General features: G+C 34.1%; 2 protein-coding genes and 1 non-coding gene across 3 annotated transcripts; 2 read left to right on the top strand and 1 right to left on the bottom strand.

Moving 5' to 3' along the window:
* Positions 1 to 11,861: 11,861 nt before the first annotated feature.
* Positions 11,862 to 30,819, bottom strand: LOC102801206 (2',5'-phosphodiesterase 12-like). The gene is made up of 7 exons (XM_085495554.1): positions 29,874 to 30,819; positions 25,947 to 26,086; positions 25,452 to 25,614; positions 18,637 to 18,769; positions 17,220 to 17,375; positions 16,734 to 16,854; positions 11,862 to 12,734 (listed from the first exon to the last, which is right to left on the bottom strand). Exons 1-7 carry the CDS (start codon positions 30,749 to 30,751, stop codon positions 12,469 to 12,471), a joined length of 1,857 nt encoding a protein of 618 aa, XP_085351680.1. The 5' UTR covers positions 30,752 to 30,819; the 3' UTR covers positions 11,862 to 12,468.
* A 211-nt stretch (positions 30,820 to 31,030) lies between these two features.
* On the top strand, positions 31,031 to 98,173 carry LOC100372733 (band 3 anion transport protein-like). The gene is made up of 23 exons (XM_085495555.1): positions 31,031 to 31,124; positions 59,275 to 59,477; positions 60,734 to 60,899; positions 61,441 to 61,664; positions 62,012 to 62,044; positions 67,365 to 67,759; positions 68,600 to 68,670; positions 70,139 to 70,317; positions 70,777 to 70,957; positions 71,526 to 71,661; positions 72,143 to 72,317; positions 78,219 to 78,581; positions 78,750 to 78,945; positions 80,183 to 80,395; positions 81,450 to 81,598; positions 82,573 to 82,767; positions 83,959 to 84,243; positions 84,783 to 84,872; positions 85,744 to 85,910; positions 90,087 to 90,340; positions 90,585 to 90,754; positions 93,843 to 94,016; positions 94,989 to 98,173. Exons 2-23 carry the CDS (start codon positions 59,370 to 59,372, stop codon positions 95,061 to 95,063), a joined length of 3,999 nt encoding a protein of 1,332 aa, XP_085351681.1. The 5' UTR covers positions 31,031 to 31,124; positions 59,275 to 59,369; the 3' UTR covers positions 95,064 to 98,173.
* Positions 98,174 to 99,897: 1,724 nt separating this feature from the next.
* TRNAA-AGC (transfer RNA alanine (anticodon AGC)) lies at positions 99,898 to 99,970 on the top strand. The gene has a single exon. It is a non-coding gene; the product is annotated as a tRNA-Ala (tRNA).
* The last annotated feature ends 4,228 nt before the right edge of the window (positions 99,971 to 104,198 follow it).

The following is a 104,198-nucleotide window of genomic DNA, read 5'->3' as shown; positions in this document are numbered from 1 at the left end:
AGTTTATGTGCCAGATATTGTAGATTGGTGGAGGAGGGGGGGGGGGGTAAATGTGCGTAGTTTATGTGCCAGATATTGTAGATTGGTGGAGGAGGGGGGGGGGTAAATGTGCGTAGTTTATGTGCCAGATATTGTAGATTGGTGGAGGAGGGGGGGGGTAAATGTGCGTAGTTTATGTGCCAGATATTGTAGATTGGTGGAGGAGGGGGGGGGGGTAAATGTGCGTAGTTTATGAGCCAGATATTGTAGATTGGTGGAGGAGGGGGGGGGGGTAAATGTGCGTAGTTTATGAGCCAGATATTGTAGAATGGTGGAGGAGGGGGGTAAATGTGCGTAGTTTATGTGCCAGATATTGTAGATTGGTGGAGGAGGGGGGGGTAAATGTGCGTAGTTTATGTGCCAGATATTGTAGATTGGTGGAGGAGGGGGGGGGTAAATGTGCGTAGTTTATGTGCCAGATATTGTAGATTGGTGGAGGAGGGGGGTAAATGTGCGTAGTTTATGTGCCAGATATTGTAGATTGGTGGAGGAGGGGGGGTAAATGTGCGTAGTTTATGTGCCAGATATTGTAGATTGGTGGAGGAGGAGGGGGGGTAAATGTGCGTAGTTTATGTGCCAGATATTGTAGATTGGTGGAGGAGGGGGGGTAAATGTGCGTAGTTTATGTGCCAGATATTGTAGATTGGTGGAGGAGGAGGGGGGTAAATGTGCGTAGTTTATGTGCCAGATATTGTAGATTGGTGGAGGAGGGGGGGGTAAATGTGCGTAGTTTATGTGCCAGATATTGTAGATTGGTGGAGGAGGGGGGGGGGTAAATGTGCGTAGTTTATGTGCCAGATATTGTAGATTGGTGGAGGAGGGGGGGGGTAAATGTGCGTAGTTTATGTGCCAGATATTGTAGATTGGTGGAGGAGGAGGGGGGTAAATGTGCGTAGTTTATGTGCCAGATATTGTAGATTGGTGGAGGAGGGGGGGGGGGTAAATGTGCGTAGTTTATGTGCCAGATATCGTAGATTGGTGGAGGAGGGGGGGGGTAAATGTGCGTAGTTTATGTGCCAGATATTGTAGATTGGTGGAGGAGGGGGGGTAAATGTGCGTAGTTTATGTGCCAGATATTGTAGATTGGTGGAGGAGGGGGGGGGTAAATGTGCGTAGTTTATGTGCCAGATATTGTAGATTGGTGGAGGAGGGGGGGTAAATGTGCGTAGTTTATGTGCCAGATATTGTAGATTGGTGGAGGAGGGGGGGGGGTAAATGTGCGTAGTTTATGAGCCAGATATTGTAGATTGGTGGAGGAGGGGGGGGGGGTAAATGTGCGTAGTTTATGTGCCAGATGTCAGTCTATTTCCAGGATGCGTTTGCCGAAAACATTTATTTGACTTTCCTCTGTTTATTTTTCGTCGATCGCTGTCTCTGTTTTCTGATTTGTTTCTGTGAAAGCAGCCACATCGTTCGAACTGCACAGTTTTGCTAAATCGATTACAGAACATCGACAAACATTGGATTAAGAGGGCAAAAGCCGTGTGTCAGTTAAGTCTAAAAACTTAATGTAACGACAAGGAATTATTTGATTGATTTATTAATGTATAACACACGTCATTTATACAGTGTTATGTAATTTACCTCAGCAATAAACGTATAGGTGCCTTCATTTGTTCATTTGTTGTCCTATTGCCCTCTGCTGCAAAGCATTTGCACCGAAGGAAAGCAAAAATCCCAGGGTTCACCGCTTTCACAACATGGTTTTTATCATATGGTTGTTTCTATACGGAGTAAGTTAGATTTTTTTTCAAAACTTACATTTAATATTACATTTATCTACTAGCGGCAACTTTACAGTTTGTTACAACTATACTGTATTTCCTTTGTTTTGCAGTTTGACCTCAGTGATGTACTACGTGTAGTGTTGTCTGAGCATATGGTACAAAGAGCAAATTGGTTAAAGAGAAACTAACTACAAATAAATAAATAAATAAATAAATAAATAAATAAATAAATAAATAAATAAATAAATAATTTTTGAACCATGTAATACGCAAGTGCATCAGATTTAATTGATCTTTGCACGAGTAACACTATCACGCTGTGTTCACGTCCCGTAAACAGGCTTGCCAGATACACATAATTAGCTAGCATCACGTGGTTCACGCCGTGTACGTGCACGAGCATCATGATACATTTCTGTAACTATTCGATCATGCTAAAAAAAAACGTAACAGGAAATTTTAAATCCGGTACATTTGGTTAATCAGTGTTTGAATGCTTGGGCCAATGCCCTGTCCACCACGTCACCATGTATACATACCTAATGAGCAGTATTTGTCATGACTTTGATATCTGGAACTAGTGTCAATATATGCAATTTGAATTTTAGAATTCAACCAAATATACTACTAGTATATACAATTGTGTATTTAGAAGTACAATGTAATTGCAAAGAATATGAATATAATGATAAATTAAATTCACACAGAATAATCGATATAAATAATAGAAAAAAATTATAGATTATATTCAAACATAATTGAAATTTTGTAATACTAGTATTTTCTCGAGTATCAAAAATGATAATGAACTTTTCACAATTGACTTATTCCTCGTATTTTTGTGAATGTCATCATAAAGTAAACTTTTCACAAATGATGTACTGTATTTGTTTATAAATTATTGTTCAATTTGAAAGAAATTTCAAATGTCGTAGTAGGGGTACAGCCGTATTATTTGAAAACAATTAATGTTACAATGATGAATACCGTTCATGTTTATATTGGTTTGATTAATTGAGTCATCTGGTAATATAAAGAGGAAATTGTGACAGGCGGGCAACTGTGACTACCCGAAGCAAGTGTTGAACAAACAAAGGTGCCTCACGTCACTGTTAGTTTATGTAGATTTTTGTGATACGTCACTGCTAGTTTATGTAGATTTTTGTGATAGTCCGCTCCTCAGTTACGAGTATTTGAATCTCGTATGCAAATAGGGTCTTAAAGCAGGGAGTCGTCACCTGCGCATGCGTCAGATGGCCATATCGTGTCATTGTTCACAAACAAGCGTCTATCCATGAGCCTTTACGTTTTTAGCGTGTGTTGTTATCGTCGCTTGGGGCTCAATTCCCGAGCGTGCGAAGGTGACGATCCTCCCGCTTTAATAAAAAAATAAGATACCAGAAACTGTAAGAGTTGGTTATTTTCATACACCCGACTGCGTCATTTGACGTCCCATGGGTTCTTCGTCGGACGCGACCATTTGGACAGGTGTATTCAATCTCTTCAAAACGTCACATTTATTCTAATTATATGTAAATCAGCTATTTGTCGTCGTATACAAGCGTTTCGGGTAAAGCTTGTCGTCTCAGCGATCGTCATCGTTATTAAATCATTTGTAAAACCACAGTCCCTCGCACGGTGGTATAAGCAGCATTTTGCCTTCATTCTATACACGTATACTTCGTGCAACACTACTCTGTGTTATAAAAAGAGAATAAAACAATTTATATATATTATTATTATTATTTACATTTTGTATTATTTACATGTGTTGCAATCAATATTCCTCTGTCCTGATATGGAGTGTTCACATTGCCGTCCATGGTAAATATTTTAGTGTGCGTAAAAGTAAAAAAACCACCTGTAAGGTCTTTGAACCTTTCTAAGTACATATACATGTTAACAGTGCAAACAAAATACTTCACCCAATAATACTCGTAAATAACATTCTGACGACACGTCGGTATTCTAAAAATACGAATGATAATACGAGCTATGCTGGGTATAGGACAATCACGCATACTTTTGTCACATCATCTGTTTATTTGCCAATACAGTCAATATTTGTGTGTCTTTAATAGGTGAGACACTAACAGTCATTGTTATTTCTGACCTCTGACCTTTCATGTGAAAATTGCACGTGGTAGCATTCACATATTTCTCCACGTTTGTATTTAGCGCAGGAATCAATGGTGCATTGACACATTAGAAGTTCGTCTTGTTTACGGTTAAAAGTCTCTTCCAGTACCAATCTTTTCACATTGTATTTTGATTTGCATCAAGTATTTTTCTTCCATTGATAGGAATAATGAACTAATATGTCGCTGATATGTCATTTTTGTAACAACTTCGTCCTAGCAATAGCATTTTTGTGTTTCAAACTATAAAATGGCGGAATTTGGTTGTAAACAAACCATTATTTATACACTGACATTGTCTTATGATACGGTGCTGCCCATATTTGTTTTGAAAGTGGTACATGATTGTTGAAATAGTCGTAAGTCATCAACATGTTTGTATCAAGCTTGAAATATGTTGTTACATAAAACTGGCCCATTTCCATGGGAACTCATGTTATAGCAATATTTTATAAAAAAATAATAGTACACAGTCTTCATAATTTTCTGATAAATATTATATTTCCCCATGCTTGTTTCCTCACCATATGTATTCGAAAGATACGACAAAACCTTTTTACTATAGAAACCATCTCTATTTGTATGGGTGGTTTTGGGGGGAAATGTAGTTCGATAACTATACTTTTTAACAGGATTTTAAAATCCATATACTAGTAGTAAAATTCAAGGAAATCTGGCATTATGTTTTAATGGTAAACTAAAAATAAATCCAGATTTCTTTTGGTGGAAATGTTTGGAAACTAACCCATTTACGAGTACTGGTTGTTTTTGTTCTCAACAATACGTGTTTTCTAGAAAATAACTGTTTTTAGAACGATCCACACGATCCAACCGGATAGTACATCTCCACATCTTTCCCCTCACTTGCAGTAATTTGTTTTGAGCAGCAACACCCTGGATTCGAACCAGTTGTGTGGATGCATTGTCGCTCCACTGAATTAATTATGATTTGCGGTTGAATGATACACACAGTTTACTCGTAGGTAGGTACAGGTTGAATGGTACACACAGTTTACTCGAAGGTAGGTACAGGTGTGATATCTATAGGTTAGATGAATTACGTAACACAGATACACTGTAACAAAACCTAACCTGTGGCCGAACTGCAGAAAAACACACACACACACACATGCACATTATTTTAGCTCCATGGTTCTTGCAAACTTCTCGGCTCGCAGGGACTCGGACGTTGACGAGAACGTCAAAGCGCATTGTCGGCCGTCAATGGACACTCTTACAAATAAACCACAGCTCGTCTACTTACAATAATTAATAAAATGGAATTATGAATATTTATAAACAATCTGTACAATGGTACATCTGAATATAAAAGACATACCAACACTGCTAGCTAATCCCATTTCCTGTGCATATTTCACTTAATTACACCCTAAAAAGTAACGGTAAATCAATTGACAATTTCCGAGTTCTTTGTAAAGAAGAAAGTTTATTCCATTCCCACCGAAAGCTGGTGCACGCTGTGGGGTCACTGACTGTACTTCTAGTAGTTTATCAAGTACGCACGAGATGCCATATGATGAAACCTATATTATTCCTACTAAATGGTCATACTGAATTAGTAATTAATATTAAATGAAATGTTTTTTATTTAAGGGTATTGTGGTATTATATTCACCTGTCAAATCAGTTCCCACAGCTTACAAACTGGAAATCTTATCAACACATTCCGGCATCACAGTGCAAGATTTTATTTTTGTTTTCTATTTCTTTCACAAATAGGCATTACTGTTCCATAGTGACGTAACTGTTTACTTGTCTTTACATATATAATATTTTCTGTTAATGTAAAGGCTGCTACTTTACTACATTTCTATGTATCAAATAATCACACACGGTGACTATGTTATCCTCGTAAAATCCAACATTTAAGAACAGCAAATTTAAATTTGTAATTTTAGTTTTCATAAGAATATTAATGCCTGGTAACAAACGCTACACTGTTTCCGTAGATGCAAAATCACGTAGTAGTGGAAGCCCATCTAGTCATGTAGAAAACAGATTTCCAGTCAAGATTGGCCTTAAATTGTTTGACTTCATGTCCCACAGACTTGAAATGGCTTGAAATGCTTCGCATTTCCCATCAAACGCCTTCAGCGTTGAATGTCTAGGATACACAATTACATTAGGCCCGAGGACTTGCGACAGTCTAGCCAATAACGTGTCAAATTCCATTGCTAAGCTAATTTTCTACCAATTCACTTTTAATTGAAAATTTCCATTTTCCACACAATACCGATAAAAATTATCAAGAAATAGACTGTCTGTGAATATAGACTAGCGGCTAATATAGATGTTAGTAAGTGTGAGTATAGACTAGCGGCTAATATAGATTTTAGTAAGTCTGTGAGTATAGACTAGCGGCTAATATTGATTTTAGTAAGTCTGTGAGTATAGACTAGCGGCTAATATTGATTTTAGTAAGTCTGTGAGTATAGACTAGCGGCTAATATAGATTTTAGTAAGTCTGTGAGTATAGACTAGCGGCTAATATAGATTTTAGTAAGTCTGTGAGTATAGACTAGCAGCTAATATAGATTTTAGTAAGTCTGTGAGTATAGACTAGCGGCTAATATAGATTTTAGTGAGTCTGTGAGTATAGACTAGCGGCTAATATAGATTTTAGTAAGTCTGTGAGTATAGACTAGCGGCTAATATAGATTTTAGTAAGTCTGAGTATAGACTAGCGGCTAATATAGATTTTAGTAAGTCTGTGAGTATAGACTAGCGGCTAATACAGATTTTAGTAAGTCTGTGAGTATAGACTAGCGGCTAATATATATTTTAGTAAGTCTGTGAGTATAGACTAGCGGCTAATTTAGATTTTAGTAAGTCTGTGAGTATAGACTAGCGGCTAATATAGATTCTAGTGAGTCTGTGAGTATAAACTAGCGGCTAATATAGATTTTAGTAAGACTTAGTATAGACTAGCGACTAATATATATTTTAGTAAGTCTGTGAGTATAGACTAGCGGCTAATATAGATTTTAGTAAGTCTGTGAGTATAGACTAGCGGCTAATATATATTTTAGTAAGTCTGAGTATAGACTAGCGGCTAATATAGATTTTAGTAAGTCTGTGAGTATAGACTAGCGGCTAATATAGATTTTAGTAAGTCTGTGAGTATAGACTAGCGGCTAATATAGATTTTAGTAAGTCTGAGTATAGACTAGCGGCTAATATATATTTTAGTAAGTCTGTGAGTATAGACTAGCGGCTAATATAGATTTTAGTAAGTCTGAGTATAGACTAGCGGCTATTACAGATCTTAGTGAGTCTGTAAGTATAAACTAGCGGCTAATACAGATTTTAGTAAGACTTAGTATAGACTAGCGGCTAATATATATTTTAGTAAGACTGTGAGTATAGACTAACGGATAATTTAGATTGTAGTAAGACTTAGTATTGACTAGCGGCTAATATAGATTTTAGTAAGTCTGTGAGTATAGACTAGCGGCTAATTTAGATTTTAGTAAGTCTGTGAGTATAGACTAGCAGCTAATATAGATTTTAGTAAGTCTGTGAGTATAGACTAGCGGCTAATTTAGATTTTAGTAAGTCTGAGTATAGACTAGCGGCTAATTTAGATTTTAGTAAGTCTGTGAGTATAGACTAGCGGCTAATATATATTTTAGTAAGTCTGTGAGTATAGACTAGCGGCTAATATAGATTTTAGTAAGTCTGTGAGTATAGACTAGCGGCTAATATAGATTTTAGTAAGTCTGTGAGTATAGACTAGCGGCTAATATAGATTTTAGTAAGTCTGAGTATAGACTAGCGGCTAATATATATTTTAGTAAGTCTGTGAGTATAGACTAGCGGCTAATATAGATTTTAGTAAGTCTGAGTATAGACTAGCGGCTATTACAGATCTTAGTGAGTCTGTAAGTATAAACTAGCGGCTAATATAGATTTTAGTAAGTCTGTGAGTATAGACTAGCGGCTAATATAGATTTTAGTAAGTCTGAGTATAGACTAGCGGCTAATATATATTTTAGTAAGTCTGTGAGTATAGACTAGCGGCTAATATAGATTTTAGTAAGTCTGAGTATAGACTAGCGGCTATTACAGATCTTAGTGAGTCTGTAAGTATAAACTAGCGGCTAATATAGATTTTAGTAAGACTTAGTATAGACTAGCGGCTAATATATATTTTAGTAAGACTGAGTATAGACTAACGGCTAATTTAGATTTTAGTAAGACTTAGTATTGACTAGCGGCTAATGTAGATTTTAGTAAGTCTGTGAGTATAGACTAGCGGCTAATATAGATTTTAGTAAGTCTGTGAGTATAGACTAGCGGCTAATGTAGATTTTAGTAAGTCTGAGTATAGACTAGCGGCTAATTTAGATTTTAGTAAGTCTGAGTATAGACTAGCGGCTAATATATATTTTAGTAAGTCTGTGAGTATAGACTAGCGGCTAATATAGGTTTTAGTAAGTCTGTGAGTATAGACTAGCGGCTAATATAGATTTTAGTAAGTCTGTGAGTATAGACTAGCGGCTAATATAGATTTTAGTAAGTCTGAGTCTAGACTAGCGGCTAATATAGATTTTAGTAAGTCTGAGTATAGACTAGCGGCTATTACAGATCTTAGTGAGTCTGTAAGTATAAACTAGCGGCTAATATAGATTTTAGTAAGACTTAGTATAGACTAGCGGCTAATATATATTTTAGTAAGACTGAGTATAGACTAACGGCTAATTTAGATTTTAGTAAGACTTAGTATTGACTAGCGGCTAATGTAGATTTTAGTAAGTCTGTGAGTATAGACTAGCGGCTAATATAGATTTTAGTAAGTCTGTGAGTATAGACTAGCGGCTAATGTAGATTTCAGTAAATCTGTGAGTATAGACTAGCGTCTAATTTAGATTTTAGTAAGTCTGTGAGTATAGACTAGCAGCTAATATAGATTTTAGTAAGTCTGTGAGTATAGACTAGCAGCTAATATAGATTTTAGTAAGTCTGTGAGTATAGACTAGCGGCTAATTTAGATTTTAGTAAGTCTGTGAGTATAGACTAGCGGCTAATATAGATTTTAGTAAGTCTGCGAGTATAGACTAGCAGCTAATATAGATGTCAGACGAGCACTTTTCATTTTTTTGGCTATATTACCTTGATGTCCTATAGTATGAATGTTTAGATAAGCGCATCATTATACGAACCCCAAAACATTTGTAATGTTTACCTTCCACAAGTAAATATGACAAATAATACTTCAAGAAGAAGCCAGTTACCATGTTGCTTGTGAACAACAGCCTCAAATTGAGTAAGTGAATGAACATACTATTAATTCTTATGCAAGAACACACAAACTTGGTCTAATTATTCTGGCTCATAATACTGAAATCTGGGTTACTGCCTAGGACAATCTTTAAACCAAAATTAATTTAATTTGGGGTATGTGTGAGACGGTGAATGGTGACAACAACGTAGCCAGCATAATAATAAACAATGTACATACACAAATAAGTCGAAGGTGTCTGGTCTGAAACAATTCGTAGAAATGCTCATTTGGCGTCCATGACATAATCGAGAATCGTGCGCATGTCATAGAACATAAAAATGCAAAACACTTATAAGGTGTTTGAACCTTTGGAATTATGTGTTAAAAGTGCAGAGTATTTTAACCAATACTACTCGTAAATTACTTGGAATATATTAACATCTCGGCTACACCTGATAATACGGATATTAAATGATATGCATAGAAAATTGACACACACTGAGACATGTAATATTTGTAAAATATCTGTGTGAACCTTAAACGTAACTGTTGTATCCAAGACCCATTTCTACATAAAACACATGAATGCATTTTATGTGGAAATTGCAAATACATTTACGGGGGGGGGGGGGCAAGGGTTATTTTCGTTCAACGTAATTTCAATATTTTTTTGTTCGTACAACGTAAATAGAAAAAATAAATTCCGTAATTCTGTAATCACAGGCTAGACGTACAACGTAATCAATCAAATATTTTTTTCGTAAAATGTAAAAATGTGTCATTTTTCTCGGTACGTACAAGAATTTACATCCAAATAAAAAAAATCGTAAAAAAAAATCTAGGGAAATTACATTTCAGAAACTGTAAAACGACTAGATGACACAATTCACTACAAAATTGAATGTCCAAGACGTAAAAGGCCCTCTAACCGAATGAAGAGCATTACGAGGGTAATATGCGCATGCGTCTCTACGCACGGCGCAGTAATGGCGGAGCATTTGAGTCGGAGAACTCTTTGGACCATTTAATGTTCCATTTTGTAACATTGTAAACTGTAAAAACGTCTTTTTTTCCTTGTAAATTGTAAAAAGCCCTTTTTATTTCCCGTAAAACCGTACCAGCTACCCCCTTGCCTCCCCTCATTTACAAACCATGCATAGATTGCAGTTGTCACAACACATGTGCGTTTAAGTACTCGATGAGGCTGGCACAACGGCAATATATTTTTGGTTAAATATACATCGCGACTAACGAGCGAGCATCTCATACAGACATTCACATCACAGTATACACTAACTTTGCAATGCGTTATTGTTAAAGCGGGAGGGTCGTCACCTGCGCACGCGCGGGAATTGAGTCCCAAGCGACGACAACACATGCTAAAACGCAAAGGCTCATGGGTAGACGATTGTTTGTAAACAATGACACCCTACAATACATGGAATTTTAGTCAGATTAAGACAAATTAAGATTAAGATAAATATACCTTGTTTTTGGTCAGTGTGTGCCGTCAAATATTTGTTTTTATTTTGAGATCCCATGTTTCTTAGCATTTAAGGGTGTAGTAGACTTTATCCTCGGGGGCGGACATCCGGGCATTTTCTACCGCCTGGCAACCCTCGCGGTGAAAACAAAGACCAAAAACTCGCAGAAAACGGTACTTTGCGATGGTTGTTGAGAGTCCCCTGAACAGTGTAACAAGATTAGCCCTACGTGTGTAACATATATGAATTTGGTTGTTCAGGATTACTTCAAAGTTGAGTTTGTGTTGTTTTCTCGAGTTTTCACCGGCGTTCCACAGCAGCGCGCACAAAGCCCCATAGAAATACGTGGTACAGTGGTGCGTGTCATAGCAACGTAGAACGTCCGTGACGTAGCTCCGCCCCCGAGGATAGCGCAAAAACAAAACACTAAGTTTAAAAATGCCACTAATTAATGCAACAAAAATTTAACTATAAAGCTGTCAATGTGAAGTAGTAAAACACAATTGAATTGTATCACTACAAAACATGGCGAGGGATTTCTTTAGACACTTCCTTTATTTCCTCTCTCAAATGCGATGTGTGAGGGCTCACTTCAATTACGCCAGCTTGTATGACCTTTTGATTGTCAATAAACTGTGACCAATTTCAAACCAGATGTTTGAAAGTACGAAACTTAAAAAACGAGTTTTTGGTTTCCAACTATTTATTTATGAACTTGATATCTGTTTATCTCAAAGAAGTTAATAAAAACAAGTGCTTTTAGCAACTCAGAACACTTTCATTTTCAAGTTTTGTTGTTGTTCATGCATGCATTTTAATCCACATCCATTTATTTCATGATCCAAGATTGATAGAATAGAAAAGTGTCTTTTCAAAGCTGGATTTCAACACATTAAAACACATATCAACTGAGCTAGTGTGATTTATACATACAAATATAATCCATTAATGTTAGGAATCATTGGCCTAATACAAATTTTACAGTTATCAGATCTAACTCTTGTGAAGTTTATTGCTTTATCATTATATTGGTTTGGTTAGTATCAGTCCCAAACAAACAATACACACCTGTGTAATCTAGCTGCCGTCATCTGTTTTCTCGACTGAAAAATAGATAGCAAAGCATAGAAAACAGACAGAGTAGCTAGAGTAACATGTTGAAAAAATCATAATATAGAATTTTCAAATAAAATTAAGATTATTTTCTTATTACCAAAAAAATAGTCAATTTATTCATAATCACTAAAAAATTGTTATTTATTTCATATTTACCATAATATTCAATAAATACATATATTGAGCAAAAGATACGGCAGTGTTTTTACTTAAACTAAAACCATGTAAATTTCTTTTTGTATTTACAGAAATAAGCACAATTTGGTTCAAAAATATTATGGAAATATATTTAAAAATAGGCAAAATATTGTGACAACGTTTTTGTTGCTAATTTGTTGCACAGGGTAAATGAAAACAATGATAGCTGGTTACCATAGCAATACTGTACTGCAGACACATTAGAAGATAGGAATATACATCTCATAGCATTGTGCAATGATTAATGCAACAGATATATCAGTATGTAGCTTTGCTTCTCAGCACCCCCCCCCACCCCCCCCCAACATAACAAAGAAATATAGCAGACATATTAACACAATTTTATTTTTACCTTTGTTAATTTTGTAAACATAATAGCATGATTAATTTCAAATTTTACAGAGAGAAACTCTGTCGATATCACACACAACTTCATCACTGTCCAACATAGTCATAGTTATCTAAAAATAGCTATCATTTGAATAATTAATTTAAGAGAGAATATTAATTAAAACAACTGTCTACTTCTTACTCCATTCTAGGTCACATATAAGAGCGATATGATCTGATGGAAAAACTACACTAGGTAGAGCAGTATGTAACGATAATTCTTCTTCAGTTGGCATTGGTATAACTTGTGATACATCAAAGTTTCCATCCACAAAGATATGGTCTATTGCAGCTTTGAATCCGGCAACATAGTTTGTATATTCCAGAAGTCCACATGCACTTTTAAACTCAAGGTCATGATTTAAAGTGATATCTGCACAGTATTCATCTTTACCAGCTGAAAGGAAGAAAAAAAAGAATATGCTGATTAGTAGTAGCTAATTTTCTTGCATTAAAATATATTCTACTTTTATTGAAATAAAGAAATATTATCACTGTACCCAATGATGTACTGTAAAATGACTAATTTTCACTGGGTTTTAATTTTGCTTATTTCGCTGACTGGAAAATGCGCTAAATTAAAACCCAGTAAATTTAAAATTTAGCATAGAACACATTATCTAAATGATAAAACCATGAATTCAAAACCCACTGAATATGCCTGAAATGGTGAATCAGCGAAATTTAAACCCAGTGAAAATTAGTCATTTTACAGTATGTCCATACTCCACATGGCACAGACTTCACGGGATGTGATTGGTTGTTGCGTATGATTGGTTACTTAACCAAGTACCAATCTGCATAATTAGCATGCACTGATTGTCCTGTATGTGATTGGTTACTTACCTGAAAATCAATCTGCACAATTAGCATGTATTGATTTTCATGCATGTGATTAGTTACTTACCTGAAAACCAATCTGCATAATTAGTATGCACTGATTTTCCTGCATGTGATTGGTTACTTACCTGACAACCAATCTGCATAATTAGCATGTACTGATTTTCCTGCATGTGATTGGTTACTTACTTGAAAACCAATCTGCATAATTAGCATGTATTGATTTTCATGCATGTGATTGGTTACTTACCTGAAAACCATTCTGCATAATTAGCATGTATTGATTTTCATGCATGTGATTGGTTACTTACCTGAAAACCAATCTGCATAATTAGTATGCACTGATTTTCATGCATGTGATTGATTACTTACCTGAAAACCAATCTGCATAATTAGTATGCACTGATTTTCCTGCATGTGATTGGTTACTTACCTGAAAACCAATCTGCATAATTAGCATGCACTGATTTTCATGCATGTGATTGATTACTTACCTGAAAACCAATCTGCATGATTAGCATGTATTGATTTGTTTTGCATGTGATTGGTTACTTACCTGACAACCAATCTGCATAATTAGCATGAACTGATTTTTATGCATGTGATTGGTTACTTACCTGACAACCAATCTGCATAATTAGTATGCACTGATTTTTATGCATGTGATTGGTTACTTACCTGACAACCAATCTGCATAACTAGCATGCACTGATTTTCATGCATGTGATTGATTACTTACCTGAAAACCAATCTGCATAATTAGCATGTATTGATTTTTTTTGCATGTGATCGGTTATTTACCTGAAAACCAATCTGCATAATTAGTATGCACTGATTTTCATGCATGTGATTGGTTACTTACCTGAAAACCAATCTGCATAATTAGCATGCACCGATTTTTATGCATGTGATTGGTTACTTACCTGACAACCAATCTGCATAATTAGTATGCACTGATTTTCATGCATGTGATTGGTTACTTACCTGAAAACCAATCTGCATAATTAGCATGCACCAATTTTTATGCATGTGATTGGTTACTTACCTGACAACCAATCTGCATAATTAGCATGCACTGATTTTCATGCATGTGATTGATTACTTACCTGACAACCAATCTGCATGATTAGCATGTATTGATTTTTTTTGCATGTGATTGGTTACTTACCTGAAACCCAATCTGCATAATTAGCATGTATTGATTTTCATGCATGTGATTGGTTACTTACCTGAAAACCAATCTGCATAATTAGTATGCACTGATTTTCATGCATGTGATTGGTTACTTACCTGACAACCAATCCGCATAATTAGCATGCACTGATTGTCATGCATGTGATTGATTACTTACCTGAAAACCAATCTGCATAATTAGCATGCACTGATTGTCATGCATGTGATTGATTACTTACCTGAAAACCAATCTGCATGATTAGCATGTATTGATTTGTTTTGCATGTGATTGGTTACTTACCTGAAAACCAATCTGCCTTATTAGCATGTATTGATTTTTCCTGCATGTGATTGATTACTTACCTGACAACCAATCTGCATGATTAGCATGTATTGATTTTTTTTGCATGTGATTGGTTACTTACCTGAAAACCAATCTGCATAATTAGCATGTATTGATTTTCATGCATGTGATTGGTTACTTATCTGAAAACCAATCTGCCTTATTAGCATGTATTGATTTTCATGCATGTGATTGGTTACTTACCTGAAAACCAATCTGCATAATTAGCATGTATTGATTTTCATGCATGTGATTGGTTACTTACCTGAAAACCAATCTGCATAATTAGTATGCACTGATTTTCATGCATGTGATTGGTTACTTACCTGAAAACCAATCTGCATAATTAGCATGTATTGATTTTTCTTGCATGTGATTGGTTACTTACCTGACAACCAATCTGCCTTATTAGCATGTATTGATTTTTCCTGCATGTGATTGGTTACTTACCTGACAACCAATCTGCATAATTAGTATGCACTGATTTTCATGCATGTGATTGATTACTTACCTGAAAACCAATCTGCATAATTAGCATGTATTGATTTTCATGCATGTGATTGGTTACTTATCTGAAAACCAATCTGCATGATTAGCATGTATTGATTTTTCTTGCATGTGATTGGTTACTTACCTGACAACCAATCTGCCTTATTAGCATGTATTGATTTTCATGCATGTGATTGGTTACTTACCTGAAAACCAATCTGCATAATTAGCATGTATTGATTTTCATGCATGTGATTGGTTACTTACCTGAAAACCAATCTGCATAATTAGTATGCACTGATTTTCATGCATGTGATTGGTTACTTACCTGAAAACCAATCTGCATAATTAGCATGTATTGATTTTTCTTGCATGTGATTGTTTACTTACCTGACAACCAATCTGCCTTATTAGCATGTATTGATTTTCATGCATGTGATTGGTTACTTATCTGAAAACCAATCTGCATAATTAGTATGCACTGATTTTCATGCATGTGATTGGTTACTTACCTGAAAACCAATCTGCATGATTAGCATGTATTGATTTTTCTTGCATGTGATTGGTTACTTACCTGACAACCAATCTGCCTTATTAGCATGTATTGATTTTCATGCATGTGATTGGTTACTTACCTGAAAACCAATCTGCATAATTAGCATGTATTGATTTTCATGCATGTGATTGGTTACTTACCTGAAAACCAATCTGCATAATTAGTATGCACTGATTTTCATGCATGTGATTGGTTACTTACCTGAAAACCAATCTGCATAATTAGTATGCACTGATTTTCATGCATGTGATTGGTTACTTATCTGAAAACCAAACTGCATAATTAGCATGTATTGATTTTTCTTGCATGTGATTGGTTACTTACCTGACAACCAATCTGCCTTATTAGCATGTATTGATTTTCATGCATGTGATTGGTTACTTATCTGAAAACCAATCTGCATAATTAGTATGCACTGATTTTCATGCATGTGATTGGTTACTTACCTGAAAACCAATCTGCATAATTAGCATGTATTGATTTTCATGTATGTGATTGGTTACTTACCTGACAACCAATCTGCCTTATTAGTATGCACTGACTTTCATGCATGTGATTGGTTACTTACCTGAAAACCAATCTGCATAATTAGCATGTATTGATTTTCATGCATGTGATTGGTTACTTACCTGAAAACCAATCTGCATAATTAGCATGCACTGATTTTCATGCATGTGATTGGTTACTTACCTGAAAACCAATCTGCATAATTAGTATACACTGATTTTCATGCATGTGGATGGTTACTTACCTGAAAACCAATCTGCATAATTAGCATGTATTGATTTTCATGCATGTGATTGGTTACTTACCTGAAAACCAATCTGCATAATTAGCATGCACTGATTTTCATGCATGTTATTGGTTACTTACCTGAAAACCAATCTGCATAATTAGCATGCACTGATTTTTATGCATGTGATTGGTTACTTACCTGAAAACCAATCTGCATAATTAGTATGCACTGATTTTCATGCATGTTATTGGTTACTTACCTGAAAACCAATCTGCATAATTAGCAGGTATAGATTTTGTCGTCACATATTTATGTACACCATGTTTAGCATCACTATTGAAATCACCACAAAGCATGATGGGTAAATCATCCTGGCCATTCTATGGAAAAAAAAATTAAACATGATTAACAATTTTCACATTTTCTAGGAATTACAGATGTAAGCGGAGTATTTCATCCCCTTTCATCCTGCGACAATCTGCTGCTTGTTGTGACAATGAATACAGACACAGCCAGCAGGACCAACTGTTTTATGTCCTTTTCGACTGGACACCAGTACAGACTTGGCAACAATTAGGTCACAGGTCATGTACTCATTGTTGTTTTAACCCTCTCTTCCCCTCCCCTCAAAAAGTATAGCTCTGTAGGTTGTACCAATCCATGTGATGCTTCAGAGAATAGTTATGCAGTAAGTTATATTTTACTAGGGTGAAAGAAAATAATTCTTGAAAATGGTGACACATACCTGTGATGTATACAATGACTTGACATAACTGAGATGTTTCAATATTATATCAGTCTGTATCAATCTAATATGGGCTGCCCGTGGGTGAAAGTAGAGGTGAGTGTTTGCAACACAGAGTTTTTTCTTTGGTTCACTCAACGTTTCTAAAATAGTGACCTACAGATATATAGAAACATGGACAAAAACATAGACAATCAGTTTGAGATTGTAGAGTGGTGGTTGTCATGCTACATGCTTACATTTTCAATAAAAAACAATACGACAGAACCCCACACCCTCCCTGTGGCTTTCGTTGCGTATGGAAGTTATTTTCACAAGTGATTCAGAGTATCCTGCGGCCGTACAGCAGAAAGTACAGCAGAATACATCGCCTCTCATACACCTAATGACTTGAATCGGACGAAAATGTGCTTACAAAAGAAAAATAGTTCGGTAGCCAATAGAAATACCATGTTCATTTGCATATCGACCGTGAAAATACCGAATACATATGCAAATTAGTTTTTGTCAAAATAAGTGACTGCCAAAAAGTACCATTACTGTTCTTCAAATTTCATTTCACTCGGCAAGTATATTCATGTACCCTAAGAGAGAAATATCGTACTTCTTAATATTGTTTATTTCTGCTATGTTTCGAAAAACAGTACTCCTGAAGGGACTACTTTGTTTGCTCTCAGACTCATTTGCATATCAGGTGTGGAAATACCGATTTTGATTTCAGGGACGAATCAAAATAAACTGCAGTACATATGTAATAATACATATTACTGTAGAATACTTAATTTCCACTTGGAATTTATTTTCGGTTTTTTATCTTGTTCTGCCTGTCATTTACATATTTTCAAAGAGGAAATACAACTTTAATAGCAAACTACTAGTATACAAAACATTTTGATACAAGCAGCCAGCTGATATAGCTCAGCTGTTTATATTGTAGTTAGACAGTTGAAAAGAGCATTTAAAAAAAAAAATTACTAAAATATTCACTAAAAAAAACTTGCCGTCACAAAATAAGAGGTCTACCCAAGATTTGTGTATAAATTATACAAACAATTGGGCTAGACATTTTAAAGAAGAAGTTTAAAATAGCATATTTTAAAATATTACAATTTAAAATTACAATTCACTATAATTAGAGAATAAAAGGTATTGTCGTAAACTGAACAAATCTGACTAAGGTTCACTCAAGGTGTCTACATATAAAATAGCTCAGCAATCAGACATTTTCAAGAAGAAGACGAAAATAGCACAACAGATGACAGCAGGTGACAGAAAAATGAATATGAACAGCTTCGCTCGATCAACTAAGTCAACTGTGGAGCTAAAAAACAAGTATGGGAGGATGGTCAAAAGAATCTATCAAATCTATAATAAACGCTTAAAGGCTTTCCCTGAACAGCGCCCCCTATCTCCTCACCTGCACTATAGCTGATCTTGTCAGCACTTTATCCACTAATGCTTTATTCTCAGATATTTTGTCAAAAAGTTTCCTATGGCGTGGATCATTCTGTACCACATCATTAAGTTTAACATCATATTCAGCAATCATCCTGTAAAAAGTAATGATAAATAAATTCACCATTGTGTGTTTGGTTTCTGCATGGAGTCAGTTATAATAAACAGAGTGAAATTAGACATGGACTTCTGTATTTCCATCTAAGCATGTGAACTTGCCCACTCAACTCATCAAATTATGCAGTTTAATGTCATTACTTGAGGCAGTGATTTGGTTTTGCATCAACCTGCAACAATTTTGTCCAATACACAAGGATGTTTTGTGGCTCCAAATCAGCATTATTAAACTCTAGATCAAAATGTATACTATAATAAATACTAGATCATTCAAATATATTAGTTTGACCTGGCATCTCTCATATATTTATAAGCACACATGCTATAATAAAAATATGGTAGTGAATTTTTTGTATTCCATGTCTGGGATTACGGTACATAACAGGGCTGTATGAACATTGTCTTATCGTAAAAGAATAACACCAGTTTTGGCCAAACACAATCACCTTAACCATGGTTCCCCAAAAGCCAAATCGATTGATGCAGAAAAGATTTCCTGCTGTTGGTGTTGAATACTTGATAGACACTCCAATCTATATAATAACAATAATATTTATTGCATCTTTAGAAATACAGTATTTCTATCAGTACAGAAGCAATAAAAGTATAACAAAGTATAATAATAATAATAATAATAATAATAATGAAATAATAAAGAAAGAGAAAATATTATAATGTTAAGTATAAAAGTAAAATGTAATGTGTTAAATTTTTTTTACTAATACTAATATGTTTAATAATAATAAAACTAAGACTAATAATAATAAAATTCAACTATCTATTCTTTCTTGAAAGGCTTTGTAAATAAACTGTGAAACCTTTTTTATAATTTCACAATCATCTGCACTGAGCAATCGAATGAATGTATTGTGTGCATCATGTGATAGAAAATTAAATTCAGACATAAGTTGTTGGCGCAAGTTTCCATATTTTGGACAGATCATGAGAAAGTGAAATTCATCCTCAATCACATTCATGTTGCACTGTTTGCATTTTCTTTCATTTACTGGTGTTTTAGGGTGTGTGTACCTGCCCTTTTCAATTTCAAGTTTGTGTGTGCTTGTTCTCAATTTTAGTAATGCATTTCTATGGTTAATGTTTTGTAGTGTCAAATACGGCTCAAAAGAGTATTTAAATTGGATTTTTGCAAATGTTCTAAGTTTACTATTATCTTTTGAGATTTGTGACTTCCACTGGTTTACATATTTTTGTTTTATATTTGCTTCAATGTTATTTATAATCTTATGAATGTTTCTTTTTGGAATACCAGTTGTAAAATTTATTAATGATGTGTAATAATTCTCTTTTAATATTTTATTTACTGATGATAACCATGTATGTTGTTCATAGTATGCTTGTTTTGTAAGGTTATCCTCTGGCATATCTTTTAGTCTTAACCAGTATTTTATTAGCATTTTTTTAATTTCTATTAATAGTGGTAGTTCGCCTATTTCGCTCCTACATGCTGCGTTGCTTGTATATCTGTTTAAACAAAGTGTTCTCTTACAAAATTTTAAGTGAGTTTTCTCAATTGGACATTTCTCCCATTTTCCAAAATCCAAAATGTCTGATCCCCAGACATCTGCACCATAGAGTAAAATGGGTTTAATGTTTGAATGAAATAATTTCAGAAAGAGTTTGATGTCAGTGTTGCCTTCCAATGTTTTGTTCAGTATAAACATAGCTTTGCATGCTTTCTCTGCTAATGTTTTCTTTGCTTCTATAAAATTTCCAGATGACGAGATTATTATCCCAAGATAAGTATAACTTGTCACACAGCTAATAATTGTATTTTTGTAATAGAAGTATTCAGATGTTTTTAATGATTTATTCTTAAAAATTAAGATTTTTGTTTTAGATAAATTTATTTCTAGGTTCCATTCAGAACAATACGTCTGCAAAATATTTATTAAATTTTGCAAACCGGGTGCTGTTTGAGACATAAGAACTAAATCATCTGCATATAATAATGATGATACAGTTTTATCATTCAGTATGGCTGGATTGAGTTGTTCATGACTGGAATTGAATGATGTACTTAAATCATTTATGAAAAAATTGAAAAGCGTTGGACTCATCACACAGCCCTGTTTTACTCCTTTTTTAAATTTCGAACATACAAGTGATTTTGTGCCCTGATTTTATGGTTGCATATGTCTGGAGATACATGTTTTTTATAACTAAATATAGTTTACCATTAATACCAGCCTTTAAAAGTTTATAAAATAGCCCATTTCTCCATACATTATCAAAAGCTTTTTGAAAATCTACAAAGCAACAATAGAATTTTTTATTCTTTTTAAGATATTTTTCAATTATTGTTTTAAGTACAAATATTTGGTTTGTTGTGCGATGATTTTTTCTGAATCCTGCTTGATTATTGTTGATAATTTTGTTGTCCGCTAAGTATTGTGTAAGTTTTGAGTTTATGATGGAGCAGAACACTTTGCCAATACTGCTGGAGACTGAAATTCCTCTGTAGTTATTTGGATCATGACTGTCCCCTCGCTTATATAGGTGTGTTACGATGCTGGTATTCCACATGTCTGGAAATATACCTGCATCTAGTATTAAATTGAATAATTTTCTTAGTGACTTAGTTAAATAATTAGAGCAATGTTTCAATAATTCAGAACATATACCATCATAACCAGCAAATTTTTTAGATTTAAGACAGTTTATTGATAGTTTAGTTTCTCCTCCTGTTATGTTATTATTTATATTGAGGTCATGTGAGATATTTTTTTCTAGATTTGTTATTTTAGTATGTATGTTGTTGTCACTATTCTGAGTGGTATTTTCATTTCAAATTTTGTAGTATTGTAACCATTTCTCAGGTGATATTGGGTTGTTGCTATCTTTCTTTGAATCTTTCATAGCATTTATAATTTTCCAAAATTCTTTTGGGTTTTTTTTTTTTGAGATTTGATAGTTTGTTTAATAACAAATTTTGTTCCTCTCTTTTTTTCTTTTTAATAAATGGTTTGAATTTTTTCTTTTTACTGTAATATGTCTCACGAAGGTTGTTATCATATGGAAACTTGCTCAGCAACTTAGCTGTTTTTATGAGATCATTTTTTATTGTTTGACATTCTTTATCAAACCACTTTTTCTTTCTTTTCTTTGACTTTGGTTTACATTTGTTTAATATTGGTGTTGCTGAAGTATCTATTATTGAGTTAAATGCTTTAACTGCTTCATTAACCCCATCATTATATTTTTCATATTTTCTCTCTAGAAATAAAATAATCTTTTGTTGTACCCTGTCTGAGGCCAATGTATCTTGATATGTGAAGGTGTACAATAGATTCCATTTCCATGTTTTGGGTAGACAGTATAATTGTTCGTTGTTTGTGTCATTATCTAATGATAAATGTTCTGGTAGTTTAAAGGGGAGCGGAGGTGTGGCTTTTGACACTCTGTACATGAAATTTGAGATCTATGAATGAATTCTGTCGATAAAAACAACTTGTATGTGCTGCGAAATGCCCTAAATATCGGGTATAAAACGGGCTGTGAAGCAGACGACAAACTTCCGCTTTTCCTGGTGTCCTGGTTTCCTCTAGAGGGCCAGTCAAATGACGTCATCAGTGAACACTGATAATTGAACCCATTCATGCTTGTACGCCAATCCCATAGAAATGCTACTATGAAAGACCTTGTTAACTGACTACTTAAAAGTTGAAACATGGCGAAATGTTGTGCGCATGAATGCCATAACGATTCATGTTAAGTTTCTCGAAATCCCAAATAAAAAATCACGTTGTTGGTTGCGAGAAATCGGCGGAAGAACTAACCTGAAAGTGAAGACAGTACAGCGTTCTGGCTATAGTAAACAGTGAGTGAATAAATATTGTACGAGTTAAAACCACAGTACTCATTTTGCCCAACTTCCCAGATTTTAAACGATCGCTTAATTTCCGACCGCACTGTATTTTCCGACCGGAAAACGACCACATTTTTACCGTTTTTTCTCTCTCGCTGGTATATTGAAAACACCGACCGCCTGCCCAAACACTGGTCACCGGCACAGGAGTAGTCAAAATGTTTGGGGATAACAAGTGTTAACTATTATAAATTCTGAACGGCTCTTCAAATCTATACCACTCTGTATCGTTCGCGAACAACTTCATCTGTGTCAAATACTAGAGTCGGTACAATATTGTAAACAAATGCCATGATATCTCAGTCATATCGCTATTGTATACACTACCTTTTTTATTCTTGTTTGCACAAACGTTGAATAGCCGTCAAACATTCAAATATACTAGTATTTAGTTTTTAACTATCTATAATTATATGCAAGCACTTTGACCCTTTGACCTAGATTTGATTGGGATGGAATATTTTATTTTAAACAATATTCTGACGTTACTTACTGCCCCCAAAATGTTTCAACACAATTGCGGTATGACTGTCCGATTTACAAGTGTATTGGGTAATATATTAATAACCATTCTCACCAATCGCTAGCTTAGGAACGAGTAGGAAACAAACAGCCGCAGGTCGCCCAGAAAGGACTGAGAAATTAAAAAGATTATATTTCCACAAAGTTAAATAAATCTGGCTGCATCAAAAGCTTGGAAACTAGTTATAATATTTTTCAAAAGACTGAGTGATCAACGACATCATTTTAGAATGCAATTGAATTTTAAGTACTTTCATTGCGTAACTTACTGCGCGCGATGCTGACATCAAGTGTGTGTTGACCGAAGTTTGACCCCCAAGTCACGCACTGAACAGGCGCGTTGCCTTAGCAATCATTTTCTTTCATGCTCCGCGCGTCGACCTTGTAAATTAGTTCTGACGGTGCTGTACGCAAACTTGTATATTTTGAGGTCGTTTACTTGGTGCGCTGCTTTTCTAATTACGCAAATTTGTTTACAATGTTTTACCCGTAACCGGCTCTAAAAATTTCAACATTGTAATATATCGGTTTCATAATAATTACGCAAAGTCAGTTATTTAATATTGGACACAGGTGAAGTTTCCTCCGCGAATGATACAATGTGGTATAGATTTGAAGAGTAGTTCGGAATTTAATAATAGTTAGTACCCGTTGTATCCCCAAACTGTATCTCTCAAAACCACTATTTCGATCACTACTCTGCCAATGACCAGTGTTTGGGCGACCGGTCGGTGTTTTCAATGGGTCGGTGAGAGAAAAATGACGATAAAAATGTGGTCGTTTTCCGGTCGGAAAATACAGTGCGGTCGGAAATTAAGCGATAAGCGGTCGATTAAAAGTGGGAAATTGGGTGAAATGATTACTGTAATGATATTAGCGTATTTCTAATTTATTTTTTAACTCAAACAATATTTATTTACTCACTGTTTACTATAGCTAGAGCGCTGTACATGTCTTCATTTTCAGGTTAGTTCTTCTGCCGTTTTCTCGCAACCAACAACGTGATTTTTTTATTTGGAATTTCGAGAAACTTAACATGAATCGTTATGGCATTCATGCGCACAACATTTCGCCATGTTTCAACTTTTAAGTAGTCAGTTAACAAGGTCTTTCATAGTAGCATTTCTATGGGATTGACGTACTAGCATGAATGGGTTCAATTATCAGTGTTCACTGATGACGTCATTTGACTGGCCCTCTAGAGGCGAAATGACACCAGGAAAAGCGGAAGTTTGTCGTCTGCTTCACAGCCCGTTTTATACCCGATATTTAGGGCATTTCGCAGCACATACAAGTTGTTTTTATCGACGGAATTCATTCATAGATCTCAAATTTCATGTACAGAGTGTCAAAAGCCACACCTCTGCTCCCCTTTAAGAAGACAAGAAATTTGGCAATGGTCTGAATAAAAGGTAAAATCATAAACTCTGAAATATTCAAACTGATTTAATAAAGATGATGAAACGACTGTGTAATCTACTGTACTGACCCCATTATAGTGGAAACATGTAAAATTTCCAGTTTAATCGCCAGGGATTCTACCATTTAATATATTTAGATTACAATTTTTACATAAATTTATCAACATGTTTCCATAAGAGTTGAGTTATATCCTTATTATGATGTGGGTCATTATCATCTACATGTATGTTGTAAGAATCTGGTAAAGGTAAGAATCTAGAGGTATCATTTTCAATATAATCTGGCAAAATTTCAGTTCTACTGTTAAAGTCTCCTTGAATTATAACGTCACCCAATTTAGAATACTCTGTAATCTTTTTTTCAAGATTATCAAAGAAATTTTGTTTAGCATATGTTGAGTTAATAGGAGGATTGTAAAGAAAACAAATATAGATATCAGTTGTGGTATTGAAGAATCTTTTCTTTAGTTTACACCATATTATGTCTTCTTCATTCATGTTTATGATTTTTATTCCCTTTTTTAGTTCTTGTTTGATTATAACTGAGATTCCTCCTCTTCTTTGAGATTGTCTTATATTTGATTGTGTATAGTATCCTGGAATTTGAAGTTTATCCTTTGTACTGTTATCCAGCCAGGTTTCCCCAAGCCCAATAATGTCATGTTCAGTAATTTTGTTAATAAAATCATTGTCACCTACGTAGGAGATTGATAATGCCGTTCTCTGTATTCTACTCATTATTAAATATGGTTATCTTTAAATATGCATATGGTGCAACAACCAATAAGCTATTGGTGATCAATATATTGATTACTTTCCTGAATGTCTCACCTGAATTTATCTTTTCTATAGAATAGTGCCTCCCCTTCACGGATATCTCCAGCTTTCCCAGTGTATCTACCTTCCATGCCAAGGAGTTGAAATGCAGGTAGAAATGCAGTACTGTACACCCGCTTACCCATCTCCTGTAAGCACACTATATCACCATTATAACCTGTCAGATAAGCAAAAGAAAGGGGATAATGGAGTTGGATGTGGTGGCAGTGAGTGTGGGTGGAAAGGGGTGATGATGGGTAGTGTGTGGGTGGAAAGGGGTGGTGGTGGGTAGTGTATGGGTGGTGGTTGGTAGTGTGTGGGTGGAAAGGGGTGATGAAGGGTAATGTGTGGGTGGAAAGGGGTGGTGGTGGTATCTGTATATGGACTTGCATAGTTATAACACCTATGAAATTCCAGGATTTTCCAAGATCGCGGTATATTCCAGGACAATAAAAACCCTGTTTTCATTACATTCTACTACTGTTAATAAGGAGTTAAACTTTTATTTACCTGTGAGTTCTTTCAGTAATAACTGCTCTCTGTAGTCAATGTCCAGGGCATATGGGGCACAGTACGGATACAGTACATTCTGGGCAAACTCTGTGGATGTGTAAGGATCAGCTAAAATATTATATGAAACCACTCGTAAACTAGACAGAAAAAAGATAGTACAAAAACAGTTACACTGTAAACGTGTTATAATGAATTATTCTGATATAATGAACACATAGCATGTCTTAGCTCATAACAAACACAGAGTATTATGTGCTTTAGTATTCAATATTGTACGTCACCCAAAGCTTTTGGTTACAGTATATATATATATATATATATATATATATATATATATATATATATATAGGAAGGTAGTCGATTATTCCAGGTGAGAGTGCTCGATACTAAACAATGATTTTGTAGAGCAGATTTACATACGTGGACAGAGAAATTAAGACACAACTACATGAGTAAAGTTCACTCTACAGTACTGTTTCATAAGGTACATGGAGTACCTCACTCATCAGGAGTTAAGACTTTATTAAATAAACCACTGAAACAGACTACGTTATAAGCGCTACAGATTTGCATAACAATGGAGTGTGTTTACGATATTAAAACTAGTTGTTGCATAGCAACGATTTGGCTCTCTGTCTACAGGAAGAAAAAAGCTCATTTCTTTTATTTAAACTACAGTAATGTGGTTGGAAAATTATAATATATTTCTCTCTAATACATAAGTTGCAACGTTTGCTTGAAGTATTGTATGGTGCAGCACGCGATAACACTCTCCATTTGATGTCATAATCGATGTTATTGTCTTTTAATGACCAAGCGTATTTACTGAGCTCTGTTGCGTTTCTCAATGATTGGTTGCGCAGCGATGCAGTGTGGTTTCTGTACCGGGTTTTAAATTCATTTCCTGTTAGTCCCACATATGTTTCACACTTGTTGTTGTCTTGCCGTCAGATATTAGCTTGGTAAACTAATGCCGATTGTAAACAATTTCCGTCTAAGGGACATTCAGGTTTCTTACGGCAGTTACATAATCTGTTAATCTCTGTACTGGGTGTATTGGTGTTGGCCGCTGTAAGTTGTTGTTTGTTTTGATTGCAGATTATTTGCTTCACGTTATTCGTACAACTGTAGCTCAATTTGATGGTGTTACGGCTGAAAATTTTCCTGAGTTTGTTTCCCTGTTGGAAACACTTATCAACCAGGGTGAGGAATCTTCTCCCGACGCTGTTAGTGACATTTTTACTGAAGGGGGGGGGGGGGGGGGGGGGTTGTTAAACCAGAGGATGTTGTTACGAGGTCTGTTTGTTCGAATTTGAGGTGATAATCATATCCACTTTGATTTAGAGCTGTCTGGTAGGGTGGCACGGCTAGATCAAAGTGTTTTTCGTCTGATGAAAGATATGACAATCGTTTGTTGATTCCTGCCGGTATATTCTTTGTGATGGAGGGTGGGTGGTTGCTCTCTCTATGTACATGTACGTATAGTGGGTGGCTGTTGGGTTTAATATATGGATTGTAAGAGCTGTCAGTGAGGTTGAATGTGACGTCCAGGAAGTTGACAATATTTTTATTAGCTTCGATTGTGACTTTCAGACCGTGTAGTTGGAAAATACGACAGATGGCTTTTTTTATTCTTTCTGTTTCTTTGGGTGTGTTGTCTACAGCGGCTAAGCCATCATCTCTGTACAGGCCGATCATTTTTCCGCAAATATCATGTAGCTGTGACAATAAAAAGCATCCAACTAATTCACACGTCTCTGCGCCATCGAAACTGCCCATAGTTACGTCGAATGAGCTGGTGCTCTTCTTCTGCCAGTAGTGGCCATTATGTGATAACAGAGACTTTTTTTGAATGTAGAATAATATTTATTTCTTCTTCCGAAATATGGTCGTATGAAGAGGCGAAGTGTAACGCTTTGAGAAGAAGATCTTGGTTAATGGATGGGTAGAATTCTACTATATCAAAGCAAATAAAACGATGTTTTTCTTTGTGTTCAATTTTGTTGAACCATTCTATTACAGATGCGGTGTTTTTCCATTGGTTTGTTCTTGTTTCTGTAATAATTTTCTTATTGATCCTGTCTAAAATTTGTTTACTTACTTTGCCAATTTCTGGTTTCGTAGGGTTGATCAATCTGCACGCAGGATTATTTGCAAAGTTTGGTTTGTGGTCTTTCAGGGTGATGAAGGCCTCTCTATTTGCGGTGACGTCGACGCGGTCACCGATGTCTAATTTCACTGCAATATTCTTGTCTAATTTTTCTAGCCGTATCTTCTGTGGTTTTTTTGTAAGAATTAGTTATGTTTTTCTCCAGTAGTTTGCTGTACATTGTTGGGTCCATCTTGTAGAAGTTTGTTGTTTTGTCGGCCGGTACAGTCAATGTGCTGCTGTTTTTTATGCGTTTGACGTCGCTGTTGAGATCATTGAGAAAATTACTACTCACTGGTTTAAACTTGGTGGATCTGATAATGTTAATCATGCCATCCTTGAATTCTTTTAGTTCGTCTATGGGTGGAGGGCTTTTTGTTGAATTGAAGCCGTAGTTCTGCTTGGTGGTTGAGGCCTTGTTCGGGTGTAGGAAGAAGTAAGCTTTCCATCGCATTCTTCGTATGAAGTGTGCTGTTTTCTCTATAAGGCGGTGTAGATAATCTTTCTGGGTAGGTATTGGTATGTTTGTTCTTATATATATATATAAACATTTTTGGTTGAATTGTTTTTTACTCTGAAACATAATTTTGTTTTTGCTAGGCCCTCATACTTTATTGTCTCTGTAGGATAAAGATTACCTCATATTAATTTTGAATCAAGACATTTCTGTAAATATTAAATTCCTCATAGAAAACTAACTACATATATTTTTTTTATGATAAATATTTTAAATTTTAAATGAAAGTTGAAACACATTGACCAATCACAATGCAAGATCTGAGGCTATTAACTGATCAACTAATTACTGAAGGAATCTCACAAAGACTCATGGGTATGCTGGGATGATAATGAATTATTTGGCTTTAAATTCACCATACTTGTTAAAAATGACTTTGTTACAATGTGTAATTGAACTGTAAATGTAGATTCTTGTGGTACCTGATGCAGCAAGAGCCAAGCAATATGACAATGTAAAAGTATAAGAGATACATCATCACCTCTTGCAGATGTATACACAGTGAAGTCAAAAGCAACTTGATAAAAAATAACTACATTGAATCACATAAATGAATCACGTATATAAGCTGAGATGACTAAAATTTTCATTCAACCAACCAATCAACAGCTGACTTGCACGAGATGGTCCTAGTGGAGTGGCTTACCATGATTGCAACATTGCATTAATTCTAGATTGTCAAGAAGTGTTTTAGTATTCCTTTACAACATGCAGTCTAAAACTATACCTTGAAATTGGGAATGCCTAGGTGGACACACATACAAAACAGATATCGCATTCAATACCAATTGTACCCAGTTGGTGCTAGAAAGACCCAAACAACGTTAATATGAGAAAGATACATGGAAACTTTATCGGTGAACACCCCCTTGGATATGCTTAATAAACTGTCAGTGTGGGAGGTGTCACTTTTGAAGGGCATCGTGCCTTGCACACTCCCTGATTGAACAGACATATGTGGTGGCCACTGATTGGATTATACCTATGTATGAGCAGACACATACAATACTATTATTGTATATAGACTGTGTGTCAATAATACTTACTAATATAAATTTTTTGTTAGAGAGAAAGAAAATTCCAGAATCAGGAAAAAAATGCAACATTTTGTAGTAGTGAATAATTCACTGGATTCATTCATAACGTAAAACAACTAACAGTTTTTGAGAGAAACTTTCTCTCACCAAATGTTGTTCTTGGCAAAATTGGAAGTGGTAAAGTTTGAACAGTTTACATTTACACAATTTCTTGAACTTACCCCTCATCTCCTATTTTATTCTGAGTATATATATGTCTTGTTTCAAATGGACAAACACCAACACCAGCAGACACTTCTGAATTTGATACTACTTCCTTAGCTTCTCCACTTCTTGTTCCATCACTGGGAACACATTTCAATTTCAATTTATGGCTGATATCTGAATTTGTTGGCATATAGAACTTTCCTTTGTGTATTTCAGTCCAGTTTTCAGGGACCCGACTCGATGTTATGTCTATTTTCAGAATCTTTTTAGCTACAATAGAAGAATCACTCCTAGTTGAGGAGGTCTCCATGGCAACGGCTTCATCACATTCTTCAATCGGAAGATCACTTTTTACTTCTTTATACCAAATAAACTCACTGTTGCCTAAGTTACCAAATTCCATTTCTACGCGTGGGTATACAGGGAATCCAGACATTATGGATTGCGGAAGAGTCAACTTTAAAATTGTTGGTGGATTCTTTTCAACAGTGTATCTGTTATCGCCGATTTCCAGGACAGCGCCATCTTTCCACGCGAGCTTGTTTTCAAGTTCTTCAGAAACTTTGCTGTTATCAATAAACAGCGTTACGTCGATGTCGTCACTTCCGGTAGCTGTTTTATCGTCACGTTTCATTTTTTTATTTTTGTTACCTTTCTGTGATGCTTTTTTGATATTATTCATAATTCTCCCCAGTGACTTGCCCAGACTTTCTGACTGCGACCGAAGCAGATTGGTTTGTCTTTCCCCGTGGAGAAATGAAATTATCATATTTTCCTCCGTGGGTATGCATCTTACAGTCAACCTCTGCGTTTTCTCATCTGCCATAGTACAACACGATCTTGTGAACGTGGGAAGACGACGCCAAACAACACGAAATCTTGCGGACAACATGTGCGTTTTTAAAACCAATGACTTCCGGGTTGTGCAATATTTGATTGTTCGTTGAACTTTTCTCAACAGCACTGAATTGCACCCTCTATCGACACATTGCTTGTTGGTCGAACAGAGTCCTGTTTTTCGCGAATTTTCAGAATTTATGAATAATTTGTCATTATTTTGCTTCCACGTGCTCACTTGAAGACGGAAGAAAGAATCTTTGTTACAAAGTTATACACCACGGAGTTTGTAAATAGTTGGAGAGGACTTGTAAACAAGGACGTCAATCTTGGTTGAAAGTGTTTCTCTCAAAATGGCTTCAGCCTATGGCTAGTCGCGAGTTCGAACATTTTGTTGCCGTCGCTTCATCGCCTAAAATTTCACCAGGGTGAGTACAGTCAAGTTATAATTTGTATAAGGACTTTCAACTATTATTTTCCAGAAGTACCTAAAATTTGCAGTTGTAAAAAATGAAATATTTGTGGTTTTTCAGCAGGGGGCGTTTCGCGCTCGCTGTATGCAAATGCAGTTTTCAGAAAGCAGAGTGCATGTGTTTGAAACGCACATGTCGTTGTTTACAGTCTGAAAACACGAGTTGCTGAACGATAAATTCAACCAAATTTCCTAATTTGTTCCTTTTGTATATGACTGTTTCCAAAAATTATTATGCTTTAATTCGTGTGGACCTATTTGGTGGCATTGAACGTGCTTCCTCTTCTGATCGGATCAGATTTACATCGCTGAGGTGCGTGTTTGTCTGGCTGACTTCGTTCAGTGCATAGTGATACACGTACACAGCCTAGTTTTGAATACTAATGAGGCCCGCATCATCGTACGTATTTATAACGCTGTGGGGGAAGAGTAACCATGACAAAAAGCAACCAGTGTCAACGATTGCCAAATTGTGTACTTGTTTCTAATAATTAATGTTTTCAGAGAATTCAGTAGAGTTGTATTGTTTATGTTTATATTGAATTAGTGTCAACTCTTGGCCGTGTTTAATTAATTAAAGAAACAACTCTGAAAGAAATGTTTATTACCATAGGTTTGACTATAGACCCCAAGAGAAGAGGCTCAACGGTATCACAGCAATTTTAACAATTGTGTAACTGCTGCCAAAACCTCAAAACCCCTAACCCCATTTTGGACAGCCAGCTTGTGAAACTGTTTTCATAATTATAGATTAATCACATACAAATGGAAATTATATTTTCTTGTGTGCGAATTAAAATCTAGAATATTTTTGGATTGATATAATCATGGAGTAATAAACTGCAGCCAAATAAGTCCTACTTGAGTTCCTTTTTTTCAGTCAAAATTAATCTTTTTATCATCTACGTTTCTATGCTTCCCAGGGTTGGTTTAAGTTGTTTGCTTTCTGACAGTGCCTACCTTTGTTCAGTATACGGTCGTGGTGCTTCATTAGAGCTCTGTAGACAGTAAGCTAATCTTCAAAAAATAATGTTGTGACATAAAGTACGCCCAAGATGGACATTCAAGAAACTAGATATTCTTTTTTTTTTCAAAAAAATTTAACACAATTTCAGTGTTAGATTAATTTAGATGCAATCAGAAATACAAAATTATGAATACCTGTGCTCTCGCTGTCGCTCGCAAATGTCGTAAATTATGAAATTTGGACAAGATTTACGAACAAAATAAATATCTATTAGTAGGATTTACGAACACATTTTGTATAAAATACCCTCGCAAATCGCCCTCATTTAATTTTCAAGACTCGACTGTGATCATCACGCGTGTTACGGTTTGAGTGATTGCCATTTTAAAGTTAAACAATGTCCTGTTACTTCTAAGATTGCAACAATTGCTACATGGTGATCGCGATCAACACGGAACTGTATTTTTCCACTCTAAAGTTATTTTGGTGTCATTGCACATGCGTAGTTTAGTCGACATGTGTTTCAAGATACTCCGCGACTTTACTCTCAGTATGGGACGGTTTCATGTCGCCCTTATCAAAACACGTGATTTGTTTATTTATTGAAAATGGAGGCTACGTCAAAACGGAGCAGACAACTGCTCGACGAGTATTTTTCACGACGAGATGGAGAAACCGCTAAATCGTGTTCAGAACCAGAAACCCGTGGGTGTCCTAACCCTGACAGCACCAAGAAACAGAAAGTTGATCGTACTGCAGCACGATTTCAGAAATAATGGAAGGTTAGCTGCGGTTCCGTAGCTCTTTGGTGCGACATACAATCTAATTTTGCCCTACCAATTTCATTAGGACGTCTTGTTTTTTATTTTTGTTGTTGTATGTCGAACATGGGCCGGCCTGTGTCTGTCACGTAAATAATGCGGTCAGCAACATAGGGCTATGATTCCACAGCTAATGGAAGGTGAGACAATGCGAATCGATCGAAAAATACTATAATTTGTGTAACATTCTTACCGGGCATTCTTAGCATTGAGATCGAGTTACAAGACCGAAAGTTACTTTAGTTACTTTTTCACTTTAATTCAGAAATTTCGATGAAAATAAATAGTCATTTTGTGTCGTCATAAACGTCAACATGCGGGTTTGCATGATGAGCGAGCACGGGAGATTACTTAATAATAATATAATAATAATAATATTGATTGCATAGAGTTTTTTCTGAGAAATTTCCCGTGAACATTTATTCACAGGATGACTTGTGTTCTAGGCAGTGAACTTAAAAAGTGAACTTTTGAATGATGACTATTTTCCCCTCTGTTAACAATGTGAGCTTATCATGAATATGTTTAATTAATACTGAGTTATTCAAATAAAGGTTCTGGTGTCTACATTGCATATTTTGTTGTACCATCATAAATGGTACATTTTGTGGAGCAGACTGCCTAATTTGATGTCATAAAATTACACACAAAATTAGAGCTCAGGTTGCACCAGCAAGCACCATTTTCAGCATGCTGTTCTTGTTTTCGGCGGACGACAGAGGGGACACCTCCCTCTCCTTCTCTCTTCCCCGTTGTGCTCGGTCGCGGGAAAATGCTCCACAGTTTCCAGACAAAGTTTACTAATACTTTTTTTTCTCGATTAGTAAATTTACTGTTACCTAGCAAATTCCAGAGAGAGCCCAGAATACATAACGAAATATTATAAATTCATCCATTCTTCTTTTTTTTGGTAAGTAAAATCAATCAAGCAAAATTAAAAACAAAAGCAAAATACATCATACCGGTAGAATGGTTGATTCAAGTTTGAACTGGGTGTTTGCTAATACTGGCTAAATAGTGTCAAATAATATTGTGATATTTGATTTTTTAATAATGTACTTAAACTGTTATTTATGTTTACTTCTAATTTTTTGTTATGAAAATCTTAGTTGATTTTCTGTATTTTATTCCCGTGTTCAGTATATAATTGACAATCATTGTCATGTGTATATACTGGGGTAGTCTCTGTTCAGTTGGTGTTTTGGGTTTTGTATGGTAACCTGTTTTTATTGCTAGTTGATGGTTATATGTTCTGAATTGTTCTATTGCTCTGACATACTTTTTGCTATTAATAAGATAAATTGTGATTCTGCTTTTGAAAATACTGTATTTTCGTAATTTTGCATTTTGTCCTCTATTTTCATTGTTTCAAATGCTGCTGTAATAAATTAAGTTACTAGTTGATGATGCATATGCTGCATGTGTGATGTTATTTTTCAAATTTAGATGTTTTTGGATTTTGTTGCTGCTTTGTTAGCTTTGATCCAACATATCACGGTTACTAAAAAAGACGGTTAGGAAACGCTATTGTTAAAAGGTGTGAATCTGCCTAATTCCTCAAGGATGCGTGTCGCGCTGTGTACGCCCTCTATTGCTTGAGATTTCAAGGCCCACCATTTTGTTTCACTTTTGTGTCGATCACTTGATGTTCCGCGAATTTGAAATTTTAAGCTAGTTTTCGATAGAATATCCACGTTTAGTGCACAAGCTCTACGAAGAACTACACGTACATTTCAGATGAGTACTCTTTGTGACTGTGATAACATTCAGAATCGAGAATCATCATTTATCGTTTTCACTGTTGTCATGAAAGTAAGCTTGGGTCCCGGAAGAAAAAGTGACGAAAATTCTAACCCCTAAGCCACTAATTTAAAATACATTATATTATAAAAAATACTAACAAATGAATTTTTAGGACACTACTGTGCGTACTTATGAAGGTTGTGTGCGATTTGGGGGCTTATTAGAGTAAATTTTATCGTTTTGCTTTCGCGTCACTGTATCAGCCATTTTGTTTAAAGTCGTAACACTTTTTTTGTAGACGCCGTAGAAATCGTTGAAAATGTATTCAACATTTTCTGCCAGTTTCATAATATGCCTGTTTAATTGTTCTTGTCTGTCCTTGTTTCAGTTTTTTGGTAAATTTTTCATGTTGCAATATTCAGCGTGCCGTTAAATGCGGTTTTTGTCCACGCGACAATTTTTGAACACATTGAACTGTCGGTACAACTTTCTAGCAGTCTCTTCGCCAAATCAATCGTTCTTAATTTCATTGGAACTGCCTGTTGTTGCACATTTGGTCTGCTTACATGCATTTTGTAGAGCATGGACGGGTTATTTCAGTTATCTTATGGCATATTTTGTTTATTTCCAACAAAATTTTTTTCTGATCATGTTTTGTTGGTTTTTTTATTTCAGTTTTCTGCCGATCTTGTTCTTTAGAAACGAAAATGCCACACAAGACAGGCAAATTTGTATTGAGTTTAAACCGAGCGACAGGTTTTGTCAGGATTCACTGGAACAACTTACACTTTAGTATTACTTGAAAGTATTGACAGAGACACAATGAAATGGCGTGCAGTTGTTGATTGCAATGAACTCTGGGAAAATTGATTTCCTGTCTACATTTTATGTTAATGATTTATCACAGATGAGTACGTCTTTTGTTTCAAATGTTTACCCATGACACGCATCCAATGAAAAGAACATGGTTCGTTTCCTAACCGTCTTTTTTAGTAACCGTGAACATATGTATTATTCTTCATGTGTGCTAAGTTGCTTTCTTGTTGTTTTTCAATATGGTTGTAGTATTTTATGGCTGCATAGTCGTTTTACTTTACTTATTGTTTAGATTGAGAACATTTCTGCAAAATTTGATGTGAAACTTCTCTTGTTCTGTTTATCCCAAGATATTTTATTATATCTACTATTCCCTGGATTTCACTGGCATAGATCAGTATTTGAATACCAGGTAGTGATGTTCAAAACTTGATTTTAATATTGTTTGTGTTGCTGGTATATACATGTGATTGTACTCTCTGGACCTTGTTTGCTTTGTCTGTTTGCCATGGTTTGTATTGTTCCATTGTATTTAAATGTGACACCACAATAGTGTATTCTGTAATTTTTAATGTCTTCTTGGTTGAAATTTTATGTGCCTGCTCTCCATCCATTTTTTGTTTCTAAAATTCTGTGTTTGTGTCTTTTATTGTATTTACGATTGTGTTGAAGCATGTGTATAGGAAATTTATTGCCTTTTGTAATCCTGTGCCCATTCTTGTCATTATTCCATGTAGTTCTGGAGCTAACATTTTTATTTCGTCAAGTAACTCAATGAAGTCATTCATGTGTAAAAACTGTCTTATTACATGGTGCAGAAATTTGGGGAATGGAAATCTTAGATAACAATAAATGGGATAAAACAACAGAAAAAGTTCATCTAAACTAGTGAATCTAAACAATTTTTTCCACAAATATTGCATGTAGAGTAGAGCTGGGAGAATTTCCATTACTTCTTGATATTGAAATAAATCTTATTAATTACTGGTCTAGTATTAAGATCTTCCAGAAAATAATTTAACAAAACTAGCGTTTCAAGAACAGATGAAGTCAAACTTATCATGGGGTATTTAAATTCAGAAATTAAACAAATTTGTAATGGGAAACAATTTAACACAGGATTCAAAACAAATTACAAATGTGCTAAAAAAAAGATAACATTGAAATTAAAGAAAAAACGAAGCTTAGAACATATTAAATATAAACTGTCCTCTTAATAAACCTGAAGACGAATAATATCAATTATATTTATTCATGGATTGTCATCTCTACAACAATTATCAAGGTGACATGAAGGAAAATATTGGACTCTGTAAAGAAATAGATAATAAACAAAAAACATTTATATTTATTTGATCAGCAATAATAACTAGAATATAATTAAAGAAGAATATTTACAGACCGGAAATGAAAATTCTTTATAAACTCATTACTAGATACTTTCATTTACTATTACTTTTATCTCATTGACTAATCTATGCAAACTTTCTTTTATTACATTATTGCTGTAGACTGGTAAAAACATCGTATTTTTAAGGATGCAATAAAGACTGTTATTATTATTCATGAATATATATGTTAGGCTTAGTAAACAGCTCTATTGTCCAACTTGAAAGTGGGGTTGATAAAATTATCAAAGTTTACAAATAAAGTCCATGTTGGTATACATGCCTTTTCTGACATGGAACAGCAGTAGACTTTTTTCTTCTTCGTTTTGTAATTTTATCACAGTGTGTAACAGGGTTAGAGCCAGAAAATGAAGTGTCTGTCCAGAATCTATATTGAAATGCAAAATAATAGTTGCTGGTCAATCAAAAGTTGACAGATTTGTAAAATGTGTCAAATGAAATTTTGTGCCTGTCTAAAGTGTGTTGGATACAAGTCTGTGTAGTGTTAATATGTGATCTATCGGTACAATATGATTTTTACTTTTAAAACTGCATGGCTTGGATGGATGTATTATCATATTTGTTTTCAGATAATTTGAAATATCTTGATTGATTGTCATGTTAAAGACCTTTGCTATAACACTATTTCCTAATATTTGCCTTAATATAGTGTTTGCATCTATGTTGTCATTCTTTTTATGTATTGGAGTTATTCCACTCCATGAATAAGACCAGGTGCCAGTGTCCAGTGTGTGACTATGTTTTTTTAAGTACTTTCTTTACTTTAATGTTCGCATACTTTAAGAATTCCGAAGGCCATCAATTTTTGGTAACATGCATAACTTGTGTTGACTGCTTTGTTATAATGTCATAGTTGTCTTTCTCTAGTTAATTTTGTTGATTTCCATCTCCAGGGGAACCCATGTAACAATTCAGGTTATGGGAACCCATGTAACAATTCAGGTTAGGGGAACCCATGTAACGATTCAGGTTAGGGGAACCCATGTAACAATTCAGGTTAGGGGAACCCATGTAACAATTCAGGTTAGGGGAACCCATGTAACAATTCAGGTTAGGGGAACCCATGTAACAATTCAGGTTAGGGGAACCCATGTAACAATTCAGGTTATGGGAACCCATGTAACAATTCAGGTTAGGGGAACCCATGTAACAATTCAGGTTAGGGGAACCCATGTAACAATTCAGGTTATGGGAACCCATGTAACAATTCAGGTTAGGGGAACCCATGTAACAATTCAGGTTAGGGGAACCCATGTAACAATTCAGGTTAGGGGAACCCATGTAACAATTCAGGTTAGGGGAACCCATGTAACGATTCAGGTTAGGGGAACCCATGTAACGATTCAGGTTAGGGGAACCCATGTAACAATTCAGGTTAGGGGAACCCATGTAACAATTCAGGTGAGGGGAACCCATGTAACGATTCAGGTTAGGGGAACCCATGTAACAATTCAGGTGAGGGGAACCCATGTAACAATTCAGGTTAGGGGAACCCATTTATTAATTCAGGTTAGGGGAACCCATGTAACAATTCAGGTGAGGGGAACCCATGTAACAATTCAGGTTAGGGGAACCCATGTAACAATTCAGGTTAGGGGAACCCATGTAACAATTCAGGTTATGGGAACCCATGTAACAATTCAGGTTAGGGGAACCCATGTAACAATTCAGGTTAGGGGAACCCATGTAACAATTCAGGTGAGGGGAACCCATGTAACAATTCAGGTTAGGGGAACCCATTTATTAATTCAGGTTAGGGGAACCCATGTAACAATTCAGGTCAGGGGAACCCATGTAACAATTCAGGTTAGGGGAACCCATGTAACAATTCAGGTTAGGGGAACCCATTTATTAATTCAGGTTAGGGGAACCCATGTAAAAATTCAGGTTAGGGGAACCCATGTAACAATTCAGGTGAGGGGAACCCATTTATTAATTCAGGTTAGGGGAACCCATGTAACAATTCAGGTTAGGGGAACCCATGTAACAATTCAGGTTAGGGGAATCCATTTATTAATTTAGGTTAGGGGAACCCATGTAACAATTCAGGTTATGGGAACCCATGTAACGATTCAGATTAGGGGAACCCATGTAACAATTCAGGTTAGGGGAACCCATGTAACAATTCAGCTTAGGGGAACCCATGTAACAATTCAGGTTAGGGGAACCCATGTAACAATTCAGGTTAGGGGAACCCATGTAACAATTCAGGTTAGGGGAACCCATGTAACAATTCAGGTTAGGGGAACCAATGTATTAATTCAGGTTATGGGAACCCATGTAACAATTCAGGTTAGGGGAACCCATGTACTAATTCAGGTTAGGGGAACCCATTTATTAATTCAGGTTAGGGGAACCCATGTAACAATTCAGGTTAGGGGAACCCATGTAACAATTCAGGTTAGGGGAACCCATGTAACAATTCAGGTTAGGGGAACCCATGTAACAATTCAGGTTAGGGGAACCCATGTAACAATTCAGGTTAGGGGAACCCATGTAACAATTCAGGTTAGGGGAACCCATGTAACAATTCAGCTTAGGGGAACCCATGTAACAATTCAGGTTAGGGGAACCCATGTAACAATTCAGGTTAGGGGAACCCATGTAACAATTCAGGTTAGGGGAACCCATGTAACAATTCAGGTTAGGGGGAACATCGTAAACAAGGGTGTCCCTGGATTCCCTGTAACAATCCTTGAGAAGTATATTAAAGAGTAGTTACATATAGTTGTATGATTTGATATACATGTTGATGCATGTAGTGTGTTTAAACTGTATCATGTTTATAAAGTTGGGTCCAGTCTTGAGTTCAGATTTGGATTATTTTTGAGTTGCGGTTCAAGTATTTACTTATTGGTTCATGAAATACAATAATTCGGAAATATATGTAATACAAATCACGCCATTGTAATATCATCTCACAGGGTCATGGACTAGACTAGTTCTAGGGAACTATTTCCTTGATTTTCACTATAAGCAATTTATATAAAATATATATACTGTAAAATGACTAATATTCACTGGGTTTAAATTTCACTGATTTACTATTTCAGACATATTTAGTGGGTTTTAAATTCACGGTTTTATCATTTAGATAATGTGTTCTATGCTAAATTTTACATATTCACTGGGTTTTATTTAGCACATTTTCCAGTCAGCGAAATAAGCCAAATTAAAACCCAGTGAATAATTAATCCCTTTACAGTATATTAATTTATATATATTTATATATATATATATAAATATATATACCAAAGGAGAATATTTAATTCAGAATGCAGCCCTTTGGTTTAATGTGCATTCAAGTCAGAAAGCAAACTACCGGTAAATGGCAACACCTGGATAGCATTTGTGAACAAATTACAGGAAATAACAAATGTACATGATAATGCAGAGTTCAATAGTATACAAACAAAAATGAAATTACAGAAAACCTATATTGATAACCAGTGGTTGCCAGCCCTCCAAAAACAGAAAATAATAATTTAAATCAAAATATGAATTTGAGCCATATCTAGAACTTGTAAAAAACATTAGTCATAGAACAAGTATAACCAAATTTAGAATCTCTGCTCATACACTGCCAATTGAAAGGTTAAGATACAAAGGCATGCCTTCAGAGGAAAGAATTTGTAATTTGTGTGAAGACAAGGCTATTGGTGATGAAATACATGCATTATTGGTTTGTAAGAACCAAAGGTTAATAACTAGTCGTACACAATTTATTAATACTTTGTCATTGTATAATGATAGTTTACTAACATTATCAGAACAAAACATGTTCAAACAAATTTTAAGTTCAAATGATGGTTTCATTACCAACAGCCTGGGAAAATTCATCAATGATATTTTACCAGAAAACAAAAATTAAACTTTTAATATTTAACATTTTTTCTAATATTTATTTTATATTTTTACAGTGTTTATTTGTTTGTGTGCTTATAAAGTAATGTATATTGGCCATAGATTATGTATTTTCCATGCATTTTTTTGTGTCAAATAAAATATACTATACTATAATATCTAAAAATATATATATATTTAAAATTCAAATTTTACACTTATTTACTATATTTTATTTACTATTTGTTTATACATCAACTTCATATGTATATTATTATCTGTATATATGTTTTATAGTGAAATAAACTTCATCCATTCATTCATTCATCTTAAATATGCCTAATGTTAAATAGCATTTTTAAAATGTTGTGTAAGTTGAAAAACATTTATTGGATTTGATACTCTATTGCAATATTGAATCAGTGATTGTAAAAATAGATGATAGTGTTAAGGATTGAAATTAATTTTTCTGTTTAACATGTTACTTTTCGCAGGAAATACATGTAGGCGTGTCTGAGCCCACCTACTCAGTCTCATGAAAAAATTCAAGATGCATTAAATTATTTATATTGCTATGTAAATTAGTGGCCCTACTCAGTAGTATTGTAAGGTATCCTGTAACCTGACTTGAACATCCTGGATAAAACAGTGATGACAAATTTGGTTGTATTCATGGAAATTACAAAAAAACAATCTTGCTCCAATATTAAAGATTCTTTTAGTTTAATTGACTGTGCTGTACCATAATAAAAGTCAAAATACACTTGCTAGTGAAATAATTGGTAAGAATTCCTTAGGGCCCCCTCGTGATAACTCTGATCCTAAACCTGATCTTAACCATGTCCCTCCTGTGCCCCCCCATTTTAATTCTATGTGCCCCCCTTTCAAGAGGGTTAGAGTTCAAGGAGGGTTGTGAGTCTTGAGGAACTCTTTCCAAAGTGTTATTTTAAATAAGGTTTTAACACCAATTTCTATGGAAATTGTCCAAAAAATGTTCTTTTAGCATTTTCCAGATGTTTTTCTTCAAAACAGTATTTCTTCTTGGTAAAAAACTTTATTATGTAACAAACAACAAATTGTAATAAATTATCTTAGGTATTTATAAGGTCGTATAAATACATCCTGTATTTCCGGTAACCCTACCTACAATGGAGTCATAATTGTGGGAGAGATTGAAAAGTTTATTTCAATGCAGATGAGTATGAATGTATTTATTTCTATGTAATTTAGCTCTGGTCATTCCACCAATGTTGTAATAGTGCATGTAAACCAACAATTGCATTCCTCAATCATTAAGATGACTAATTTTGACCATAGACACACATGTACATGTGTATATATACTCTGCAAAGCAAATCTATCCCTTTGATGTAATTTCTGGTACAACAAACCCTACCTACCCTGTTTAATACTACAAACACAAAATTTGTTTTATTTGGCCTAATATGTGCAGGGGTTAGTGGTAGGGGCAGCATAAAATGATTATTAAAGTAACAAGTATATAAACTACAGTTATGGACAACTAACTACATTCAACATAATTAGACTTGGTGTTTTAGGGATTATAGGTATTCTCTTGATTTATGCATGTCTGGTTATGAATACCATGTACTAAAAACACCTGTCTTATGAGACTATCTTTTCAGCAATATTTTTGCAGATTCACATGTAGATAATAAAAATTGTTTTATAATAGAATGCTAATTATAATTTTGGTATCTAAAATAATTTTTTAATATCTCCAGTCAACTTATTTGATTTTGATAAACACAAATAAATGTGTTCCTCTGTTATTTTCTGAATAAATATTATGTCAAATGTATGGGTTGGCAATCCATAATTAAATACTTCAACCTGCATATTAAGACCACCTGTCTTTGAATCTTCGTCTGTATATTGTGATCAAAATACTCGGATAAAGATATTTTTGACTACTCTACTTGAATATAATTCAGTCATTCTGTTTTTACAATAGCTACCATAAAATCTGCATTAAAAACAGCATCCCTGATAGAAGCTGCACCCATTCTTTTTGAACAATTGAGAACCAAAAATTCACCATTTTTCATATGTGTAGATGCTTTAATTAGAAGCAGCATCCTATCTGTTGTATTGTACCATTTTAATAGAAGCCCCAGCTTGTAATACAGATTTTACAGTAACAACTGTGACAATGACGTGGACAATGTACAAAGTTCTCGCTAGGTTGAACAAACTTTTAGCGAAGCGTAATCTTGAAATCACTGTCCTGAAATTCAAACATGCAAAATACCTCAAAGTGATATCTTAAAGCATTTGGCCATATTTATTTTTGCTTAGCCACTTGCTGAATGGGTTAAAGTAGCCCTGATACATGTGATGTGTATTTCACTAATATTATCAGTGTGAATTACACCAATACTCTGAGTTTATCACTGGTGTATTTGCACAAAGTGCCCTTTTGTAGAAATGATTATTAGGTCAAGGGGTTGCTAGGGAAGAGTAACTTTTGATTCAGAATATAAATGCAATCCATGTTTAAAGCCCTATGTCAGACGACTGGGCTGATAATCCTAGTTTCTTGGTGGTGTAACATATTTACTTTATTTGAAATTGCATATACTGAATCATTAAAATATTTCCGTAAAATCTGTATGAGAAGCCGCATCACCAATAGAAGTCACACCTATTCTTTTTAAACAATTGAGAACCAAAAATTCATTGTTTCTCGTATGTGTAGATGTTCTAATAGAAGCTGCATCCTATCTGTTGCATTGTACCATTTTAATAGAAGTCGCAGCTTCTAATACAGATTTTACAGTACTTATTTTGACCACAGAAATACCTCTGTTTACATAAGTGCATACACGACTAATTGAGCTAAATATATTTATATGTGCATTTCCAGCTTATGTGACTTTGCATGCAGGAAATCTCCACACATACATTATTTTTACTCATAAAATCAATGCTGTAGTGTTTATAGTCACATACAGCTACATGTAATATGTGACTATATAGTGACCTAAAGTCAGTTTTATTGGAGCTGTTTATAGCTTGACTTGAATAACTAGCCATCGTAAACACAAGCCTTTAACACTTAGTCACCAATCACACTGTAAGTTTGTATATAAGCCACCAATACACAGGGCTTGATCTTTTCAATTTTGTGAGTGCTAACAATTTCAGAGCTAAACTTCTAAAATTGCCAGCAATATTTTATATTTAAAAGATATCAAAGTATTCATGTGGGGTCTCTCACTACAATATAGCTCAACAATTATTGGCCTTATTTGACCCCAATGAATTTTAAGTCAAGGATTTGTTAATGGACTGATGGTTCAATGAGCTATTATATTGGTGTTGTATTTGGCATGCATGGATGTCATGTGTTGTAATTTTGCCCTCTAACAAGGCTCAGCTGTATAGGTGCTTGCTAGATCACTAAAAAATTTTCCCAGTAGTCTTTAATGTAAATATGAAACTATACGATTATCATCATTTAGTGATATCTCATACTTGAACTAACATGAACTCTTGCATACACTCGATTGTTGACCCAAGTATTCATACCAGACTACAATAAATTCATAATTATTCAATGGCAGAGAACAAACCCGACACAAGCGAATTGGCGGCAAAAGAAAATAAAAAGTTAGTTTTGTTCTGTTTAATCTAAAATTCCATTTCTGACATACAGCAAAATCAAGCACTAAAAGGCAAAAAGCTTGAGAGAAAAAACAAAATAAACGAATCTTAAAACAGAACTGTGACAAATCGATAAAGAGCACTCGAAAAAAAAAAACATACTAATACTAATACTAAATGATAGAAAAGCGAGCTGGCATGACCACTAGAAAAAAAATGGGTGGGTGGGTGAAAATAGCCCGAACAGAAATGACTGGGCATGAACAGTGTGCGATGTAAACAGTGCATATAAACAGAACGAAGCAAATGGGCTACAATAAACATGCGCAGTGGAGAAATGAAACAAACAACCGAAGCTTATGCAAATGAATACCAGTAATTAACAATTTTGAACTGCTTACAAAATACAACAATTATGGTTGTCTTACACGAATAAGTTGAAATTTTATATATTTGTTTTTATGTGGTTGCAAGCTCTGATATAGACTACTAAGTATTACCATAGAACTAGCAGCTCTGCAAACTGGTAGTCCAGGTTGGCTTCTGAGAAATTTTATTTATTTTACATCAGAAAGATTTACATGAAGATTCACAAAATAAAATGCATGTAATATAAAGATTAAAACCTTTGTACAGTGATATGTATTCATATTAATTTCTGTAATTGAGGTACCAGTATAAAGATTGTGATGACCTGTTGTGACCATATTTAATTATCAGGGTTATATACATACATGTAATGCTCTATGCTTTATTATAAAAGTCTGTTGAATGATGTCTATGTGTAACCATGACGTTATTTGCTTGATTGGAAACCTCCTGTGTAGATTGCTGTTGGTTCAGTCCTTATCAAAAGTAAAAATGACACAGAAATTAATTTAGGTGAGATGCAATTTCCAGAGTACATGATGGCAATTCGGTCAAGATGGTAAAACTCTATTGTATCACATGTTTGAAAATTTTCCTGTAGACCAACCTTGAGTAGGATGGTTTTGTTTGTCTGAAATTTTGCATTTTTGGGGATGTGTATAGTAATTATCCGCTTAATTCTGCATGTTTTATTAATATTGCAAAACAAATTGAGTTAGTTTTACAGCCGTCAGTTGCTTTTTAGTTCAGAACTTGGTTGCAGTGAGAATAATTTGCAATTGCTTGGGGAGCCTGCACAGGGGAAGTGTGAGGGTATATCAGAAGGTTTCTGCGCCATTTTAACAGTGTATCTATCGCCACTGAAATATTTTTGGAGTAATTTTAGTGTATTTGGTGTCCAGACACACTGTCAGATGGTGTTGCTGAGAAGTTTTCATGGAGAAAAATATATTTGAGAAAGATTTCATGTTGTATAGCAGCACGGAAGTGCGTGGCTCAAGAAATATATTTATGACTTGAAAGTTCAATCGGCAATTCGGTAAGAGGGCACCAGCCAAGAGTATCACGGCGCTGCACCCCTGTTCCTCGGTTTAGAAAAACCCTTGCATGTATGATTCTGATCCAGAAGTAATAAGGATTCCATTGGTTTTCAGGATTATGAATTCGTCAGAATCTTGAGATGCCGTGGGGGATTACATCCTCTCGTAATCCATTATTGAGGTGCAAGTCCCTGTGCCAAAATGGCGACGCCCAGTACTTAACACAATCTGCAGATCCGATGCCGGAAACATTGCCAATAATTTGAGAACACCATTCTTGAATTGATTTGGTCTTCTCGGAGAACTCATCCTGAACTCGTATTTTATAAATACGTTAATGTCTCCGGATATGGGCCATGATTCTCAAAACTGAGAAATCACAAGTTACATCACAACTGCTTTATCAAATACTTGGACATTTTTGTCCCTGTTCCAACTGATTATTCACTTTCTTTGGAGTGTACATGTGTTTGAAGAGAAATTCAACTATCAGTCATCAACAGTTCTAGTGTGTGTGTGTGTGTGTGTGTGTGTGTGTGTGTGTGTGTGTGTGTGTGTGTGTGTGTGTGTGTGTGTGTGTATGTACTTGGATTGCTATATGTTGCGAGGACAAAAATACAGATATATAGCTACTTCCGAGGACATACACACCTTCCGAGGACCTTTTTCATAGTCCTCGGAAAACATATTTTATATTAATAGTTAATTCGATTATTAATACGTTTTGCGTAGCTTAGGTTTAGTATCGGGGGAAGGTATGGTTCACGTTATATTAATATTAATATAATTATACCATACCTTACCCCGATACTAAACCTAAGCTTCGCAAACATTTCTATGTTCAGTCACGGGATATTCAACTCTTGTTTAATTAAACTTAATTAAAATGCAATTCTCCATTGTATTGCATTGTAATTGAGTTTAATTAAACTCCAATTAAAACGCAACCCTATATAGGAACGCGTTTTAATCAAGTTCATATCACAACTATATTAAAAGTTAATTCAACTATATTAAAAGTTAATCCAATGGAGTCCTCGGAACATATTGCAATACAAGTATGTGTGTGTGTGTGTGTGTGTGTGTGTGTGTGTGTGTGCGTGCGCGCGCTGCTTAAGTGACAGAAATATTCCGTTCAGCATACAACAGATGGCACACCTTATTAATGGTTGTGAACATTTGATGTGTTGAGACTTTTGTAAATTTCATTACTATAAGTGATATTCTTGTTTAATACATGCTTAGTTAACTAGTTTTTTGCTTGCATTGTATCTTATCTTATATTTGATATTATTGTTGATTATCAATGTGTTAGCAATACTTGCGTGTTCCTATCATGTGTTTTGTTTATTAAGTCAGGAACTGCCCAGTGAGATTCATGAGTTGTTAATACTTAACGTAGTCTCTATGTAGTATCTGTGATACCTGGAGCATAGTGTATGTATATTGATGTTTGGGTTTCTAATGAGTATTACCTAATAAGGTGATACTTTGATGATAGATTAATCAGAGTGATTATGGTTGGAAAACAGAGGTTTCTCAATATAACATTAGGCATAGCAGTGTGATATAACCACTGACTGATCATGACGTGACAAACTACCCACCATTATACGTTGTTGATACAGCGACAGTATATGTATTCTGACGTAACGTTTATAGGTTCAGCATATGTAATATTGCAGGTGTTATTACTGCTTGACTATTTGTGATATAGTATTGTAATACTAGTCTTATTGTACCCTTGCACAAATCTGGATCAAAATTGAATCCTTCTAATTACAGGGGAATAGCAATTTCAAGTTGTTTAGGTAAATTATTTAATAGTATTTTAAACACAAGACTAGTTTCATATCTAGAAAAAAATAATATCCTCTCTAATAAACAATTTGGATTCAGGAAAGACTGTCGGACAACAGACAATCTGTTTATCCTGAAAACTATTATTAATAAATACCTCCATCAGGACAAGGAGATCATCCATCAGGCAAATGATAAAAATAAATTGAAAACATCAAATAAAATTTATGCCTGCTTTGTAGACCTCAAAAAAGCCTTTGATAGTGTTTGGCATGAATGTCTTTTTTATAAATTGTTGAAAAATGGTGTAAACGGTAATATGTACAAAATTATAAAAGATATGTATGGTGATGTGAAATATAAGGTAAAAACAAGAAATGGTTTAACAGAATCATTTTGTTCAAATATCGGAGTAAAACAAGGATGCAACCTTAGCCCAAGTCTGTTTAATTTATTTATTAATGACCTGCCTGATATTTTTGATAATGATCATTGTGACCCTACACTGTTACACAACACACCCATTAATTGCCTTCTTTATGCAGATGATATTGTGATTCTTTCAAAATCCAAAAGGGGATTACAAAACTGTTTGGATAAACTATCAGCCTACACATCAAAATGGCAGTTGTCTGTCAACACAGATAAAACAAAAATAATGATATTCAAGAAATCAATATAGTTAAAGATTTCAATTATCTTGGCTTAACTATGAGTCCAAATGGTAAATTTAAAGATGCAATGAAAAACCTAAAAAGAAAAGGAATAAAAGCCTTATTAAAGACCAAAATTGGATCTGGTAATCTGGACATGTCCATACTACTGTCACTATTTGATAAACTTATCAGACCAGTTATTGTGTATGGGAGTGACATTTGGGGAGAAGAAAGCTCTACAAAATCAATTGTAGAGGATGTCCAGCTTACATACTATCGGTACATTCTTGGTATCTCAAAAAATACACCAATCATGGCAATATATAGTGAATTGGGAAAATTACCTCTTGACTCTTTTATTAAGAAACAAATGATAAAATATGCCAATCGTATTGCAAATTCCACAAATACTCTACTTCAAGAAGCATACTATGTCAATAAAATTATTAAAAGTAAATGGTTTAAAAAACTTGATCTGATATTAAATAATATTAACCATTCTTATCTTTTAAATGAAACAAATATTATCTCATTATCAAAATTAAAAACAATTGATGAGAAATTAAAAGAAGAGTTTACAACTGAGTGGAAAAATGAAATAAATAATGACAATAGGAAAAAATCAAATTCTAAAAATAAACTAAGAACCTACAAACTTTTTAAAACCAAAATAGAACAAGAAAACTACTTAACAATTATGAAAAACAGTGAACTTCGCAAATCCTTAACAAAATTTAGACTTGGCAACCACTGTCTGAAAATTGAAACAGGCCGGCATACAGGATTGGATTTTAAAGACAGAGTCTGCAATATGTGCGACAATGGCCATGTTGAAGATGAACAACATTTTGTCATAAATTGTCCTCATTACAACGAAATAAGATCAAAACTTTACATTGTAGCTAATAAACGTATACCAAATTTTGACAAATTTAGTAATGAAAATAAATTCATATCATTACTAAGTGACGAGAAAATGTCTATTCCTTTAGCGCAATATTTAAAAAACTGTTTTAATACAAGACAGCAGCACCTACATAAACTAAGCCAGTAATACATTCCTTGTATTCAAATTATTATCTTTTTTTTTTTTTTTATGCCTTTTTGTTCCCTTACTCTTTATGTGGTTATTTTTCTTTTACTAATATCTGATTTGTAACCCTTTTCATCCCCTCCGGGGGATGTTGTGTGTTAATAAATAAATAAATAAAAAGTATGTAAAATCTGTATTATAAGCCGCGACTTTTATTAAAATGATACAATGAAACGAAAGGGATGTGGCTTCTATTAGAGCATCTACACATAAGAGAATGGTGGATTTTTGGTTCTCAGTTGTTCAAAAAGAATGGGTGTGACGTGACTTCTATTAGAAATGCGACTTGTAATACAGATTTTACAGTAACAGTGTATTGTTTATGTACAACAGTGTTGATGTTGTTTGTTACCACAAATATACATAGATTTAAACGTATTTGAGCTGTGTGCGGTATTACCACTTTTCATGTCCTGAGATAAATGTATTTTGGAATAAACTCTTGTAAATATGTTTTTAAAGCTGGTGTGTGAGATGTAGATTTATTTATTTACATAAACAGAATTTAGTGAAGCTTTGAACATGTTTAATTGTCTTACTGGATTTTTTATGATTACAGAAATCTGGTATGATTGGTCTCCCCCACTTTTTCTATGTGAAAAGTCAGTGTTTATGGGTTTTGTTTTTGTTGAATTTCCTTCTGTCTCTGTGTGGGATGTTATTCATTATTTATTATCAATACATTATTGAAAATAACATTTGGTCTATAGAAGCCCATCTCCAATAAAAGTGCACATAAATAATTTGCTGTATACTAAAACATTAAAATATGACTTATCATGAATATCTTTGTAATTTATGCAAATGTATGCACTACAAATAGATCAAATACTGTATTTAAGATTTGATGCACATCATAGAAAAAAACAACAATCAGTGCTCATTATTTTAATGGAGACCCCAGGTGTAGTATAAAAAAACAATTTATTTTAGAACTGATCATTGCTGTCTGAAGGTTTGATTTCTTTATTTTAGGGATCATGATTGATTGATAGTGTCATAAAATATTTTGAATTTTCTTATATTTTAAATCTGTCATTATAAGGTATTAAAAATGAATAGCATGGTTATTGCTTCAATTGAGTGAAATGTCATAGTTACTTTTATAGATGAATGAATGAATTTTCTGTGTTTTGCATTTCAGATAGGTATGAATAGGTTTCAGCATGTTTAAAATATCGTTTTTTTGGATTTCATCTCTGAAAATGGATCCATTCACACACAAGATGATTTTTACATATGCATAATGTGTCAACACTCTAAACCATAATCCTATAAACTGATGTCTTATGTAGAGTATTGCAATTTTAGTATTAATTTGCATAACAATATGATCCTTCATTAATAAAATATACCGAATTCGGCTGATACCCCGCCCATGGGCGATGTTTCAAATAGTGGGCGATGTTTTGGTCCACACATTGCCTGACTGAACCAACAAACATTTTAACAGACCCCAATTTTCCTGTCCAACATCTTGTATCGAGCACGATATTTCAAAAATGACGCTAAAATAATTCACTGTGAAGTCGAAAAGCATTAAAACTTCAATAAAACAAATGCTGTATACGAATCGTTGTTGCGTATTATGACTCGTTAAAATACATTTCACTTACGTTTATTACACTCGAATAAAGTCTACGCTTGAAAAGAATGTTATTTACGAAGTTTAAAATATCTAAGCTTTCCGGATTCGAGCCTCTTGGTTGTTATCAGCAATGTTTAATCTTTGTCTGTATCGCATTCCAGACAAAATGTCGGTAAACAAGAAATGGGTGAACTAACTTATCTCCTGCGTTTCACATGCGACATGATTATTAAAACACCGAGTTAAGCAGTCATGTACGTTCTATAAATCTAACCTTGTACACATAATCTTGTACTGACGTGTTTTTTGTCCACAAAAGACGTTCCCTTTTAGTTAACCCCCAGTTAACATGGTATTTGTGAGAGTTGAAAGATTTTTTGAACACATGACAAGTAACTATATTGATTTGCGTCAAAAAAATAACACCAAAAAGGAAAAAGAATACTAAACCCAAAAAGAAAAAGCAATTATGGTTTGACCAAGACTGTTGGTCACTTAAAAAAGAGTTTAGAAATATTTCATCTCTTCTGAAGAAATATCCAAGAGATCCGTATATTAGAGGCAGATTTTTCTGTTTTAAAAAGGAATATAAAAAAAGAGAAATGAATTTAAAGTTTCGCAACTAAATGAACTTGAGAGTTTAAAGGGAGATTCCTCTAAATTCTGGAAATTATTACGAGATTTAGATGATGATAGAAACAGTAATGAAATACATAATGCAATAACACCAAATGAGTGGTTAAATTACTTTAATAAATTGCTAAATCCACCAACGGAAGACAATACTACTCTAATCAATAACATTAATTCTGAACTAAACGCCTTGGAGAGAGACATGGATGATAATCCAGATATTAATGGACCAATCCTGCAAAGTGAAATCATAAAAGCAATAAAGTTATTAAAATATAACAAAGCAACTGCCGAAGATAAGATTTCAAATGAATTTCTAAAATACGGCCAATCACACCTCATCAATGCCCTGCAAAAACTTTTTAATATCATTTATAATAGCACTAAATTCCCCAAATCATGGAGCTCGGGTCTGATAGTACCAATTTTTAAATCATGAAAAAAATCAAATCTTTCTATAGAGGCATAGCCCTATCAAGCTGTCTGGGGAAATTATTTACAAGTATAATTAACCAAAGAATAACATCATACCTAGAAAAAAATAATATTATTTCTAAAAAGCAATTTGGATTTAGGAGAGATTGTCGCACATCGGAAAACCTCTTCATTTTATAAACAATAATTAATAAGTACCTACATCATAACAAAAATCTAAAAGATCTTACAGGAAATAAGAACAAACAAAACCCTAAAAGACTATATGCTTGTTTGGTAGACCTTAAGAAGGCATTTGATAGTGTGTGGCATGAAGGAATGTTTTTAAAATTATTAAAATCTGGCATAACAGGCAATATTTATAACATTATAAAAGACATGTACAGTAAAGTAAACTATAAAGTCAAGGTTAATGATGGATTAACAACTGAATTCACATCACATACTGGGGTTAAACAAGGGTGTAACTTAAGTCCAACTCTTTTCAATTTGTTTATTAATGACCTACCAGAAATTGTTGATACTGCAACATGTAATCCACCCACACTGGGAAACAGTAAAGTTGGGTGCCGCCTCTTTGCGGACGACATTGTCATCCTTTCAGAAACAAAACATGGATTACAAAAGAGCTTAGATAATCTCTCCACTTACACAAAACACTGGAAGCTGACTGTTAATACAGAGAAAACAAAAATAATGGTTTTCAATAAAAATAATCGTCTATTAGACATATCTTCTTCTATGAAAGTAAAGAAATTAATGTGGTTAGACACTACAACTATTTAGGGGTTGTATTAAGTTCGAACGGAAAATTTAAGGAGGCAATGAAAACATTAAAACTAAAAGGCCAAAAAGCTTTATGTAGTTCAAAAGCAAAACTTGGACATAAGACAAATTTAAATCCACTTACAATGCTATCCCTTTTCGATAAACTAATTAGACCCATACTAGTTTACGGAAGTGACATCTGGGGTCACGAAAGCACATACAAATCAAGTGTGGAAGAAATTCACCTAAACTTTTGTCGTTTTGTTTTAGGAGTCGGGAAGAATACATCTATCTTGGGTATTTATGGGGAACTGGGAAAATACCCACTTGACATATTCATAAAAAAACAATTAAATACTTCAACAGAGTAATGAATACATCAAATGAATTGGTAAGGGAGTCAGCAATTATGAACAAACAATTAAACAGCAAATGGTACAGTGTCATAACTACACTGTTAACTGAAATAAACCAACCACAAATTATCGAAACAACAACTATACTGAACGAGAGAGAAACCAAGAAAACAGAAGAAATAAACTGAGAACGTACAAAAATTTCAAAAATGAATTTACTTTAGAAAATAATGTGATCAAAATAAAGAATGCTGAACTACGTGAATGTCTAAGTAGGTTCCGTCTGAGCAATCATAAACTAAAAATTGAAACAGGGAGGTACACTAAACCAAAAACCGAAATAGGAAAAAGGATCTGCGAACTGTGTTCAAATAACAAAGTAGAAGATGAGTACCATTTCATGATTGAATGCCCCCTTTACGAAAAATCGCGGAAAGCATTATTTGAAGAGACTACTAAGCACATTATAAATTTCATGAATATGAGTGACTACAACAAATTTTTAAAATTAATGGGTGATACAAATCTGAATGTACAAATACCAGTTGCCCAATTTATCAAAAATAACACGAACCTTAGACAGCAACATCTTCTGGCAAATTAACATAAATACTTTTCTCCTTTAATAAGTTTTTTTTTTTTTTTTCCTCATTTCCATCTTTCATTGATTTACTGTTTATTGCTTTTTTTATTATTATTATTTCATCTATTTTTTTTTTCAATATTATTACCAACATATATCAATAGTTTTTTTGTAATTGTAGTCTGTTGATTTATTTTTTAAACCATTGCTGTGCTTTAGACAGTAATTCTTGTAAAATTTGTATGTTTGACTCCCATGTGCGAAACACAAAATGGGAGTCTTTGCAGTTAGTGTGTCTGTCTGTATGTGTATGTGTGTATGTGTGTCCGACTGTTCCACTGCTATCTCAAGAACCATACATCGGTTTTTGATGAAACTTGGTGCATAGATGCTCTGGACCAATGCGCAGATTTGATTAGGTTTTGGTAAAAATCCATGCTCGTTAATTACCTAATTTGCATGATAATTAGCTAATTTTTAGCTGTTCTATGACTGTTCCACTGATATCTAAAGAACCACTCATTGGATTTTGATGAAACTTGGAACATAGATGCTCTGAACTAATGCTAGGTTTTGATTAGGTTTTGGTTAAAATCCATGCTCGTTAATTACCTAATTTGCATGATAATTAGCTAATTTTTAGCTGTTCTATGACTGTTCCACTGATATCTAAAGAACCACTCATTGGATTTTGATGAAACTTGGTACATAGATGCTCTGAACATATGCGCAGATTTGATTAGTTTTTGGTAAAAATCCGTGCATATTAATTACCTAATTTGCATGATAATTAGCTATTTTTTAGTGGTTCCATGACTGTTCCACTGATATCTAAACAACCACTCATTGGGTTTTGATGAAACTTGGTACATATATTTTCTGAACTAATGCTAGGTTTTGATTAGTTTTTGGTAATAATCCGTGGATACTAATTACCTAATTTGCATAATGATTAGTCAATTTTCGGTTTTTCCACTGATATCTCAAGTACTAATCATCACATTTCAATGAAACTTGGTACATAAATGTCATATGACACTGCACAGACCTGATAGTTTTTATGGTAATATCAGTACATGTAATTACCTAATTTGCATAATTAATTAATTTTCAGCTTTTGATATAAGTAGTGAGCATTACATTTCAATGAAACTTGGTACTTACATACTCAAGGACTATGCAGAGATTGATTGTTTCGGATAAATATTTGTGCATATTAATCACCTAATTTGCATAATTAGTTAATTTTCAGCTTTTCCACGGGTATCTCAAGTACTAATCATCGCATTTCAATGAAACTTGGTACATAGATCCTTTAGGACTATGCAGAGACCTGATTAGTTTCAGGGTAAATAATTGTGCATATTAATTACCTAATTTGCATAATTAATTTTCAGCTTTTCTACTGATCATCACATTTCAATGAATCTAAAATTATGCAGAGACCCAATTAGTTTTTGGTAAATATTTGTGCATATTAATCACCTAATTTGCATAATTAACCAATTTCCAACTTTCACACTGATATCTCAGGTACTCCCGTAAAAACCCTCAAATAAGAGCCACTTTGTAACACTTTATTTCTGGGTGGTGCTTATTTGAGGTAACATGTTGACAACCCTGTAACCAGTGGCTCTTAAACCAGGGTCATCAAACTTTTTCATTGTGAAATAGGGAAGGGGATAGGCAAACACACACACAACCAAAACAGACAAGTAATTATTAATGATGTATCATTGCAATTAATTTATTCTGTAAAAATACTGTTATGGAAATAACAAATGTCAAATAAATACGACGATTCGACGTTTCATCGACAATGTGTAGCAATGCCTGTAGTCACGTTTCACTGACAATGCGTAGCGATGCCTGAAGTCGGATTTGGTAGCACTCTCAGTGTCTGACCCAACACTCGAATCACTTGTACAATTGTTTACCAAGTTTGGTACGGCAAACTTTTTTCTTGAAAACTGGGAATAACTTGCGTGGCTGTGGCTGGCGTGGTGGTTGATTTGGTGACAATATAAAATAGTTTCGGATAGAATTGATCTGACCAGCAGCGACAGGAGAGGACATACTTGCAAAGGAAGCATGGAACGAATGATAAAAATGATGCCCAATCACTTGTATTTATGGCAAAAACAATAAATAAAAAACACGTTTTTCTATAGATTTGTACAGCTTGGGTACTTGGGCATTGTTTTAATTGCGCTAGACTTCTGACAGTACAGCTTTGGTTTATATTTCCTGTTTCATAATCAAGCCAGCTTATAATGATATTCACGTACTTCACAGTCCACGCAAACAGGGTCAAACTATAGCCCCACCCCTATATAACCAAATACGAAACGATACCGAGAAAGTAACAATTACATGTATTAAAAATAATTTCCTGTGACCAATCGGAGAGACGAAGTCATTCACGAAAGCCCAGGCCTGTTGCAAGGCATTTTCTGATTGGTACAAGTTCAGATTATTTTCAATTCTCACAAATAGCTAATTTAAATATTTGGGTCAGGCAGGTCACGTAGACTTCACTTTGCTGTAAGACAAGTTGATCGCACAAGTTTGTGGAACTAATCCATTCGACTTCAATTTTGATTATTTTCGGCAAGAGAGTCCTCTCCAAACTAATGCCAGTTATTTTGTTACTTCCCTGAACATTTTGTCTCGAATCATCCAAAAACGAACGTCTCAAATAAAATGCAAAAAATAACCCAAAATCACGATCAGCGAGAGTGGGCTGCGTAATCATTACATTCTCACAGTCGGAGCTACGTCACGATCCCTCAAACGTTGCTATGACCGGATTAACACCTCTGTTTTCCCCCACGCTAACCAAATTCCCCCCACGCTAAGGAAAAAATCTTTTGTTTTCTGTTGACTTCCTGTTCCGGTCCGTCTGTGAGAATGTATTTTCGATACCTCCGATTTTCCGATAAAGGCGTTCTAAAATCGTGACGTTCTTTACTTGGTTATAAAGACAACATTGACAATGAATATCTCAACGTGTCCTTCGGTGTTTCGGCAAAAAACATACTAGTAGTTACTATGAATAGTTTGTGAATTGGTCGATTGTGTGTCAGAAATATAAAATGGACAAGTTGACAGTCACATTCACGCTCTCAGTGCATTTCTTTCGTCTATCATTCTTCCGTTCTCAATTACACAGGACATCAGGCAAGTTATGGGGATAATCTTTATTTGTCTCACACCTTCTGTGGGGCAATAAACAATGCAGGTGGAAGTGAGGCACGATAAGCTCGGTGTCTGCCTGATTGTAAACAACCGGGTGGCTGGCACTTATTTCTGGGTTCTTATTGACAAAACCACTCAACTCTTGGTGGCTCTTAATGGAGGGTCAAATGTAACAAATTTTCACTGAGTGGCTCTTAATTGAGGGTGACGCTTATTTGCGGGTTTTTACGGTAATCATCACATATCAATGAATGTTTATACATGGATGCTGTAGGACAATAGACAGACCTGGATAATTGTGGGTTAAAATCTGTACATATTAATTACCCAATTTGCATAATTAACCAATTTTAAGCTTTCACACTGATATCTAAAGTACTAATTTCCATTTTAATGAAACTTAGTACAAAGATGCTATAGGACAATGTACAAACCTAATTAGTTTGGGGTAAAACTCTGTTCATATTATTTCCCCAATTAGCATAATAATTCATAATTTTTTGGTTCTAATCACATTTCAAATAAACTTGGTACATAGAGTTTTTGTTACATTGCGCAGACCTCATTAGTTTTACAATCAAATCTGGTCATGTTAATTTTCTGATTTGCATATTAATTAGTTTTCAGCTAAGTAATTTCAAATTATATTTAATGTGTCTCCAATACTCTCAGCACATGGGAGTTCTTTCTAAGCTTTCTTTGATTTATATATGTGTTTTAGCAGTTAGTGTAACCATTTTAATTCCTTCTGAGGAATTTTAAGTGTTTCAATAAACCTAAACATGCGTCAAGCTGGCTGGCCCGAATTTAAATATCAGTGCGTGAAATCTTGAGGTCATTGCCCAATGCCGCACGTAATTCGAACGCGTGGTTATTAGAGTTCAGTCGAAATGTACGTGAATATTGCGATTGAAGTGCGCTGTCCAGAGTTTATTACATTATAGTAAAATTTAATTTAACACATGGTATGGTTTATATTACATGTTCACTTCATTTCGAATAAAAAAATCATCATTGAAACATCGATGAATCACAAGTATTTAAAATATTTTCTCGACTTTCCGTAGATACCCGACTACTATCATTTTTAATGATTTAAATGCGCCCATATTTATGTTTGCGTAATTATTACGAATGCAACGCATTATCAAGTCGGTGTATTGAAATATTCAAAGACCCAATACCCCGGGTCAGCATCCTAACAATAGTAAAAATTAACTTGAGTTTGCGTAATTATGAAAGGCAATACATTAGAAAGTTGAAATATTCAGAGCTGGTACAATATTGTAAACAACTTTGCGTAATTAGAAAAGCAGTGCACTAAGTAAACGACGTTGATATATTCAAAGCCAGTACAGAGTTGCATACAAGTTACAGTACCGTCGGATACAATAAAAATTTTACTAGATCGACACGCAGACCACAAAAGAAAAAGGTTGCTAAGGTAACGCGCCAGTTCAGTGCGTGACTTGGGGTCAAACTTTGGTCAACACACACTTGATGCCAGCATCGCTGCGCAGCAAGTTTCGCAAAGTACTTGAAGTTCAATTGCGTTCCAAAATGATGTCGCTGATCACCCAGTTGTCGCAGCGTGTGTTGTGTCACGTCCATGATGCACCCCGTTTCGACTTTGACTTGCTTTTCCTTCTTAGTGCGTGTTCTTGTTCACGTAAAATGCGACCTCTCACCAATGTATACTTCGATCTTTTGGTCCACATTTTTCTAAAAAAAAATCGAATCCTCCACAAGATCGCCCAGGGCGGGGTATTAGCTGAATCCGGTAATAGTGTTTTATTGACAGTGTACAAAAAAAAATGTTTTATTTTGTGGTCAATTTTGTTCATATGGATGACCTGTATTTGGCCTATTAGAAGCATATATTTGTGACTATCATATTAGATGACCATATATGGTTATGTAACCTCATTTATATGCATAAATGAAATATCTCAAGCTCAGTTTAATATTAAAGGCATCAGACTAATGTATCGTATTATATATGATCATGTGACTTTATTAATATGCATAACTAAAATCTACTAATAAGTACTATTGCAGATAAGGACATGCAACTAGTATGATTTTATTAAATGTTTGTAATTTTCATACTATTGTCACTTGAACCATCCCTGATCACTGCTTGCAGTTATAATTTTGAATATTGTTTTTACTGTGTTAGAAGTGTGTGTGCTTTAAAAGTAAATGCCAGACGGGAGTCTATGCTTAAAAATAAGTAATACGTCATATTTCATTGATTTGGAGATGTACTTCATTGCCTCCAATATCCTTATACATATATCTAAGGTTTCTATTTAAGGTTTCTTTAATATATTTCTGTTCTCTATTCATATATAATTGCAGGATTTGGTGTAATAATCATCATCATCTCTTTAAAATCTATATTGGAAAAAGACTAAATATTCTGTTCAAATTGGAGAAGTTTTAGTTCTATCAAGATGCCACTAAGAGGAAAAAAGAAAAGTAAGAGTTCTGTAACTGAGATGGAGACAGTGCCTAGTACTCCAGACTCTTCAATACCCAGAGTATCCAGTGATGTGACTGAGGTAAGTGTGACTTGTGTGACATTCCTCTCCATATCTCAAGTTACAGATGGTAATTTTAGTGATCATTTTCTCAAGCCAGCCAGCCAGCCAGCCAGCCAGCTAGCTGATTATGTTTGCTGTTGGGAAAAATCTCTGCTCAATTTTACATAGAAAGTTATAATCTCGTTTAATATACTGTTTTTCTCATGGATTAAGAGTAATTAATGAGTAATTTGGCGCAATTTCAATTTTTCTTGAACAACTTTTTTGAGTCATTTCCAATTTTGAAGGGTATTAGTATTAATCCATACATGAAATATCAAACTAAATTGCTTTAATACACTGTAATCATGTCTATTCTTGGTTGACAACAAGATGCGTACACTGGGATTGGCCATATCAGGTTAGATTCCATGTACCTTCTACTTAAAGATCTCATTTGATGTGTCCATCCACATGTATCACTTAGTTATGAACACTCAAAATCAATGAAGACACATACTGGTTATGGTTTAATACTCAATTTTTCATAATTGAAATAAATTTAAGGCGTAAAATTAACGTCTTTTAACTGACTTAAATAACCAACTACAGTTGTTTTTAATAAAGCTTTGAAATGTATATTGTGGATGTCCACAATTAACAGTTCTTTACTACTAGAATATGTGTGTCCATGGAAAGTACTAGCCAGCTCTATTTTACAGTGCACGTAGAGGAAAACACTCAGACAGCTGGAACATGCACGACCCAATTTGTCTTTCTAGATAAGATGTAAATTTTGGTCACCACATGTTCATGGTTGTTGTGACTACAATATACGTCAAACTTGTGTAGTGAGTGAAGAACACTCAAATAATAAAATACCAGGAAGGAAGTCCAACAAATAAAATTGTGTATTTACATCAATTCAGTTGTAAACTCTAACTGACTTCTTCTTTAAGAACCAGAAAATGATAAAATAAAACAACACATATGTTTATTGATAAACATTTTATCATGTGCGATCTTGTCACTAAAATCTGTGTTTCATTTTATAAGTCAGAGAAAATCACAAAATATTAAATATACTACCCCGGTAGCAGTGAAAATTTGTTTGGTTCCCTATGACATAGAGTGTCAGCGACATTTGCAAAATTTTGTCTTCCTGAATGTCATAATAATCATCAAATTGCAAATATTTCTAGTAGCGAAAATCGAGCGGTTTACAGTATCTAAGACATCAATCCAAACACATGATTAACTGTTTTAATACCAATCGTTTTTGTTTGTTTATAAAGAAAGTAGCAGCGGAACAAGAATTGTCACCCCCACCATGGCGCAGAGCATCTTTCGATGGTGATATCATGAAAATGTTAACACCTAAAAACAGTTTTATAGCAGATATTGCTATGGATGAAGCCTCTGGAGGAAGCCATCATTACTACGATGAGCGAGACTACCAGTGTAAGTAATGTCTTATTCTATAGTGAGATCACATCAATGTTCAACTCCAGTTGTGTGTGTCCATCTCACTTTTTTTTTGTGCCTATTTCATGTTAAATCACCTTTACATTTTCTATAAATAATCATTCATATGTCCCATATTGACTTTAATTTCTCTAAATTTTAGGATATATGTATATATAGCTAACATATTCCACACAGACATGTGTCATACAATAACAGCCTTCAGGGAGATATGTCGTACAGCGCCCTCATAGAAGGTGTTAACAAATCCTTTTGTTTAAATAAAATGTTACCGTATGGTAATATGAAATTAAAGATAATGTTACTGACATTATACAGCTTCCATTGGGACATGGTGTCTTATAGCAATTCAATTATATTTTCAGTTTATTTCATCTGATTCTAACTATGACTGGGTTATTTTACCAAGAATTGCTAAGCCTAAATGTCATCGCTTTTTTTGTGTGTATACCTAGAAATTATTGAAGACACAAAATCCATCCAATGTTTATGTTCACTTTCATCTTTTTTCTTTCAGTGCATCGAAGATCTAGTTATCACCACCATTCAGCATTTGGTCATCACCGCCGTTCTAGTGGTAGAAGCCTCAGTAGAGCTGGATCAAAAACTCCCAGTTTTTATGTCACACCATCTCAAAAAAGTCTACAGAGGGGAGTAACTCCAAAATCCTCATCTAAGTCATTAACAAGGAGTGTACCAGAAGAAGATGAAATTGATGGAGCAGCTGCTGAAAAACCAAAGGTATATCTAAAATAGTTCATGTTTTCCCACCCTATGTGGTACTAGTCTAGTCTAAGAATATTGCTCGTTTTGTATATCTTGTAATTGTGCTGTTAGAGCACTCATACAGCTTTATTTAGGTTTGGGATTATTACATTGAAACCATGAAATATGTTACATAATAGTCTCAAGTCCGAAGAGCTATCACCTGGTTTCTATAGTTTTCAGTTCACATGTATTGCATAGATTGACTTTCAGGCCTGATATATGTCCTCTTATATTCAACACATTTGTTGAATCTCCTTGAAGAATTTTGTTCATATATTTTTGTTAATTTTTGTTGTCCTTGTGTTTGTTTTAAATTTCAGTTGCTTGATGTCTCCAAGTCCCGTGATTTCATGGTAGTGTAACAGTTTTTAATTTTTTGAGTGCTCTTCCATAATAACCAAAGCAGTCTAACAATAGTCAATGTTGGTGTAAATGCTCTCTAGTTGTGACAGTTTACATGCTTTATGCCTGAAATAAGTGTTGTCTTCAATCTAGGAAATACAGATGGAGGACTCAACTCTATTCCCCACTTGTTTTATATTTTAGATAAAATATACATGTAGTCTAGTGTACTTGACTTTATGGTAGCTGTAATTCCATGAAAATCTATATTGAATTGGAATATGCAATTAATTTTCACTGATCAATAATTATTTATAGAAATGATAAAATAAAAGGTAATGTTGTTAGAAATATAGAATCAATTGTTATGATTCTTAAGCAATATACAAATCATTTTAATGTACATTGTAATTTGAAAGCAGGAAATACCAAGGCTTCATATTGACAATATTTTGGTGCTTTACTTTATAGTAAATTTAAGGTTACATGATTGATTGATTGATTGATTTTAGGGTCAGTTATTTCATTAAGATTAATACTGCCCAAGTACCCTTCTGTGTAAATTAATTATAAGTTTTAGTGTATTCTTTGAAGTCAACTGAAGTACATGCAGATACACCAATATGTTGTGGTGTGTCATTTCTCAATTAAAATCCACTTTTCACTGCTTATTGTAGTTCTCACATAAATTAAATTGCACGGTAGTTTTGTTCTTTGTTTCTTGAGTGTGTGTAAATTCTAATCAAAGGCAGGCACATGTAACAGTAGGATCTGTTTGCATTTAGTTGTAACTCAGAATGCAAGCTTGGTGACAAACTCTAAAGTGTACTAACTTTATATTGGGAATAATAAGTACCGGTACTAATGTTTCTAAACCAAAACCATGGTGAAACTTGAAATGCCTGTAGATGGCATTTAATTTCACTATTTTGATGTTTGAGGATATTCACTGGGTTTCAATTCACAACGTTGCCATTTTTGACTCCCGTGTGCGAAGCACAAAAGGGAGTCTTTGCAGTTACCCTGTCTGTATGTCTGTATGTATGTATGTATGTATGTATGTATGTATGTATGTATGTATGTATGTATGTATGTATGTATGTCACTTTTTTTGTTCCATCGTTATCTCAAGAACCACTAATCAAATTTTGGTGAAACTTGGTACATAGATGCTCTGGAATAATGCGCAGAGTTGATTAGGTTTTGGTAAAAATCTATGAATATTAATTACCTAATTTGCATGATAATTAGCTGATTTTTAGCTGTTCCAAGACTGTTCCACTGATATTTGAAGAACCACTCATTGGATTTTGATGAAACTTGGCACATGGATGCTCTGAATCAATACACAGATTTGATTAGTTTTGGGTAAAAATCTGTTAATATTATCAATTACCTAATTTACATAATGACTAATCAATTTTCGGCTTTTCCACTGATATCTCAAGTACTAATCATAACATTTCAATAAAACTTGGTACATATATGTCATATGACACTGCACAGACCTGATAGTTTTTAGGGTAATATCAGTACATATTAATTACCTAATTTGCATAATTAATTAATTTTCAGCTTTTGATATTTCGAGTAGTAATGATCACATTTCAATGAAACTTGGTACATAGTTACTTGAGGACTGTGCAGAGACCTAATTAGTTTTTGGGTAAATATTTGTGCATATTAATTACCTTATTAGCATAATTAGTTAATTTTCAGCTTTTCACCTGATATCTCAAGTACTAATCATCACATTTCAATGAGACTTGCGACATAGATTTTTTAGGACTATGCAGAGACCTGATTAATTTTGGGATAAAGAATTGTGCCTATTAATTACCTAATTTGCATAATTAGTTAATTTTTTGCTGTTCCATGGCTGTTGCACTGATGTCTAAAGAACCACTCATTGGATTTTAATAATACTTTTAAAGAGTACTCATCATCACATTTCAATGAACCTAGGACTATACACCATATTAGTTTTTGATAAATATTTATGCTTCTTAATCACCTAATTAACATATTTAATTAATACTGATATCTCAAGTATTGATCATCACATTTGAATAAAACTTGGTACATAAATGCTCTAGGACAATAGACAGCCTTATTAGTCCCCGTTCGGACGCAGTCCGAAAACGGGGACTTATGTTTTGCCCTGTGTGCGTTCGTGCGTTCGTGCGTCCGTGCGTCCGTGATCACCTGTATCTCGAACATGCATGGACCGATTAAGTTCAAACTTCACTCATACATCACACATTATATGGGACATATGCACATGCATTTTTTTCATGATCCGATTAACGATAGCCGAATAGCGGCCATTTTAAGGCCGAAAATGCATCAAAATCGCACATTTTCACCATTCCGGACCCGGATCTCAGTTATGCATGGACGGATTTTGTTCAAATTTGGTACATACATTAAACATAATAGGACCTTGATGCACGTCATTTTTTTTTTTGGATTGGGTTCGAAATGGCCGACTGGCGGCCATTTTGTTTTAAAGAATTCAGTTCTGGATCCGTATCTGAGACATGCTTGGATTGATCGAGTTCAAACTTCACACACACAAGGTACATCATGTCACAAATATGTATGTGCATTTGTTTCATGATCTCATTAACGATAGCCAAATGGCGGCCACTTTAAGGCCGAAAATGCATTGAAATCGCACATTTTCACCATTCCGGACCCGGATCTCAGTTATGCATGGACGGATTTCATTCAAATTTGGTACATACATTAAACATAATAGGACCTTGATGCACGTCATTTTTTTTTTCGGATCAAGTTCGAAATAGCCGACTGGCGGCCATTTTGTTTTAAAGAATTCAGTTCTGGATCCGTATCTGAGACATGTCTGGATTGATCAAGTTCAAACTTCACACACACAAGGTACATCATGTCACAAATATGTATGTGCATTTGTTTCATGATCTGCTTAACAATAGCGGAATGATGGCCATTTTAAGGCCGAAAATGCATCAAAATCACGTATTTTCACAATTCCAGAACCGGATCTCAGTCATGCATGGATGGATTTTGTTCAAATTTGGTACATACATTAAACATAATAGGACCTTGATGCACGTCTTTTTTTTTTCGGATCAAGTTCAAAATGGCCAACTGGCGGCCATTTTGTTAAAGAATTCAGTTCTGGATCCGTATCCAAGACATGTCTGGATTGATCAAGTTCAAACTTCACACACACATGGTACATCATGTCACAAATAGATATGTGCATTTGTTTCATGATCTGCTTAACAATAGCGGAATGATGGCCATTTTAAGGCCGAAAATGCATCAAAATCACGTATTTTCACAATTCCAGAACCGGATCTCAGTCATGCATGGATGGATTTTGTTCAAATTTGGTACATACATTAAACATAATAGGACCTTGATGCACGTCTTTTTTTTTTCGGATCAAGTTCAAAATGGCCAACTGGCGGCCATTTTGTTAAAGAATTCAGTTCTGGATCCGTATCCAAGACATGTCTGGATTGATCAAGTTCAAACTTCACACACACATGGTACATCATGTCACAAATAGATATGTGCATTTGTTTCATGATCTGCTTAACAATAGCGGAATGATGGCCATTTTAAGGCCGAAAATGCATCAAAATCACGTATTTTCACAATTCCAGAACCGGATCTCAGTCATGCATGAATGGATTTTGTTCAGATTTAGCACAATGTGTTGTACATATGCAGGTGCATTTCGCTCATGATCTGCTTTGAATGTATATGTCACTCAAATATGAACGGAACGGGGACGTGTCATTGACAATGACTTGTTAATTTTGGGTTAAAATCTGTTCATATTAATTCTCTAATTAGCATAATAATTAATATTTTTTTGGTTCTAATCACATTTCAATGAAACTTGGTACATTGTGCAGACCTTATTAGTTTTACACTTAAATCTGTTCATATTAGTTACCTTATTTGCATAATTAGTTTTCTGCGTTTCCATCAACATCTCCAATACTCTCAGCACACGGGAGTTCTTTCTAAGCTTTCTTTGATTATTATTTTGTATGTTGATGTTGATTTAATTTATCGGATTTTACTTTTATATTACATTAAAACTGTGGCTCACAATTATATTTTAAATTTGCTTGCATTTACGCAAGATTATAAAAAAAATTATGTTGTAGTGTACAAAGTATTATCACTTTATTCCATATAGGCACAGATGCAGAGAACAAACACAGCTTCATTGAGTCTCATAACTCAATGCTTTAAATGCATTTTATCACTTTATTCCATATAGGCACAGATGCAGAGAACAAACACAGCTTTATTGAGTCACATAACTTACAACTGACATGCAAAATCCTTTAAATGCATCTATTTGCGTTATTCCATTTATAAACACAGATGCAGAGAACAGACACAGCTTTATAGAGCCACTCATATTATTAGTAATAGTAAATTCATGTGCTGGGCTTCTGCTAATTCTTAACAAGTCATCATTGGCGAATTGAATTTAGATTTGGTGACATAAAAATTGTCATTTTTGCCAGCCATCGCTAAAAACTTAATTTCAAACCTTGAAGAAAATAGCCATCATTTAAGGTTGGCTACCATTAAAACAAATATTATTAGAATATTTTGCTTGTAAACTATGACCTGTAAGTTATTTGCAAAATTTGTGGTTCAGAAGTTGTTTTCATCAAGCCAAATATAACCAAATGTTTATGTAAATTGGCTGTTATTGAGTTTGCAGCATCTTATGTCATCAAGTCCATTGAATTCAAAACTGACAAGATTTTATGTTGTCCAGATAAAAAATAATATCAGACATGCACAGACACTAGTGAATAATTTCAGTTCATGGCTCATTTCACTACATATTATAAAAGACTTTAAAATAAGCATGTAATACAACTTTAGTAAATTTGTCATACATTATGTGTGATATATTTTAATCTTATGCATCTTGTTTCAGAATCTTCTGATCTTTTGGAAAACTTGTGTTGTTTAGTATCCGCACAAAATTTTTGTTTTCCAAATTGTTTCTAAATTATATTTTGAATCGTTTCGCGAACAATGCCACGACTTATGATGTTTTTACCTAATTGATATTGTCAAAAGACTTTATTCTGGATATTATACAATGTACACCTCGCTACAAAAATTGTTTTATTCCAGTAAGGCAGTAAAGAATTCTGTATTCCAAGAGATCATTCAATTTTAAGATCAAATCTAATAAAAAATGAGAAAAAGGAATAGTTAAGGATATTATGGAAAGCATCCAAATGAATCTTTAGACCCACTTTAATGCACACTCATCTGATTGTTTACTGTTTTATATAGTTCACTCTCGGTGGCGAACCATTGAACCATGACAAGATACTTGAGAGAGACCAGAGTGTTGAGTCTGAGTTAGGAGATCGGAAAGATTCTGCTGTACTAGATAATGAACCAGGTGTCTCTGGTGTTCATTCTGTGGACGCCAAACCAGAAATAAAAGATATCAAGTCAGATACAGAGGAGGAAGAAAAGACAAAGGATGGTAGTGGCGAGGATGACAATGATGATAATAAAGTGGCGAAAGAGGATGATGATGATGTGGCAAAGAGGAAAGAGGCTGAACAGGAGGAAGCTAATGATGAACTTTTAGAATTAGAGAGCCTTGATGTTATGACACCACGTATAAAACATAAACGCAAGCACAGACGCAGACATAAGCGACATTATAAAGTTCCAGAGTATGTAGTGTTTTTACTTCTTCTGTGTAGGTGCTAGAAATCCTGAAAATAGTATCAGTGTTAAATTATTATTAAAGAAAAGTTGTTGCTACTGTAAACTCTGTATTAGAAGCTTTGGCTTTTATTGAAATAGTATTATGCAACACAGGGGATGTGGCTAATGGAGCATTTACACATATGAGAAATGGTAAAATTTGGGTTCTTAATTGTTCAGAAGGAATGGTTGCGACTTCTATTAGGAATGCAGCTTCTAAATTTAACACAGATGAACATAATTTAGTTTTCAAACTTAGCACAATGAAATTTGAGCACTGATAGACATCATTTTAGTATCACCGTCCATTAAAAGTACCATATGAATATTTTATCTGAAAAAGGTGCAATCCCACATGTCTCTGTGATGTAGTTTTTGATTGAATTCCCTAATCAAATTATTTCACTTAATAAACCTACATTTTCCCCATATGGAAAGTTGTCAATGTTGTCCTAAATCCGAATTATAGAAAACACAAAAAATTTGCAAAATGGTATGTATGCTATTTTGACCAAAATTTAATTGCAGCAAGGCAGATAGGTAGGGCATTGAGCAGTTGTCTTTGTGGCCTCTATGTATTTGTATTTATTTTTTATTTGTATTTATTTACACTAGATAATATAAATGAAATTGTACAATATTAAATTACATTATTCATATGTAAAGAGAAACAAATGTAGGTAGCAAATGTATTTCAAGCCATGCTTATGTTATGGCTCATGGACAGCCATTCTGTGTTTACAGACATGTACGTGTCAAAAGCAAAATTATGAATGAAATCATAAAATATTATTATGTTGTTTCAGAGTTGTACTCTCCCAAGAAGGAGAAATGCACGAGGATGGAAGAGACCCGGATGCGGAATTTTTAATTGCCAGTAAGTCTTTGTAATAAAAACAAATATTAAACACATGTACATTTGTACCTCAATGGCAGGAGACATGTTTTGTTATGCCTTTCTGATGTGACACATACATTGTTAGGAAACTTTTTTTCAGTCCCTGTTTGAAAGTTTAAGGAGAAATGATGGCATGGGAACAAAAAATAAATCTGGGAAGTTTTTTATGTTCTTTTTACAATTAGCCATTTGAATGTATAATATAAATAATAATAATACAGTTTTATTACATCGTAATGAAATTACAAATTCATTTTTGGCTGAACGTAATAAAAGGTAAAGTAAAAAGGTAAGTAAAAAACAGAACGTTAAAATAACATAAGATTAGGTAGTAAAAAATTAATGTAGTTTGTGTTTTTCAAAACACACTTTCAGATACCGTGTCACATGTCTAATTAGTTTAGGATTGTTAGTATTAATAATGACAATAAACTTGTTGATGTTGTTTTCAGACTGGAAAGTGGGAATTTCCTTAGTAAATTCAGCATACATAATATCCCTTTCATCAGTGTAATAGCTACAGTCTGTAATAAAATGAACTTAGTCTTCAATACTGTCGCTCCTACACTTATCACAAATCCTGTTCTGAAGTGGGATTTTAGGTCTCTCATGTCATATGTATATGGGTCACCTGCCTTGATTTTAAACTAGTTAATTCTGATTTCCTTGATATAACTCAAAGCATTACCACTATTGGGAAAAACTTGTTCAATTTCCATAGAAGCAAGTGTGGCTACTGTACCCAATTTTGGTACAATCTGCATACTAATTTCAATAAGCTCACTTTATCTATCCGTAAGGTTGATCTGTGATTCAGACATTCTCTAAAATATATTATATATTCTCTGAAAGCTTAGATATACCCGTAGGTGAATACAGTAATGCCTATGTTGAATACAATAATGCTTATGGCCATACTGGAGTTTGTTCAAGTGATCAACTGATAGCTAGCTGGCTTTTTTGTCTTTTCCAACTCTTGAAAACTCTAGTTTTGAACACTTTCAGTCTTGCACTATTAGTTTGATATCTCATATTGAGGTTGGTTTGGCCTAACTTGTTCCACCTGCGTAATGATCTACAGACACGCAGAGCAATCCAATCAACAACTTAGTTGGCAGTGTTGCTGTTTTGGTGTTTGAAGTGGTAGTGATAAGAAAAGGTGTGTTACACACAACTGACAACTTTAAAATAATGTTAAAATTGAAATGAAAAATTGTCTTGAATGCAAACAAAACACAACAAATTTCTCAACCAGGGCCAACACCAGAGGTTGATGGTGTAACCATCTCTTTACTAGAACGTGGGAATGTACATAAACACCTAATTCACATATCATTCTGACCTGAAATCAATCCAAGCAATTTGTTTGAAAAGGAAAAATTTACTAGTATACACAAAATATACAAATTGAATAAACTGAAGCTCCATGACTGAATCCTCTTTCTAGGCCATCGTTTGGAGAATGTACCTGGTATGCGTAGACACTTGATTCGTAGGGTCAGCTCTGTAATGCATCCAGGTAGAAGACGTGAACATTTATTTCCCCCTGAAGAAAAAGAACCTTTCAAATCAGCATTCAATTTTGGACTGAAACTAAAAAAGAAATATGATCATCAGCCTCATGAGGTAAGTAACAAATTAGTGTTGAGAAATTAACTTTTTTTCCTTGGTCTTTTTTTGCAGTCATTCACAACAGTGTGAATATAAAGAAATATTTCTTTAATTAGTTTTATTTTTGAAGAGAAACCAGTGTTATTCACATGGATTCATTTTAGTAGTCCTGATGTGCAAAATTGTCATGATTTGCTCGAAATAGCTGACTCAGAAATATAAACAACATGCAAACCTGTGTTTAGATTTGGAGACTGGTTTACATGTGCATTTGAGGTTGGCAACAAAAACATTGTCCAGAAATGTTTGCCTAGCACAAAAAATAAAAACAAAAAAAGGTTTGTATTTTCATAATGAGTTGCATTTATTTATAGTTTTATTTTATTTGCCAATAAAATCCTACAATTGTATCAGCCTAACGAATCAGTGCAGCCTAATTTTATATACTGGTAAAAATGCTCTTTATGATTACAGGTGTTTGTTGAGTTGGATGAGCTCTATAAAAACACAGATGGACAGATGGCATGGAAAGAGAAAGCAAGATGGATCAAGTTTGAAGAAGATGTAGAGGAAGGAGCTGATAGATGGGGAAAACCTCATGTGGCGTCAATGTCATTTCATAGTCTACTAGAACTTAGAAGAGGACTTGAACAAGGTTTGTCACTGATTGATTATCTATGATATTAAAGTCCGGGTAAGAGCCCAGAGTCCTAAACATGGAAATTGCCAAAAAAATAGTGGTGGGCCTATGCCCAGACATCCCCAGCGAAAACATGAAAATTCACGAAAGTTGACACCACGCAGATCAAACTGCGACAGGGGATAGAATGGCGAATAAAAATATGCAACAGAAATAAATGAACAATATGCAACACTAGAAGTAAAAAAAAAAAAAATAATGTATTGCATATAATGTGACAAATAGACCAGAAATAATAAAAATCAATAGAAATCAAGGAAGTCAACTCTTTATACAAGTCATTCTGTGTTGTATTCTAAGCTTTACTCTAAAGAATTTAGATATAGAATAGTTTTGAATGCAAGCTATGATAGCTTTACTGAATGTTATATTTGTACTGGACTCTGATCTATTCTATTCTATTTCCACTTCCACTTCCACTTCTACTTCCACTTTCACTGGGATTTGCTTGTACCTGAAAATGAATGACACAACACAACATGTGCTAAATAAAGTCACTCAGATGTACTCTATTCTGTTGTAGGTACTGTTTTACTTGATTTGGATGAGAGAGATATTTCTGGCATATCATATCAGATAGTGGAACAGATGATTGTATCAGATCAAATAAAAGAGGAGGAAAGAGGTGACGTATTGAGGGCATTGCTCATGCAGCATAGGTATGTGAATATTGGGGGATTCATGTGTAGTTGCATGTTGCATATAAGGCATGCGGTAAATGTATCACTTTTTATAATACATTAAATAAAATATTACACACTGTATTGGTTGTCAAGAATATTATCTTCCAAGTCATAGTTTTAATTTGGTAAGAATATGCTACGAAATAACAGACATAAACTCAGTGGCATTAAAAATTGTTTTTGTGTTTTTTTGACAGCAAGAATAACACTAGATATGTTATGTGTGTTTTCAATTCATGTTTAATACTCATTTATCTCATCTGTTTATTTTTAGTCATGTTACCCCAAAACAAACACAGTCTTCTCAAAAATGAGTTTTTGAAAATTTTGGGCCTAATGCCTAGGTTTGATAAGTTTTATTCTGGGTGCAGCTTTCAACATTTTTCTAGAAAAAGACTAACTTATTCTATTTTATACTAACTTTCATTACACTTGCTGACTTCTGCTTACTTTTTAGACATATAAAGGAAACGCCAGGTCTGTTTAGAACCCTTTCATCATCCAGTCTACCTTCACTCAAAATTTCAACTTCAGATTCTGCTAAGAATCTCGAAAAAAACTTCAGTTTTGGTCGACTACGAAATAACAAGTCACATTATGAAACAAAAATTGACATTGATGGAAAGATTGTGGTAAGTAATGTGTCAAATACTCTATGCATTCTGATGGCATTCCCTAATGAAACCTAATGAAAATGTGTTTACAATGCATTATAAATTTGTGTGGTATCAATGTGTACATTTGTTAAATGTATAAAACTTTGGCTAACTGCTAACAAAATACACTTTTGCCTAGTAATGTTTCAAACATATAGCGTGTCACATTGGCATGTAATGGAACCATTTTTTTTTTTTTTTTTTTCAACTTTTTATTAGTCTTTTAAAATTTTACATTACTGGAAAATACATGTCTCTGGCATTATATAGAGCTATAGTAACATATTTTGATCTACTACAATCCATGGTCAAAAAACAGAATTGTTAACACATAAACTTATGTTGTCAACTTTAAAAAGTTACCCCATTTTTTATTGTGAGCAGCTAATTTATTTTTCCTATCAGCAATAGCAAATTCAATATTTTGTATTGATTGAACATATCTTTTAAAATCTATGAAATCTGGTTTATTTTGTTTACATTTAGATATGTACACAAATCTTTTGCCAAGTAGTATGAGGAAATTTACAAGACAAGACGCTTCAGGGTCTCCTAAAATAATTTGCCACTGTTTTGGTCTATGCTGCATTTTTAGTTTATTTCCCCATAGCATGAAAAAATGTTCCCAAAAGAATTTCACATATGAACATTCACAGAAAAGATGAACTAATGTTTCATCTTCTTTTTGACAGAAAGTACAAAGAGCGTTTTCCACTCTTGGTGGCTTCATTTTCACTAAGTTTATATTGGTAACCAAGATTTTATGCAATATTTTGAATTGAAAATCTCTTAGCTTACTATCAATAGTACATTTAACTGGTAGCTGATAAAATTCTTCCCAACAATCAATGTTAATTTCAAACAGATGAATAAAATAAATTTCAGTCCTTGGTCGGATAAAGATACTGTTTATCATTTTGTGATAAACATTCCTTGTTGTACAGTCTCTTAATTTTAATGATTCATCTCCAAATATTAAATTAATATCTTCAACATGGTTTACCTGTGTGTTTACTATCTGCACCTTTGGGATGGCGTTCACCAAACCAAACCATCTCAAAATTGATGAACTGGGAACACCTTTATTTTGGATATAATTCCAAGTCTGTTTTTGTCCATTATCTTTATACATCTGTTTGACGTACATCAAACCCGCATTTACAAATTCTGGGTAATATACTGATTTTCCTGCTACAGTTATATTTTTGTTGTTCCATATAATTGATTCATTTACAATTTTATTGGTTTTTGTGGGTGGTATCTCTATCTTAATGTCTGTCCATGTTTTCAACATTGTATGAAGAAAACCTGTTATTTTATGTTGTAATTTATCTATATTAAAATTACATTTCAATAACAAATGTATGCCTCCCAATGGTTTCAACATTTTGTCTAAGAACAACTTCCAAGGATGTTTGATTGACTGGTCGCAGTATCTTCTTATCCAGTCAATTCTAATTGCTTTATTTACTGTAAATATATCAGGCATATTTAACCCTCCTTTCATTTTACAGCCAATAGATGTGTGTCTCGCTATCCGATCTAGTCCTCTCCATAGAAAATCGTAAAGAATTTTATTAATTTCTCTCAGTTTAGCTTTAGAGACATCCACCATGCTTAATAGATATTGCATTCTAGAAATTCCTAATGTTTTAATTATCTGAATTCTACCTGCTAATGTGAGATCTCGGGTTTTCCAAAATTTTAAACAAGTTTTGAGATTTTCAATTGGTCGTGCTGTATTTAAGTTGTTTGCCTTTACATAGTCGTAGGAGACATAGATTCCAACTATTTTTATTGGTTCTTTAGGCCATTTCAACTCCCATGGCTTTTGTTTACTCTTTCTCAGTTTGCCAAGCCACATGGCTTCTGATTTTTCAAAATTTATTTGTAGCCCTGAAATATCTTTAAATTTATTTAAGAGTGTGAATAAATTTTTAGCAGACATGCTATCTTGCAGGAAACAGGTTACATCATCTGCAAATGCTGCATTCTTGATTATTAATTTTGATCCCCTTGATATCTTTGTTGCTACGCAATGCAATCAAGAAAATATCTAAGCTCAGAATAAACAACGCTGGAGAAATGCAATCCCCTTGTCTAACCCCTCTTCCCAGATAGAAATATCCAGTAGATGTACCTTTGTTCATAACACAGCTGCACGAGTTTTTGTACAGGGATCTGATCCATTGAATGAAATTTTCTCCGAAGTTAAAGGCTTTTAGTGCTTTCAGCATGAAGCTCCATTCTAGACTATCAAATGCCTTTTCAAAGTCGATTGAGATGAGAATACCTGGCATTTTCATATTATCTGTATATTGCATAATATTTTCTACCAGTCTGATGACATCCCCGATGTATCTATTTTTCACAAAGGCCGATTGTGTTTCATTTATAATTTATGGTAATGTTTTTTCTATTCTCCTTGCCAAACATTTGGTTCCAATCTTGTAGTCTGTATTTAATAGTGCCACTGGTCGCCAGTTTTTAATATATCTGCGGTCTTTTCCCTTTTTTTCAAGCAAAATTATTACCCCCCGTCTTTGCGATGGTGAAAATTCACCTTTTTCAAACCCGCTGTTTAGTGATCTAACCAGATATGACCCAAGGTTGGCCCAAAAAGTTTTGAAAAATTCAACTGTGAGTCCGTCATTTCCAGGAGTCTTATTATTTTGTAATTCTTTTAGTGCACTTGCTGCTTCTTCTAATGTAATCATACCCTCGCACTGTAGTGCTTCCTCCCTGGAAAGCTTTGGAGTTTCTAGATTGTTAAAGAACAAATTTTCCTGATCTTTATTTGTTTCATTCACTGGTTGAATTTTTGTTGAATACAAATCTTCATAGAATTTTTTAATTTCCTTATTAATTTCTTCTTGTTTACTGAGAATCTTATTATTTGTTGTTACTAATTTGTTAATTTGTGTTTTAAAACAATTTGATTTTTCCAGTGCCAAAAAGTACTTATTATTTTTCTCTCCATACTCATACCAGTCACACCTCGATCTCACTATACATCCCTCTGTTATATGGTCTAGTTCTTTTTGGAGTTCATCTCTAGCTTTTTGACACTCTTCTGCAATGTCCTCTGTTGGTTTAATTGCCAAACATTTTTCCATCTCTTCGACTTTTAATTCTAGTTGTTTAAGTTTTTCCCTTCTTTTTCTGGCCTTCTTTTTGCTATATTTCATTGTGAATTCTTTGATTTTAAATTTGGCCCAGTCCCATTGTATCCCATGGTCTGTAATTTCTGGATTATTTAGCCAAGTATCAAGATTTTCTTTGATATTTTCTGTATATTCCGAGTCTCTAAGTAAGCTATTATTGAGCTTCCAATATGATGGACCCTTTTTAGTCTCTTCCCACTGGAGGGATAATGTAATAGCCGAGTGGTCTGAACACACACATGGCTCTATGTTGGTTTTTGAAATGTTAGATTGTAAATTGTCATTGACCAGAAAATAGTCAATTCTGCTTTGTACAATTCTGGGTTTAAACTGTTTCCATGTGTAGGCCTTAACCTTTGGGTTCAATATTCTCCAAATATCAATGAGATCAAACGTTTCTATTATTTCCTTCAAAATCTGGACTGAACGATTCCAGGGATCTGGGTTACCCCCTTGTCTGTCAATGTCAGGATCCATAGTTACATTGTGATCTCCACCCCAAATAATATGAAAATCAGGATCTGAAATAAATTCTTTAAGATGGGACAGCAGGTCTTTTAGAAACAAGATGTGACTAACTTGATCATTTGGTGCATACATGTTCACAAGTATTATTCGTTTCTCTGCGATATTAGTGTCCATAATAAGAAATCTCCCTTGGGGGTCACTAATACTCTTATTTATACTAAAATCTACATTACGGATTATGGTAACCACTCCTCTACTTAAGTTAGTACCATGTGAAAATTCCATGTGGCCTCGTATCTGATTACGCCAATATTTAACTGATTTACAAGTGCTATGAGACTCTTGGAGCATTATTATGTTAGATTTGCTATCCCTTGTCCATTTAAATATTTTCTTTCTCTTTTTATATCCTCCTATACCCCTCACATTGAGGGACAATATTTTTATACCGACCATTTTACTTTCTTCACATCATTATCTCTTTTTGCTAATACTTTCTTTGGATTCCAGATGACATGTATATTTCTGACTCTTTTTCTCATTAACTCAACACAAATTATAACAAACAAAACACTGCAACAAGTCCCCCCAGAAAAACAAACTCCCACAGAAGCCAAAATGCCCCTTTTAATTTTTTGGGCCATCCCGACTTCTACTCCAGTTAGTCTCGTTTCAGACCAGGGTAAGAAAAGTCCTAGTATCATTAACAGAACAACTGGATTACCAACTCCTACCCATAACTGTCCTGATAGGTAACTTTTAAAACAAAACAGCAATATTTCTAACTACTTAAAGATCAAACACTCAGCAGAACTGACCTTACTTTTTACAAGTCCATGTAAGAGTTCGCCTAATTTTCAGATGTTTTTTCATAACAAACAGAAAAGTTTACATGATTAAACTTCTACTCCATTCGATTCGATGATGTTCTTTGTATTAGTCCTTGTGCAAACGCCCGTCGATATAAAGCTTACCATTTATAAACCTTGGTTTCTTCCCCTGTTCATACGCTCTTTTCATGACGTCGGCGAGCTTTCGTTTTTCTTTGTAGTCTCGTGAACACAAGTCTTCTGTTGCAAAGATTTCGGAGCCTTTTAACGCCTCTTTTGCTTTTCTCAGCACTAGTGTACGTTGTGGTCTCCTCATAAACTTAGCAATAATCTGGCCTGGTGGACCGTCCCTTCTGCTTTTGTTTACTGGGGTCACCCGATGTGCGTTCTCAATCATGTCCCCAGCGTCCACGAGTCCAAATTTGTTTTCCAAAATTCCCGCCAGTGTTTCTACGCAGTTCTCTCCGGGTGTTTCCTTTATACCGCCAAATCTAATGTTGTACCGGCGTGAATATCTTTGAAGACTGAGATTGTCTTCTCTGGATTCTTGGAGCTGAATACTGATAACCTTTACTGCGTTTTCTAGTTCAGATATTCGTTTCTCAGCCGCGGCGTGGCCATTACGCAATTCTTGAATCTCCTCGGTGGTGTGGTCAAGTGAATGTTCAAATTCACCCTGTTTTGTCGCCACTTGCTCGATTTGCTCTTTCACTACATTGTGTTCTCCCGCCACCTTGTCTATCTTGATTTCCATTCTCTCTAGGGTAGATTTCACAAAAGTCTCAAAATCGATGTCGCTGTGCATTTTTACTGGCGATGGTCCGTCATAAGTACTTGTACTTTCACTGTCGTTTCCAGATTCGTCTTGATCACGTGATCTGGTCGTCGCGTGGGCTTGGAATCTGAGCGGTGGCTGTTGAGATTTTGTTGTCGAATTCCCGGTCTTCTTCTTAGATTTCATTCTTGAGCTTGTGTCTGTTTGTCGACGTTACTTTAGTGAATCGAACAGAGTTGTTGTTAGAGTGTCTCCGTTACGTTTTGCTGTAGTATTTTTGGGTACTCCCGGAGCGACTACTCAGAGATTACTTGCATGTCAGTGACCTCTGACCTCTCTCGTAATGGAACCATTTGCATTAACCAATTTTGTATTTTTATTTATTGTAAACCATTTAATTATTACTGCTGGAAATTTTTGTGAAGTGTTTGGGATTCATGAAGATAAAATTTTGCAGAAGTCACTGAGACTCCATGTTGTAGAACCCAGAGATATTTTCACTGCTACAAATGTTTGCCATTTTGCAAGTCATGAAATTAGAGTGCTTCACAGTATTTATTATTAAGGTATAGATGCAAGTTTGTGGGCATTCAAACCTGTATATTTTGATGTTTTCTGATCATACTTTTGTTGATTGCAGAACCATGTTGAGGTGAGCTCACCACTTTTAGCATCACCACTACGCGGCTCAACAGCTAACAACAATCTATCTGATACAAATACTGCCTCACAGTCTAAAATTAAACGTGATACTAGTAAGCAAAAGGGCATCATGAAACAGATTCCACCTGGTGCTGAAGCAACGACTGTCCTTGTGGGAGCTGTTGATTTTCTTCATGCACCCTGTATGGCATTTGTACGCCTTGCACAGGGTACTGTGCTGGATAATTTCACTGAAGTGCCTTTGCCTGTTAGATTCTTGTTTGTATTGCTGGGACCTAGTGACAACTCAATGGACTACACAGAAATTGGGAGATCCATTTCAACCTTGATGGCCAATGAGGTAATGTTAACAAATATTTCTTATTTCATTTTGTTCTCTTTTATCAACTAAAATGAAATCAAAGTCGTTGTATTTTTGATGTGTTCAGAATTAGCACATGCAGACTTATTGAAATGTGCAGTAGATTGAGCACTATGAAGTGAATCTATACATATTTTTCTCTTACAGAGTTTTCACAAGCAAGCATATGAGGCTGACCATAGACAGGATATTCTTGATGCTATTAATGAATTCTTGGATGAAAGTATTGTTTTACCTCCTGGTGACTGGAATAGAGATACATTATTACCCATAGCAAGAGTGCACAGAAAGAAAATGAAGTGGAAGCAGATGTTAAAAGAAAGGGAAGAAAATGCCTCACGAAGTATGATACTTCAATATATATATCTACTGTGTTTCCAATTGCTTGGTGGGGGGGGGGTCAAATTAACATTGAATCACTTTAATGCACATGTTTGATGATATTCAATTTATTTTTGACTCTCTTGTGCGAAGCACACAATGGAGTCTTTGCAGTTAGTCTGTCTTCACAATGTTTCATTAATTATATTAATATTTAATCAAATTTTAGTCAAGTTTGCGAAGTTTAGGTTTAGTAAAGGGTAAGGTATAGTTCAATTTATATTAATATAATTGTACCATACCTTCCCCCGATACTAAACCTAAGCTTCGTAAACATTTCTATGTTCAGTCATATTCTATATTCAAGTTTTGTTTAATTAAACTTAATTAAAATGCAATTCTATGTTTTATTGCATTGTAATTGAGTTTAATTAAACTCCAATTGAACTCAACCCTATATAGGAACGCGTTTTAATCGAGTTTACAAAAGTTAATTCAATGTGTGGCGTCACAACTACTGTTACACCAGTATGTGCTTGTCTGTGTTTGTCCGTTCCACTGATATCTCAAGAACTGTATTGTGGTTTTTAGTTAAACTTGGTACATAGATACTCTGGGGTAATGCGCAGATTTGATTATGGTTTGGTTGAAATTTATGCATATTAGTTACCTTATTTGCATTATGATTAGCTAATTTTTAGCTGTTCCATGACTGTTCCACTGATATCTCAAGAGCCATTCATTGGATTTTGATGAAACTTGGTACGTAGATGCTCTGGACTAATGCACAGATTTGATTAGTTTTGGGTGAAAATCCATGCATATAATTAACCTAATTTGCATAATGATTAGTAAATTTTCGTCTTTTCCACAGATATCTCAGGTACTAATCATCACATTTCAATGAAACTTGCATACATACATAGGACAATGCACAGACAGATCTGTGAAGTATCAATTACTAATTTGCATAATTAATCAATTTTCAGCTTTTGATATTCCAAGTAGTATTACTTCATTACTTTTCAATGAAACTTGGTACATAGATGCTGTAGAACAATCCAGAGACCTGATTATTTTTATGTGTGCGAGATTAGATTTATAGAATATACATGTCCGCTTAACATGAAGCGCAGGAGACATTTTATTAGTTCACCCATTTCTTGTTTACCGATCTTTAAAACAATCCAAAAATGATGCCTTAATTAAAGTATTTTCGATATATGATGTAAATTTTACTTCATCTGATTTTCCTTTAGATGTGACACGCAGAGATTCCAAGCATCCTGATAATATCGATCCACTTAAAAGAACCGGTTGTTTATTTGGTGGTATGGTTAATGACATCAGAAGACGTTTTCCCCGATATTCAAGTGATTTTAAAGATGCCTTTAATTTACAATCTTTTGCTGCTGTGATATTTATTTACTTTGCTGCTCTTTCTCCTGCCATCACATTTGGAGGTCTTCTTGGTAAGTAAGAATAATTTCATAAATCAAATCATTATATTTGGAATACAAAACTTGTTCAGGCTGTGAGTGAAATTCGTTTTGTTAAAGTGAAGAATAAGCTATAAACAAGCAGACATTCATTAAAATAGGAGGTTCCTATGAATCATTTTTTTTTATGGTGTCGACCAAACTATGCACCTTGCATGTGAAGCAAAATGCAATGGTCTGGAGGGTTCTTCCAGCTAACAAAAAAGCTGTTAAAAGTTCACAATAGGTAGAGCTTCTAATGTCCGAGACGTGGTTGGTTCATAATTGACAAATGACATAAGCAAATTATTTTTTCATTGGTATATAATTATTCAAGGTGCTCAATGTACCAAGTTTTGTTTATGAAATTGAAGTGCAGCACACATTCACAGTAAGACTATCAGTATAGCCAGTTTTATTTGGTGTCTCATGCAAGACTGTAGGTCAAATAAACAACATGCTTTACAGTTCCCCAACTTGTCATCATGGCTCTTTCCCCGTTGTCAGAATATGAGGGAAGTTCTGGTAGGTCTGCAGGTCCTCAGGTGGCTGAACAGTTCTATCCTTGACCTGCATACCCTATTGCACTGCTGACAGGTGAACTGGGTCGAAGACACATTCTGGTCAGCTGCCTCCTTTCTCCTTTTCATTCCATCTTCAGCATGGTTTTGTTGCATTTTCTCAAGGGTCTCTGCATCCCACCTTGTCAAAGTTCTCCAGTTGGCTCTGCTATGTTTTCCCAGTCCAATTCAGGAATGTCAGTCGCTTTGAGCTGTTGTTTTAGCTGGTCTTTGTAACGCTTTCTTTGGAGCACCTATGGAACATTACCCTAGGCAGAGTTCGCTGAAAACAGCCTTTGGCATTCTGGTGTCTTGCATCCGTGCCAGGTGACCTGCCCAGCGCAGCTGTCTGGACATGAGCATGGCCTCAGTGCTGCAGATGTTGGATCGCTTCAGAACCTTGTTTATTATAAAATCCTGCTCTTGCCTACTCATTTACTCTAATATTATTAATCCATTTAATATTTGTTTCTTTATTTATACTATAGGTGAGAAGACTGATAAATGGATGGGTGTAAGTGAAATGGTAGTAGGTACTGCTGTCTGTGGTGTTATATTTGCTCTATTTTCAGCACAACCATTACATATAATAGGAGCTACAGGTCCTGTTCTTATATTTGAGGAAGCAGTATATCAGGTAAGTTAATTCAGACAACTGGTTCGGGGAGATAAAATTGATTGAATCCCAGAGTACATTAACATAACCAGGCTGTGAAGGTCTAAAGACAGTACATACTAATTGAAGCTGTTTCTTGAATGAATTTGTTGTGTGATACATCTTGTTCAAGTTGGAAACTCCAGTCAATGAAATTGCTCAGCTTGGTCAGTATACCCAATTGTTTCAGATACCTGTGTCTGAGTGCTATGGAATACATTAATTGTTTCAGATACCTGTGTCTGAGTGCTATGGAATACATTAATTGTTTCAGATACCTGTGTCTGAGTGCTATGGAATACATTAATTAACTGTTTATCCACAGCCATATATGACGAAACTTTTTATTATGTTTATATGGTTTATATACGTTTATAAATTAAATAAACTCCATGATGTTGAAACACTGGCAAGATTACGGCGTAGTTGCCACAAAAACAGATTGAAGTAGGAAGACATACTTGTCCAAAACACCACTCAGCAATACGATGAATTTAACAAAATATTTACTAATTTACATGAAATGAACAAAACAGAAAATTTCAAAACAATCATCAACGTATCAGATATTCATTTACTGAAAACACTAATCCAATACATTGATTGTGTAAACTTGAAAAGAAGCATTTAGTAACTTTATTTGTTTGATATTTTTATTTTAATTAATTTGTTTATTAATTTAACTCTATTATTCAGAGCCTAAAGAGATTGTAGTTTCTTTACGGTGATAATAAAGTGTTATTGTTGTTGTTATGGTAACTAATGTTTGTAACTATTGTGACTATTGAAATATTATTTTGTTCTTCTGTCACTACCTCGTGTGTTTTATATTGATGCTACGCCTAGATTTGCGTAATACTGTTAAAAAAAAAAACTTGGACAAAAACATTGTTGAAAACTGTATTTCATGTGAATGATCTTGAATAAATAATCCTGTAATGATTTTCTTCTTTCAGTTTTGTGAAACCAGCAATATAGAGTTCTTGCCATTTCGTGCCTGGATCGGTATATGGGTGTTTCTCGTTACTGTCATTGTAGTGGCATTCGAAGGAAGCACCTTGGTTCGATATTTTACAAGATTTACAGAAGAGATATTTACTGCATTGGTATCTCTTATATTTATATTTGAAGTATTTAAGAAACTTGCATTGGTATGTATCGATATGTTGCATTATTACACATCACTGGACAAATGCACCAACATATGCACCAACACAAAGTGTCTGCCCTCGGTTTGTGAATTTTAACATTTTCAGCGTCTTTGTTTCATTCACACTTGTTCTGTGAGGTATCAATACAATGATTCTATATACTGGATTTTGGTTGCACCTTACATTTTTTAGTGATAATAAAACCATATATGCTCAGTCCATTACAGTACAGCAACAACTGATTGCATCACAGCACTATATAGCCAAATGTACACTCCTACATTGCTGCTAGGTGACCGCAGACATGGACTGTGCTTTGCTGTTGTGTGTTGCATTTAACATTGCTCCATTTCGAGCAAGTTTTCTTTGTGGTGTTGTTAGAAAAAAAATCAGTCCCACACCAATGGTAAAGGATGAGATTTCCACAACTCGTTGGGAATTGTTGTCTGGCACTGAATTAACAGTACTGGTAGTGTTGACTTTGTGAATATAAGGGTTAGGTCATTCAACTTAAATTAACAGCATGGATAAATTCAACACTTTTGTTTCGGTATTGCCGTACATAATTCACACTCTACATTACACCTGTTTTTGAATTCATTTAAATTGTTTCTTTATGGTTGGGAGAAGGGAAATTTTCATTATTTTCTTGAATTTTCAAAAATCGATAAAACATCACCCCAGCTTTTCAAAAAATGGAAAATTTATGATGATATCTATAATTCTCTAATTGAAATATGCATTGCTAACAGTGGAGCTATCTGTTGAGACTGCTTGTTTCCTACATTCTAATTAGATGATTACTATCAAACTTGTATATATGGTTGATTTGTATGCATAAATTACCTTCACCACCCTGTACTATGATCTTTTCTAACCTTTGTAGTCCATCTCCGTGATTATGCTGTGATCAGCCCCACCTATGTAATGATATCGCCACTCCATGCTGTGATCAGCCCCACCTATGTAATGATATCGCCACTCCATGCTGTGATTAGCCCCACCTATGTAATGATATCGCCACTCCATGCTGTGATCAGCCCCACCTATGTAATGATATCGCCACTCCATGCTGTGATCAGCCCCACCTATGTAATGATATCGCCACTCCATGCTATGATCTGACCACCCTTACATTTACAGGGCAAGCCATGTGTAGTTTAACTATTATTCTTTATTTCTCTATTTCAGATTTTCGAAACCCATCCATTGTTAGATGATTATTGCTGGGATGAAGACTATATGTATGATAATATATATAATACAACAAACCATACCACAACATTGACAGAAAGTTATGAAAATGCAGTTACTGCTCCGTCTAATATCTCCATACCCATGGTCCCTATTCAAGACATAGCAAAGCCTGTCAATCAACCAAACACAGCTCTGCTTTCCACTATCCTAACATTAGGAACATTTTTTATTGCTTATTTTTTTCGGAAATTTAGGAATAGCAGGTTCCTGTCAAACATGGTGAGTATTCTAATATATTTTAGTTGTCCGTGCCTCAGCATTTTGTCAAATTTTATATTTTAGTCTTGTACTTCAGATGCATCATGTGTGTTCATTATGGTGTTGATCATGTTGTGTTATAAAATTTGTGAGAATGCAGGGAAGAAAATAATTTAGACTTTCTCTTCTTAAGGATGAGATCCTTGTGACTCGTCTATTCTTCACCATCATTGCATCCATTGTTGTGTTGACCTATGGCGACAGAGAATGGGACACTATTAGGGCAACAAATTAAAACAAGTTGGGTGGCTCTTTGTCTTCCAACGTGATCTCAGTGACCATTTAAAAAGGAGGTTTATTGTGGAGTTATGTCTACCATTATGTATATTGTGTTTTTATAGCCAATGAAATGAGTTTGTTTGTTTGTTTGATCTCTGCCAATCTTTCCTCAGGTGTGCAAACATCCACAGTCACACATGTTCGTAGATTTAACACATGCGTGAAGTTTCACTAATATTATCACTGTTTTTTACAAAAATAATAATTTTTTTACTTCTAAGGTACGTAAAATGTTACAAGATTTTGGTGTACTTATTGCAATTGTTACAATGGTATTAGTAGATGTTTCAATAAAAAATGTCTATACACAGGTAGGTTGAGTTTTCCCAATAGATTACTTCCTAGCAATGTGGTTGCTCTAATGTAAATGTGAATAGAACATTTTTCATTCATTGCAAGATCCCATGTTATGCGAAAAATTAAATAGGAAAAAAAAAGTACAAACAAAGCAAAACATGTGGTTGGATTTGACAAACGTAAAACATGTGTATGTGTGCTTGTCCGTATTCAGTCATATCTCATACATGTTTGGGTCAAACCAGTTCAAACATCTTACATACATTAGACATTATATCAGATATATGAGCATGAATTTGTTTCATGATTCAATTCTAGGTGGCCGATTTTTTGGGTATTTCCATGCTTAATAATGTGCTATACACATTTGATGTTTTTGATGAAGTAAAAGTTATCTCAATGCTATTACCCTCTCAGAAAGATTGGAATGAGCTATTTGATTTGTACAATAGCGTACGACAAAAACAAAACTATATATCTTAAATTTCATAACTAACTGGCGACTGTGCCATGCATGGCTTGTTTAATCTAAGATTTTCATAAGAATTAGTTAAAGTACTGAGACATTTCACAAAATATAGGTTCTTTGCATATGATGACACATTACCACAAATTGTTCTTTATTGTCAAGATGTTAGCATATTCCCAATATGTAAAGGGTATATTCTAATGGCTAGAAAGATTAAACAATAGTTTCTCTTCTGGTAATAATATTATCCACTTTCAACAGTTGGTTAAAATGAGAAACAAAATATTACTCTTTTTTTTTTTTCAAGAGAACTTGCTTTTGAAATCTGCCACACAAGATTAGAATCATTAATGTCACCTGTCACATGACAAATATAATCTACGGTACATTACCACATGCTGATGTCTTTGTTACAGAAACTGGAGGTACCAGATGGTATCACGCCCACCGCACCGCAAAAGAGAGGCTGGTTTATAAACCCATTCGGTTTGCAAACTACTATACAAACTTGGGTAATATTTGCAGCATTAATACCGGCACTATTAGTCTTCATTCTTTTGTATATGGAAACACTTATTACAGAGTAAGTAAACTGAAATTGTCACTGCTAAAAAAATGTCTTCCATGGAAATACTTTGGTCAGTAGAATTTTTGCCTTGTCGGGATCTCTGTAGATGAAAGGCAAGGTGAGGGGAAAAAAGTCTGTCCTTGTTCTTGTTCTTTCAAACTTGGATATTATGTTAACCAGTTTATTAATTTTCTCAGGGTTGTGGCTAATTTACATATTAAATTGCATACTAATTTACATAATGTATAGTAAGAAATAAGATATATATATACATACATACATACGTGGACAGAGAAATTAATTAAGACACGACTACATGAGTAAAGTTCACTCTACAGTACTGTTTCGTAAGGTACATGGAGTATCTCACTCATCAGGAGTTAAGACTTTATTAAATAAACCACCAAAACAGAATATGTTATAAGCGCTACAGATTTGCACAACAATGGAGTGTGTTTACGATATTAAAACTAGTTGTTGCATAACAACAATTTAGCTCTGTGTCTACAGGAAGAAAAAAGCTCATTTCTTTTATTAGTCCCCGTTCGGACGTAGTCCGAAAAGGGGGACTTATGTTTTGCCCTGTGTGCGTCCGTGCGTCCGTCCGTGCGTCCGTGATCACCTGTATCTCGAACATGCATGGACCGATTAAGTTCAAACTTCACTCATACATCACACATTATATGGGACATATGCACATGCATTTTTTTCATGATCCGATTAACGATAGCCGAATAGCGGCCATTTTAAGGCCGAAAATGCATCAAAATCGCACATTTTCACCATTCCGGACCCGGATCTCAGTTATGCATGGACGGATTTTGTTCAAATTTGGTACATACATTAAACATAATAGCACCTTGATGCACTTTATTTTTTTGTTGTTGGATTGGGCTTGAAATGGCCGACTGGCGGCCATTTTGTTTTAAAGAATTCAGTTCTGGATCCGTATCTGAGACATGCCTGGATTGATCGAGTTCAAACTTCACACACACAAGGTACATCATGTCACAAATATGTATGTGCATTTGTTTGATGATCTCATTAACGATAGCCAAATGGCGGCCGCTTTAAGGCCGAAAATGCATTGAAATCGCACATTTTCACCATTCCGGACCCGGATCTCAGTTATGCATGGACGGATTTTGTTCAAATTTGGTGCATACATTAAACATAATAGGACCTTGATGCACGTCATTTTTTTTTTTCGGATCATGTTCGAAATGGCCGACTGGCGGCCATTTTGTTTCAAAGAATTCAGTTCTGGATTCGTATCCGAGACATGTCTGGATTGATCAAGTTCAAACTTCACACACACATGGTACATCATGTCACAAATAGATATGTGCATTTGTTTCATGATCCGCGTAACAATAGCTGAATGATGGCCATTTTAAGGCCGAAAATGCATCAAAATCACGTATTTTCACAATTCCGGAACCGGATCTCAGTCATGCATGGATGGATTTTGTTCAGATTTAGTGCATATATTAAACATAATATAAGCTTGATGCATACCAATTTTTCTTCGGATCAAGTTCAAAATGACCACCTGGTGGCCATTTTGTTTTAAAGAATTTAGTTTTCGATCCATATCTCGGACATGCCTGGACAGATCAAGTTCAAACTTCACATACACATCATACATTATATCATACATATGCCTGTGCATTTGGGCCAGTCCTTTTAAGGTCAAAAATTCACAAAAATTGCACATTTTCACCATACCAGAACTGAATCTATATCATGCGCGGGCAAATTTAGTTTAAATTTTTTTTTGGATTGTGTTGAAAATGGCTGACTGGTGGCTATTTTGTTTTACTGAATGCAGTTCAACATCCATATTGTTGCTGCTTTGAATGTATATGTCACTCAAATATGAACGGAATGGGGACGTGTCATTGACAATGACTTGTTTAAACTACAGTAATGTGGTTGGAAAATTAGAATATATTTCTCTCTAAGTTGCAACGTTTGCTTGAAATATTATATGGTGCAGCACACGATAACACTCCATTTGATGTCATAATCGATGTTATTGTCTTTTAATGACCAAGCGTATTTCCTGAGCTCTGTTGCATTTAATGATTGGTTGCGTAGCGATGCAGTGTGATTTCTGTACTGGGTTTTAAATTCATTTCCTGTTAGTCCCATATATGTTTCACACTTGTTGTTGTCTTGCCGTCAGATATTAGCTTGGTAAACTAATGCCGATTGTAAACAATTTCCGTCTAAGGGACATTCAGGTTTCTTACGGCAGTTACATAATCTGTTAATCTCTGTACTGGGTGTATTGGTGTTGGCCGCTGCAAGTTGTTTGTTTTGATTGCAGATTATTTGCTTCAGTTATTCATACAACTGTAGCTCAATTTGATGGTGTTACAAGGCTAGCTCAAGGCCAGGAGTCGTGGATTGCAGTCCTCTCGTTTTAAGACTGCTATACTCACAGCTTTTGTCAGAGCCCTGGGCAGACCCTATTATCAAATATGTGCCATTTGCTATCTTTTCAGGTTCCACGCATTGGCTATAACTCCTTAGCGTTTCAGTAAGCGTAAATAGTGTTCTAGCTGCAAGATTTTGCCGGACACCAACTGTCTTCATTATTATGTACTGTGGTATTCATAGTTACAAGCTTGCTCAATAATAGAATTTACTCAATAATCGTATTTAGTCACGTGCTCATGTAATAATTTCAGTAATTTTACAAATTATGTGAAGTACCCGCATTGTCTGGTGTTGTGCAGAACACTGTTGAAAACAAAGCAATGTGCATGCTTAATCTGGGCTTGTTGTCTTCAGAAATCAAATCAAACTGTTGTTTCTATTTTGATCAGCGACACTTGGTACATAGATGCTGTGAAATAATTTACATGCCTGATTATTATTTACTTGCAATCTATGCATACTAATTATCTAATTAATGCAATCTATGCATACTAATTATCTAATTAATGCAATCTATGCATACTAATTATTTAATTAATGCAATCTATGCCTACTAATTATTTAATTAATGCAATCTATGCATACTAATTTTTTAATTAATGTAATCTATGCATACTAATTATTTAATTAATGTATTCTATGCATACTAATTATTTAATTAATGCAATCTATGCATACTAATTATTTAATTAATGTAATCTATGCACACTAATTATCTAATTAATGCAATCTATGCATACTAATTATCTAATTAATGCAATCTATGCATACTAATTATTTAATTAATGCAATCTATGCATACTAATTATTTAATCAATGCAATCTATGCATACTAATTATTTAATTAATGCAATCTATGCATACTAATTATTTAATTATTAATGCAATCTATGCATACTAATTATTTAATTATTAATGCAATCTATGCATACTAATTATCTAATTAATGCAATCTATGCATACTAATTATCTAATTAATGCAATCTATGCATACTAATTATTTAATTAATGCAATCTATGCCTACTAATTATCTAATTAATGCAATCTATGCATACTAATTATTTAATTAATGCAATCTATGCATACTAATTATTTAATTAATGCAATCTATGCATACTAATTATTTAATTATTAATGCAATCTATGCATACTAATTATTTAATTAATGCAATCTATGCATACTAATTATTTAATTATTAATGCAATCTATGCATACTAATTATTTAATTATTAATGCAATCTATGCATACTAATTATTTAATTAATGCAATCTATGCATACTAATTATCTAATTAATGCAATCTATGCATACTAATTATTTAATTATTAATGCAATCTATGCATACTAATTATTTAATTAATGCAATCTATGCATACTAATTATCTAATTAATGCAATCTATGCATACTAATTATTTAATTATTAATGCAATCTATGCATACTAATTATTTAATTAATGCATTCTATTTCACTTGTTCAGTTCACAGGGATTTGTTTACTAATTAGTGGAAATAGTGAAATATCAACCCAGTAAACAATTAATGCATTTGTAGTGCGGCAATGATTCATATAAATGAGGAGATAACAATAAATATAGTTGATTCACACAATTATTTTTATCAGCATTGACCACAATAATGAAGAGTATTTACAAGCACTGTCCGGTTATTGTCTGAAAAGCTGGAATATATGTGGTATCAAACGAACAATGAAAGCTGACCATATGATTTTTGTTTTACACACAGACTTATTGTTGGCAAAAAAGAAAACAATTTAAAGAAAGGGACAGGGTATCATCTTAACCTCTTCTTGATTGGTCTCCTGGTTGTTGGCAGCTCTATGTTTGGCCTTCCATGGTTATGTTGTGCCACCGTGCGTTCAGTGTCTCACACTACCAGTCTGACAGTTTTGAGTAAAACACATGCTCCTGGTGAGAAACCCAAAATAGAAGGTGTGATAGAACAACGAGTCACTGCACTATTTGTTAATATACTGATTGGTAAATATATCTGTGTGTGTCTCTTTAAATAAAAAGTATATCTGTGTGTCAGATGAAAAGTTTCAGGTTGTATCCTTCCAGCCAAACTACCTGTCTGATCAGGTGTATGTCTTGAGTGTTCATTTTTGTAATAAACTTGTTTGTCTTAGAAAGGTAGTAAAAGAATTTGTTTTGATAAATGGCTATACATTTTTGCGCTTTAATTGTTGTAATTGTAATAAAATCATTTTAATATGTTCTATAGGTGTTTCACTGGCTTTGCAAGATGTTTTGCGTCAAGTACCCATAGCAGTATTATTTGGTGTGTTTCTATATATGGGTGTGACGTCATTGAGTGGTATACAGTTTTTTGAAAGAATGCAGATGTTATTACAGCCTGCTAAACACCATCCCGATGTCAGATATGTCAGAAAAGTAAGTATTATGTTTTCTGTGTTTGATCATTGTTTTTACCAAGAAAAAAAAAATCTAAATTTTAAAAAAAAATTTGTTTAAACCTTTTCTGTTGTTGAAATTGATCACAAGTAATGGTGGATAGAATTAAGTTTGATTCAACTGATAGACGTTTTCACTTGTTGCCTTTGGTGACGACTCAGAAACTGACACATGTAATTAGCTCCGCTGTCGACTTTGTCGAGCGGAGCTTATCATATGAGTGATTGTCCGCCGCCGTCGTCAGTCGTCGTCCGTGTCAATGTTTTACTTTTTCAACTTCTTCTTGAAAACTACAAGCCTGAATGCTTTGATACTTGGTGTATATGTACCTTGGGTGGACCTCTCTTAGGTTTGTTCATTTCATGTTGATATCTTCAATTCTCTAATTTTGGTGAATATTTTTGTCATTTTTTGTAAAAAGTGATATTTTCAACTTCTTGTTAAAAACTGCAAGTCCAATTGCTTTGATACTACATATATAGGTACTACATGTAGACCCCTCTCAGATTTGTTCATTTCGTGATGATATCTTCAATTCTCTAATTTTGGTGAATATTTTTGTCATTTTTGGTAAAAAGTGATATTTTCGACTTCTTGTTAAAAAACACTAGTCCAATTGCTTTGATACTACATATATAGGTACTACATGTGGACCTCTCTCAGATTTGTTCATTTTGTGATGATATCTTCAATTCTCTAATTTTGGTGAATATTTTTGTCATTTTTGGTAAAAAGTGATATTTTCAACTTCTTGTTAAAAACAAATAGTTCAATTGCTTTGATATTACATATATAGATACTACATGTAGACCTTTCTCAGATTTGTTCATTTCGTGATGATATCTTCAATTCTCTAATTTTGGTGAATATTTTTGTCATTTTTGGTAGAAAGTGATATTTTCGACTTCTCGTTAAAAACTGTAAGTCTGATTGCTTTGATATTACATATATAGGTACTACATGTAGACCTTTCTCAGATTTGTTCATTTCGTGATGATATCTTCAATTCTCTAATTTTGGTGAATATTTTTGTCATTTTTGGTAAAAAGTGATATTTTCGACTTCTTCTTAAAAACCAAAAGTTCAATTGCTTTGATATTACATATATAGATACTACATTAAGATCTTTCTCAGATTTGTTTATTTTGTGATGATATCTTCAATTCTCTAATTTTAGTGAATATTTTTGTCATTTTTGGTAGAAAGTGATATTTTCGACTTCTCGTTAAAAACTGTAAGTCCGAATGCTTTGATACTATACATATTGTTCATTTTCTAATGATGTCTTCAGTTCTTTAATTGAAATGTGCATTCCTAGCAGCGGAGCTACCTCAGCCGATAGGCTGCTTGTTTAAATGTATTTAACATGCTTTTTTTTTTCTTAAACTCATTTCTTAAAAATAATTTGGAGAGATATTACTGTCCATGAGCTGGCCTCTTTTATGTTTGTCTTCTTATAACTGTGGCACTAAATTTTTAAATCGTTTCAAACATTAGTTTCATTTCACAAGACAATTCTGTATTTGTGCTGCTAGAAGTTGATGCACCAAATCAAAAGTGAAAGCATTTTCATATGTATGGCATTACGCTGCTTCATTTTTGTACCCTCATGTGCAAAGCACAAAATGGGAGTATATGCATTTATTTATCCTGTCTGCATTGTACCTTGTCTGTATCATCGTAGATGAAGGTCAAGGTATATGAGAGGAACATGTCTGTTGTTGTTGTTGTCGTCGTCGTCGTTGACTCAGTCTTAAAACTATTCGGGGGGGGGGGGGTTACAATAACTTGGATTATTGTACATGTTCTTTGTATATTTCTTGAGATATTGGTCAAATTTCAATTAAAATTATCTTCTTCTTGTGGTTACAATAACTCAAACAATCTTATCAATTGCTATGAAATGTCAGCCAATTAAGTTCTATTTTTTTGTAACTAGCAAGCTCAATTTTCAAGATAAAATTTGACTGAATTAAAACATTTGTTTGACATGAAATGGGTAGACAGAATGAAGTCATTATACTGCTGATAATGAAAACTAGACTTGCTGTCCATGACTAATTTTTTAGCATTTTCTGAAATGTTTCAAGAAACATTTAATGTATTATAATTTGGTACAAATCCATGTGTATTAATTACCTACGTTATTATTATTAATTACCTACGTGAGCTGGGTTTAGACCGTCGTGAGACAGGTTAGTTTTACCCTACAATCTTATCAATTGCTATGAAATGTCAGCCAATTAAGTTCTATTTTTGTGTAACTAGCAAGCTCAATTTTCAAGATAAAATTTGAAGGTCAAGTGTATTAATTACCTACATTATATAATAGTTATCAAAGTTCTAGTTTACCTATTTCAAGAATCACTAAAATTTCACTGACATTTTTATAAGTGGTTAGATGGGCATATTTCACAGAGCTTTTCTCAAGGATGTAGTAGAAGTTTTTTGGCACATGTTAATCAAAATGAACTTTTTATATTTTATAGAATCTATAAGTAAAACTAATTATTCTATGAAAAATTCATAGATTTATCATAAATAGAATGTGTTTAAAGCAGTGGTCAAAATTAACAACTTGCACTGTTGCACATTCCCATGTATTTTAAATAATTATTAAATCACACAGTTAAGTATGGAGTCTATTATTAGATGCTGAAGATTTCATGTTTCTCATGTTTTGATCTAAATTTTGTATTTAAAAAAAATTGTGATATCCTTCTTCACGGTACTCATTTGAATTGAACTCAATTTGCACAACAACTAGCCTTTTTTTAGGTATCTAATATTCATTATAGACTTGGGTATTTCCAGTGGTTTGTAACAGGATTATTTTTTGTGAAAATGTATGCACAATAATTTGCATAATTAAAGAAATTTTCTCTCTGCTTTTTTTTTGTATTTAATACAACATTTTAATAACTCAAGATCTCATTTGCTTCAAGTTTGTCAAAACAATATTCCACCTTATTTTTGATGCCTGTGCGTTATGTTTTCTAAGTTTTGAGTTAATTTTGACTAGAATAAAAAGACTTGTTTATTCACACAATGTATTTTTGTGTTATAGGTTAGAACATACAGAATACACTTATTTACTCTACTACAGTTAGTATGTCTGGCTTTATTGTGGGTGGTGAAGTCAACTGTTGTAGCATTAGCTTTTCCATTTGTCCTCGTTCTCATGGTACCAGTACGATTGAAGGTTCTTGCACGGATATTTACACCAATTGAACTAGACGCAGTAAGTATTATTAATATTATTACTCAATTATGTACTGTAGATGGAGTCATTTGAAATATCATTGGTATTGTCTAAAAGTGATATGCAAATCTTAAATCAAGTTTGCTGCATAATTAAAACCACCAAGTCTTTGCAGTAGGTGCATCTGTACATTGTGGTGTCAATGTTATGACGACTGTCATTTACCAAGTGACAACCTGGCCACACTATATTTAGTCCCTGTTCAGATGCAGTCTGAAAACAGGAACTTCTGGATTGACCTCTGTGCGTCCCTGTGTTTGTGCAATCACATTCAAACTTCACACATACATCATGCATAATATTGATTTTGTTGAAACTTTGTACATACATTGGACATTATGGGACCTTGTTGCACGTCATTTTGCTATTCAGATGGGATTCAAAATGGCCGACTGGTGGCTGGTTTCTCTTAATCAATGCAGTTCTAGTGCCATATCTCTAACATGTTTGATTGATTATGTTCAAATTGTCTATATTCATTATACATCATGTCATAGATATACAGACATATTCAAAATGGCAGACTAGTGGCCATTTTGTTTTAATTATTGCTATTTCTAGAGCAATATCTCTCAATATTGAAAAGTACTCATTTGACGATCAGATACAAGATGACTGAATGTCAAACATTTTAATGATGACAAATTATCATAATCTACCTCTGGATCCATATCTCTGACATGTTTATGTTTAATCAAAACTATATATCTTAAATTTACAATATTTAGGGAAAAAAGTGTTTGTGAGTGGATTTGTCATTATGTTAGAAACTGACTTATCTAAAATGACTGAATGATTTCAATATGATGTAAGCCCAGGGTGACTGAGTATAAACACAGAAAAATAACCGTGATAACTTTTGTAAATAATTAGGTGCAATCTTGTTATTGTCAGTTCGATCACCTGGTAGACAAAATGTCATTAAAAGTTGGAATTTGTTTATTGTTACAGATTGACAATGATGAAGGTGAGGATGATGATGATGATGATTTGGATGTATATAGGCGGGTACATATGCCATTATAAACATTCAACTTTCTAGCATACATCTGTGCTAGCTATATTTGGTGACATAGTTGTGCTGTAACACAATACATGTACAATACATAATAATATCCAAGGGTTACTGCTTTGCTGAATGCGAATGCGAATGTGAAGATGATTAAAACCGCACAGTGGTGAATCATAGAATAATGCTCCTTGACTGATATGAAAAATATTGAAATGTTTGAAGACAATCTACTTTATGGATGGTGCTATGTGATGTACTTGATGCTGTGATAATTATTTAATGACCTAGAAAATGATGATTTAGCCTTGAGAGATCTATATTTATTCTATAATCAATGATGTTAAACATCTACTAAGTATATTTGATTGCATACATAAACTTTTTCTGATAGCATTTATATTTTAGTATCTTAGGGTATCCTCTATTCATGGAACATCTGAAAGATAATTTTGAATACTTAATTTTTGATTTCAAAATTTCAACCCCTATGTTGATCTGTAAGTCTTTGGTGTGTACAATGTGATGGCTATTATTGTAGTAATAGGGAAAATGTGCATATTTTTTATTGAGAAATACAGTAAACTTTTGTGTAAAAAAGAAATGAATGGTTGTTTAATTAGTGGCTTGTTCAAGGTCTACAACATTTTTTCGAAAGACAATTTTGTTGAAAGTTTATTTTGTCAAATAACAATTTTGTTGTAAGTCATCATTATTATACTACCACATAATATGGGACAAATTAAGGAAATTATTGCTCACAATATTCCTGTGATGTAAAAGAAACAATTTTGATGATCTAAAATAAAAAAAATCAGTTTTTTTAGAAAGTTGTTGACCATATCTGATTCACTGGTAATTCTGTCAAAAAATGTGTTTGTCTGGTGCTCCCAAACATTAATCTTTTCCCCCCATATAGTAGTAAAAATTAATAATATTAGCTATGAATTATGAAATCAGTTGCATTATTGGTTAAAATTAAAAGTTTGTCACATGCAGCAGGGGTGAGGTCATTACCTGGTGTTTAACAAATGTTTAACATACCGGTAGTTGTGTGAATAAGTTGTGATCATGACTTACTAAAAAGCTGTCTTCTTGTGTTTAGATCTTTAAAAAACATGCAATACAATACAATTTATACCACGTTTGTTGGTAAGTAGATATGTGGATAAACTCTTAATTAAATGGTTTTTTGACAAAATGTTGTACACCACTTAGTAATGTTAGTAATATATTATTGACACTTAATTTATGGAAGCTAAAATAAAAACAACAAATTGATCTCACACTTTACTGTATTGTCGGACTGGTCCTTGATTCAACCTAAATAGCTATTGTATGAATATCAAAATTAATGATTACAAATTTATGCTAAGATTTTGGGATTGATGCATGACTTTTAGAATTTAAAAAATGTGTGATATGAAAACAAATTGTGATCAATGTTTCATCATAACAATATGCGTTGGTTCTCTGTGTAGTATAATCACACTACCTAGTATGGCTGTATACCGCTCATTACACCAAGTGTGTGTACAGTTGACATTGTTAAAATGTTTGATTCATTAACTTACCGGTATCTCTGATAAAAATCAGACCACAAATGATACAAAACAAAATTATAATTGGGATCATTGACACATCTGTGTTATTTACCTGGTTGCTTACTGATATGTTACTATATAGTATTGTGTAACAGGTTTATAATCAAGACTGGACAGTGCTTATCTTGGTTAATATGAATACAATACAATACAATCACACCTATCTTAATAAAGTATAATCCTGTGACCTAGTGTTTTCACCTGTTACTCTCACTACTATACTAGTTTATACACCAAAACAAAAAACAATGCCCACTACATTTTCTGAATGTTTTTTTGAATACGTGTCAAGATCTTTGTGATTGAAATTGGTTTGTATGACACCACCTGCATTTTGCTCAATGGTTCATGAAAGCTAGTTCCAATCACACAAATGTCTCAGGACAAACCCAGCAAAACAGTTAACAATTTAGCTATCAACTTATCTTTTGGTGTGCGGAACAATATGACAATGACAGTATGAAGCAACCATGTTAAATGGTTTATAAATATGTATTTAAATGTGTGAAGAAATGTATTAATTCCTCAGTTTACAGTAATACAGTGTGGGTGGAATTTATTTTTGTTGGCTAAGTAAAATAATTTATGAAAGCCGGAAATATTTTGCTGAACTCTGTGAATAAACTTATATATATGTTATATATACTACTTTAACATAGAACATTACGTTTTTTCAAATTTTGATGATATACATATATAAATGTTATGTTGTGTAAACTTTCATATAAAAATATTGAACCATTTTCACAAGATGTGCGTTATCAGTGATGTTAAATTTGTTATTGCTTAATTCATGTCTATTTGGTGAAGTCAGTTATTTATTTTTTATAGTATCTGGATGTTAGTTCAGCAGAATTTATTTTCATACCAGTTCTTTGTGACTATACTGTGTTATTGTTTTGTATGTGTATTTATTTTGTCCAGTAAGTGGAGATTTACACATGCTATATGTATTATTTGTCATATTACTCAAATTATGACATGTGCGACGGGTCTTTGCAGCATTCATAATAAACAAAAACACATTTCAATATTTTGAACAAAATGGAATTTTACTTTGATGTAAGTTTTGCTCAATTTTGAGCTTGTGAAAAGTTACGTCAACGCTGTTGTCTGCACATCTGCATGTAATCATCATTGCTGTTGGAAATCCTGTAAAATGCACTGAATTGATGTGCCACTTGAAGTGAATTTGCCAGAATAAACTTGTGCCAGCATTTCCATACAATTAACTCTCTATCGTATAAGCAACAGAATAAGCAATGAGCTTAAATGACATGTAACAGACCCAATTTGTGTTGTCTATGTTAAAGCTGTACTGCTGACATCTTTGATACGTAATATGCATAATATAATCAATGCAATGGTTACACTATTCACAAGATATCTGTCTTGCCTATAGACAGACTTCACCAAGCAGTTATGTACATGTATATTAATTTGTGATGAAAATGGATTCTGAATTTTACAAATATTGTACGCACAATCAATTAAAGTTTCTGTAAATAAATTTTGCAATATCATTCATCCTTGTAATTGGTTGAAAGCACCCATATCCACGTTTAAACCGACTTCTCTATGAAAATGTTATATAAATACAAATGAGAGTTTATGATTTTATTGATACTACTGACTAAACAAAATAGTCACTGTATTTAATGTAATGTGCATGTCTGGTTCTTGTATTTGGACGTGTGCACTTTATTGTACAACAATCTAACTACTACTACTTGAAAGATAACAGTACTTTTCAGCAACAATTAATGTCACAATAATTATAACCACATGCATTTTCAGTTATAATAATATCTGCCAAAATACAAACCCTATAAAAAATATTGTTCACACACACGCACAACAGCAGTGTACAGTGTTAAGATGATTGTGATTAATTGAAATAGTGTGAATCAACAATTCCTTTAGGATTTAGAGAGTATGTTACTTTGTGGATAATTCAGTAAAATGTAGAGTTGAGATTAACAAGTAAACACAATAAATGTTTCATGTTTACTGATTTCAATAATCTGTTTTTCACATATTAATGGTTTCTTTAAAGTTGAGAATGCAGAGTCTAAACTTCTGTTATCGATTGATTTCTTGCTCATAAGAATGAATTGTTTTGTAAATAACATTAGATAATGTTAAATTTGTTATACAGAGAGTGAGAGTGGCTGACTGTATCAGCTTATAATAAAAGTTGCATATTATCTCTACACAGTCATTTTATTTACTGCCATTGACGACTACAGAAACATACAATATACCATTTGTACACTAAAGAGGTCTAAAAGGAAGTGTTTTGAAATTAGTGAGAAAACCCTACTCCAAATGTAGCATATCAAAAGTCATAAAATGATTTCTGTTTAAAAACTGAGGTATACATCAAGTTTTATTGATAGCATTTATAGTGGTAAAAAATATTTATTGCATCTTTAGAAATACAGTATTTCTATCAGTACAGTAGCAATAAAAGTATAATAATGAAATAATAAAGAAAGAAGATATTATAATGTTAAGTATAAACGTAATATGTTAATTTTTTTTTCTATTAAGTTTAATAATAAAACTAAGACTAATAATAAAATTCAAAACAATCTATTCTTTCTTGAAAGGCTTTGTAAATTGTGAAACCTTTTTATAATTTCACATTCATCTGCACTGAGCAATCGAATGAAACAAAATAGATTGAATTGATCTAATTATATAGTTTTAGCTCTCCATTAGCAGATTGTAAAATGTTGGATTAGTATCTAAATAGGAAAAAATTACTGTACAATTTTGTTCGTTATTCAGCAATAACGAGCAATTTGATTGGACAATGCATTAAAGAAAATATCTCTAGTATTGCCAGAGAGGGCGCGTTTTAATATGCGTATAATTTGGTACTAGTCGATAGCATCTGTCAAAGTGTATTGACCGAACAAACGTACCATGCCTGGCGAAGATGGAACATTTCCTGGACACTCTAATCATATTAGCCGCAATTCCACCAGTCTAAGGAAACCATACTGAGTTTGTTATCGCATGTGACACTGATAGACCGATGAGAATCATGACAGCCGGCACAAAATTATGATTAATAAATAAATTGATGGAAAATGAATAAATTACTATAAAGAAATATTTTAAAACATAATATACACTGAATAGGAGTTAAATACTTATTTGATTGAACGGATATAGCAAACGCTGTCTCTGTTGTGTGATTGAATTCATCCACAAGACACTTAGTGCAAATAAGTAACTTGGGGAACTAGCTCAGATGGTAGAGCGCTCGCTTAGCATGTGAGAGGTACCGGGATCGATGCCCGGGTTCTCCATAACTTTTATAGGCCGAAATAGCCCAGTTGGGAGAGCGTTAGACTGAAGATCTAAACAGACTGACAATTGACGTGTAGCTTCAATTCGTAAAAACCAGAAAAAGCATACATATTTTCTCTTAGATTTTAAAAAGGCTTATGGCAGCATTTGGAGAGAAGGTTTATTTTATTTATTTTTTATTCAACAAATAAATTTACATAGACAAGTACAAAAACAAAACAGCTACTTATAAAGATATAAACTAATACGCTAAGTATTGCGTTAGTGGTTCCCATCGGTTTCAAAATAGGGCACTTTTGTCATTGAATCTGTCAAGACGTTTTTCTAAATTAAACACTTTTTTAATTTTACAAATGCATAGTCTGAAAGGGGATACTTTTCTGTCTTGTCTACAGTCATATATAAATTGTTTTGCAATGATTATAATGTAATTCAAAATATTCTGAAGATTAGAGGATCCAGTAATGATAATGTCATTTGTCAACTGTAAATGCATGTTATTAGTTTTGTTCCACCATTCGACAAAGTCTACCCAAAATAATTTTACAGGGGTGCAATCACAGAATATATGAAAAACAGTTTCACTATGCACATTGCAAAAACTACACTTGTCACTATCTTTAATTTTCCATTTGTGTAACCAATAATTGGTAGCAAGAAAATTGTGCAGAATTTTATACTGAAAAATCTTCGTGTATGAATCTATTGCTACTACATGTGGAAGCTGAAATATTTCATCCCAGGTAATATTTTTATTTTCAAGATACAGATTCTACCAACAGAATTAGGATATCTTTGTTTCAGAACTTTCCAGTAAATTTGATTTGAATGCATAGATGTTAGTTGGATACTTTGTCGATCATTAGCCTGCAGAATTTTTGTTCGTTTTGCTATATTGATCAATGCAACCCAAAGACACAAATTATTAAATTTAACTCCTCTTTGTACCCATATTTCAAAAGGAACTATAACACCGTTACTGTAAAACATCTTGAAAATACCATATTCCAGCTTGCATCATGTTTCTGTTGAAGATTGGCTTATTATTTATTAATAAGTACATTTCTATTGTTCCATACAAAGCAAGACTCTATCAAGGGGAAAATTCTCTTCCCTCGGGGTTCTCCACACTTGCCAGGGGGGAATCTCGTCTCATCTCTCTATCTCGTCCCCTTGAGGTACGGGATCGGGAAAGCCAGTTAAGCTTTACAGTCAAATAAGACACACACAACGAAATACGTTTCAGCTCTCGTCTTAGTCGGTCAATCGAGCACTCTATAAGACACGGCGCCCTGGAGAAAAGTCCCCAAGACTCTCACAAGGCTGAACCAAGACTCGCCCAAGACTGGCTTTCGACTCTCAGACTCTCCAGGACTGGACCACGACTCGCCAGGACTGCGTCTTTAGAGGAGTACTTGCCAAGACCAACTCAAACTCTCTTTATTCATTTTCAAAACTCTAACCAATTACAAAACAGTAAAAAGACTCTAAGGCGTAACCTTCAATCATAAAGCCAATCACACTAAGTACTGAATACGTCATATCTTTTGATTAATCGTTCACTACATTAATAACTATGAATACCAACTGTCAGAATAGCGACGGATATCTCGTAATTAGTTCCAAATCACTGAGCCAAGTTCCGTCCAAAACTTCAAATAGGCCTGAACGATGACAGACATAACACAGCAATTCAGCTAATAATCAACTGATTAAGTCGATTAACAGATACGCAAAAACAAATTCATGACAACTCGCTACCGGAATTTGCTTGTGACCAGGAAAATAACATTTCTGTATAATAAATTGGTAGGTCCTTATAATATTTAACATCATAATTACATAATAAAAATAGTTGTAAACCACCATATTTATGCATATAATTGTGGAGATATGAACAATCCTGGTAAGACACTAAGTGTCGTTTCATGATTTGTGATGATGCAATCATAGTTGGCAAGTGCGGAGCTCTTAAACCACCCCCATCAAGATCCAGATTTAATATATCTCTACGCATCTTTTCGTTTTTGTTAGCCCAAATAAAACGGAAAATAATGCTTTCCATTTGTTTGACATAATTGGCGGGAAACATGAATTTAGAGACAATATAAGTTTTGGCAATTTGTATTCTTCCTAGAAGCGTGAGGTTTCTGGATCTCCAAATTTTAAAACAACCGACAGCTTCTACGATTCTTTTTTGAAAATTCAATTCATTTGATCGCATTTCATCGTACGAGATATATATTCCTAGTATCTTTATATGCGTGTCAGGCCATTTAATACCCAATGGTTTATCTTTCCTGTAACGAAGTGACCCAATCCACATAGCTTCGGTTTTGTCATTATTAATTTTAAGACCAGACATTTTTCCAAAGCATTTTATAATGGAAATTAATGATTTGGCAGAATTTAGATCATGCAAGAGGGAAGTAGTATTATCCGCATATTGCGCCAATTTGATTACATCATTGTGAATATGAATACATTTAATGTCATTGTCATTTCTAATTGCAATCGCCATAAAGTTCGACTGCGACCAAAAATAGGTAAGGCGATAATGGATCTCCTTGTCTAGTGCCTCTATTGATATTAAAATAACCAGAGCTAACCCCATTGTTCATAATGCAACTAGAAATGTTTTTATATATACATCTGACCCAGTTAATGAAGGATGGACCAAAATTAAATTTCTCGAGCGCCAGATTTAAAAAAAAAGACCAATTAATCGAATCAAACGCCTTTTGGAAATCTATGCATAAAAGAACGCCGGGAATGTTATTATATTTGGTGTGGTCTAAAACGTCCACAATAGTACGAATCGTTTCCCCAATATAACGCCCCTGAACGTAGGCAGTCTAGTTCTCATGAATAATGTGAGGTAGAGCCTTGGATATCCGTTTTGCCAGAGCCTTCGATCCTATTTTATAATCAACATTTAAGAGCGAAATAGGGCGCCAATTGCGCAGCTTTAAACGGTCTTTTCCCTTGTTCTTGTCAATCAGAGTTATTACAGCTTGCTTCTGAGAATTACCAAGTTCTCCTTTTTCGTGAGCTTCATTCAGACTGTCAACTACAAACTCTCCAAACCAAGACCAAAACTTTAAGTAAAATTCAACAGTAATACCATCATTGCCCGGAGAGGTTCCAGTTGGCAGTTCTTTGAGTGCACACAAACACTCCTGAAAGGACAGTTTGCCTTCGCATAGATCGCAGTTCGATAAAGATAGTTTGGGGATTTTATAATTAGACATAAAGTTATTTAACGAATCGGACATGCAGGGATCTCCTGCTTTGTAAAGGTCAGTATAATACATTTTGGCTTCGTGCCATCGTCATTTTTGCGAAGTTTTCTTATATGTTTTTTTTGCGGTGGCCCACAGATGTCACATCATGTTTTATTTCCCGCAACACAAACTACATTTCTCGAAACACAAATTTAATTCATAACCAAAATTCCACTTCCAGTAACACCAAAATTATTTTCTCCCATGAACAACATTATTTTACAAAACAAAACTTGCATTTACAAAACAGTACTTTAAATTCTCGCAACAGAAACTTAATTTTTTACAACACAAATTTCCTTTCTCAAACCACAACTTTAATTTTCTAAAACACAACTTCCATTTCACGAAACAAAACTTTAATTTCCCAAAACAAAACTTTGTTTATGAAAACGGAAGTTGGCAATGTATCCCAGAATTCCCCAGGCAAATTGACCGCCATTTTTGTATCGACTGCTAGTAATTGTATCTACATGGCCAAAATGTCAATGTATTTGAAAGTTGCTGATAAAGAAAACGGCGAACCGATTGAATTGCCTCTAGAGCAAACTGGATTGCGGAGTTCTGTGTCCTCCAAGAAATGGATGGGATGAAACGTGCCCACTATTTGTAGTGTACGCTGAGAATAAAAATGCCGGTAAGTACACTATGTTTCCAAATTCTATGCATGCTGGTTTTAAAATATGATTTGTTGGCGATAGCCTGTCCCACTGGAAACTCAGGCGCTCGGGCCCTTTCTTGAATAATTAGGGTCGACACATTTAGTCAGTCGCCGGTACCTTCGAGTGTGTCGGCGAATGTACCGGCGACTGACTAAGTATACCGACCGACTTTTTATTTATCCAAGAAACGAACCGAGCGCCTGTCGACATGAGTTACCGAACCTCTGTACCGAACTTAGCGTTAAAGTATCAATAATGGGATGGTTACTAACCCACTGTAA

Source organism: Saccoglossus kowalevskii, chromosome 22, assembly GCF_978046115.1.
Source record: "Saccoglossus kowalevskii chromosome 22, keSacKowa6.1, whole genome shotgun sequence".
Lineage (NCBI taxonomy): Eukaryota > Metazoa > Hemichordata > Enteropneusta > Harrimaniidae > Saccoglossus > Saccoglossus kowalevskii.
This window is presented reverse-complemented; position numbering and strand designations above follow the sequence as displayed.

Bases quoted from the DNA above. Each gene is read 5' to 3' on its own strand.
- LOC102801206 (XM_085495554.1), bottom strand. From the start codon at position 30,751: ATGTTGTCCGCAAGATTTCGTGTTGTTTGGCGTCGTCTTCCCACGTTC. The intron at 26,087-29,873 runs GTAAGTTCAAGA...TTTTCTGTCTAG, and splicing joins AATAAAATAGGAGATGAGGG to TTTACGAGTGGTTTCATATA. The intron at 17,376-18,636 runs GTGAGGAGATAG...ATATATCTGTAG, and splicing joins CAAGATCAGCTATAGTGCAG to GTCACTATTTTAGAAACGTT.
- LOC100372733 (XM_085495555.1), top strand. From the start codon at position 59,370: ATGCCACTAAGAGGAAAAAAGAAAAGTAAGAGTTCTGTAACTGAGATG. The intron at 60,900-61,440 runs GTAAGTAATGTC...TTTTTCTTTCAG, and splicing joins CGATGAGCGAGACTACCAGT to TGCATCGAAGATCTAGTTAT. The intron at 80,396-81,449 runs GTAAGTAAGAAT...TTTATACTATAG, and splicing joins CACATTTGGAGGTCTTCTTG to GTGAGAAGACTGATAAATGG.